Source organism: Centroberyx gerrardi, chromosome 13 (genome assembly GCF_048128805.1).
Source record: "Centroberyx gerrardi isolate f3 chromosome 13, fCenGer3.hap1.cur.20231027, whole genome shotgun sequence".
Taxonomy (NCBI): domain Eukaryota; kingdom Metazoa; phylum Chordata; class Actinopteri; order Beryciformes; family Berycidae; genus Centroberyx; species Centroberyx gerrardi.
In genome coordinates this window covers 20,601,210-20,744,670 of record NC_136009.1, presented here as the reverse complement: position 1 = coordinate 20,744,670, position 143,461 = coordinate 20,601,210, and the positions used below count along the sequence as shown (strand labels likewise).

The window sequence follows — 143,461 nt, the reverse complement described above, 5'->3', positions numbered from 1 at the left end:
AAAAAATAAAATAAAAAAGATGTGATTTGGTTAGCCCAGCCAGTTTGCTGTTTCATTAAAGCGGCAGGGTTTCCACACTTCCTCCGTCAGCCCACGCCATCCCCGCAGTGGAGCCACCAGTGCCAGTCCTCCTCTCTCTCATTAGCTCAGGCACTGCATGGATAAACATTCAGTAAGACATAGGTGACCAAGCGATCACAAAGGCAGATAACACTACCAGGCAACAGCAGCACAGGGAGGAAAAGGTGAGTAATGAGTAAAGATACGTTTCAAATTCTTGCCTTCTCTCTCTCTCTCTCTCTCTCTCTCTCTCTCTCTCTCTCTCTCTGACTGAATGCTTTTCTTTCTCCTCTACCCTGTCACTGTTTTTTTAATGACAGCAAAAAGTATGGTTTACATGATGTGTACATTGTCACAAGGTAATCATGTACAATATGAATGTACATGTACTCACTCATACACCCAGACAGACACACACACACACACACACACACACACACACTCTCTCTCACACACAATGAACATACATGTCGAGATGGTCACAAAAGTCACACGCAGGTATGACACCTGATTTTTTGACACTTGAATGTACTTGTAACATTTACACAAAGCTCAGCAGACACTTAATGCAAAGTCTCTCTATACATACACTTAACTACACACACACACACAGACATACTGTACAAGGCTTTTGTGTGATTTACTTTGATGAAAAACATATAATCAAACCAGTTCTTTACCACAACCAGTGTGTTGAATGCATGAGAGGCCAAATTGTAGTTTAGGAGGGTATGAATATAATGAGTTTTACAACATTCATCTGGTGACATTGAATGTGCAATTTCTAACATACTATGGAACATCATTTTGATCATGTTTCACTTGTAGGCTACTCCTGGGAATGAACATAAAATTGTTGAATGTGGTACAACATTGAACATTGTATTTGTTCTCTCTTTTTTGTCTCACTATAAGATAAATTGTGACAAACATTTTGTCAAAACTGCTTTATCACTAAATTTGACTTGAATCCTCATCCTTTAGTGTGCTCCTGGTCACAGAATGACACACTTTGGATGTCTGAGGTTTATTAGTTTAGTTACAGTGCCAGCCAGTTCAACAGGTTGCTTTCCTGGTCTGAGAGCCGATTTTAACTGCAATGGTATCTTTTGTGCTGTCCAAAGGGTATTCTACTGGTGCATTTATCATATAAAACCATATTACAGTGGAGCCAATATTATCCTTTCCTTGGGCTTTCAAACTAGTTGGCCTACCAAGCCACCTTAATGACCAAAAAACAGCAGCAATCCACAAAGCTCCACTGATTGAGTTTAATTATTTGAATTCCCTTGGTGATATAAACAAAAGCATGTATTTACCAACAAAGTTGGAATTTCAGAATACATGTGAATGCAGTTTTCATCCAGAGCTTTAGTCCAGAATTTCAATGTATTTCAGTGTTTACATTTCATCTTCCCAAATTACCTCCATGTTGAGTTGGATCAGGTTTCACTGTATATATTATGTATTTTTAATTCAGTGGAGACAAATCCAGTGTGTCCAGTGGGTCTGACACTAACACTGCCATGTTTAGGGGTTTGACTCTCACCTAAGACAAAAAAAATGTATGCATGCACTGATAATGTATGGTACTTTGGAGAAAAACTGTCCACCAAATGCCATATGTCTACTCTGGTCACTGAAAGCAGAAAGCTCCGGTCCGATATGTTACTTCAGTAGAAGCTCAAAGGTTGCAAGAAATCAGATTTTTGTTTTTCTCATATTTCTCTCTCTTTTAATCTTACTTTTACTTTTCATGCTGTTAAAACAGTGGTTCTTCTGAGGAACAAATCAGAAACCACATTTTTTTTGAAATATTTTTTTAAACACATGGATTTTTCCTGCCAGCAAGGCTCATCACGATCCGGCCCATTGAACAGATTCCAAGGTGAGACAGTGTGTTGGTGGAAGTGAAATCAAGGCTTCTCATCATTAATTAAAGGCGAGTCGATAAAGTAGACATGGAGGTGGTGGTGGTGCGTGGGGGTGTGGGGGGTTTAGCCGTGACGTGTCCCTCTCTGCATGTTTGAGTCTGACCCCACAGCAGGAAACAAGATGTCAGAGAAACTATGGCGTCAGGCAAGGTTGTTTCTTCCTAGAGTACAACTACATTACCCAGAAATCATCACACCAACAGCAGGTGGGCTTTCTCTGGAGTGGGTCGCTGCAGGATGCCAATTTAGCCATGAGCATCACCCATGAGCCAGGACGTTGATTTACCTTGGATAATTATGTGGTTTTATGAACAAGAGCAACAGGTAGATTGTCAGCCTTTGTGCTGCAAATGGAAAATCTAGAAATCTATACTTAGTGTCTCTCTTGATTCTATTTCAATTTCCAATCGTTGCTTTTAAAAATAGTTTGGAACATAGAGATCTCTGCCATTGGTAACTAAAGAACATTTATATCTGTGATGTGGTTTGACAGAACCATTAACTTTTCCCAAACCCTTACCTCCAACAAGTGTTATTGTGACAAGTGATCATGATCTGCCGGCACACGCAAGCAGATTATAGTGGAAAAATGTTGTTCCGTCAATCGGCCACCTCAAACAGCGTGAGACACAAAGCTCTCCCCACCTGGGAGCAATAGAGAAATGTGACTGCTGTGAGAATCAACATGAGTGATGAGATGAAAAACACTTGGGCGTAGTGATCGGAAGGAGAAAGGAAGAAAAAAAAAAAAACATGCGCAGCCTCATATGGCTGTTGTCGGGTGAAAACCTCCTATCTTCAAAATGTCAACTTTTCAGGAGCCAAGAAAAGCAGACTTGTTTTTTTAGCTTGACAACTATGCAGTTTTCAGTTTATCCAATGGGGATTTGAAAGGATTTCATAAGTCCAATGACTACAGAAGACTATGTAATCCTTTAATTAAGGTTAAAACATGACAATCACCAAATCTGGAGTTAAGAGGTTTTCACCCAACAATGACAAATGTCCCCCTCATTTTGTAACTGCAGCGGGAATCATTAACCTGGTCTAATACAAACTAATAAAGTGGGTGAGCTATTGTCCTGTATTGATTTTTTTTTCTCATTTGATGATTGCAACGCCGGCCTCACAGAGGTAGACAGATCCATATGTTGGTTCATATGTCTGTCACAGCGTTAGCAGCTTTCATTGGTTTCTCACGGTGAGTTATTGAATGTGATGTGCGAAGGCTTTTATTAAGGCACCTGTGTGTTTGGGGAGATCCCGTCTCAATTGACCTGCGGTAAGTTGAAGTTATTAAAACAGTCGGTCCTCTCTTTTCTCACCGAGCTCGTTCCTTTTCGTTCCCCTCCCACCCTCTGAGCAGCACACCCACTTGATCACTTTCTTTCTGGCTTGACAGCTCCCTCCCACTCGCTCTCGTTCTTCATTATTACTCTTCCCTTCTCTGTCTAAGTCTCTCTCTCACCCTCTCTCTCTCTCTTTCTCTACCCCCCTCGTCCCCTCACAGACACACACACACACACCCTCCCTTGGGTTTTCTCCGACTCTCTATAACCCACCATCAACTCTTTCTCTATCCACTGTCCTGTCAATTTACCTGTTCTTTGTTGCTTGAACTTGTCACTTCCTTGTAACTAGGGATAGTTTCTCTGGGTGTTTTGATGGCAGAAGTGAACACTTGTCATATTACTTCTCTGACAGAGTGGCTCTCTCCGGCTCAGAAGTGTCTATATGTTTGCTTGTCTTTGTGCCGCTCCCCATGGTGTCCGCAGCCATACACCTGCAGAGCATGCACAAACAGCAACAGCGTGCTTCTGGAAGGCACAATATCTGAGTGTAGTAATTCCTTTAGGATAATCATTATGTTTGAGCTGCGTCATCAGCACATCATGACTGGATTGAGGGAACAAAGATTTTCTATGCTTTGGATTCACCACAAAGAATTAAATCTGTGAGGCTTAGCAAGTCGTTTGTAAAGACGTGACTCGAGCATGTTGGACTAGCTTTGTCAAAAACAAAGATGACAACAACTTTGATGAGGTTTCAACCTTTCAGCGAAAGTTTATGAAAAAACTGCAAGGGGGTCCTTTGAAAGAGAATAATAATGCAGTCAATCAAGTGCCATACAGGTTGCAAAGCTCCAAACCTAATTGGCACATTAAGTGGCTGGAGAGCTGAACAATGGATCCAATTATTGCGGGAAGGAATCGCATTGCCAAAACCAAACCATGTGTAAGCGGATATGTAATGGGAAACAGGGTGTAGTACCTTTTTAGAGATTGGGAAGAATAAGATTACCCTCACTGAGTTTATTGTTCTGCTTAAGAGTGAGCTCTAGTGGCAACATGCTGAACAACAAAATGGCAACACTGATGTACCATGTTGTACATTCCCATCTATGGACAGTAAAGTGGTCTTCTTGCATTAGACTTAGAAGCTTAGATTGTTTGATTTGCTTTTACATATTAAGTCATCACAAGATATTCCTCCAAATTTCTTTATTTGAAAAGAATACAGCAAGTTTTGGCCCGTTAAGTGATGAGAGCATAGCCACCAAAATTATCAATGTGTCCCCATAGTTAGCCTTTTCAGTATCATACACTGTGTTAAATGATCATATGTGACTAGCATTGTCCAAAGTAAGATTAACCTTTTACTAATATGAAGATCTTAATGGTTTTTATAGGCCCTGTATATTCAACTTGGGCCAAACTTGGTATATTGCTTTAATAAAAAGTTTAAAGTTCATACACATCATTGTTTTTGGTGTCAAAAACTAGTGTAATTGCTCACATAAAAGCCAGCTCACCGGCTCTTTCTCAACACCAAAACAAACATTTCATTCTTTAACTGGGGAAAACGTAAAAAACATCCAGCAACCGCAAGACACTGATTTGAAATGACTTGAGGAGGGATTCTGGTCAAGGAAATGGTGCTTTAATGGCTCTCACAAAGTACTCAGGAGATCGCAATCTTCCAAAACAAAACAATAATCTACAGTGTGGTAGCCTGGAGATTGCACTAATGAGGAGAGATAGGGAGATAAATTGTTGTCTTGTATTACAGTCGCAGCTGAAAGCCCTTTAACTGCTTTCAATTAGAAAAGATTGTGCATTCGATAACTAAGAGTGACATAAGTTATGATTCAGCATGAATTTAGTGTTGTTGCTTCTTAGTTTTAATAGAGACATAGCTTCAGGTGCATCTCTGAGTGTGTGTGGAATGGGTTTTGATGGGTATCAACAAAACTAAAATTGAATTCATAATGAATGTGGGAGCCACATCTGGTGTTTGCTTAGCCTTGACTGCGGCCTATTTACGTATTTCAAAATGTAGCTCAGCCTTGCTAGAGCAGATTACCATAGATGCTACATCCAGGGGCTTGAAAAAAACACTAATGATTTAGCTTCAAAACTATGAGGTTCTAGGTCTGATTAATTTTGGAAATGTTTGCAGTCAATAGCTATGGTATATAGGGTGCTTATTTAAAGTCCACCACACAAGACATTGACTTTGGCTCTCTTTGAGAATAGAGCACCTTCCCTTCCCCTCTGGTAATCCTGATAGAAAGCAATTCAACAATAGATCTCTCACCTATTTGATGCTGTGAGCACCTTGATTAGAAAGTTAAGTTATTCTATCACACCACCACTTGTTCAGCTTCAATTGACGGTCCTTCTCTCGTCCTCATACAAATCAGTCTTGATACACAGCTCTCTCTCTCTCTCTCTCTCTCTCTTCACTGCCACTGCCGTCCCTGTTTATTATTCATGTTTATCATCACACCATGTCTGCTGTTTGCTACCAGTTTCATCGATGGACTGGCAGCAATTTAGAGTTGCCACATGAAACCCAGCTTTACCGTCAACACTGAAATGGATCCCACTTAGTTTAACACGGCCAACCACATTGATGCGTGCAAACAGGCGCACACAAACACACACCATTCCAACCGCCGTTGCAGCACACCCACACACCAAACATTCACACACACACACACACACATACAGATACAAACATGAACACACACACACAAAAACCTTGTCAGGGGGATCAATTCTGGGAATGGTTCCTCCTGCCTGTCTTCAGATCACCGTTTAAGTTCACATGTTTCGTAACACCGGGGGCTTTGGCTTCTCAGACCCAGCTATCACTCCCCATGCTGAGGGGAAAGAGACATGATGAGAATAATACTCTAATCTCCTGGGATGGTGGATAATTACCTCGGAACGACCATCTTGTTTATTAAAAATGGACTGTGGATCTCATCCTCTTCACTGAGCTCTGGTATTAAACATGGAGAAATGTTAAAAACATTCTCGCAGGTGTGCACAGTTAAACCCCCAGCCTGTAGATTCAATATCCCAGACTATATGTGAGCCAAATGTAAACACCTATTTTGTATTTTTATAGCCTGTCATGATGTTTTCTTTGTCAGCTTTTTTAGATTTTCTTCATTGTCAACAGACTGTAAGGATTAAGAAGATTGTAATAGCTCAACTGTTATTTCACAAGTACTCAATAGCTGGTGTGAATCTGTCGTCCTTTTTATTATCTTGTCTGTGGGGTGCAGCAGTTCACACAGTTTTGAGACAGTCAAGGTCTAAGCCAGAATCCAAACATGAGAAGAAAAAAAAACCCTACCACCAAGAAATGAAATAGTCTGGAGACACATTTCATTCTCAGTTTGATTAGGAGAGGTCTTGATACAGTGACTAACAGGATATGACAGCTGTTATGAGATTTTAAGCATTGGTATTTCTAAACACAGACAGAAAAACAGCCTATATTTTGACTAATGAAGGCATTTGATTGCTTTTTATCCATCTTCAAGTCAAACTTTTTTCATGGAGCAATGTGCTAAGTTTATGTGGCCAAAAAAAAAGTGCCGGGCTGGAGCTTTGGCAGGATGTGTTTGCTCACACTTGTTGAAATTGTGACATTTCAAGATGTGATGGCTTAATCAGAATTGGCAGCGAGCAACACTTTCATTTCCATTGAAGTGAACTGAGATAGCATCATGATTTCAAACTGCCCTTCCAAAGTAAAAGCTTGTAGCCTCAGTGAGGACCGACCTCTGCTGGGATTCATCAAAATAAAATGTATTCTAGCTTGACTGGCGCCACCGCTATCATCATCATCATCATCATCATCATCATCATCATCATCATCAGAGAAGATATGAGAGTGATAACAGCATTATGGTTTTCAGAGAATAGGGCTGTCAAAGATATGGCTATGGCTATGGCTGTAGCCCGCGCTTGACCAATTGTGCCACAGCCTGTGAGCTGAAAATAACCAGACTAAATGGGTTGACCCTGTATACACTATCGTTTTATGACAATGCCACCTCTCACTATCTGACTCACAATAGGAAGGAAAATATCCCATACACTCCACAGTACAGTCCAGGGTCATTTCCTATAGAGAGATAAAAGCCAAACCTACTCAGGGGAAATGCTTCACATAGATAACATAAATCCCAGAGAAAAAATGTTCAAATAGGCCATGGTCAGTTACTAAAAGGATGTTTTCACAGTGAGTTGAAAAGCTAAAGCACTTCCATAAAGCACACAATACTTTTCCTGTAATGGGGCGGCATCATTAGACAACCGTAAAGACGGTCTGTGTCGAATGACTTTCATCCATCTCCTATATGTGTTTTCATGATGCTTGCCTAGGTGTTTGTGTGTTCCGCTAAGCTGATACACGTCTGATGACGTCATCGGGCCCAGAGCCTGAGGATTTACTTGTATTTGCCATTTACAGCCCAGCAGCCCACCCAGAACAAGGTGAGAGCAACCGTAATTCCCATCAAGCACCGTCTCCAACCAGCCGTCCTCTCCAAGTCCTATCCATCATTTATGTTTTCTTGTTTGTCTGTTTATCAGATATTTGGGAGAGGTATATCTCCCAAAACAAATCATATTGTACAATCCTCAGTTTACAATCATTATAAATCACCATTTACGTCTATGCAGACAGAAACGGATTGTGTTTATGGAAACACTCAATTACTTGTCTGAGTTTTGGCGGGTATATTTCAGCCAAAAGAAAAGTAATTTATAAGGCACTTTTAGCTTGCAACTCTGAGGAAAAACTGCAAGAAGAAGTAGTCATTACCGGTAGGAAACTGCTCAGATTTTTCAATGTAAAAGTCTAATTTTTGTCTCAGTTTTTCCAGTGAAAGTGATTGAGTGGTCTCTCATTAAGAATAAACCTATTTGCCTATATAAAAAAACAGCAGACAACGAGTTTTACTCTCCAGATATACAAAGAATATTGTCATATAAGAATAAGCTACACAATGTAATTAGAACTACAGCCCACATATGTTTATTTTTCATCAAACTAATTCATCTAAATGTTTGTGATTTTAATTCATGTATGTGTGCTACTGTACAATCGACCTAGCTTAAACTCAATCCTTAATAATAATAATCCAACTAGTAATACTGCCATCTACTGGTGTAGTAATGCAAATGCCTCGGTTAGACCAGAACTTTTATTTTGAAAGTCTCAAGGCGGAAACCACATTAAAAACTCATTACTTCCAGATCAGAATCAGGAAAACGTTGTCTACCTATGAATCGTGTTTTACAAGTGGAGATAGAAAAAGAATCTGTAAATGCATGAACAGAACTGAAGGCATAAATAGATATTCGTAGTCGTAACTTAAGGATTTCATTTGTAAACCAAGGATTGCAAGCCTGTTTATAGATTTTACAGAACTGACTATTGGTTTTCAAATTAGGTTTTTACAATTCACAATCTTTGCTTTATAATCTGTTTTGGGGGAAATGTAGCTCCATAATCAGACAGCCTTAATCTATAGCTGCATCTCTACCACTGCCAGCGAACGCTCTCACTCCCTATGGAAGACAGTTTGTATCCAACCACTTCCACCACTCAACTGAGAGGAAATGAGGTGGTGTCGCGATGAGTGTGGTCAATGCCTATTTCACACTGATGAGCTCAAGGATGACTATGGCTTCACATCACTGAGTGTTTCCCGGATGTTGAGTATACGATGATGTTTGTGAAAATCGAGTTAGCAGCAAATGAAGTGAAAGAGAGAGAGAGAGAGGTATGTAACAGAACCTTGGAGATGATGAAACCTTTATGTTGTAGATAAAGTGCTGCTTTTTTGTCACACTGGTACTTACTCACTGAAAAATAAGTGGGAAGACGAGTGCGCTGAAATACTGTCTCCCTATCATTTTACAGAATCACAACCAAACACAAACACGCACATACACATGCACACACACACACACACACACACACACACACACACACATAAGAGTAGATGTGAACAGGTGTGGATTAAGGTCTCTATCCACCACCCCTTTCATTCTCACACTGAGAGGGTTTCAGCCATAATCCTACAGGTCTTTGAGAAGATTTCAATCAAAAAGAGGTCGGTCTGTTCAAGAGGTGGATATATTCTCGCCTTAGGGATGTGGCAGCAAGGCTCATACACACACACACACACACACACACAGCATGAGTGTGTGTCTGTGTGTTCATTCTACACATGAACACACACATGCACACCAGCATACTGTCATTTTTTATTTTGCAGTCACTAAAGCACAGCCACACCTACACATTCACAGACACACACAAGCCGTTTGAGAACAGTCTTCAGTAAATCATTTTGTGATTAGAATTCTATTTACTGAGTCAATATCTTCGAACTCGCTCCCTATAATGAATTCATAATGGACATACATGTGCAAACATATTAGTCCGAGCATCCTCTCCTGTTTCCCTCGCCGACAACTTGGTTCCTCGTCGGAGGGACTTGGCATCAAAAATGCATTGGCAAGATAAAAGTTTAAACAGCTGCAAGCTGTTGCATACCCTGCAGATCCGTCCACCGTGACACGTCGGCTCGACGTTATCGTGAGCAAATCATCTGCAATCGCATCAGGAGGTAGGGCAGCATTAACTGAATGAACCCATTATCCTTTAATCTTTGTTTGCGATGATACACACATCCTCACAGAGCCAGGTGACAGACTGGACAGGTTTTCAATGACCTGACACCACGAAGCAGAAACTTTTTAAGTGCGGATCTACTTAATGCCATTGCTCATTGTGGAGGAACATCTCTGCCTCGTTTTTCGACTCTAACCACTGACTCAATTAACGAGCAGAGGAAGCCACCCTTTTCCTAATGTCAGCCTAAAAACCCTTCCCCAGAAACCAATTACTGGCGACTGAGTCCGCCTAATTTGTCGTGACATGTCTGGCTGCGCAAAAACACAAGGAGACCGAGACAGAGTTGTGATGAGGGATCGGGGGTTCAGGCCACGCCGAGATGAATTGTCTTTTTTTTTTTTCTCCCCCATTCCCATTTCTGTCACTGTGTGGTGACCTTAAGGTATAAGCCAGCAGGGGCCGGCAGCTTTAGTATTCTGCAGTCAACACACTCATCCATCAGATTTTTAAGGTCAGCTTCTACTCCCAGTCATTCTATTAAAACACGTCCAGGCACAAACATACATACATACTTACATACACAAACACACAAGCACTCACACATAGATTTGCCTAGAACAAACAAGCATGCTCATGTCGTACAGGCAGAGAGGGTCATTCCTCTGCTGGGATACGGTAAATCACAGGTGCAGAGGTTCTTTCTTTCTTTTTAATGTCATGTTACTAGACAAATTCTGTCTTGCTTTTGCTTGTATTTTTGTCCATTGATTTTATGTAAAGCACTTTGAATTGCATTCTATGTATGAATGGTGTTATAAAAATAAAGTTATTATTATTATGTATGTATACATACACACACGCACACAAACTGAAAAGCGCAGGCAAATGAGGGAATCAACCTATCACGTATTGAATCTAGCATTTCCTCCTTTTATGCTCACAGGCATCATCTCTGTACCAGAGGAGAATACTGAAATATTTTTTTAAGGAATATTTTCATTTTGATAAAGATAAAGTAGAATTACTTAAGTTAAATTTCATTCAAGTCAGCAAAACTGTGCCAGTCTAAACAAATACTCAAGTAAAATTAAGAGTAGTTTATGTAGTTCACGTAATTTAAGAACTACTTAAATACTTAGAAACGCATATACAATTTGTAGTGGTGCTTGCAAATAATTGGATGGTCATTATCAGCTCAAGGTTTGGGGATGGTTCCTTTTTAGTCATATCAACAAACTAGCATCAGTTGAAGAAAGTAAAGCCGAGAATAACAGTGCTTAATTCTTAAGAACAGATCTCATTGTAATCACTCTTTAATGTTTTCCTACAGTGAATTTTGTGCATTTCAAAGGTTGTGGAGAGTGGTTATTTTAATCTTTAGTTATTCATAGGTACAGTTTTTTCGCTGACCGATAGATGTTCTATATTGCATGTGCAGATGTCCATCATATGAATTGCTTATATCAAAGTCAACTAGTATAACCACTGTAGGCTTCAATTTACCAAGATACAAAATGAGTGTAGGGTGCAGGTTGTAATGTACACACAGAAAAATAAAGGTAGTTCTTCGGAGTGATGTCATAGAAGAACCATTTCTGGTTCCACGAAGACCAAGGTTCTTTAAAGAACCATTTCTGCACTCTTTGCTTAGACACCTGCATTGTGTTTTTGTTTATCTGCCCTTGTATAGCCTCATTAGCAATTGCACAATAAATACAATCCAGGGGTTTGGTTATTTTCCACATTTATGCCATCACTCATCATGCAATAACTAAGAATTAAAAGGTTCTTGAAAGGTTCTTGAAAGGTTCCTTGTGGAACCAGAAATGGTTCTTCTATGGCATCACTCCGAAGAACCATTTTCAGATCCATTTCGCACCTTTGTTTTTCTGTGTGTAGTTGTAAGTATTACTGAAGTTTGGGCATGGCAAATTATATTAGCAAAAGTAGTTAAGTCGTTAAAGTTGTTTTCAGTAAAGCTGGTTAGTTTTATGTGTTCAGTGATAGTTTTTAATGGTTCTTAGGGACTGCTTCCAATGGTATATTATGTCTTTGATGACGTATTATGTCTTTTTTACAATGGCTATGTCGCATAATGTGGTCTTAAGAGTGATTTTAAATGAGGGCCTAATGAAAATCTTACAGTGTCTTAACAAGAGGGATCTATGTAGATGTTTTTCCTCCTGGCATGCATAAAAATAATTTTAAGTACAGTAATAAGAGAAGATGTAATGTGTTACTTTTCGCCTATGTTCTTTACCTATTCAGCAGCTGCAGTGAACCCCAGTAAAAAACTGTATAGTAGTCCCTTGTTTCTCATTGACATTCACATGCAGGTGGCAGGGGAAGCCTCATCTTACTTTGTCGCAATCCGAGCAGAAGGAGAGTCACAGTATATGCAAATAAAATCAGGTGCCTAGGTTTTTTAGTCCCATCACTCATGGCTCTGCGGCTTGGCTCCATCCGTCACTGATGGCCATGAGTAGACGCAGCAGGGCGGAGGACTTGGTATGCTGCTGCTTGAAGGGACTGTATGGGACATAGAATTAATGAATGGCCGTCTGTAGAGAGGGTTTCTCATTGCATGTAATAAAGAAGAAGATGTGTCTGTGATGTTCTTCACGTTTATGAACATTTATCATCTTAAAAAATTCTATTCTGCAACATACATGTGTTCGTAATAGAGACGAGAGGAATTGTACTGGTAATATACACTATTGAGATATTTCCTTTTATGAAGCAAAAGGAAGATAGGCTTGTCTCATTAGGAACAAATCAACATGTTTGGAGGCGTGGATGTCCAGATTAGTGGGAATATGCAGAAGGAGAGAGTGTGACACAGCGTTAACGTGCTCCATTAGAGAGCCATGTCATCCTGGTTATGTCCCGGTAATAAAGCTGGCTATTGAACAGTGAGCAAAATGTGTGTGTATGTGTGTGTGTGTGCGTATGTGTGTGTGTGTGTGTGTGACAGGAGTTGTCTGCATAACAGGCGGTGTACACGCCTGCCATCCATCACCCACACACTGTCAGCAGGGGAGCAAAAGGCAAAAGAATACATGCATACACACACACGCACACATACCCATAAACACACTGCCCCTATGTGTGCACTTGTCACACATTAGAGACACACACACACGCACACACACACACACACACACACACCTACACACACACACACACACACCAGTTAGGAGAAAAACAGTTCTCTCACTATCTCTTTAGGAAGTTCTTGCTCAGTCTCTGTCCATATTTGTAGAGAAATACTCGCTACTGACTTCCAACTGTAAAGTGCTGAAATTGAAATAATCATTTTGAAACTAATACAAGTCTTGTCCCATTAGGTGTGTTGAGTTAGAAACAGACACAAATTCATTGAGGACTGTCTGTGGTGAATGTTAGCCAATGCCAGAGAGGGAAGTGGCCTCTATACAATCCTGATCTTTAACATCAGGATATAAAGCAAAAATATACTGAGCATTATCTGGCTCTTACTGAGCTGGCAAACCTGAAGATGTGCTGTATTTATTATAATATTGTAATATGTTTTGTAATATGTTTTGGATGGGGAAAGTGAAAAGCAGCACTTGCCCCTCCCTCATTACCACCACTGAGGTGCCGTTGAGCAAGGCCCTTAACCCCAGCCGCTCCAGTGGAGCTGCTCAGTGGCCAGCAGGTCAGACTGTGGTTGTACTGGTCAGCTTCCAGGTGTGAATGTGCGTGAATGTGGCGAATCAGGGCGTTCCTGAAAAAGAGAGCATTGTTCTCAGTGAAACTCCCCCTGAATAAATAAAGGTGAAAAAAAATAAATAAATAATAATAATCAATGCTGTGTACAGTCTGCTCCCCATCCAACCATATCATGATCATTGCCTTACTTTTAATTGGATACACCTTGTCACCCTTTGCTCACACTGGTTGGAAGACTACTGGAAGGGATATCTGAAAAAGATAAGTAGATAGAAAGTAATAAATTATTATAAATATTGTGCCAGGGCTGCCAAAAACATCTCTGAGTGTCTCGCACAGCAGCCATTGTTAGCACTTTGTGGCTCTAATTAGACTCATGAGGAGCTGATTCTTTGTGGTTGTTGTTGTTTTTTCCGGGAAGCAGACAGGCATGAAAGTGTTGGGAAGGTAAAAAGTTTCCTTTCACACCTCCCCGTGATGACAGGACACGCCGTGTTTGGACTGATCAAACGGCTTGTTTCCAGTGCAAACCAAATGGATAAAAAAAACACATTTCTGCATAACTATAATGACAGTGCGTGTCACTGTGGCGTGATGTGGGATTCAGCATATTGATAGGACATGTGGTCTCGCTGCAAGGGAATCGTATTCATTTGAATGTGTTAGTCATTCATGGACGATATGTTTCTTTCCCACGAGATTGTCATTCATGTGTCAGGCTCATATGAAATTTAACCTAAAACGTGGTATCTCAAAGTCAAAATATTGACATATTGACATATTGTCATCTTGTAGATCAGGGAGATGTCATATGGAACAACCCTTGACCTCGGACCTAATGAGGAAGGATCCCTCTCATGGCGTACCTTGAAGCTATAAGGGCATCATGCATGGTCAAGAGGCTGAGGTTAGGATGATGCGGTTCTCCAAAGCAAAACATACTTAAACAGCCAGAGAGCACTCAGGGGAAAATAGAGGCACATGTTTTCCATTTGGGCTTGGCTCTCATCATTTTTCATCCTCTATGGAAGTTGACCATGCTATGGACTGTCATAGGAAGCTTTCTTTGAAACATGAAAGCACTGAAGATACAGGACAAGAGATTACATTATGACGTGGAATATTTCCCATGTATTACGGCAAGAGGTGCTCTTTTCATGATGGAATTATTCATTTCATTTTGTGTAACATACCATCATTTCCCGTGTCAAATTTCAAGACTAGTGCTGGTATTTCACTAATAAAAGAATTCTTAAATGTTAATTTTTTGGTGCAGTAAAAACAGAACCCACCATGGAAATGTGCCTTATTGTATTTGAAGGTAGAAAGAATGCAGTGTGGTGCGCTTGCTGAGGATGCAATTGGAGCACTCTGACACCTGTCTGGGTTGGCTGTCTGACTTTTGGCCTTGTCACAGCAATTCTCTGGTTTTAAATGAGCTCATTTGTGGCTCCCTACCTCCACACGGGGGTGGACAGTCAAGGGGCCATGGCAGGGTGTCAGAACACATTGGTTGTCCTCAGCCTCAGCCTCACCCTTACCGAGAAACAAAACCACAATCTTCCCCTGTTTGTCCAGGCGCTTCTCAGATTCATCCTTAAAAGTTTAGTTCAATTTAAAGTGAAATGAAAAATGACTCTTTCACCTTTTTAGCTCATTCTAACTATTATACCATACAGCTACTTGACAATTTATGCCACAAAAATGACAACACATTTATTTTCTTGGATTTCTATATCAAAATCTCATTACTATTGCTTCCTGGGAAACTTTAGTGGTGACATCATCGTGTACGTACATAAAAATTCCAGCCAGTAAAACCATCACAGATCCGCCCCTCCGCCCCTACCATCAAATAAAACCGCCTTTCTCTCCCTAACTGCTATCCCATTGGTTTACACTTTTGAATGATCCCTCTCCGCGTTATGTCTCGCCCCAACATCCTGTTTCAACAGGAAATACATCACATTAAGGAAATACATCACACTAAATGACATTTAAATGCTGGACATATTAGTGTTCCTGTTTGAATATGCATTTGCATATGCGCATAAATCCTACTGAGAGGGAATCTGTTGGGCAAAGAAAATCAATCAAATTCTAAAAAGTTGATCTAAAGAATATGAAAATTAATAAGCTTAGATTAAATATCTGGAGAACATTACAGCTGACTTATTTATATGTATTTAACTGCTGCTAACCACTGGTCATGGATTGTTCAAAGTGATCAGTAGCCATGACAACAATCTCTGATTTGATATGGCAGTGTGTCTGGTGGAGTTGTGACTGAGGAGAGGCTCGGTCTCTGTGTTTCTCTGGTGTTTGATGTCTCAGCCCTGCCCCAGGCTCTGCCCCGAGCTCCAGCTTCATGCAAATCACCCCATCGCCTTAGCGGGCTAAACTCAGGCCAAGGGGAGCCTGGAAGAGGAATCTCAGATATTATGAAAGCCATTGCTTAGAGAGATGAATGTCTTTTGGTGTTTCTTCAGAAATATCTCTAATGTCATTAAACGCGCTGAGGGTTGAGAGGTGATGCGGTTATGGCATCAGTGCACATCTGTGTGGCGATCAAGTAGGGTCACTTGAGTATTTGGTGGGAAAATGCAGCAGAGCAGTGGTACATGGTGGGACATTCCATCGCCATCCAAAAGCAATTCTGGGATCTTTGATCCTTCTTGCCTTGAGGATAGCGTGAGTGCTCATCTCTTCTTGCTGCACAGTGCAGTGCTAGATCCACAGTGGTAGCTAAAGAAGTACAACATCCCATATCTATTTTTTTTTTTTTACGTTTTTTAAGTTTCTTTCCAAACCTTTCCTCTTTGGGAAGGCGCAATAAAATGTGTAGTTCAGGTGGCCACATCTGTAGAAATGTTCAGATGAAACAGAGAACCACAATGTAAAGTCTCACCTAGAATGACTTCAAATGTTCATGCACATTAGCCAAATACTTTTGAATACTTAACCGATATCTACAATCAAGACCTTGGTTATATCTAAAATATATTTTCCTCTGCTTTCAGAGGGACGTGTGGAAGAGTAAACAGAGAGACAGAGCTCCTTACAGCATGCTGAAAGAGTCGTGATTTGTTGAAGGTCAGGCTTTCTTGCCTTACAGGGAAGTCATTGTCCAAGATTTCAATAGCAAAGTATTGACTCGACAACATGCGGTCGTCTATTCAGATGGAGGCCTGCATCATTTCTTTCCCAGCAGCCGTAAGTGGCCCTGGCCAAATGACAGGCAACAGCTTGGCTTATGAATAAACCACAGTATGGTGCATGTGAGAATCTTCGATCACTTTATTTCTAACACCCAACACAAGCATACTAACTCTCTTGCTTCTTCTTCTCTCTCTCTATTTCTCGCTCTATCTCTACCCCCCTCTTGTTTTTCCAGTATTGTTTTCGTGTCAGTGTCAATATTTCCGTCGTATACCTATATATCTACTGACTACCTGAAAATGATGACATGCTTGACACTTGTAATATTACTTGCTGCTCTCGCCATTTGGCTAATGTAGGTTTATACTCCGGAGAGCTCTCCGAAATGGCAATAGACTTCAAAATGGCGTGGAAGGCAAGTTGTCATCATGGCAAGAGATGTGCTTATATGGCAATTGATCTGATTATTGTGATTTGTCATAATGCCAAGACTGACATTTCATCGTCCAACAGGGACCATAAAATTGTTGGGAAGCGCCCTCGTGGAATTTAATTAAAAAACAACAAATATCACGATCCTTTATGTTCAGCTGTGCTCTATCGGAAGCTCATCTAATATTTAGAGGGTAAATACAGTCAATACACAGGAAGTTGTTTTGTTGTTAATAACACATAAAAGCAGGGAATGAAAATATTTCATATTTTGGCCGGGCAAATGAAAGATGCTCTTATACACAACATACACAACTAAAACATTTTTTATTGTTTTTGGAACAATGTGAATGTATATAGTAATGTGTAAAGTGTATTCTAGTCGATAGTACAGCATGTGTTTCCTTTGAGATGCTGTTGTCCTTGTACAGTGTGTATCAGTATGCACTGTGAGACTCTTCAAGTCATCAATATGTCTCTGCGCCAATGTCACCAAGACAAATCTCTGTCATTTATTCCTCTTGGTGATTAAAATATATCAATAAAGTCTAAGAAATAAGAAGACACAATACAGTCACTGTGCCCAACACCTCCACAGCAGATTTCTCCTTTTGGATGAGCACCCAATTTTTTTTCGTTTTCTATCACTTCTTGCTTGGTGTGACTTTAGTCTTGTGAGTGAAAGTGTAGCCAAGATGGCTTTAATGTAGAATCGATTTAAAGAAACATGTCAAGACTTTTTGACCACAAAGAAACATAATAGTTGTTGTTTGTGGAAGCAAATATATAGTTCTAGAAGTTCACAATTTAACATTTACTCTATTCAGAGTCTTTGTACATGCCAGGTTACGCCACAATACCACAAATACGATTGTTGACCTTTCATTCACTTGCCCCCACTGCAACAAGCACTTAAATCAGAAAGCAAAAGCAAGTTTCACAGGAAGATTAAATGAAAATGAAAAAAATAAAATCTTTCCCTCCTTGTTTGCTTTCTGTTTGGCTCCAGTCGAGAGAGTGAACTCACCTTTGTGTGCGTGCGCTATTTAACTAGCAGAGATATTGGCGTTTTGAGCCTGGTGTTCAATGAATCTCAGCATCAGCCGATGAGTGTTACGAACAAACAAGGCCGAGCCGCTGCCTTCATGCCCTCTCGTCCCTTTGGCTCTCATTGACCTCTCCTCAGACCTGAGTGCTGAGAGGCAGCACACTAATCCGGCTGACCATAGTGCTTTCAATCAGCGCTCTCTCTCGGGCTCTCTCTCGGGCTCTCTCTCTCACTCAGGCTCTCTCTCTCTCTCTCTCTCTCTCTCTCTCTCTCTTCTTCTTCACTTTTCCCCTCTCTCTCCCTCTTTCTCTCTCTCTCTCTCTCTCTCTCTCTCCCTCTCTCTCTCTCTCTCTCTCTCTCTCTCTCTTCTTCACTTTTCCCTTCTCTCTCCCTCTTTCTCTCTCTCTCTCTCCCTCTCTCTCGCTTGCTCTCTCTCTCTCTCTCTCTCTCTCTACCTTTCTGTACTTCTCTCCTTCTCTCTTGCCATCACTCCCACTTAAACCCAGTACGCAGGGGGCCTGACCGAGCGGATTGATTTCCAGTAAGGCGGCGTCTGGAGCGCATTCTGGAGGTTTCCGGACGCGTTCATCCTCCTTTATTGCACTCTAATCTCAAGGGGCGGCCGTGTCTGCTCCTTAGGCTCTGCTGTAGACACACACACGCACACACACACACACACACACACACATACAACAACACATAGACACTGAAGCACACACACACACAAACTCACAGAGCCCACAATAATTTTGGTATTTGGCTCTTCCCTCCAAAGGCCCATGCTTGGTAGCTAAGTGCTTTATGAAGTTTTTAAGCGTCGTTATTGCCTTCTTTGTCTTAATGAATTCTATTGACCTTTCACAGTGGGGCCAGCCTTATTGAAGAATAAATAGCCATTTCATTCATGGCAATAAATGATACCTATGTCAGCATTAATGTTCCCATACAGGAGGCCCATAATGCTGTCCCAGAGATGGGGCGATCCAAGTGTGGGAGAGAAGAGATAAGCTCCTTCGACCCATATTCTGTATCTACGAACCCTCGGCCTTCGCTCCCTGGACACCCTGCCCACGCCACCCACCAGCTGCCGCTCTCAGCAGCCGAGCTAAGTGAATCCCCTCCACAGAAGATCCCTCGCCCTCTGCCAGTGTGAGCCCAATTAATGCCAGGGTCAAAGTTTTAATACACTAGCCAACCATAGTTGCTATTCAGCCTTGCGCGCAGAGATCAGGACCCGGGGTAATGAGATTTCCTTGCACCTGGTGATTACACTGAGCAGCCAACCAGAAACAAAACAGATCAGGCCAGCAGGATGTGCCCGGTGATGGGCCTATTGCTTAGATCGACTCTCTCATCCCCATTCTATTCTTAGCCGCTTTCTGCTCGCCATTTCCTCCAGGGTCAGATCAGGTATTTTGGGGAGTATCTCTGAAGTCCTGAGGCTTTTTAAATAGATACACGCTGAAAAACACTTACCGAGAAGGTGGAAAAAAGGTGATTGCTTTCAAAACTCTCGGAAATTGAACAGGAGGGCTCACATCAGTCTATCTCTCAAAGAGTACTACGAGTGTTATTGGTGTCTTTTCTCGGAAAACATTTTATTTATCAGTATTTGGTTTAATCTGGTAACTGGCAAAAAAGCAATATAATGAAATTAGCTTTAAATTGTTTAACACAAAAATTGCTCAATAACTACACAAGGCTTCTTCTCCCAGACACTGCCCCGAGACAATTTTCATTAACAAAAACTATCGCTGTAGAAAGAAACTACAGTATTTAGTTCTGGACTAGACTAAATTCCTAACCGATGAAAACAACCTTTAACTTCTTCTTATGATTCCACACACGCTGTGAAGAGGCTTTCATCTATTGCCATTGTGTCTGATCCTGCGCACCATGGTTGAGTGAAAATGCTGGCGATGTGACATGGGCTGATGGGGTGCCAGCCCCCAGCAGCTCAATAATGATGAGATAGATGTATGACAGCCACTCACAGGAGAGTGTCAGCCTATTTGTCTTTCTGTCTCCACAGAAAGATGGATGACCCTTCACCCTCGCTCCTTCTGTGGAAATATTCACAGCGCCGACATGTCATGAGAAGCCTATCATCATCCCTCACTCTCACACCGCTCACCCTTCAAGACTTCAAGACTTGTTTGGACTGAATTAGTGAATTGGTTTTGATGCATGCTGCATTTTTGACCAATCTGCGAGGCTTTATGGCACTCAAAAATGGATACTGATTTATGTTAGAATAGGTGTTGTTTCAACCTTTAATGTGAGCATGCATGTTCACACATGTACACATGTATGTGCACGTGCGCACACACACACACATCTGTCTCTGGGGAGTATAGGTCAGTCACAGATGGGACACAGAGGACCCGGGCAGGGGGGGCAGGCCGGAAGATTGGAGGAAATAATTATCTCCATACATTTCAATCCCTCCTTTCCCTTGGGAAATGTATCACTGGTGTCTCCAGCCTGCAGTAATATGATATTTTCCCAGACCAGACAAAGCGCCATATAGCCCTTCTGCAGCAGGCAAACCTGTTCAGATGAAATTCACCCCCGTTTGGTGAAAATGGTTCATTCCGCATCGACTTTTGCTAGTCTCACTTCACAACTGCAGCCTTCATAACTGCAAGCCTAATACTCTCAGTCAGTCTTCTGATCGACTTCAAGGTCTTGGAGCACACTGTTTGGCTCCTTTGATGGTGCATTTTACTCTGACGACTACCATGGTTACCTTGGTAACGGCACATGGTTGAGATATGGAGAGTTCAGAAAAAGGTGCGAAGTTAGCTTGTTGATGCAACAGTTGTTAATGAGAAAATAAGTATGGGTGAGTGGGTTTCCTTGTCAAATCTCTGGAGCCTTGACATGGCGTCATGAGATACAGTACGTCAGTATCCCATACAGTTATCTTCTGATGAAATTCATTCTTTTCATGTTAGTTTCCAATAGAATTCACCATATACAGTATGTGTAGCAGTTTCAGTAGCACTTTTTAACTAAGATCTGCCACAGAAATACTCTTTATTTTCCATTGAACGTCCCATATGGTTATAATGAATCCATCCAATTTGAATTTCAAAAGAAGGGACAATGGCACTGTTAACCAAGACTCTCAGCACCAAGGCCATTTAAAAACCCTTAAAATTCACAGGGGAAACAATGTGCTTCATACCTCTGTGAATTTCCCTCTTAGCACCTTAAGGAAGCTCTCATCTTTGAAATATGTCTAAGTGATTTAATCAAGGACCTAATTAAGGATCAATCACAAACAATCAAGTAAATTGCTGCTGGCAGTAACAAGCATCAAATCACATTACAAAGTGAAGTGCCATTAAATTTGACTTGTAAGTGCTCATCTTTAAAAACAGATTGAAATAAGGTCAGGCAATTGGCAGCTACTGAAGGAGTAACACTTTGTCTTGTAATTATTGTCTGTTAAATTTCAAACATGTCGCTCTGTCATGTATGAGAAATGATCCCTCAAGTGGATCAGTGTGCTGCGTGCTCACAACTCCATGTGTTTGATTCCAGGTTCAGACTGTGCTGTTGACTATACTGTTAAATCTCTCTCTTTCTCTCTCTCTGTCTCTCTGTGTGTCTGTCTCACTGCTATCAATCATCTGTCTCTTTTTCTCTGTACACACTTTTGTTTCCTCTTCACTGTGCCTCTCTACACTGCCCATTTAAAGACATAAAAAGCAAACAGTTACTCAAAATTCAAAGTTCAAAAGTATCCGTCCATTCTGCCACCACTATTTCCATATGGAAGCCCGCTATTACAAGCCTTTGAAAGTGTGAATCATGACAGCACATTTTAGTAATTTGAATCATTTCCATTGCCCAGTGAAAATAAAAGATACCTTTGGCATCAAAGATAATTGCTTTGACATATCGCTTCACAATATTGGAGGGCAGTTCGATGCTATAATGCCTTTTTGAACTCCAGAGACACTGATTTACCATATGCCTGCTGGCTGGTTCACAGTGGGGATCCTAAGGGAAGGAGGAGTAATACAAGCTGAGGCCGAGGGAGTGATACATCCCCTCCATGTTTATGCACCCGTGTACCTGACAAGAAACAACTATCATTTCCGAATGATCTTAGTGATAATGAATCTTGCATTTGTAATTCACCCAAATTACTAAGTAAGCGGCGGTGAAAATTAAATTCTGAATGCCAACCCATAATGAATGCACACACAAACACCAACCAACAAACATAATTTCCTTTGCAGCAGGGCCAAACAAGAATTTCTTGTTGCATATGAAAGCATGACAGCGAAGGTATTTGTTAGGGAAACAACTACAGGTGATGTGTCACACTTAAATCAGGAGCTAGTGCTGTTCTAATGGGTGATTAGATTTCCACAGCTTTCCCACCACCCACATCTCCACTGCTTTCAAAGTGTTGCACAGCAGCTAATCAACTTGTGGAGGAACCTTAGGCCTTCTCCGTCTCTCGGGGCTGAATGTTGAAGTTCTTGGTAACAGCGAGTGACAAGGCATCTATCATGTCTGCAGCCAATGTCTTCTCATTTCTAAAGCCTGATTGATTTATTTTCTTCTGTTTTTTTCTTCTGCTCTGAAAGATAAATAGATAAATGTCAGCTGAGGACCGCAATCTCCCACCCAAGTGTTTGATCATTGGCTAACTGGGCAATTCAATAAAAGATTTTTACCCCTGCTGGAGTCTTGCCAGACTTTTTGTATTAAAATGCTATCCCTCTGAGTCAGGCCTGTTCCCATTGTCTTTGTTCCAATACCTATCCCCCCTTTCAAATCTCCATAGCCCATTCAGCTCAGCCAGACCTGCTAGACACCAAAACCTGATACCAAAATATTGTTGGTTACACTGAGCAACCCAAGAGAGAATCAAAATGATGACTGATGGCTGATGACTAACTCTACAGAATATTCATTTTAGTTGAACATTAACCAGTCCTATTGAATGGATCTTCACCTGTCAAAAGGAAAGCAAAGAGAGAAAATCTGTTTTGTTGGTTTAATAAAGTTTCTAAAAGTACAGCGTGGATCTTCTTTCACACTCTGGGGAAATATTCTCTCATTACGCAGGGTGTGGGGGAGGAGGAGAGGAACAGCAATAAGGTGGATTTCATCCAAGGCTCTGGAGAAAATGAAACCTTCCCGGTGACAGTAGACCATGTAATACGTTTCATCCGGTTCCACCCATTGAGGAAAATTAAAAGAAAATTACTGGCACATAAAAAATATACATATGTTTTTTTATTACTCACTAACTGTTTGCTTTCTTCACAAGAGATGAGCGAAATTATCATTTTCCGTGTCTTGATCTTGTTTTGTAATATACTTGAACAACCACCTGTTGTGCTTTTAACAAGCCTTACTGCTGCCTTGGTACAGTAAATGTGTGGACAGTCACCATCATCAGCAGTAATACCTGTTGATGGTTCCTAGTACGAGCATCACAAGACACATCAGCAGCAAGTACTTGGTGATGAGTATAACGTCAGGAATCAGTAACAGTACCTGAAAGTCATCACTAGTCCCAGCTGATGATTTAAAACACATGACATGTTTGGGATTACTTAAGTCTATTGGAAACTTGTTTGAGTACCAGTGATAATTAAATAGTTTTTGAGGTATTGTAGAACATGGAAGTAACAATTAGGGAGGCAAAAATGCTCTAAATTCAATTATTGATTCATAAAGTTATTCTAAAGACAAAATAGTGAGCAGATTATTAATGATCCAGTGATATACAGTACGATTTGTCACAGTAAAATGGAAAATTAGGATCAATTGCCTTGATGAACTTCAAGGCAGTTGCAGCTCCCTTGCCTGGTGTCTTTACACCTTATTTAAAGTGGTAGGATCCAGGACACATACCACAGTTTGGGATTTTTTTGACTAACAGTCCTATAGAGGTCACAGTAAGACATTAAGTTTTTTCTTAATGAACCTCAGTTTTCAGGTTCCGATGGAAAACAAGGTGATACTGTGGAAGGTTATTACACCATTGGGGAGCCAGGAAGGAGAAGATCAGGTAAAATGATGACATGGCTGCCGCAGGGAAGGGAGAGTTAAGCGGGGACATTTTCCACCAAAGTCCAAATTCAAATTCCAGAAACAACATCACCGCCACAGTGATTGCGAATGTATCAGATGCACTCTGGAGACATTGGGAGCTGCAAGGTAAGTCACTTTCAATTCAAAGTAAGTGACGAGTCATTAGATGTAAGTTTGTCGTATGTAAAGTGAAATCTGGCAATTAGAGATGAGGAAAAAGCCTAAATATTGCTGGAATGATCCTTTAAGTTGTGCAGACCTGGGGCTGGACACACTCCAGTGGTTGCAGCTGAGTATCGCTTAGCAAGAGTAACACCTCCTTCCACCTCCTTCTAACTGTTGTTCACTGCAATACAAGGTTTATATAGTTGATATGGAGTTGATGCTGCACTGGGGGTTCTTGTGCAGCAATTATAAGGAAAACCAATCGATTTCGATTTGAATCACCCATGGAGAAGAAAAACAATTTCATACACGTCCTCAATGAAATGGATGTCAATGAATATTTTTCCTCTCTTCTCAAAATATCCCTCTCTCAGTCCATGCTTATTAATATCAGTTTATTGTGCTATACATGGCACAGACCCACATCAGTCCAAGGCAATATCACATCCAATGGACAGCCAATGTGTCTGGGCTTTTTTCTTTTTTACATATTTTGCATATCAATATGGGCATCCTCAAATTGAAATCCCTTTCTATTTTAGGAGATGGCTTTTTGATGGCTTCTCATTACAGGAATGTTGGCTATGGGTCAAATGAAAATGTCATCACAATCTCAGGAGGGGCTGCTGGGGAGGAGTCCGCTCCGACACCCAGAAACGTCCACTTATAGTTTAACCTCAATCGCCTGGGAGATGACAAACCGGAGCCCGGTGGAGAAGGGCGCATGGCGACGGGAGGGTGAATGAGTGTTTGAAGAGGTGCCAGTCAGCCGCAGCCCAGCGCTATCAAGCCCGTTTGTGACAACCTTACACACTTCCCGCGGTGTTAGTCACACACCATTATCACTTTAAAGCTGACAGTTAAGCCCAGGCTTGTTATACGTGCTGTTGTACAATTTGCATCCCGTAGAGAATGGAAGACTGAAATGACATATCGCTAAAAAAGCAAATTTCCAGTGTGTGTGTGTGTGTGTGTGTGTGTTTGCGCTTGCCTTTGCATGCTATTGTTGGTCTGCGATGGTTGAGGATGTGTCTGTGCACATCTTACCTCTCATCTGCTTTGCTGTCTGTTCTGTGGCTTTTGAAATTGTGGCCTTATAAAATAAATTGCCACCACTCTCAATGGCTTAACATTGAGTGTGTGGAATGGGCTGAACTCATTGAATAGCGATTCAAAAAGCTGTGAGCTTGACTCATTCTCTCTCTATAGGCTCCGTATCTCTTGAGCTTCGCATTAGCGGCGTCTGAGTCAAGGTTTTGAGTCGAAAGATTTCAATGGTTTCACCTGTGTCTCCGTGGTAACGCTTTTTTCTTATTACATCAACACACCGACTCCGCTTGAACACCGACCCCATGGTTGCTTTTGTTGCTGAAGCTAATGAATCCTGTCACCCATCTTGCTCAATGCCACGTCTTTTGCCTCCGCAGTACAACGGAGACATTCCAGGGCCGAACGCCTCATTCAGACTATATTCCACAAAAATAATAAATATAAACACTACCAGTCAAAAGTTTGGACACACCTGATTGAATATACTACGTTTATCTTAAAGCCATTTTGATCTAAAGCCTTATGTTTAAATGCTTGAAATTTGTTTTTTAGACAAATATAAATAGTGAAGTTGATGCCTGTGTATGAATTTCTTTCCAAAGCCTTTGCCTTTCCATCAAGGCAAAGGGCGGCTGCTTTAAAGAATCTAAAATATAAGATAGTTTTGATTTGTTTAACACTTTTTTAGTCACTGCATAATTCCCTTTGTGTTATTTCATAGTTTTGATGTCTTTACTATTATTCTAAAATGTGAAAAATAGTAAAAAAATAAAGAGAAATGCATGTGTCCAAACTTTTGACTGGTAGTGTATGCGTGTATCTGTACAATGAATCATAGCGTTTTCAGATTTTTGGGCTATCAGTCATGGTAAGTAGGAGGTCAGAGGCAGCGATATTGTATGGGAGACCTAGCTGAGTTCTAGTTGACAGAAAAGGTTAGAGCGGAGTCTGCAGCCGCCGCAGTTCAAGCTGAGAGGAGAAAGTCAAACAGTAACGAGCGACCTGTGGGCTTCTGGAGCGGGAGTCGGCTTCTGGACTGTCAATTCAATAATGAGGCTTAGATACAGAGAGACTCTATCAGAAACATCAACCCTCGCACCGATGGACCAATACATTTCTGAACTCTGAATGTGTAAACTACTGCAGGGTTTTTGTATGAATGCTAATGGTGTGTGTGTGTGTGTGTGTGTGTGTGTGTGAGAGAGAGAGAGAGAGAGAGTGTGTGTCTTTGTATGTGTAACCTAATGATGAGCAGTCCTGGAAATGAGACAGGAGGAGGGGTGTAATGGGAGAGAGAGAGGGAGAGTGTGTGTGTGTGTGTGTGTGTGTGTGTGTGTGTGGAGGGGGGTGGGGGGGGTTCAGAAGTGGAAGCAGACAGTTGTTCCAATCACTGATTAATTAGATCATCATTCTCCCGTCATTCCCTTGTTCATCTTCTCTTTTTTGTGCTTGTGTGTGTGTGTGTGTGTGTGTTGGCGGGGAAGCTTCATCTAGTATTTCTGAAGCTGAGGTCAGTTGGCTAGCGCGGTGCTAGTGTGCTAATGCAGCGGAGGCATTAACCCCAATCTCTGTGGATGAGAGACCGCTTGGCTAGCATCCGTCCCCCGGGAGCAGTGGCATGCTTCTGTCTGCCCGCCAATCTTATTTCCCGGATAGCTTGCACACTTATTTCATTTTGGCCTGTTTCACAGCCCCGTATTGATTTTTGAAACAAACATCACGCCGGTGTGAGGATGAAGGAGCCTCTTTTCGAGCTCGGGCTTCTGTAATAAGCTTGTTGTGTTTGTCTCACGCACGTTGTCTTTTCTTTCCCCACGTAGTCGATAACAGAAATTCCTTGGTGATTGGCTCGCATTATTGTCTGATCATGTGATTTCTTGTTTGGGAAATAAAGAAATCGTGAATTAACCGAATAAGAGATGTGACTGTAAATTTGCGTTGTATATAATTTGTAGTCAAATTTTGTGTCCGTTTACTGCAAACATGTACCTGTCAGCCTTCTGGCCACTTGTTAGAGTGGCGAGACAAACTGCTTCTTTCTTTCCTTATTTGTTTGTTTGTTTGTTTATTTGCTTGTTTCTTTCTTTCTTTCTCTCTCTCTCTCTCTCTCTCTCTCTCTCATTTTTGATGCTTGCATTACTCCTCTAGCACCTCTCCTCGGTTTTCCATGCTTTCAAACTCTTTTATCTCTATTTGTCTAACCTTTCTCTTCCCCAAAACTTTTATTTCCCCTGTTGCTTTTCGTACCTCCGGTGCTTGTCCTGTCTGGCTTTGTGTGTAGAAACCAGCAGTTATGAGACGGCAGGCTGGGCACAGGAGACGCCGCTGTCTGTCTGTCAGTCCCTGTGGTACATTAGCCGTCCCTTACCATGTATTATTGATTCCCTCTCTCTAATCACTGTCTCCAGTGTTACAAACGAGCCTTTACTGCCGGCAGAGCCAGCACTCTGAGGAGCATCCAGCGTCCAGCATTACAGCATCCAGCGCTGTGGCTGCGACGGAAACCAACACTAAAAGATTCTGCGGTTTCGATTGGGCTCAACCAGAATCAGGTGAGATATACATCTATATAAAGTTTCACTAACGAGAATCATGGGAAGTAGCTGCAGATAGGCATGCTGTATGCTTCGCCAGTGCATTTGATGGGGATAAACTCCTCTTTGCTTTCAGGGGATAAAACAGGCATACCAAGAGGTTTTGAGTTAAACCCCAGATTTCCTCTGCCCTTTTAACTATTCAGTCAGCGTTTGTTCTGCGATTCTGAGAGACAGATGTCCACACAGCGGGAAATCAATTATATTCACACCAATATGGATCAGAGACCACTGGTGATCTGCATTTTTTTTCTCTCTTTCTCCTCTCTCTTTATGTTCTTCTTGCTGGAGAACAGAGAAGTCACAGTTGTTTGAAAGAGATGACTACTTTCGTGTGAATCTCTGCTGGGTGCTTTGGCACAGCAAGACAAAATGCACATGGGTGTGTGAGTGGGTGGAGGAGCTGGGACAGTGAGGGAATATGGAAGGGGGGTGTGGGAGGGGGTAAACTCAAAGTGGGTGATCACGGGTCCCTTCTGACGTCACTCTCTGACATCATTCCGCCCCCCCCCCCCCCCGCCCCCCCACCTTACAGACACACACATCAGCGGTCTACTGAGCAAAACATTTACATCACACTGAGTCATTGTTGCATAAAGTTCAAGATCAATACTCCACTGATCTTAATGTTTTTAATGAAAGTTGAAATAGAGTGATGTGGCTCAACTGCCCAATTTGTGGCTGGAGAAATGCCGGAAATAAACAAACACACCAGCAAGCTAATGTAACAAGATTGTCCCTGTAAATCACATAAATACTCATTAGAACTATTCATGAACTTAAATAATTGAACTAGCTCATATCAATGTGAATTCTAGCTTTTTTATCACGCTTCATAGCTTTACTGACTGGCAATGTGTGCTGCAACAGAATTCATGTTCCGTCAGAGTAAGAAGTGAAATGAAACTTGAGAAAGTGTGTCAGAGTTTTTGGAAACTTGTTCCCTTCTCCAACAAAAGCCGTGGCGCTCGAGCCAAATCTCAGGGTTACTTCTTTCTTCACACGTACACAGAGCGTAGAGGCAGAAGTGTTTGTTCCCTCTGAACAACAAAAGAACAAAATCTGAAAGAGTGTTACATCACTTACATGCTGCATGTTATTCAGAGTAGTCCTTGACTAAATTACGTTGGTATGGAGGCATGTGGACAAAAGAGTGGATGGAAAGATAAAGAAAATGAAAAATGAAGTGAAATGAATGGAGAAAGTCAACATGATGAAAGATGGAAGGTTGGAGTTGACTAATGAATTTGATCTTTGAGTGATGAAAAGAAGAAAGAAGGAGAAACATCCAGGTGACAATGGAAATTTCATATGAGAGAAGCAAAATGTCACCTCCACCGTGTGTTTTGTGACAGCTGTGGAAGATACTGTATATTTCATAACACCCAGCCAATGCAATTATTATTACGTATTCTTGGGTGGAGTAATAGTATTTTTTTTTTTTATATCTCTAAAATACAGTAAGGTTGTTATCTGTCAAAAAGGGGTTAGCTATATAATTAAGGGATTTTTTTTGGATAGTCTTGCAACAATATCAGTGAGGCTTAATGACAGCTTCCTTCTCATATAAACGACAAACAATAAACAAGACTATATGCAATGAAGAGATCTCCAAATACAATTATTCTGATGGATACTGCCTGATGGTTGGCTTTGGACAAGGCAGAGGCGATGCAGGATGGGTGAGGTGGGAAAAAATGGATTATATTCATCACTCCCTCTCAGTATGACAATGCTTAATTCACACACTGCCATTCATTTATTTAATTACTCCATGGCCGAATGGGCGCGTCCCGTCTCAGGTGCCCTTAGCGTTTCTTATTATGTCGTCTGGAGTCTTATGGATTCAGCTCGTCTGTTGTATTTGCTCAGTAGCTCACAGAGACCTCTCGGCCCCGACGCAATCTCACCTCATTAACATTTTAGGTGACGAGTCTGTCACGGCCTTAATTAACAATTCATGAGCACGGCTTATAGCTATATTAACATTTTACAACCAATAAATCACCTTTCCTAATCTGCTGTGTGCGTGCGCGTGTATGTGCATGTGCATGCCCATGTGCATGTGTATATGTGTGTGTGTGTGTGAGTGTGTGTGTGGGTGGGTGTGGGTGTGTGTTCATGTACATGGATGTGCATCCACATGACCAACTACTCGATCTGTCTCCAAGTCTTTGTCTCCAAGTCTGTCTCCCTCTCCCTCTCTGTCTCTGACCATGACATTTGTCTGAACTTTCCCTTAATCTTATGTTCTATTCGTGGCACTGTGCTGAATCACATCCATTCGTTTTTCCTCAGGAAAACAGGAAAAACCCAACCTACGCCCAGTTCTCAAGGAGGTTATTCAAAGTGTTATGCCAGTTAATAACCCGCTAAGATACATCCGACTAAGCACCAACAAATGCAAGTGTCAGACATAATAGAAAAGTCTGCTAATTAGCTCTGCCATGTTTGATCAGTTTACTGTTACAAAGCAGAAAAAAGTGACAGCAATACAAGTCAGTCTCCGTCTAGCCTTTTCTTTTTTTGTTCTTGGGGGAAGCAAAATGAATGAGAAAGGAGAGGGGAGCAGAGGAGACAAGAGGAATAAAAATGAAATAATGGTACAATCTGGTACAATCTTTGAGACTCCGTTCTCTGAGGTATCATCATTTCTGCTTCCCATGCACCTAACAAACATTCAAAAAGCCTCTGAGAGTGGATGTAACAGCATGCTACAAGAAGTGCTGCTGTAGTCTTACGCTACTTTATCATGCCACAGAATATGTGTGTGTGTGTGTGTGTGTGTGTGTGTGTGTGTGTGTGTGTGTGTGTCCATACAGTATGTGAGTATGAATCTAAAAGGAGCCTATGATCAGGCGGGATGAGAGCAGGAAGAACACACTTTTCATGCTCTCATCATGCCCATGGCCCCTAAATCTATAAGCTACATTTTAGGCCAGGGACCGTGATCATCTGAGAAAATATTTATATCCAGTTCAGCACAGAATTGCATTAACGTCAGCGGAGAAAGAGAAATATGTGATCAAAACACTACATCTCATGGCCTACTTTTTCCTCTCAGAGTGGAACTAAAAGAAGAAAAGTGAAATTAAACAGCCCCACCACCACCTCCACCACCACCACCACCACCCTCCCCACACCCCAAGGGGCCCTCAGCAGTCCCTTGACCCCACTTTGAAAAGCACTTGTGTAGGCAGTACGCACGGGGCCAGCTTCTCCTGGTGACTCACCCAGTGTAAGTGCAGCAGCATCATGGTGCATAGCTGATGCTTGCCAAATGAAAACGATCTCTGCAGCACCGTTCACTCTCCCTAGGTGACACACTCGGGTGGTGGCGCAAAATGCTAATGGCAATATTGGGTTTATAAGTTTATAGGGCGTCTTAACCAGTAAATAGCCTCTCCCAATCCCCCAGAATCCATGCCCATAGCGCAGCTGCATGGAAAGTAAGCTGTGGCTAAACTGAATTTGACCCTCGCGGTGTGAAGCTACGCATTCCAGGATGTTTCGCTATATGGAAGTGCTCCATAATACAGTCACAAACAGGTCCTGATCCTCTTAAAGTAAAGCCTTTGTCAGAGTGTTGCTCAGTAACAGCTTTGAACTCCCCCCCAGGTGCACCGGCACATTTATTAAAAGGTAAGGTAAACATCAAGGTCACTGCCTCGATAGGAGCGCATACATTATAAAGGCTCCGGAGGCAGCTGTGGCGAGGAGCGACTTTGCAAAATGCGTGGCTCGATGACAAATGCAATCTACATGGTAAAAGATCCACACTAATCCAATTCGATTCACTCCAGTTCCAATCAGTCACCACTCACCAACTCCTCCAAATTAAAAAAAAAGAAAGAAAGAAAGATCAGAAAGAAGTGGGGGAAAAAGAAATGGCCCTTGAATGTGCGTCAAAAATCACATTGTGTTTTGAAACTGAAAGATACGTCTGGTATTTTCCTTTAGTCATGACTCATCTTACTTCCCATTATGCATGGATGCCAGTGGTTCATTATGCATATATGAAGTTAATTTCTATTTTTAACTTGCCGAGGAGGACACATAACCGAACTTCCAATGAGGTGTGTGGCCTGATAATGTCAGCATGGCAAATGACCAGTATAGGAGACGAGGAAAGAGGAAAGGCCATAGTCCACCTGCAATTAGACCAGTGAATACAGACTGAGTGGCCATATTTGTCTTACAGTACACAACATTAATGTTGATTTTCTGTATTGATGAAACAGAATAAACACCTGATGAAAATAAACCTAAACTCATATTGGTTATGGTAAATATCAAATGCAATATCACTGTTTTTTATTATTTTCCCTGTTGATGATTCAGTAAGGGAGAAAATAAAACTCCAATAAAATGTAATAAGTGTTTGGGGGGGGAGGGCAGTGAAATCAGAATGCATCTCAGAGATTATTGCCATGAGAATAGCATGCCAAGGTGATGGAACTGGAGGCTCATTCTGCCTCAGTAATAAAATGTCTGTTTTTTTTTCCTTTTTTTCCCTCCAACACCTATGGAATGGAATTGCCATGACTACAACCAGGAGTTTTTCCCCTTTCTTTTCTGCTGCTGTGCTGCCCTCTTCTGGACACAAAACAAACGGACACACACTTGAATCACATGAAGCCTCTCACTTCATTTTTTCCTGGCTGCATACCCTGCATTCCAGTATCAGTGACTTTGTGGAAATCTTAGGTATCAACTGTCACATTCATTTACAGGAGTCATGCAGGTGTGTGTGTGTGTGTGTGTGTGTGTGTGTGTGTGTGTGTGTGTCGGGAAGGGGTGGGGGCCACTTTGCTCATATGAATAAGACACAAAGAAATGCTTGGAAATCCAATCCAAGCAGACATCATCCACTTACATAAGCTATTCCATCATCTCTCACTTGGCTGCCTACCCAGGACACTGTGCCTGATGAAATAGTGCAGTCTTATTTTGGGAAAGGCTATCTCTGGTCTGACAGCATTTCAGACCAAAAAAACAGCTTGTTCAATGGAAAAAAATGTTCTTTTGGGGTGCGGAGGGAGGGTTATATGCATATTTGTTTGTGTGTGTGTGTGTGTGTTTCTCTGTGTGTATATGTGTTTACATCTGTTCCCCTCCCCTGATTTACAGCATCCCTCTGAATCATTCTCCCTCACCCAATACTTGCAACCTAACACTCTCTCTCTCTCTCTCTCTCTCTCTCTCTCTCTCTCTCTATCTCCTTCTGTCTTCTTCCCATAATGGTTCTTGTGTTAACAGACAGCAGATATCTGATCAGGAAAGAGCCATATCCCCCTCCGCAGCAGCCAGGGAAACAGGGGAAATTGCTTAAGCTCTTCTCAAAGAAACGATTTCATTCACAGCAGCAGCACTGTTTGCATGGAAACTCACACTTTCTCACAGCACCGTGCCGCCGACAATGAACGTCTGCCTCAAGAGCTGTGAATTGAATTGAAACTCTTGTATAACTAATGTGCTGCTTTCTGTGCGCATCCACATTGAGATATTGTTCAGCAAATTGTTCAATTTGGCCAGAAAATTGAGCTGCCTGGCTCAACGGTGAGGAATTCTAGATGCTGCAAAGGGACAGACGGCACAATGTTTATTCCCATATCTCCATTCACAAACAAGGCAGACAGAATGCAAATTAAAAAAATACTGTTCTCCATAGCCATAAATATCATCAACACACTATACACACCCCTTTCAACACTGGGAGTTGCACTCAAAAGACATTATCCTATTATGTTAATCAGTGAGGTGTAAATTATTGGCTGTTGGCAGGCAAAGAAGTAATCAAGTTGCATTTCAAATCCTATTTGGTGCAGGCATCTTGATGGCATGCCTCTCCAGTAAGTAATGACCCTGTGTTTTGTAAGACTAATAAAACAATATTATTGAAACAAAGCGTTGTTGGGTTTTCACTACCACAGCAAACAAAAGCACCTCCTGAGCTATAAACATCTCAAAAGCCTGCGGGAGTTTTTTCCCCCTCATCCAAAATACTGGGAGGAGGGTGTAGGCCCTGAACGTCACTCCAAGGGAGTTGCAGTGATTCTGGACTTCCCTAAACTTGAGTTGGAGTTGGATCAGTCAGTCTAGGGCAATGACTTGGTGTCTGGGAACATCGCACATGATACCAGCGTCTATGTTAGGAATGTTTATTTGAGGCTTGTTTTGTTAAGGATGCGTTACAGACAAGGAGAGATGGAGTGGCAGTGGACAATTTTCACATTATTTTTGAACTTTCAATTCACTTACGGGTCTCCGTCCTCCTATGACTTGTTCCAAGGGTCCGCATACACTGGAGTGGTACACAGACATAGAAATAGGTAAGGAACATGTTTTTCATATATCTCTGGCGGAACATGTTATTTTCCATTTTCCATGGGCCCCATGCTGCGCAAAACAGGTACTGCTTTATAGGCTGTATTAGGCCTATACCACTGCTGTTTTCAACCTTTCTGTTTTTGTGCAAGTCCTAATAGCCAGCTGAATAGAAGCGTGATTTCTTCAGTCCCTCTAGTGTTTTTTTCCTGGTCTATCCTGTCCTTGTGATTGGGGTAAAATCAGGTTGTGCTGGTGTTGTTTGCTATAATTTGCGCAGCACAGTGAAGTACTCTGCAATGAGCTGTGAACTTTCCATTGATCAGAAGCATAATGACTTCAGACCGGGACAGCTGTAGCCTATTATCAGTCATATAGATGGGTTTGCTACATTCGCTGTGCCTTTATCGGGCTATGACTAAATTTGGCTCGAGTCTGCCAATCTTGCCCAATGTGATAAGATCCAGAGAAACACTGGAATGTGAGTGATTAGAGCCATCGCTCATCTATAGGAGACCAATTGCGCATTTCCAGCTGTGTCTAAATTAATTAAAATAGTCGAGCGAAAAAAGAAAAAAAAAGCCTGAGACGCGCCCTTTAACGAAATAACATTCACATGAGGACAATCTGTGGTGCTCAATCCTATGGTATCCCATTACTAAACTATCTCTTATAGTTTTTCTATGATATTTGTATAGTATAGCAAATCAAAACATTTGCCAGTTTAGTAGGCTATAGTAGGCTATTGTAATAGTATAAGGACATCGGGATGGCATTTTCCTCATCCTGTGGGACTCTGTTTATCCCAGTCTGAACGGCTTGCCTCTCTCCCCAGGAACTGGTGTGCCTATGTGGTGCACAAGAACGTGAGCTGCACCGTGCAGGGGAGCGTCGAGAGCTTCCAGGAGCCCGTGGTGGCCCCCTGCCCCGCCTACCAGCCAGACTGCGAGCAGGAAGTGAGGTGAGCACCCCAGGGAGCAAGGGAAGGGTTATCCCACTGAAACTATCAGCAAAAAATGTATTTGTGGCAGATTGGAGTTTTAGCTACAGGAATATTTCTCAGAGAACAAGCTGCTCTGCAGGTAGAAATTATTTCATTGGGCGGAGTCAAATAACCACAGCTTTTCTAGTTAAGTAAGGAAGCCCAGTGAAAAAGGCAAGGGGTAAAAAGACGAGGTAGCTAATAGTATGACGACAAGCACTCTTGCTACTAGCTGAAAAAAATGCAATCTAGCCATACTAAGTTATCTAGGTTAGCTAGCTGACCCTCCAAGTTCAAGCCAGTCATACACCGGTGGCCAACTCTGGACAACTTTGGCCAATTCCAGACACCCTTTGCCAAATCCAACAAACTCATTCGTTGAATAAAATTTTAAGCTGAAATATGTATGATGCCACTTGCCTTTTGGCAGGAAGAAAAAACTGCTCATTGCCATTTATATTTTTGTGGCCAGAGATCCTTTTTTGCCAGGCGCCATGCTTTCCAGATTCCAGAGATTCCAAATTTAGTGTTGTAGTTTTCATCATGATAATGATGAAAATAACCATGTAATAGACCTAGCCTCCAGGCAAGACTTGCTATAAATTCATTTGGATGCCAAATCTAAAGGAATCTCATTAGGTTAGTATTCAGGACAAGCATTCCTTCTGTAATGCCCCTACAGATGTACAGTATGTTGTCAACAATGCATACAAAGATGTATTTTCCAGTGTCCAAAACATATTTTGAATGAATGTCATCTACATGCAGGCTGCAAGTATATTACAGACACATTTTTGCCAACTTTTGTATATTTTGAAATGTGTCAATTATATAAGAATACAAACATATCCTGAAGTATATGTGAAATGCATTTCTGGCAGTACGGGCATGTTAGTGTAAAACAGTTTCACCACCAATATTAAATATTCCTCTTTAGTCAGATATCTTGAATCTTCATTATTTACATACATAATTTGATTTAGGTTACTCAATGCATTTTATACTCAAAACATTTAAGAGAAACAAGCTGGCCTTTTCCTCTTGTGGGCAGTTGAATTTGAGGGTGTTAATGGGAGACACGCCAAAGTGATCTACACCATTAATTGAAGATATTGTTTTGCAATTTAATATATTTTGTCTTAGTGGATCTTGGATTGTTTAAAAATGAGACATAAATAAAGCAAGAGATGAAATGCTTCCGGTGACATAGACTTATAACTTTAACCCAATGCTATCTGTGGTTTGGTTTAGCTTTGTGATCTCCTGAGAAAGGAAAACAATTTTCAAGAGCCACTGTGCTGTGGAAAAGATCCCTGGAAATTGATAACTCTGTGAGACTTAGGTCACAGAAACATATTTCCAAGTTTCCATGTGAAAGCGAAAAGGCCTGGCAGTGAGAATAGAATAGGATAGAATAGACACCTCAAGTTTTTTCCATCTCTACATATATATACAGTATTGGCTTTTTGTACTAACCCATATTGGGATGAGATTTCAGTACACATTGTTGAATATAACCATAGTGTTAAATGTTACTTGCCTACAGTTTATTTTTGCATTCTTTCAAGTTTCCTTTTTTCTATTAGTCAAGCTAGAACAATGTTATCTTTGAGGATGTCAGTTGGGAACTGTGCAAAGATGATGCGTGTTTCAAGCGTCAACTTTCCAGATGTTACACATGACATGACCCCTGTCTTTAGGGAAGTGATGTCATCTATTGTTTCTTTGGGAACAGTTTGCTTTGGCAAGAAAGCTGCCTGTAAGGGGCAACAATAGAAATACATACTCCAAAAGTGCTGGTGGTAGCAGGAGTAAACAGTTCCAAAAAAGAATACAATGTTGAAACATTGTATTCTTTTTGGAAATGCAGAGTAGTTGCAGCATGGGCAAGCAGTGTTTTTCTTTTTAGAATAGACCAATGTTAAGAAATGGATATCACTGATAAAACACTTTACTTTGCAAGTGGTTGATCTTAGAAATCAAACTCAGTGCTCTCTGTATCTTATTCATATTAAAACGTAATATTAAATGATTGAGATTTTCAAAACCAAACTCACTGAATGCTGTTCCCTATCTTACAGGTACCAAACTCGGTTTCGACCCACGTACAAGATTGCCTTCAGGACAGTCACAGAGCTAGAGTGGAGATGCTGTCCTGGTCACCAAGGCCCAGACTGTAAAGATTTAAAACCACCCCCCAACCGGCAGTCAGTGCAGAGAACACAACCTTACCTCCCACCAAATCCTGGACATACAACTAGACACACACAGAGTAAGACATAAGCATCTAGACTGGCTTGTTATTATATTTTAACTTATACATGAAATCATTTTATGTTGAGATAGAAGTATCTCAGAACCACTCATAGATGTGAGATTTATTTATTCCCATTTCTAAATAAAATACTAAATGAATTATTCTCTGATTACAGGGCCAGAGCGGAGAGAGACGGGGCACCATGAGGCGAGGCATGGTGGGGCAGATAAGGTGCATCTTCTGGAGGGTGAAGTCCAGCGGCTCTCTCAGACAGTTTTGGACCTCCAGACAGCTTTGACAGGGTTAACAGCCAACCTCCGCACAGACCTGCAGGAAGACACCAATAAGATTCTGGTCACTCTCCTTAACAACATGCGCCCACCAGACAGTGCCACGACCGCAGGCACTGAGGACAGCCCGGCAGTGCTGGATGGTCATCAGGCTACCAGAGGTGGGATAGCAGGAGAAAGGGGCATAGAAAAGATGATGGCCAGGTTGGATGACATGAACAATGCACTGAAGAGCAAGGACGAAGCTTTGGAAGAACTCAGAGGAATGGTGACAAGTCAAGAGGGGCAGATCCGTCTCCTGATGGATGCCTCACAATCTCAGGCTCCAGCCATGGTGGAAGTTGGCCCCTCAACCGACCTTGATGTGATCCAGACCTACGTTGATGGAAAATTCGAGAAGCTGAAGAAGGAGCTAGACCAGAATATGGAGGAACAGATAGCCAAGCTACAGAGCTCCTGCAATGACAGGATCCAGACCTTGCAGAAGTCCTGTGAAGAGGGTCATGACCAAGGCCTGGTCAGCCTAACCAAGCTGGTGGACACCAAGGAGGCAGACCTGAGAAAGGAGATCCGGGAACTGCGTCTGGACATGGCTGCTGCAGATGGACCCATACGAACTCAACGGCAGACTGACCCATCCAAGCAGGAAGTGGACCGCAGTGACCACAAAGACCTGTGGCGTGAGATTGACCGTATTGCAGAGGCTCACCGCATCCTGAATGTCCGTATCGACAACGAGCTGGCCCACCTGTCTGCGCCTCAACTAGATATTGAGTACGGCCCACTCATTGAGGAGCTGGAGGCACGCATAAATGTCACGGAACAAAATGCAGAGGTTCACTGTTTCTATATTGAAGATAAGCTGACCCGTGCAATTGCGGATGAAGCGGCGGCACTTCGGCAGCTTCTGGATGAGCGTCTGAACAATATGGAGGACCAGTTTACTAACATGCTAGTGGAAATGAGCAACAGCTCCTTCCCTGGGATGTTTGGTGACTCCATGGATGCCATCCAGGCAGAGGTCAACAACAACAAGTTCCTCCTCCAAGGCTTGGATGATAAGGTCAACGCTGTTGGGGAGCTGTGCTCTGCAGGGTGTTCAGGCTCAGGAGTTACTGCAGGTACAGCAAGTTCATCCACCATATCAGGTGGTCTAGACAACATTGTGAAGGACCTACAACTATGTAGGAATGACTTGGACGTTGTTCACACGGATGTCAGTGCCAACTCAGACAAGCTCAGAAAACTGGAGGATATTATTGAAAGGGAGTCAGTTGGACACCAGAAACGTGCCAAGTCCATGGAGGACTTCCAAAAGGGACTGATTAATCTCCAAGATAATGTAATTGGTCTGGCTGGAGCTGTTAATGGGTTAAGTGATTCCCTGAGCAAATACACCCAGGATATGCAGAGAATGAACTCGACATGCTGCCAGGCAGGGCAGAGTGGCACTGGGAGCCCAGTATGGGAGAATGGGGCATCAGTCAGCACAGTAACCAACAGTCAGGTGGAGGAGCTGAGGAACAGATTCAATATGCTCAGTAACCAGGTGTCATCTGAACTGAGTCAATGTAAAGAGAACACCCAGGGTGTTACTGATGGCATTTCTGCCGTAGATGGACGTGTGACCAGACTTGAAAAGGTGTGTGGAAGGTTGGATGGGGTTTCTGCTAATGTCAAAGAACTGAAGGACGGGCTGGAGAGGCATGTTGCTGGTCTGCGGGACTGTGTCCACAGGATGAATGCCACCTACGGGACTCACACCGCAGACATCATCTCACTGCAGAATTCATTGCAGAGCGTCCAGACACAGCTCTCCGCAATGGCCAAGCATGTTCTCAAAGACATCACTGCGAAAGAGCCAGGTGAGTTACACCCTAATGATGATGTGGATGCTTTGGTGACATCATTGACAATCTGTGGTAACGTCATAGACGGAAAATGACAGAAATTATCAAAGGGCCTCTGAGGCTTTGACTCAGAGATGGAAAATCACTCTGAGGTCATATTCGTCAATATTTATTCGACCAGCGTAAGCTTGGGTTTGGTGCCAATGTTCAAAAGATTTACCAGTATATGGTGCTAGTGGGTTTTAGTCTGTATTACAGAACAATCAGACCACGAGAGATCCCATGTAAGGCAATGTGTGGTTCTTGGTTGTATAGTTGTTCAAAGATTCCCACATTAGTGTTGTCAGGCAAATATAGGAAATGAAGCAAAAGAGGAAGGATAAAAAAACACTGACTAAATTGACAGTCTTTTTCACCTTCCCCTCCAACTTCTTATATGAGTTTATCCTGTGAGACAAACATCTGTATAAACACAAACTATGATTGAGTGATAGCCATAAAACTCGTAACATATGGAATTGAGTGTGATCCAGTGTCCAGGCTACCATATATCCGCTCGTGGCTGGGGTTTGTAGGTGCTCTTTCCTGGAGTTAATCCTCCATATAAAGCATGGTGCTTGGCTTACATGGAGGCTGGGAGAGGGGATCAAATCCCACGTATGGCCACGGGGTATCTCCAGGAGAGGGAGGGCACGAGTTCACTGGGCCTCTCATGCCTGCTTTGAGTATGTCATTCAATATGTCCGAGCAAAAGGAGGCCCACATTGGAAACTTCCTGTGTGCTGATAATTCCCTATATTTTTCATATATCTCTTAAAAGAATGGGACAGGCAGATCGACAGTGTACCTGAGATTTCACACACTGAACTCTCAGTCCTTCCTCAGTAGTGATTTACTCGCGCTGTTTTGCGCCTCATTGCTCCCATCTGTTAATGTTAGAACACCATAGCAGAGTGTTCCATCTTTCCTTATAAACAGTTAAGTTGTGAGGCCTTCTTTCACGCGCCATCACATAGTTTTCTCACTCATAGTAGAGAATTGGATGAGACCTTAACCGCAACTCCCCATCCCTCATCACACGTGCACACACACACACACACACACACACACACACAAAAACACATCATCCCCCACCCCTCACCATACACATGTACATGCACCAACCTCCAGCGATTCCCGTAGGGTGACCTCAGCATGATGTGTGGAGTCTGGTCCTCATTAAGGGCCTTGACTCACTGCTGGAGCCAGTCATGATGGAGAGGGGAGAAGCAGGGCTCCACACCCAGGACCAGATGCTTCTACTGCCCTCAGCTGTGATGTCATGAGTGGGGCCCCGTCCCCGGTGCCTCCCTTTCTTTAACAGCACACAGGCGATCGTCAAAACAATGGGACTGATAGGGTGAGATGAGGGAGGGATGGAGGACTGTAGATGGAGAGGTTTAATGACTGTGGTGTGGAGAGATGGTGTATTCCATTTCCCTGTAAGCCAAATATGGCCAGTTATTTCCAAACTGTGATATTTGATTTCATTACCTTACATGGAACTTAATACTGTACTTCTGCATAGCAATAAATCAGAAGGAACTGTGTGTCCTGTAGCAGGATTATGAACAATGTTTGTCAGTGTTCTCACTTTATGCTTTTATTACCTGTTAATATACAACAAAACCAATTCCCAAAACAATTTCTAGATAGTATTTCTATCAGTATGTTTAAGTGGAGAGACTATCAATATATTCTCTGTCTTAGTACTCACAAAAGAGTCTGTATACTAAGCCCCATGAGACAGGGAGTTGGGCTGTGTGGCTGAGGTAGCCTGAGGTTTTTATGTTTTGTTCGAGTTTGGAAACGAAAGAAATAGTCTAAATAGATCTAACATTTCCATGAAAAATCCCAGTTCTGTGGGTGTGGTGGTGAGAAGCTACTCAAATGTTTCCTTTCTGTGTTCGTCCTAATATTCTCCACACAGTCATATGAAAACCCTGAGGAGGCTGCAAACAGATGAAGTGTTGTAATAACATAACTGAAAGATTTATCTGGAATAGCTTTGCCCTTACACACTGTGTGACTGGTGAATGGAATTGCGTGAGTTCAGTTGCAAAATGTTGCCACTTAGTCCCCAACAGCAGCTGCTGTAGACTATGAGAAGAGGTCTGCCACTGCAGCTTGTGTGTTTGTTTCTCATTACTTCTAATAGGGAATTGCAGTTAAGCAATAATGACTCTATTGCCTCATTTACAGTCAAACGTTGGGTCTGAGCCCTTTTGAAATTGGGTGAGAGACTTTAAGGTCTTTGGGGGTACAAACTATTTTAATGGAGATTGTCAGGAAATGTAGAAATATAGAAAATGCTCCTATTGTCAGAGGGCTTGAGCACGTTGCAGTCCCTCATTCAGGCGGTGACTAATCTGCCTTATGTGAAATATCATACGTGATCCCATTGCTGTGGAGTTGAGCTTTCTCATTAGAGTCCCAGGCTATTTTCCAGCTCTCCCTTTTTTTGGAGGTGATCCCATCCCAGCTCAAATCACTCCCTCCCTTCTCTCCCTTCTTTCTCTCTTATCTCTGTCTTGCTCTCTCTCTCTCTCTCCTTCCATCCAACTTTTCCTGCTGATTGAGATTTGTCCTTCCAAGAATGCCAGAGGACTTTTCCTTCTCTCCCCCCTCCTGTCCCCTAAGTGTCTATTCACAGGCGAGGCCTTCAGAAAAAAAATGCAGTTGTATTAAAGCAGGGATAAAATGGCTGCTTTGATTTCATGGATCAATGCTTTGCAATTGATCATTCTGACTTTATACTGGAGAGACGGGCAGCAAGATGAACTGTCTCCCATGATCAGGGAATACAAGGAAAACAGGACTTCAAAGGCTATTTGAAGTCAAGGGGTGTCTGATGGGAAAGAATGGAAAATAGTATTTGACACCACCACACTAGTCACCGCGTATATTTGGTCAACACCAGAATTACGAGGGGGGCACTTTGACGCCAACAATTGCCCCGAAGAGACAGAATTCCTGGAGCTGTGAGGTGAGGCGTTTCCATCTGGACCGCCGGCCCTCCAGTTCTGACCCGGGAGCCCATCTGGAAGTCTTCAGAGGAGAATAGACCCAAACACACACACTGAATCCCTGAGGTCTGCCATTCACTGCACAATTTGAACCTCCCATCATTAATATCACTGGAGGAAAGTGGGGTGGAGTGGGGTGGAGTGTGAGACTGTGTGTGTGAGTGCATGGCAAGAAAGGGAGAGAGAGAAATGTATGCGAGAATGTGTGTGATGCATTATTGTATGTGCGTGTAACCACCACACCCTGTGCTGTGCAGCGTGCCCCTTGACACCATTTTCCATAGTGTGATCTGCTTGTCTGCTGCAATATTCTTTGGCGCTCTCAGACACTTTTGTCTCCAGTACTGTACACTCATACAGTGTCACCCGAATCTGGAGAAGCGACAGTGACTAATGGCTCCCTCCCTCTGCAGTGTCTCAATCCTGGTTAGAAGCAATAACATCTGGTTTTGGTGATGCTCTCGGTTACACCATCACTCTGAATGCATTCGTGTGTGTTTTGAGACTCTGTGGTTGCTCCCTTAGTGAGACACAGGCTGAGTGCTCATGGGAAATATGCACTCAGGCAACCAGCATCCTGAAGGAGGCATAGGGAGGAAATGAACAAGAGATTTCTGATTATCTTAGTGCAACATGATTGCTGGGTTTAATTTGTTTTTGATTATACATGTGGCTTCTGAGCGGTTTGTGGCATCACTTGCAGTAAGAAGGAAGAATTTTGTTGATGGTTGATAATGTTTTATTTGATAAGGACAGAAATGTTTCCCCAGCAGATACAAAGGGATGCAACTTGTGTTTTTTTGCAGAAGTTACTTTCCAAATGTAATTCCTCAGAGATTACTGATTACCTGGTTAATCCAAATACTCAGACTTGCTAATGCAATACGATTGCTTTCTTTCACTTTTGGATTTATCACTTTGCCTCCAACAGACTGAATGTGCGGTTGTAGGAACAGTTCATTATGATTTACGGACTGTAATTTGAATAGCGTTGGCATTGCTACCTACAGCCATTATGAACCATTATTTTCATTTTAAGATACAAATATTCACTTAATGTCTAAACCTAAATGCTTTATCCCTTCAAAACAGCTTCTTTTATCAAAAGTATGTACTTTAATCACTTTCTCCTGACTGTAACTGCAACTATAACTAAATCACATTTATGGTATTTTGTAATTACATTAGTATAATCCTGTTATATGTACTCCATTCATGCCTAACCCAGCCCACATGATGATTAATGGTACCGCAGATGCTTGAATCCAAGCTCCAAACAAACAAGCCATTTAATGTGCCAACCCCTCTTTACTATACCTTAACTACAGCATGACACAATCTGTCTGACACCTGGTTGTGAGGTGGGGGCTGACACAAAGCAGGTACTGTAATGTTATTTGTTATCTGTCCCCAGGACACACTCACAGTGTCTCTACATTCACCTCAGAGGCCCAGGTAATGTCTGTGCCCTCAGGCAGCCTGGCAAGCAGCCAAGCACTTTACTTTTAGATGGTTCTCATTGCTGAAAACTCACACCGCCCGCCCGCTTTGCTTTCATGAAGGGTAATAATGGCACCAGTTGAAAAAAGCTCAGAGGTGCAGTGTGAGCCAAGTCTAATTTGGATTGCCAGCAAAACATAAGTCATTAAGAGAGAATTCACAAGAGGGAAGATGAGGGCTGAATGTGAGAAAAGAAGCAGTGTTTATGAGCAAGTCGTAAATTGCAGGCTGGTGCTGTTGCAGTTACAGGATTTTCCATGTCTTTAATATGTTGGATTGGATGATGTGAGCTGTTGTGACAAGAATAATCTGATGCATGCTGATAACACCTACCGTATGGTTAACTATAAATTGATGTAGCCACTTGCTTTCTTTTTCTCCTCTCACTCTGCAAGGAATGACCCTAAGACTAGAGAGGCCTGGTTCTTTGCCGGACTCGAGTCCAACCAGAACCAGAATAACGCAAATCCCCCAGATCCACATCCCTCTCATCATCCAGCCGTCCAGCCCCAGGCAGCCCAACACACACCGCCAGCCCAGCCAGCCCAGACAGCCCAGCCAGCCCAGACAGCCGTCCAACCCCCAACAACCAGGCCTTCCCACTCTGACTCTGGTTCCCAGAAAGCCGGTGGTGGAGACCGGCGAGGCTGGGCCTCCTGGCTACATGCGCAGGGTGACTGTGCGGAGGGGGTCCGAGGACTCGTCTTCCATGCCTGTCAAAGGGTTCGCTGGAGCTCCAGGTGAGTGATGCTCATGGTGAGGACACATGGATTAAGTCCTTGTGCTAGACTACATTCACACTGCAGCTGAAAGTGTCTCAGTTCTGTTCTGACATCAAAAGTGTTTTCTAATCAGTGTGAACAGTAAAATTCTGCATGGAGTCACATTTTTCAGTTCTGATCTGGTCCAAATGGATAATGTGGTACAAAACCAGATTCTGAGGCATGTGACCTACATGCCACTTGTATTTGAACACTCAAATCGGAAATCTTACAGCATTCACCTGAGACAGTTGTCATAATTTTGGCTCTCACTGCAGCATGGCTGAACCAGCATTAGCATGGAGAACAATGAGGCACAACGATAGAAAGAAAGCAAAATATCTGATTTGACTGGTATTTGGGGAGACGCCCCAATTAAGTCTAAACTTGAAGGCACATACTGTAGCCAAAAAGTGTTCAAAACAAGCAGGAAAAGTGTAGGTACAAAATTCGATGTGACCTCTTTTGTTATTGTTACTCTGTGCATGCTTGTCTTTCTGTCAGTTCATATTGGTATCAGATTTGGAGTATATTGTAGAATAGATATGAAGGGTTGCCCAAAATAATAAGATATGAGCAGGCTTGTGGTGTGAACGTAACCCTACACTAAAATGTCTCTTTAAGAGTGGCTAGCTCAAATTGGATTTCACAGACAGTGCTAGATTTAGCCTGTTCTGTATTACATTAACTTGATAAAGGAAGATTGGAGCGACTCCAGGACTAAATGAAGGCTAAAATTTAGCCTCCAAGGGGGCAGGTTTAACTTATAGACCCATATTTCCCAAAAATCTTCTGTCTTTGTTACAGAATTGTGTGGTTTATTTCTAGTTGTTGCTTTTTTTTCTCTTTCCAATGGTTTTCACATAATTTTTACAAGGCTGTTGGGTAATGCCTGTGACTGGTTGGTTTTATTTCACTGCACCCACAAATACATGTAAGTCCATTTGAAGGTTTTGAGGAAACTTTCCACACCTGAATCTGATTATGGAAGTAGCTAAACCAAATTCAAATGATTCAGAAAGCTACTTTTGAAGCCATGATTATGTAGTCTAGATTAAAACCTATTCCTGGTTTAATTCATACCCTTTCTGGGAAACTAGCCCACAGTGTTTAGACAGACAGTCTGTGTTCAGAGGGGAAAACCAAACCACATTACCTCAGGCAGGGTAACCACTAAACAACCTTTTGTTCGGATGTTTTGTTTATTTTGATGTGCATCACTATACATATTGTAATCTATTGAACTCGTTCTGCATTGTGGCTGATACAAATTTGTAATGCTATCATTACATCATTAGGCTATTATTAACAATGAAATAAAAGATGATATAGTTGTCATCCCTTTATTTTGCAGGCTATCCCCCTGTGCAGCCTGTGTCTTTCAAGCCTCAGAGGAACCAAGGTATTATTGCAGTTCATTATCAAGTTAAACTGAGAGCCTGAGAGGGTGAGAGAGTGGGGACTGGGTGTGTTTAGTTTAGGGGGGTATGGGTGGACCGTGTGGAGTAGGAGGCTTAGCTTGGCTGCAGTCAGCCACCAGCAGGTTAGACCTTGGGTTGCATAGCAAATGTTAAAGCTGGAGATGTTGAAGAAAACTCTACAAGGCAGTGTACACTCTACAGAAGTTCTATTTTTAACTTTTCACCTATTGTAGAACCCAAGAAAACACACACACACACACACACACACACACACACACCACACAATTTTTTAATGAATACATTATGAATGGGTATTGGAAATATAACACCAGTGATGATAACCCTTTTAAAAATAAAAGTGTTACCCTTCCTGTGTCACCTTGCCAACAGCGCTGACTGCGAGGAATACATTTTGAATTAACACTTGATCTTTATTCGCACCTTGTAGCTCCTGTAGCAGCAAAGTTGCCCTGGAACCCGATGTATGACGCTCCAATCGTGTCACCAGGTAAAATCCTCCTGGAAATCATCTGTCTCCCTCTCTTTATATTTTAGTAACTGTATGGATAAAGAAAAGAAGAGAAAGTCGACAAATCATTATTCATGCAATCCACACTTTACCATCAATAGCTGTAGTATGATGAGTTATAAAGAGATTGGAGAAATGGCTGATGAAGGATTTTCGGTTAAAGTGAGAATTGTGTGGTACTTTTTCTGTCTTTGAAATGGGATTCCTCTGATCTACTTGGGTGCATGTTTTTGGGTGAGAAAACTCTGGTCAGTTATCATACCACATGACATACACTCCACAATGTTTCCATAACTTATCTTCTCTCTAACTCCCCCCATGTCCTCTGGTCCAGTTTCAGTCGACAGCGGCGCCTTGGCAGATCCCTTCTCCTTCTCCGCTGGCCTCACCCAGCAGCCCTTCTCTGGAGACTTTGGCGTCATCCGCTTCAACAGGGTGCTAGTCAATGACGGTGGACACTACAATCCACAGACAGGTACACAACACAAAGCTTTTGATTCATCACCACTGACTAATCTCTTTACTGTTTGTTTATTGCTATGTCACAGCAATACATGCACAGTTGACTTTGGGAGTGATGCATTTCATATGATACATGCCTCAGTGACTCTCTGGGAAACATTAAACATTCAGCATGACGCAACACTGGTTGCGACATGCTGAACAGTGCTGGCCTATGGATTTAAAATCATTATTTGTGAGACATAATATGTGCAAGGCTGAGTTTCCACAGCAGCTTAAACAGCAATTATATTGCAATGTGTCTAGAACTCTTTTTTTTATTATTATTATTTCACATATTTTAACACCAGAAGTAATACAAAGAAGTAAACTATCTGACTCTTCAACCAGAATACATCACTCAAACCACTGGATACAATTTCAATTAAGTACTTTTCAAACTCAAAATCCTAACCTTATAACATATTCCACATTAGATCAATCAATCATACCCAGCACATTTTCACCAAAGTGTCCCCCTTGTCCTCTCCCCGCTCTATAGGGATCTTCACTGTACCAATGGACGGCCGCTACCTGATCTCAGGACTGCTGACCGCCAAGCAGGGAGACCGCATAGACGCTGTGCTGTCCGTGTCTAACCGCAGCGTCCAGAGGCTGCAGAGCTCCGCGGGGCCGGCGGCCGGTCAACACGGGGGTTCGGCTGCAGGTAGCTGTAGCTGCGGAGGCTCGGTCTCCTTCAGCCTGATCCTGTCCCTGAGGAAGGGAGACCGCGTGAGCCTGGTGAGGACCGGAGGCCAGCTGGCCACCACCGAGGCCAGGGAGATCCTCTCCACATACAGCGCCATCTTCCTCTACGCACCACAGGCCAAAAGATAGCTGGCACTCAGCTGGCCACATAACAGCAAAGACTAGTTTGTTTCCAGCCAGTCGGACTGGAGAAGATGTTGAAGAAGCCATGGTTTTGACTGAATCGCTATAGGCATATGTGTAGGAGAACAGTACAATGCAGTTTCACTGTCTGAGGATAGGGTGCTTCCAGTTACAAGTCTTGAAAAATGTACTCAGTGTTCATCAAGGATTCATCACATTGCCATTTTCAGGCATTTTGCCAAAGAAAACTGAACACAAAGAGCAATATTTGTTGCTAATATATTTGATTATCAATTTACCTTTTTGTACCTAGTGTACTATTTTTGAATGTCTTGTGTAAAAAAGTGTTTTTTAAATTAACATTCATAAAATTTTATATATTTTTATTTTAACAAAACCATCTCAGAGAATCAATATATGGTCAAATATTATTGGAATATAATAATGTTGGTTAAGCAATAAACCGTGACAAATCACTTTCAGTATCATCTCACTACTTTGTAATCTACTCTCAACAGAATGATTGATGATTAATAAACATTCACAAAGAGAATGATGTGGAAAAAATGTGGTTTAGCAATATAAGGTTTCATTAATGTTATATAATAAACTGGGCCAGCTTCAGAAACTGTATTGAGAAAGACTAGAAGATTAGAAGTCAAACCTCATTTTTGAGTCATTGTGTAAAGTGGGTGTGGGTGAAAAATAAATTCCCCCTCTCTCCTCACTCCTGAGACTTAGAAAATATTCCAAAAGCAAACTGTAATGGTTGAATTGACGAAAAGAACCAGAACCTTTACTTTGACCTCTCCGTTAACCGAAGAAGAAAAAAAAAAGAAAAAAAAAACATATTATTTAAACTTATAAACCATTTGTCAACTGAATTACTGTGCCATAAATCTTTAAAGTTTCTTGTTATATAAAATGAACTCAACAAATTGGGATTTGAACTGCAATAACCTCAATCATGTAACAAAACATTGCTAAAAAAAGAAGCAACAGGGTAAAAGTCACTCATCTAGCCTGTGGTTATTACTGAACTTTTTTGGCTCAGATCCAGACTGGAGACAAGCTTAAAAAAAAAGTGTGGAACAGACAAATGCATTCAATTAGAAACTTTATTAAACACAAACATGACCACAAGCCACACTTTGTTAGCTTCATTAGGCCGGTATTCTTTTTTCTTACAATGGATTTTGTTCTTTAAACATATTTTAAACCACATTTCTATACAAATCAATACAGCATATACACTTAAGGTATTTATGTTGGTCAGACACAATCAAATGGCAAGCTTTACCTCCAAACAGAATGAAACAAATATATTCCCACAAAAGATTATACACTGTATAAGAAATATAAGTAATAAAACAAAATGACAAAGGCATCAAAGACAGAAAACGTGAAGATCAGCATATGGCATTTTCCACAGCAGTTGAGTAAGAACAAACTATCTATTATACCACATACCCCCGGATCAATAAGAAGATGAAGTGTGATCTTTCCACACAAGATGTATTACTTTCATAGAAAGAATGGAATTGCTTTGTTAATTATAAGATATATTTGACTTCACCAAACTTCATGGAGCACAAACAAAAGTATCAAAGCAGAAAACAAGCACATCTTAATCATCACAAACCAAAACGAGTCAGCTTAACTACAGAATGAATGCCCAAAATGTCAAAAACACCTTTCAGTGAAACGACGACTACTGATAGTGACAATTTGGATGAATAGCTGTCATCATAAATTGTTGTGCTTTTCATTAAACGGTTCCGTCCGTCAAGTCTCACCTCTGCTCATTTCTAGTCATTAGTAAAAACACTCCTAACTGGTACGTACTAACAGGTTACGATTAAACTTGTGCTAGAGGTATGGCCCAAATAATATGGAGTGGCACATTTGCCCACAAGTCTTTCCTAAAACAAAACATAAACATATGCCAGTGAAGTGCTTCAAAGAGCTTCCTGTACACACTCAAGCATTTCCTGTTTATTTATTTCCTAACAACACCCACTGTCTCTGTTCACCAGAGGCATGGGATCTCTCCCTCTTTCTCTCTCACAAACACACACACACACACACACACACACACACAAAGGGGTTACTTGTGCCCACAGGTCTGACACTACCTTCATGCCTGTTCAGACAGCTGAGAAACTACCCAAAATGCAGCAGGCAGGCGAGTGTCAAGGCATTGTTCTGATGTTTTTTTAATCCCCATGCTCCCTCTATCCTATCGTCTGCCTTCCTAGCTAAGAATACTAACCTCACCTTCGGTCAATACTCTATATCAATATATTTCAGAACAGATTTGTCTGTGGTGTTATAAGGTCACACCCAACAAAGGAGGTAAAACAAGAACTCTTCATCATGCGTTAATTGCATACTTCTCTGGTCTACCGTCTCCGAAGAGACCTTTAGTGAAGTGCGCGTGGGTGAGAGGTGCAGAGCAGAGCGATTCTGCGTCTCGGGGGTGCAGCTGAGACAAAGTGCGTTGGATAAGGCTTGGCAAAGCAGCTGGGGGGGAACTTAGACATAAGTTAAAGTGTGCATGACCCTGACACCCCAAGAGCAGCACTCAGTGTTAGCGCGCACACACACACATCGTCTCGCAGGCATTCTACAGAGGACCTTACAGAGGGAAATCCTTCAGTTTAAGCTCTTAACAGATCTGCTTATTTCCATTGTTCCTACACATGCGGTGTCTTTTACATTTCCACACATATTTTAATGCTAAAAGCGGCGGGTTTGGTTTGCTAAGGAATGTCTATGTACCTTACATGGTGATGAAACTTGCATTGCAAAACAAGGAATACAGATCGTTCTCAAATGGGATAAGGGACAAGGGAGACAAGACTCACAAAAAGATCGTACAAGGCTTGGTACTGTGCCCGGACAGACAAGTGTTGAATGGTTTTAGCCAGCTTTCTCGGAGGCCTAGCAGTTACTGTAAGTGCATGTAAACCTGCAACCAACCATACAAAACACCAATTTGAAGCATTACGACATTGCATTGGTGATAAATTACATTTCAGACAAGCAAAGGCAGCACAATAGAAATCAATAACTTAAACCAATAATATCAATTATCATAAATAATGACTGCATTGTTAACAAAAAACACTTGATTCGCCAGAGCTTGTTTAACAGAATAAGCGTATATAAAAATAACAGCGAGCACAAAATACCATGAAGCTGCTTCATTTCTTTTTTTTTTTTTTAAAACCACATACTTATCATCCTTACATATGTACTGAGCAAAACATGTCTCAATAACCTTGAATATTAGCCATACCAACTATGACTCATTCATATCAAACTTAACCTCTCCAAGGAATAAGTGGCCATTTGAGATGTGTTCGTGCTCTCTCGCCACAGCAGCTAAACCAAACCTAAACCTAGGACTCAACATTGCCGGAGGAGAGTTTGGGGGACAAAATTGAACACACCTCTCCAACAGCAGACTACCTAGGTCTCAGTCAGAGGGACTCAGGGCAGGAAACTAACTTTCTTCTCTCTACGGTTCATAGAACAGAATAAAGCCTAAATGATGGCTGGTTACCTGCCAAAGCAGCTGGAAGTCTAGACAAACTTAGCAGCCACAGCAAAAAATTACCAGCACTTGGCTAGTGCCCAGTGTCAATTTCCTACCCTGGTTTTAATCAAACACAGTGTTCTTCACTTTGACAGTTTCAGTCCATTTGTTCAGGGCGTTTGGAAAGTGTGAAACATTAAGTGCGACTCCAGATAAGACGCCTTTTCCTTCTGCCTAGGGTTAGCGCGTTACGGCATACACCCCAGACTTTAGTGCTTCGGGCTAACGCCTAGTGCATGGGGCTTCAGTGTCTCCTCTGACGGTTGATAAAGAGCATCAGTCCTGGCTAGAAGTTCGACATGTTGCCTGATCACTGAGAAAAACTCTGTCTTGGATCTGTATCCCTGTGTTGGTAATGATGGACTGGACTCAACAGTGCTGGCTGGGGGCTGGGCAGGATGCCTTCTGTAAACAGCTTGAGGAGGAGAGACGGTGATTTAGTTGGTGATTAGTCTCTCGTCTCTCAGGGATGTGATTTTTCATGTTTTTTTCCCCCAGAATTTATTGTTTTGGACATAACTTCCAACTCATTTCTAACAGGAGATTACAGTTTCCCTGATTTTTTGTGTATATGATCACATCCCTATCGCTGCTACGACAGCAAGGTCAAAGAACAGAGTTACCAGTGTCCCACTCTCCTATAGTGGTGTGTGTGTGTGTGTGTGTGTGTGTCTGTAAATACTAGGGTATACGGACGGAGGGCGGGGTTCCAGTCCAAGTGTTCGCTGGAGGTGCGTTCAAGTGCATGGTCCAGTTGCATTTATACGTGCGTCTGGGTATCTGTGTGTGCTGGATCAGAGCAGCTCATCTGGGTTGATGTCAGGTATCGGCTGTCTCCAGTAACAGAAGGAGCTGAACTCTGGCATGGCAAAGGCCTCGTTCTGCTCTTTACTCAACAGAGGGAAAACATGCTCCACCAGCTCACTCAGCCTGCTGTAACTATGGAGAAAGAGAGTCAGAAAGACAAGAGTCAGAGAGAGTGAGGATAGAAAGAAAGAGCGAGAGAAAATCGGAGTGCACAAACATAAACAAAAATGCAGTTACATAGATATTCCACCTGGCACTCAAGCATTCGTAGCTAGTTTGAGATAGAGTATGAACAAAATAATTCTAAAAAACAAAAACAACTAAAAATTCAAAACTGCCTAAATAAATCAATGGAAGCTAATGATTTATTCCCTCTTAACGTAACATGTGCCACTTGGTGGACACTTTTATCCAAAGCTACTTACTAGTACCATGAGTGCATACATTTTTAGCACTGGTGGCACTAGTGGGAATGAACGCCTAATCCTGGTGGTGTTAATGCCTTGGTCTTACCAGTGAGCTCTACAGGACCACTGACCTGACATGGAGTCGGTAAATGTACTTACGAGGACTTATTGCCCTTGGTCTGCTCCTGGATCAGCTCTCCCTTGGGGTTGACTGTGAAGATCCGACACACTGGGACCCCCACCTCCTTATAGGCAAACACATCCTAGACAGAAAGACACAAGGGTTAAAAGCTATCCGAAAAACAGATTACACTCGATTATGTAATTTTAGGAAAGCTGTTGCTCATACCCAAGTACACACTGGTACAAAGTGACATAAGGCGTTAATAACATTAACCGCAGATTTCCTGTTTGTGTTCCACCTAATGCGCGTAATGGCAATATTTCGAGACTTAACGTCTTGGCGGGCAAGTGGGAGACTGTGCGTGTGTGTGTGTTTGTTTTTGTGAGAGACAGACAGAGACAGAGGTTTGCTGGCTCTCTCTGTGCTTCGACTGGGTGTTGGTGTTTATGCAGCTGAAGATGAGACGCTGTGCCCGGCTTGAGCTCCCTTCCACAGACCAGGCCACATGGGACCGCACTCCGCCAATGACCTCAGCTTGGGTTCAGCCCAATACTGATTTAATATGTTTGTGTTTGTTAATTGATCGCTAAAGCGTCATGTTTGTTGATCTTACGGTACACGAAGACGGCATCGGGTTCTGAATCACTGAGCGCGCCGACATGTTAAAACGACCATTTTAATGTCCAGGAGAGCATTTACAGTCTGGCCTCCATTGACTCACATTAGTTCTATTCCCAAAGGCTGCGTAGAATGGCTGCTTGTTATGCTGGAACAGGTTCTTGATGTCTGTAAGGCATTCAATCTTGAAGATCTCTGGTTTCTTCTCAATGACCTCCCTGAAGCAAACAGACAGTTTGATTAGAGTAATACAGCATGTGCTTACCATGTGACAATTTTAAGTGAGAGATTTATACTGACTTAGCAAAACACATGCTCAATTTCTCTCAATCTTCTCTCCATCAATCAAAATTCCACCCTTGTTAGGAAAAAAACCTCAGCATAAAAATGTCTTATAATGAATAAGGAGTTTGAGAGTGAAGAGGATTTTGCTTGAGACACTGAAACTGGGGGATGGTAAATGTGAAGGCAAGTTTGTAGACAAAAAGGATTTAAGTTTGAGCAGACACAAATTGGGGGACGTTTGAAAGTGAGAATAAAGATTTCAGGGATAAAGAAGATTTAATTTTGAGACAATGAAACCGGGGGATGTTCTAAGTGTGTGTAATGACTTTGGGAATAGGAGGGATTTGGCTTTAAGACACAGAAAATGGTAGACATTAAAAGTGCAGTCTCTGTACCTGTGGAAGGCAGAGAAGAGGCTGCTGGGAGACAGCATGAGAGGTCCCCGGGGCAGGATGGTGCCCCCATCGTTGACCCACTGCAGGTATCCCCTCGTCATGTCCGCCATGCCGATCGCCCGCGCCGAGCAGTACAAAAACTTGTAGCCATTCCTGCAAACGGGGAGAGGAGTGCTTATTACCAGCTCTTACTATACAATGTGACATTATGATCATTAGTGTTGCTAAGAATAGCACTCTCATTAGATCAACTATATTTGCAGCTTTCCTAATGAATGGGATTCATACCAATTAAATAGAATCATCAGTTCAATGAGAGCAGATTTACCATTATTGCTCAGGGTTACTACAACCCATTTACTACTGTAGCTATGTGTACTGTAACTATGTGTACATCATGAGTGGCTAAAGCGGGAAAGTTGGTAAAATATTTCTACAGCTGATTGAGCACAAAGTTGTCAAACTTTGAATAGGATACAATGAAAAAAGGGGAAAAGTGTTGATACAGGATTTCCATTATTTCATCACTTTCTACAATTATTCTGTCTTGATCCCACTAGGCAGTCCAGCTCAAATGTTCTTCATTCATTCATTCATTCATTCATTCATTATCGTTACTTGTTTATTCCTATTCAGGGTTACATGGGGCTGGAGCCTATCCCAGCATGCATTGGGCAGAAGGTAGGGCAACACCCTAGATAAGTTGCCAATCCATCACAGGGCTAACACAGATAGACAAACGCAATCACATTCACAATTTAGAGTCTCCAGTCCACCTGATTTGCATATCTTCGGACTGTGGGAGGAAACCGGAGCACCCAGAGGAAACCCACGCAAACACGAGGAGGAAATGCAAACTCCACACAGAAAGGACCGGGAGGCTACAGTGCTAACCACTGAGCCACCATGACGCCCTTGTCTATGATGAATCAGTTAAAAATAAACAAATAAATAAAAATTTTGCCACTTACTCAGCTACTGAGTGGTAGAGCTTGGCAATGCCCTGGTGGGTCCAGTCCTTCCCCAACTGTGGCAGGATCTGTCCAAACACATCTGACCTGAAACATTAAAACACACCAATATAAACATTAGTGACAGAAAGACAGGGATACCCCCCATCTGCCAGGTGCACCACTGAGCAACAGGCTCCAAAAGCACAGCAGATGTATAAGAGGGCAAGAGAGAGCGAGAGGGAGAGAAAATGAAACAGGCTGGTTGTACAGGCTGTTCAAAGGAGGTCAGATAAAGGGCCAAAACCGTCTAACCATTTCATCAGAAATAGACGTTATGAACTCCTGTTCTCCACTAATGAGGATCCTTCTCCCATAGGGGAGGGACTCTGTCTCAACCTCAGCTTATGGCTGTGTGTGCTTCCAGACTGAAATGTAAATGGGCTCATTATAGCCCCTGTGCTCCTCACCCTGCTTCTCAAAGACAGCCACACGACACACATACACAAACACAGGTTGGCCTAAGGGGTCAGAGATAATAAGCTCCAATCAATCTGGCCCTGTTTGATGTTGGCCACCTATGAGCGTCACAGAGTGGGCGTCGGGAAGGCAACGGACATCAGTTTTGCATAGAAAAAAGCTGGAGCTGGCTTTACACTAATTAAAAAGCTTAACTTATAAATAGAACTGGATTGTGGACTTAATGTCTGCTATTTTGAGAAGTTGTAGGTGTCTATGGCCATGAAGTTGCTCAAAAAATTGCACAAGACGCCTAAAGGAAGAGCATGGCGAGGAAAGATCTCTAAGAATTTTAGATATCATCTTCACTGCTCTCTCTCATTTAAGTCTTACTTGATCTATCCTGTACAATGTTCTAGAACACCAATGGAATATGCAACGCAAGCAGTTTTTGGACATTCACCTGTTGACCCCCATTTGTAGTGATCACACTAGCCATCAAATAAAGGAGCCTTATTTCACAGTGTGTTAGCAATTTATAGGCCTGAGGGACTCAAATAACATTGCAGTGCTATGCATGCTGTCCTTGCCAATGCTGGCATTACTCTCTTTCCTGCAATCTGGATGCTTAATGAGAAAGGATCCTAGAGTGGACATGCTGATCTGAGACCAGTTTGCCTCCTACGTTATGGGGACATTTGAAGAGTTTCATTCCAAAAATGAGATATCCACTACATGTTTAAAAAAAAACATAAAAATGTGCTCCTACTCAATGGCTGCCAAGACGAAAGTAAAACTCATTATGGTATAAACATTTAATTACTGGCTATCTTAAAGGATGCTTTTTTGTTTGTGCCAGTTTGTGTCAGAGGAAACCATTTGCTGCCATTCATTCTTGTACAGTATGTTCCTTTTATTTACATTCTCAATCTATCTGTGGGGCAATTTTCCAGCTATGGCGGCCTCCACAGGAGGAGGAATCACTCCAGGTAGTTCTGGATCATTACTCTGCTTCTTAGAAGGGTTATAAATACTGGCCCTGAGTGACTTGGAGGCACGTACTTGGTGATGGTGCCGTCAATGTCGGAGATGATGACTTTGTCGTCCCAGTTCCACAGGTAGATGGTGCCCTCACAGCGGCATGTGCCCTGGTATTGGGTAGTGATGCTGAACGTCACATCATTAGGTCCCTCCTTCAGTTTCAGACTGGCCTGGTAACAAAGGGCAACACTTAAGTCTGGCATAGTCGGTTTCTCTCCCTCTCCCTCTCTCCCTCTCTCCCTCTCTCCCTCTCTCCCTCTCTCTCTCTCTCTCTCTCTCTCTCTCTCTCTCTCTCTCTCTCTCTCTCTCTCACACACACACACACACACACACACACACACACACACACACACACACACCCCCTCTGTGACTATGGCTAAAGCCACGGGAACTCCAACAGTGTAGGCAATATTTGTTTTGCTACTGTACAATGAACATGCAAAGGGCTTTAGAGCCACCTACAGACCTCTATGGGAATAAACACTATGCAATTCTTAGCTAGCCAGCAGAGGGAGCTCCGATCTGCCAAATAGACCTAGTACCAGTCAAAATCCCATGGAGTACTCTGCATTCCTGTGTAATCTGATCAAACATCCATTATGAAAACCAGCCAATGGTCATTTTCTCTGAAGCTTTCAGTATTATGGAGGATTTGTCAATCCATTAGAATTTGGCCTTCTGGCTCTTTCAGGACAAGATCCTGACTCACTATCATCAAAAGACTGCTGTAATGTTAGCAATAGATTGGTATAATGAGGGGTCAAAGGGACTTCTAAACATATTTGAACAGTTTTGTTCTAAAAGGAGATATTCACCATTTGAAAACACTGACATTTTTATTTGAAAATATTTGGTACTGGCATAAAGTTACAATACAACTCATTATGGATTACTATTGAAGTTATTAGCCAGCAGAGTGATTTGCTTCCAAAATATTAGATGCTTTTGAGCATCTTTGCTTTTCAATATTAACAGATGAATTTCAGGCAGCAACATTTTTCCAAAATGGACATATACAGTTTTGGAATATTATTCTATCTGTAATCCTTTAATTTCAGATTAATGAGGGATAAGTGGTACAGAACGGTGACTGGGATCACAGATGTGGCACAGTGTACTTACTATCTGATCAGAGGAGAGGCGTAGTGACTTCCTGTAGGCGTGTGGGCTGGGGTGGGGCTGACCCTCCACCGGCTGCAGTCTCTCCTGGCAGGACACGGCGCTCAACTCCTTGGACTCTTCATCGCTGGATGAGTCGCCTGCTTTGGGCCTACAGAGAAACACAGGACAGCTCTCAGATTATCATGTACTGCATATAATTCAGGGTTCCTAGGGTTATGTTTCCAAACTCTATACTTGTCAATGTCAATTTACTGATTGGATTTGAAGATTTTGGTCCATGCTAAATCTGAGTTTGCTGATAGCAGCTGAGCAGTAAGAGTCAACTAAGTTTTATTGTGCATGTCAAAGACTCTGTATCTTTATCTTCAATATGTTCTTTTTTTTTGTTTTTTGTAATATATTTTATTTTGTTGTAATTATGTGATTATTAGCATTATTTTAAATACTCTTTTTTGTTCTATTATCTATATCCTATTCTTTGCTGCTGCAATGGCACAATTTCCCCACAGGGATCATTGGTTTCATGTAATCTAAATAGCTAAATTATTCTAAATTAAACAAATCGGTTATGTGAAACGACAGTTTTTCGTACAATTTATCAAAATGATCAATTAAATTAAATTGATTTAATCATTTTCCATAGTTTGAGACTTACAAGACCTGCATAGGAACCCTGGAAAAATACCAGGCATCTGCTCACTCCATGTTCTATATAACAATATAACATAGTATGCATGGGTATCACAACACAAGGGATTTATGAGGCTGTGAAACTTTTTTACAACACATTGAGAGAGTTCAACATGTCAATGAACTCATCTGACTGTTCCAAGTATCAATAAACCAAGTCACCCCTGTAAAAAGCACAAGACACAGAATGATGCAGGCAGTGGTACCACTTACGGTAAGGCCAGCTTCTCCTGAGACATGGAGGGTTCTCCCTCCTCCAGCTGAGACTCCTCCTTGGTTTCCAGCTTGGCTTCCGACTGGAAGAAGGGACAAAACAAATATCTGTAAGATCACAAGACACTTGCCAAGTTCCAGAAAGTAGACTTAAAACACAAGGCTGAACTCAGGGATGCAATTTTTTTTGTTTTTTTTGTAGTGGGGGTTTTGTTTTCATGTTTTCCGGGTTCCTGATAACATCACTGTTACTCGCATACCTGCTTGATTGTACTATCCGCCCTCTTTCGCCAGAACCACCAGCGGCCTGACTTCTTTGGCATTTTCTCCTTCACCCAGGCCTCTTCTGTAGCCTAGGTTATACAGACAGACAAGGACACAATTAATGTTGAGCTAGCTGCTGATTTATAATGACCCACATGTATTGACAGTATACAGTATAATGCAGAACGCAACAGAGATGGCAATTACCTTTGGTAAATTCTTCTGAAATGCTTGCAGACTTAGAATCAAGGGTGCAGCTAGTGTCCAGTTATAATATCTGAGGACAAACATGTGCGTTAAGAGCTGACAGCATACTTCTAAATACATCTTTCCAGTACATTTCAATTAAGTGACATAAAAACGCTATAATAATAATAATAATTGATTACATTTATATAGCGCTTTTCAAGGCACTCAAAGCGCTTCACATATGGAGGGGGGGGGGTTAACTTACCTATTTGCTATCTTCACTACCAGGTTGGGGTTATCTATAATTGCTGGGTTCTCAGCAAATTCATGATAGGTGATGATATGCTCCATGAACCTTTCTGCAAATAACACAGAAAGGAGAAACACATTAATTACGGACATTAGAGGACAAAAAGGCCAGTGGTGGCGAACCATAACATGATGCTTAAAACCACAGAGGAAGGGCAGAAAACTAACATTTCCTTCCACCAGCCACAGTAGCTGGAGGCTTCCAAAGTTGAACAGACACTTTCAGTTTCACCCTGACTTTCCAAAATGGCTAATACAGTAGGCAAACTTGGTAGTCACAGCCAAAATTTACTCAGCCAAATGTACTTTTCTAGCGGCTGAGGTTAATTTCCCATCCTGCACAGAAGTACTTTTTATGAGTGCCATTCCAGTGTACCTTTGGATATTTCAGCATTCTCTGTGAGGCCTCCACACAGAGAAAGAGTGACATCAGGCAGGTCGCTGGCTGAGTCAGACAGACACTCCGTGCCGCTGTCAGCTGCTGCGCTGCCCACCGACTGGGGAGACTGTGATCCAGAGTGCATCTCTGAGTCCATCCAGTGCTTAGTGGCCGCCTCAGACTCACTGGAGCAACAGACAACAGTCAATGTCATAAATGCATGCAGAATACATTACTGGTTCTTGTTCAAGGCTTAGAATTTGTTATTTAAGATGAAGAAAGAAGAAAATAATGACTTTCTTAATGTATTTTATGTATGCATGACAGCAAAATCATTTGTATGTCTTTTTAGATATCCAATATTGAAGCATATTTTGCTCTGTTCAGTTTTAAATTGTATGATTGTCATTTTTTTTAATTAAGACAAGTCAAGCAACAGTATTCAATAAGTGCTTCTTTCATATGCTAACCTCTTAGGAAAGTAACGTGCAGCAACATCAGGTTCAAGTACATTCAGGTCATCCAAGTAGATATCCTCAGGACCCTGGTGCTGGCTCCTCTTCGGGACACCTGCATGCGACAAGAGAATCGTTCAACATTTAATGTACTATAATAACAAATGCTAACCAAAAAACTGCCTAAAAAGAAATGGCAAAGCGTTGAAACAGTGGCATCTGGTGGCCACCCAAGATACCTTTCTTCTTAGAGGGCGACTCACTCTTGGAGCAGACGTCCCCCATGTCCCCAGCCATCTGAAGAGCAGCAGTGGCAGCAGCGAGGCTGTTGGAAGGGGTGGAGGTTGCCATGTTGGATGGCAGGACATCCAGGGGCTCTGAAGGAGTTACAGGACTCACGGAGCTTACGGTGCTGACAGATGTTAGAGGATTCACAGATGTTACAGTGGTGACAGGGGTGCGTGGCTCAGGCTTGACGATGGTACACACTGAGGTGGCACCACCTTCCTTGGCACTCCGTGTGTCAGTCTCATTCTCCATGGCCTCAGAACTGAGGATGACACGGAAGTGGGTGCTCTCTGATGGGGTGATGGTCACGGTTTTGATCAGTTCTGGTCTCTCCTTCTTGGTGACCTGGATATAGTGTATGGAAAGAAAAAAAAAGTTCATTGGAAGATGAGGACTCAATATGATAATATATATATGATAACTATGTATCAAGCACTTATGGATGTCAGTGGAGAGAGGTGCTCACCCTGGTTGATTCTGGAAACTCTCCCCAGGTCCACTGCATGTGGGACTCAGCTCTGAGCATGCTCTCTGAAGGCCTCACCACCAGTTCAGAGTCACTCTTAGGGGAAAAGGCCTGAGACAAGCCATGACTAGAGGGGTAGATGAAGATACACAAACAATCAATAAGAGAGTGTATTCACTGTACACCCTTGCAAATTGACTTGTGTAGATATCAATACATACCTGTCAGCTGCAGACCAGTCGCCATCAGAAAATGGATAACTATCTAGGTTGTGTCTGGCTGCAGGTAATTTGGGGTCGATGTCTCGCATCGTGGTCATTGATGGTGACCTAAAGCCGAGGCAAAAGATATATTAATTAGGCTGGGCAGTAATTCGATATTGTTGTTTATCATCTTTCAGTGGAATGATATTGTGATGATATGATATTGTGATTCATGATACACACTTCTGTTGGTAACAAGCAAATTGTATTTAAAAACTCTGACAAAACGAGGTATAAACATTTTAAGGAATATTATTTGAAGATGTATTATTTAACATGTAATTTTGCATATATAAGCCATATCATGATATTGATTTCAACTATACTGCCCATCCCTAATCCATCTGAACTGAAATAAAGCTTTGGTCAAGCATTGAACGTGAACCAACCTTGAGGCATGTGCTGCAGCCTCCTCGTCAGAGCTCAGCTCCATCTCAAAGATCTCTTCAGTCTGCCCAGCGCTGGACGTAGCAGCAGTCGTAGCAGCGGGTGCGTTAGCAGCATTAGCATTACCAGTAGTAACGGCCATGGGCGGGGTCAGCTCCTCTCTGCGGGGGTCTCCTTTGTGCTTCTTCCTCCGTCTCTTCTTCTTCTTGGTGGCCACAGTGCTGGGGGCAGGAGGCTCAGGTGGGTCTTCTGGGTCAGCAGGGTCATCCTCCAGGTCCGGCGGTGCCCTGCGCTCCACCTCTGTGATCCAGAACAGGTGACCCTCAGTGGGGATGGGTGAGGTGGCCAGGTGAGCTGGGACAATCTGCTGAAAGAAAGAAAAGCCAGCACTCATAATGTCCTTTTGTCATATATTTGAATGGGCAGCTATAGAGCACAAATGACGGACGCGTTTCAGCAATAAGCCATCATCAGCGTGGCAATCTGCTGAAAGACCAAGGAAGAATGGAGAGGCTTGAGACATACTGTGGATATGTTGACGGTGCAAGCCAAAGTAGCATTAATGATCCCTAGAGTCAACATAGGGAAGCCTATGAGTGAAGCGCAGTAGAACTGCATTGTTGTAATTGTTGAGCAATGACAGTTTGAGAAATTTGCATAGATCCTGTTTTGAGGGATACATCACTTGACAGATGTGCAGCAACTGCGTAACAGTGGAGCAATTGTTTGCTCAGACAAAATTGACAGAAAAAAATGTGCCTTATATTTCCACTTAAAGATTGCTGCAGGGTATCAGATTAGCAAAGGCATCCCATGACATCATGTCATTCTGAGGGTTTGTGTACAACAACAGTGCTGAAGCTGGTATGTTTGTTGTGTGGAAAAAACAACAGAAAATCTGTTATTTTCCAAAAATAAGTATGGCATGTTCTACAAAAAAAAAATCTTAAGGGATCTTCACATTTCTACAACAAGCCTGAAGTTATTTAAAAAAGACAACAGATAGACAACCTAGAGAGTTCTGTTTCAAAATACTATATCCATTTTGTGGAAAAAAAAGAATTTACCACAAATTCAAACTCAAATCTCGTTTTGTAAGCACAGGTGTCACTTAAGAATGGTGGATCTCTCATTTTGGAACAAAAGTCTAATTGGATGCTTACATTCAGCTGCTCTGTCTCCTGGACAAAAAAGGCCTCTCCGTTGTCCCCAAGCTTCATGTGCAGGTCAACAGGCTCTCCATTCACCTCGATGTCAATCTGAAAGAATTAGACAGAAGATACAGATTGACAGCTTTGAGCCAACAGGAAAACTGACCATATACGTGATGATTGGGAAGTATTTGACAGAAATCATAAAGAGGAAGGTGAATATGGTGTTTGCTTGACATCTAATCAGCCTGTGCATATCTTGTAACGGATGTGCTACAGTCATTTTGCCTTTTTGCGATTTAACAGCAAGTTAAGAGAGACTCTATAACTCCATTCTTCTTTCATTATACCCCCCACCTTTTGTCAGGTGACACAGAATGCCTGTGGCTACTTACAGCCCATCTCTCTCCTGGGGCTTTACTAAACCTAATTAGTGTATGGGCCCGTTGGGCTTGTGTTTCCTGGAGCCTGCCAACAGAACAGGGCCGCTCATGTCTGCCAGGCAAACCCCAGTGGACCTGGAGCCCTTCAGAAACTTGACACCACAAAAGCAAAAACCAGGTCACGTCTGGCAGGGACTAGAGTGAGGAGTAACGAGGCAGAGTCTGGTTTCAGGTTGTCAGACTGGACAGGGCACTTGTGAGACAAACCATTAATATTAATCCTCAACCAATGGCCTCCAATGACATCTGATTTTTGTTTGCTCTTGTGTTCTGCCAGGTTGCCTCTTTTCCTTTTATTTATTGCCTGAGTGGTTTCTCAGCAGCCACAAGGCTTAATTTCACCCCCTCAGGGTTGCTAAGGGGGATTTATGTGTGGTGAGTGATGGCTGCGAATTTCAATGCCCCATTAATAATGGCCAGAATAAATAAGGGAGCTCTTCACCCATTTACACTCGATGACAGCTCATATTCACTGGAGTGGCTGGGTCGTGGCTCTGCCAACACACTGCTGGATTACTGGAATTATTGATAGCAGTTGTTGCCAGTAGATGCTCAAAATCATGGCTTGGTGAATGGCTTAGCCTATTTCTCTCTGACAGAACTGGCCAGTCTGACTTTTGCAGCTCATGTTTAGGTCTGTTCTCCTGACCAGGCACGGAAATATTCATCCACAGACGACTGCAGTTTTTTTTTTAGTTTTAGTTCTTTTTTAAAGAGTCTAATGGTACTTCTGAAACCTGTCTGGTTACCTGCCAAAGTAACTGGTGTAGGGGGACGGACACTCCCAGCCACAGCAAAAATTTAGCAGCATTAGGCTGGTGGCTAGTGTCAAATTCCCACCCTGTTCTTGACATACAGATCCAGCATAACTTCAAAGAACTTACTAGGATCCACTAAATTAGCTCTACAATAAACCAAGAAGAAGTTGGGCTGCACTCTTTTAATGGAATCACCCCAATCAATTTTGGGGGATCACTTAAGCCCATGAATGACTGGGCTAACAGTTACTACACCACCCCATGGCAAACTGGAAGCAGTACGAAGGATCGTTCCCAACACAGACACAGGAAATATGATTATTCGTAGCCCCCACCAGTTAAAGCCCATCTCTTTCACCTGAGGATCTGGTAAGTGATCTCAGTGACACACACATAACTGTTACACAACAGTCCTTGTTGAGGCTCTCTTCTTCACGTTTCCTCCCCCTCCCACACACACAAGTGTAACCTGTTGCCATAGGAACCACTCATTCATTCCTCCCTCCAAGCCCATCAACATTCTGGGTAGGTGGCAAGGCAGCATCCATCCCCCACAAATCAACACCCACTCTGGTATATAAGTGACTAAATAAGCCTTCTTCAAGTCAGAGCAGACCATTGCTGTACTGAGATAAAGGTACAGAAGTCATGGACAGGTAGCAAGTTCACCTTCTGATAGTAATGTAGTGGTAAAATACAAGGTGGGTTAAACTATGATCTCTAGCTGGTGATAGAAGTTGAAGATATGGCAATACAAACAAAAAGCATTTTCAGAATAGTATTGATTTGTTTTTCAAAAAAGAGCTTTTTGTCAACTTACATGAGGCTAATACTCATTACTAATTGTATACCAACAATAAACATTCTAAAGTTTTATATTAGGTTATAAAGTCAGGCAAACTCAATTTCACAAATAAAAGGTGAATTAACAGAATTTATGCAAGTCATCCCTACATCCCTACCAGTAGTGGATCAAGGTTTTCTAAATCTGATATTTAGATCTATAAGGAAAGGATAAGGAGGATAAGGATTCACTTTATCTATCCCCTAGGGGAAATTCGGGTGTCACAGCACCAATGTACAGTACAGTAGCAGAACAAAGAGAAGGTAATTAAAAAATGTATGTAATCTTACATCCATTTACTACTGTTGAACAGAGGAAATCAGAAACAAGCTTAACTTGCTCTCCATACCCATCAATTACAGGCACAGAGGACGAGGCAAAGGCACTAGAAAAATGCTATTCTCTCAAGTGAGCACTAAAAATAGCCACACTATTTCTCGACCATGATTAATGGGATCTTATCTGCAGGCGAGACTATATAGTAGCTAACTAGTATAAGTGCGGGAGAAAAGCCCAACATTTTCCATCTGTTTTCTGCAAACAAAGCCAGGGTGTCTACGGATTGATTCAAAGGTGCTGTATATATCCATTCTTGCTGGAGCCCCAGACATCAGCATGGGTAATCTGACTGGTAAATGGGACAGTTTATGTTTGCTGAGGCATGCTTTTTCCTAATATGGAACTTTACCTGCACACAGACAACCCAAGTTATGCTGGGTCAAATGAACTTGTTTCATTTAAACAGGATATTGTATCTCTGACTGAAGTTGAAAGGAACCCGAAACTGAACTTGAACCTAGTTTCTTCAGGGAGAAACACAATCTTAGTAAACATACTGAATTTAAGTTTGGTATTACACTTCAGTAACTTCAGTAATTAACCACGTAAGTTGACTAGAGGCACATTTGTACTCAGCAGCCACAATTGCAGACTTCAACAGGTATTTAAGGCAGCTTGAAACTGATCATATAGGTATTCAAAATATTCATTAAAGCACAGATTGTCAAGAACTGGGCCTACTTGCCTGAAAAAATATAGATTTAAAAAGCATATAACTTTTTTAAGATGGAGCCCAATTGTCGATGGCTGTGGATTACCATTATATGACTGAGTTAACATTTCAGGGAAAGGAAACAAACTAAATAAATTAAAATTTTCTTTCTCAACTCACCACTTTCTCTTTGGAGCGCAGCACACCCAGTTTGCCGAAGCGCACGTGGAAAGGCGAGCACTGGTAGGTGCCATCTCTCTGGCGGACCACCACCACATCAATGCAGCCCGACAGCGTGGCCTGGTTAATTCCCTTGTACAGCTCTTTGACGGTTACCAGCACCTGACCTGCCAGCTGGCCCACGTAGTTCATGGTGTCCGCCTAGAGGGAAGACGAGAGGAAGAAGAAGGCATTAGCAGAGGTATGGCAAGCACAGGGGGAGGGCTGAGGGTGTATTGTACAGCAAGAGTCTGAAAAAAATACAGTTTTAGCTCATACAAGTCATGCAACCTTAACAAAGTTTTCCTTTTCATTTCCCTTCAGTTCCCTTACCCCAGTAGCTATCGAGCTCTCTCCCAGACTACCCACGGCTCTCTCTCTCTTCTAAGTATCCTCTTCTGTACAGTGGGGCTGTCTGGTTTGTCTTTTGCTTTCGTCTCACTGGCTGCCTGCCCCGTGGTGTCTGTTATCTCCTGACCTGCATGCAGACTGGCAGAGTGCCACTGTCACACTGTCACTGGTCGCCGTCCCTCCAGAGCGACATCAGAGAGGGGGCTGACGGCTGAGCGGAGACAATGAGAAGGGACACCCACACAGCCAGTTCCCACCGCCCTGCTAACATGGAAGCAGCCGACTTCCTGTTTACATTCTCATCCTCTGCTAAGTATATCATAAAGAGAATACTATGAGAAGGATAGTTCTGTGGCTAGGATCAACTCTGCACGTTTTCTCAGAGCATTTTTTTGTGACTGGGGACATGCAGTTTGTGAGCCTGCAAATGCTTTTACAAGCAATATGTTCAAGCCACTAAATCAGAGATAACTGGCCTCGTAAAGTGGAGATAGGCCTAAGCTAATCATTCCTTTGACAAACTCCACTGGCACTCCACATTTCCAGCCTACTTGTGGCCTCTGAATTTATTGAACTAGTTTCTTTGCGATGGGTCTAGCATTGGGACCTAAGACAAATGCTGCTAACTTAGAGAACGTGGATTTGTTTGGCTCGGGTCAGGGTCTAGTTTAGTGGGACTTGTAAACAAATTACCCCGCTGACTTCACTGGGTTTATGTAACCTGAAAGGCTCCTATCTCACACTGACCTTTTGTTCAGAGTCTAGCAGAGAGCAGTAGAGGAGAGTGGGAGGGGTGGAAATAGGGGCAACATTGTTTAAGGGTGGCATCAGAGAATAGGGCAACTTGTGCCACAATAGGGGTTTTCCAAGGAGTAAACTGATGACAAGACAACAGTCAAAACATTCATCTAAAATATCCAGGCGGCTCAGAATCATTCCTGCCTCTAGACCACACACAAACACACATACGCAGACAGGTAAACATGATGGGAAACCAAACAGAGCCATCACAGTAAGTTGACTGTTCCAGGGGTTGTAATTGGGTCTAGATGATTGGATGTGGGACCATCTGTAAACAACAGGAAGCTCTCAGCTCTTTCTAGGAACTACCTTCTAAGAACTTCGCCCCACATTTGCACACAGGGAGGGTGGAAAAATACAAGCTGCGCCTAAGTAAAGGGCCCCTGTTGACATTCAGTAAATTTACACTGTGCTGGAGTAATTAAACATCATTTGTACAACGTTAGTATCATCAGCTTCCTACACCAGCCACCACCCAGCTGAAGACAAGATTAAACTGCAACCTACAGGCAAATAATCAGTGCAGTCAAAATGAAATAGGAGAAAATCAGAGTTGCCAAAACACTGGGAAAGTGCATTAGACTGTTTTCCTATTGCTTGCGTGGCATAAATAGGGCAAAGGGTGTCCAGGTTCCAAGCTTGGGGAAATCCCATTGAAAAGCTAGGCTATTTGGCCCCAAGAAAATTTCCAACAGTTGACACTGAAAGAAACTGCAAACTCAAGACTCAAACTGAAAGCTTTCAACAGGTGGGTAATAGTCATGTCATTGGGGTCAAAACTCTTTGTATATCCGCACAATGTTTTTATAGTCATAAACAGCTAAAACAAATTAGCAATCCAGAGAGTTGTTAAACCATGCTTGCATAACCACTGTCAGTGGTTTCATGTATATACAGTATGCAGGGCCTCCGGCCAGGTGCCGGATTTCCGGCATATGGACGTTTTAGATTCACAAACTATTTTCGACAAAAAAAAAAAAAAAAATCACTCCACGTGGGTTTTTGTTTTTGATGCGTTTTATCCAATCATATTCAGAAGCAATATTTTACATTTACCAATGGAATGCGAGCAAGTTTTTTTTTTATCCAATGAACAGCAAGCTACTTTCTATCACAATGTAGCACCGATTCCATAGTGTACCACAGCTGAAATATGGAAACGAAGTTTATGAAAGCTGGTGAAGATACACGCGTCACTGAGACAGGAGTAAAAAAAATAATTGATGTGGAAATCCATATGGGCACCGATTGGTAAACCGCGCACGGCCCCATGCGCACGGAATAGTAAACCGTGCCCTCGAATTAGTAATCAGTGCGCACGGAGTCCTAAACCATGCCCGCGGATTAGTAGACCGTGCACACGGATTTGTAATATGTATATTGATAACGTCAAACAGGGACACCACAGCGGCCCACAGAGTTGCATATACAATTTAATTAACATGCTTTTTCTACAAGCATGATTTATAGGGAGTAAATAGGTTTCATATTGTCACCAAAACACACATCGGATCATAAATTAGACCTACTGATGTGATTAATCAATGGTTATGGTTCACATATGGTCTAGGTGCCTAATGGCTATTACAGCTCACTATATGTATGCCAAGCTGTGTGCAATGGCTCTGGCTCACTGTATATAGGCCTAAAAGTCCCTCTTTGATGTTATCATTGTAGATATTACAAATCTGTGCGCATGGTTTACTAATCCGTGGGCACGGTTTAGGAGTAAATTGTAAGAAAACCATGCCCACTGATTTCCGCATCATTTTTTTGTTGTACCAGGTGACCCCTGGGGGGCTCCACAGTTATCCTTATTGCACTAGTTTTATAGAGAAATAAATGGTGCGATGGTGCAGTGTGCTGACTGCCCCCCCCCCCCCCCCCCCCCCCCCGAGGGTTGTTTTGATGAGTAAGCTTTATTTGGCATTTATTAATGCATTCTGACACCTTGATTCCATTCAAAATACACATCTTAACTAATGAAAGTTGTGTTTACCTCAAACACTGTATGGTTGCTTTTCCAATTTAATTATGAGTTGTGGTGTTGAGTATGTAGTCACTCAACAGGTATTAGGTAGATGAATAGGCAGTAAACTATAACAGGTAGATGAGACCTTCAATCTCCTTCAATCTCAGAGGACCACAGTTACAAATAATTAACCACTGAACCCGAACATGGTATGGAACAATTTAACAAAAAGCTGTAGACAGCACACCTTAACTGTGATTTTATGTCAATATAGGCCTACCAATGTCAGGGGTTATTGATTAAGTTATCGTCCTTATCAACTGTCAGTGCCATGTGACAAGTCAAATCAAACTGGCAGGTAGAAGCAATGTCCATAAGTGGCACTGCACTCATGTTCACCTAATATGTGAGTGTTGGGCAACTTCACATGTCTCCGTCAACTAAAAATTGTCAAACTACTGTCTAGCAAACATTACAAACACATGGGAGAAGTTTGGAGCTTTCACTTTTGTTTTTACACCAGGAGACTGTTGGTTTAGAGATGAACCAAGTGCAAAGCGCCTGTCTCTCCTTTTGCCAAACCCACAGTAAAAATGATTAGCTTGCACAATAGCCTACATAATTTATAGGCCGAAAAAAAAAATACTTGAGAATAACTTAATCTAAAAATATATTTTGTATAAAGTTAAATATGTAGACTGTCATTAGGTTTGGTGGAGATGACTTCTGGCAGGTAGATGCCTGCCTGGATAACCTGTAAATTCACTAGCCTTCATTAGCCTACATGTTTTTGACAATCTTAAATACACACACACTGACCCCTTTTTTTTCTTGCGGGTCACTGCTCTCACAGTCTACTGGCTCTCTGAAATCAAAATGACGGAAATCCGTCGTAGTGACGTAAAACTTTAATCCCCGAAAACAGCCTTGAACATAGTCCTAATACTCACATTATCCATCTATGATTCACTGTGGCCAGGTACCAAGCCACTAGACTTGGCTCCCAAAATAAGGCAAACCACCTGCCAAACCAAACAATAATAGATGACTAACACTGTAGTAGGCCCTCCAGCATCAGGCCCAAGCTGTGACCATCTAAGACATCTGTCAATGCAGACTCACCAAGGACCAGGAGGACCTCGGAGACGAGGAGTCATCTTGCTCGCTGTTGTCTGTGTTGTCCTCTGTATTGCTTCCCAGGGGATCCATGTCCCCCCAGGATCGCAGTCTTTTCATCACTGTTGGTGGAGCAGCAGCTCTTATCTCACCCACCTCAGGATACTCCACTGGGAGTAAAGTCTTCCTCCCTCAAACAATGATGATAATGTATTCCTGACATCCTGAATCCAATCTCAAATACTGCCCTCCTAATCGCCTTGGAATAACCTTCCCAGGGGTAAACACCAACACACTGCTACCTGACGCCAGTGGCGATTATGCAACAATGTCATAAATTTTGTAATTTCTCTTCTGGGACATTCTCAGGAGGGGGTGATGTGTACAACTACATCCAGTCAGCTGACAGGACACCCAGGCGTCAGCCAATGGAATTGGCCCTTAAAGGTGGCGGGTGTACGGCTGATAAGGGACCGCTAATTCCTGTGAAGGGCTACACAATGTTTTCCCGCTGATAAGGGTACAAGCTCTACAAGCTGAGGGAAAGGACCAAGCGGCAAGCAGCGGCGTGACATTCTTGCTCAGTCAGTCACATGTACAGTACTCTAGTCGCTGAGTGCGTATGTTTCTGTGGATGATTAATCAAGGAGGGTCTCATTTGCTGCCGGAGCCAACCAATGAGACATTCTGTACATTGAACTTCAACATGTTGATGAAATGTTGTTCATTACCCTTGTACTCTTTTTTTAAGTAAACAAGAACTGTAGTAAGCGCTATTCACACTATCTGTACTTAACACTTTGGTACACCTCCTGGACATGTGATCATAGTAGTAAACAGGTGAAAGTACTGTATGCCAAAGGTGTAATCTCTGTGAGGATTAGTCACTAAATACCACAGCTTGCTAAAATTAGCCCATATGCAAATTTTAGGCCTTCATGCCATATCTAGACTCCATGCAGATGGAACGGGTAGACAGTCATCAGACTGTAGTCAAAGCAGTGGTGAATCCAGACTCGTTTCTGTTTTCCTGATCAGGAGGTTCTCTCTGGTTTGGCTTCCTGCATCTCCTCCTGCCTGACTTAGATCCTAAGTGAACGCCTCAGATAAACATAGCGCACGTGGCTCTCCCAAAAAGGCCTCATCCTTCCTGTCCCATCTGCTAAGCAGCAGTTTGAAAACACTATCAAAGAAAACACATGCCGAGTTGAAGGTTGATGGGTTCAACCTCCTTTTCAGAGCAGTGTGCCAGGATCTGTTGTGTGTTCAATGATTTGGCAAGTGGCATGGATTTGATCAGGAACACAATAACTAGGATACCACTTTCCCATTAGAGATGAATTATTGTGAGTCCAAAAAACCCTAAAAATGCTAATATAGCCTAACCCAGGGAAAAAAATGAAAATTCATATCATATCATAAGTAATGAGAGAGAAATACGTCTGTTAGGTTACAACCAGCCAACGTAGCACCACGTCAGCACTAACTAAATATACAGGGCAAGAATCAACACTGAAAGGCCTTGCCATTAATAATTGCAGGCTTGTATCATTCAAAATTACCAGACCAGGCATGTGAACATTATGGTCCTAGTAACCTTTACTCCATGATTAGGGTGTAGCCTACATGTACAATGATCCAATGCACATTATTTGCTTTGACTTGATGACAATAGAATCAGTCCATGTGACTGGGTTGGCCAACCAGACCACATACGGTTCACGTTACACTCTTAAAGTACTGGTATAGTACTCTATAAGTAGTGTATTAGGTTATACCAAATTGGACCAACACAATCCTACTTAAAATGTGTTTAAAATTACCCATGAATAACCGGTGCATGTGTCAACATCTGAAACATTAATAACAAGACAGAATGTGTTGACTTTTCACCTTTGCACATCTCAAATTCTTGTAGTGAAACAGAAACACAAAATATTGCTTTTCACATTCAAAAGGAAATTCAATCTATAAGCTTCACAAGCCAAGTAAACAGTCAAAAAACCTTGACTCACATACTAGAATATGGAACAAATGGAGTGACTACATTGTCTCAAATTATTAGCCTGAAACCTTTCAGCCTAGTGCCAAATTTCCTGGCCTCTCTGGATTTGGGGCTACACAGTGGTAATGGTCAAGGCCAAACACTAATTTGGGCATGCAAGAGTAGGCCTACGCCCTGTGAGATCGGAGAAGCTAAACATACTCGTATTTGTTTTTCCAAGAGAATTTACAACAAATCCATGATTCAACAAACCCAATGGTTGCTGAGACAACCTCCCTCAGTTTAAGTCACTTTCAGAGTAGAGAAGGGAAGTCTAAACTAATGTTTCATGATAGAGACCTATAGTCTTCCTGCTTGAAATTTGGGTCAAACTCACTGTGTAAACAACAAAACACAGCTCTGACTCAAAGTCAAGTAGCTTGCAACTTGGACAAGTATAAAATGTACTATATATTCATAATATATATATTTTTCAGTTCTATAAAAAAAGGCACAACGGCACATTTTGCTTAAATTACAGCCCTTTTCATTCACCTTCTTCATGACAATGTCACTGTACAGTTGAGCAAAGCATACTTGAGGGTCACGCTGATTAAGAGAAGAGAGAAGACTGGGACCGTCTACCTAAAAAGCAAAACAATTTCCACACATGCCTAGATAAAGCTATGTTACTCTCTGCTATGTGTCTCCAGCATTTTCCAACATCACAGTGCAAAGGCAGGTGGTTGGTGAGTTGGCAAGACTGCTCACTTGCCAGGAATTTTGAAATTAACGTATGCTAACGTAAGCTAGCCAGCTACAAGCATATCGTTACCTGGAAAACACATATAACACAATCTTTATTTCACAGAGATTAAACAAACAAATTGCATGGTGTTCGTAAACAAATGTCACCGTGACACATACAGTCTAGATGGCTGGATTACGGAAATAAACGAACAGAAAACAAAAATGATAATTATTAGAATTGTGGATGTATGATCTTTGCCACCAGTAAAAATCCAGGCCATAAACGCTCTAGCAGACAAGCCAAGTAGCTAGAGGAGTAAATGAATGGAGTCGGAGCTCAGCTATTAGCCGTTTGCCAGACCGGTTAACCATCAGTTAACCCTTAGCTAACGTTAGGTTTACGTTAACGTCAATAGCAACGTTAACTGTTTAATGGCGAGAGTCAGTGGTGAGTCGCTAGGGTACAATTCAATTGTGAGTGTTTTGGGGGATAAATACTGAATATAGAATGAATTCCTAATCCAGTCTGCCTCGGAGTTGAATTAATTCATCGTAAGAAATGTTAGCCAGCTGGCTGGCTAGCTAACGTTAGCTAACGGGAGTACGTTACCAGAAAAATAGACTATCAATGGCAGCGGCAGACGGCTGTTAAACGCAGTGAATGAATACTAACGCCAATCATTTACCTTTCGGTTACTTCACCAGGATGCTGCCGAAGAAGGACGATGAGTGTCTTCAATGAGTCCCCATATTTTTCGCTCTGAAACTCCTTAAACCTCCTGACGTGTCCGAGCCTGGACCACCGTGGCTGACTGGTGTTGCTGGAAATAGCAAGCTGAAGTTGATGGGACAGGGAGCCGCACAGCGGCAGCACAGTCACACAGCTGCTGTTGTGACAGTTAATGTCCGGGGTTCCTTAAGGTTTTCAACAAGGACCCCAAAGTACACAGACCACCCTTACCCCGTTTGGTAAGATTTTGCCCTAAGCAACCACATCTGAGAGGCTATTTGTTGTTAGATATGGCTTGGTACAGAATTATACGTCTTTGTGGACGGGGAGGTAACCACGGTGAGGAGTGAAACCTCTAATCAAAACAGTCGTACATTCTCTCATGGTGCTAAGTTAGAATAGGTGAAATAATATTAAAACTGAATTACTCCTCTCTTAACTGGGGACCCCTCAAGGACCATTTATGGTCCCCGGACCCCACTTTGGGAACTTATATGATGAATGCAGGCAGAATCTGATGCTACAATGTGAACAGTTGTGTTTTCTAATAGGCTCCCATTATGACCCATGAGCTTTCTGCAAACCAAATCATTTGACTTATTGAAGGCTTTTCTCTCAATCTTGTCTATCAGGTGATGTAAAAACAAATAAAGGGGAACTTCTCTAAAGCAAGTGTACCTTTATTAATACGTGTGTCATAAGGAGAACAGACTGTATTTAACTTGTTCAATAGATAAACAACCTCAAACCAAATGCTGGAGGGCAGTGCTGGTTACAAGAGTGGCGGTGGCACGCACATCCATTTAAGGCAGTACTGGTTAACCTGTGTGGCTCCCCTTATTGTACCTGAAACACAACTTTCAACAACATTTTTCTGACAGTGTTATGCTTATAGAACTAGTTCCTTTGACAAAGCCTGCAGACCTCCAAAAGTATGCAACGTATGCAGTGACTAGATTGCATACAGCTTTGAGGCTGTGTGAGACACCTAGAATGAACCAGTTTTGACTGTCATGCTTGTGTTAACACACTCGCAGTTAACACACTCACTTTGCATGCCTTTACACTTTACCTCCTCCACTTCTCCTATGACCTCTTATAATGATTGACACTTCTAGGTTGCAAATGAGACATCAAGGGAACATTACATAAATACACACAGTACAATAAAAACATACTAGCTTTTTAGTGATAGAGACCGAGAGCTCTATTCAGTGGAACATGTCACTTGTTTCCACAGGCACATATTTTCAAAGCCGCACAACACAGAGCAAGTAGCTAGTAAAAAGTTCATGACATCAACATTTTCCTTTCTGTTTTCACAGTACATAACCCTCAGGGTGACTTGTTTTGAGAGGTCAAAGGTTACCCAAATGTTATATTGTAACACTGTAGTAAGACAGCAGCCAAAACAACAGCCTTTGCTTTTTCCTTTTTTTTTTCTTTTTTTTTTTTACATGAAGATTAGTGTCCTAAACAGGTCGACCATCTCCCATGGTTATACATAAACTGCTGACAGCGGCCAAAAGTGACAGAAGACATGTCAAGCAACTACAAGCACACAAATATCCTCTCCGTACCACATTCCTTGTTCGCATCCATGACCAGCAATGCCCAAAGCTCTTTAGCCCAGCACATGTAAGAGGCAGAAGGAAGCACTGTCATTCTCCTCCCAGATTCATCATTTATTTAGACTGCTTTGGTGCACAGGCATGCACCGGGGTAAAACGCTTTGGAGATAGCCCAGTCATTCATCTCTTCTGCTTTCTCTAGTTACGCTGCATCGTCCTTTACTCTTTCTTCTCCTTGCTCTCCTCGTCCTCTGGGATGTAGACGCTGACGGTGAACTCGCCGGCCTCCGTTCCGTACTTGTTCTTGACCAGCAGGGCGTATTTGCCAGAGTCAGCCGTGGTGACGGCAGCGATGGTGATGCTGGCAAACTTCCCGTGCTCAAACTTGAGTGCGTAGTGGTCGTCAGCCACCAGCTGCCTGTCGTTCTTTATCCAGGTCACCTCAGGTACAGGCTCACCCCAGACGTTGCCAGTCAGGTTCAGGGACTAAAGGGGGGAGGGTTTGATTGTTAGTCTGTTTTTTGTGCGTGTCTGTCATACAAAATCGGAATTCAAAACATTTCTCGTCAATGCTCAGAGGCACAACATGCTCAAAGGGACGAGAGAGAAGGAGGAGTGAGAGAGATAAACGAACACAGTAAATCAACAGAGTGAATATCTAATCTATTTACCTTGCCCTCTTGGATTGCAACCACATCTGGCAAGCCTCCAATAACGCGAGCGCGGTCTAGAAAAGAAATGTGAGAGTGAGTCAAGAAGCAAATACCAATCCATCCGTCAGTCACATACTCTCCAACTTGTGTATTATTTGTATAAGTAAAACCAATTTCCTACTGTGTGTCCCATAGACTTAATGGAATCATATAGTAGCACATTATTTACCCGACTCTCAGACATTCAAACAGACAGGTGTACTCAAAGGACTTAATGAGCGACGGATGTTAGATTATATTATAGTGACAGTACATGCTTGTATGCGTTTTGTTGTTGATGCATAAAAATAAAAACATTTAAACCGTAAAGTATCCTCCTTAAAACATTTTAAAATATATATACACAACTGTACTACATGCATCATATTTTAAACAAGCTTCGGTTAGGAATTTCTTCTTCTTCTTTTTTTTTTCAATTTCATATTTCAGAGTTTTGGACATCTCATTCTCCAGAACAACCATTCCTGATGGATTCACGTAAATGAGGTCTTAATATAATGATTACTATCAGAGCCATACATCTTCAGCTCCATTGAACTCTTATTAAAAATTCCATTAAAACTCTAGTAGCCTCTATGTCCAGAACACTTACATAATTTCAGAAAGTGTCCATGTCTGTTGGGACAAACCAAAGTATAAATAACCACTTACTTCTCTCTGCGATTGCTGCTGCCCTAAGGAAGGAAGGAGACACACATTGTCAGAAGCATGTCAAAATGGTATCATAGGCAGAAAGATAACTTTTTGTTTTGTTACCATGCTTTACAATGCCAGGAAATGCATTTTGAGTGGAGTGCCGCTAAAAGGGCACACAAAGTACATGGAGTCTATTTTAAGTTTGTTATGACCGGTCACTATTTATTTGTATAAATATCCTCTTCATTCATATAGATAGAAATACAAAATTACATAACAGTAAGTTCAGGTCAAATGAGTTTGTTTACTTACTTCAGCCTCTGGAATTCTTCAAATGCCTCTTCCCATGCTGCATCAAAATAAATCAAGCATTATTATTCAGTTCAATGGGTGGAACATAATTAACACACTCTACGACACTCTTACACATTACGAAAAAAGGACTGAATGAACAAGTTTATGTGACATGGGGCTTGAGTCTTTCTCTTTTTGATCTAAAGCAGAAGCACTTGCATCATTTGGACGTTATGGATTTCAAACTCTTACTCACCCTGGCCAGAGAGATCAAAGACCCTCTTAACACCGTCCTTGCCATCAAAGATGTCCATGGTGTATTTGCCCTTGTCCTTCTCGGTGGGTTCATTGATCTTAAGCCAGAGCTGCTCTCCTGTGACTCCGGCCTTAACTCTCTCTGAGGCGGCAATCTTAGCATCTCTAACAGAGAGAACGGGTGACACACAGATGAGCTTCTAAGACGAATATGAGGCTGTTTATATACTGATGGTATAGAGGGATGTGATCAGGTACACAGAAAAGTAGGTTCAAAACAGGAAAACAGTAATGCCACCTTAAAAATGAATTGCCGGTGTGTGTCTAATAACTCCTAAATTCTGCATAATCACATCCCTGTATTATGAGGGTTCTGACCTCTGTACACAACCGAAACCATTAAACCGACGGATCGAGAACTTTTTCAGTCCAAGGACCCACATATACAATGGACCACCACTTTTATTTGTCCATGGGACCCCTATATGTGACATTTTATGGGGTTTTGATATAATTTAGTAGAAGACTATACACTTGTCCACACTGCAGGTGAGGAGATAACAGATGAGAGTGACAATTCTGATAAAAAAAATAGCCCAATTCATATATTCTCTCAGTGTGCAATATTTAAAAATATTGGTGAAATTAAACTATTTCTCATAGTGCTGGGGACCCTTATGATCACACTCAAAGACTGCTAGCAGTCCCAGGACCCAGGTTTGTGAGCGACTGCATTACACTACAGAGTTTACAAGAGATATTCAATTCCACGAGGAGAAAATGGATGTGTGTGCGTCAGAAGACAGAAGAATAGAAAATGACGCAAAATACAGCAAGGGAATAAGGTTGATATGCATACTTGTGCAGCCAACCGACGCGCTGTTCTTCAGTGTAATATGTGACAAAGGAGTACAGCATGATGCCGTGCTCGGTGCTGAGGACTTTGATGTCAGTGGAGGAGTTGGCTGCAGGGAAAGGAACAAAAGCGTCAGATAGCTACATTTATCTATGCCCCACGGAGGGCATATGGCTTGTATAGGCAGAATAATGGCATAAAATACTGTATGAAATGCTTTATACTTTAGCTGTTAATATTTCACACCATGGGAAATGAATGAAAAGCATATTCTGCTTTTTTCTATGGTTTTCTTCAGCCTGCGGTCTATGCATAGTTAGTCAGAAATTAAGATACTGATGTAACATTGCCACTTGGTAAGTGTTTAGTTTGAAAGTATTACTCACCAATAACTCTGAACAGCTCATTCATGACAGCCTGGTAGCCTGGAAAGAGATGATAATAGTAGTTCATTTAGTATCCACTTAAATCATCATATTTTTTGCAAGATTAATGGCACAGATCTACACTTTCCATACAGTGAAACTATGAAATGAATGAGATAGAAGTTACCTGCATCAGTCAGATTGAATGTGCTCCTATCTTTGCCTCTCTCGTCCCTCAGCTGGACCTCGTAAGCACCTGCGTCCTTCTTGGAGATCTAGGGTTTGAAGTAAAAGCAACGTTAGTGTCCTCGAGGCAGCATTGAATTCCCTTCTACCTTCGAAACAGAGAGGGGAATCCAGGTAATTCTTGGGACAGATAAAAAAACAGTAGGACAGCCAGACAGAGACCGACTAAACCGAAAAGGCAAGCTTTTCTCCTGCCCAGGATGCTGCAGGCTTTAAAAAGGAACAACATGGAAAAGGTAAGACGAGGAGGACACATGGAGAGATTATCGGCGACAACTTATGGCAGCAAAGTATATGTCCAGACTTTGGGTTGTGGTGGTGGGGGAACGTCCTCTGCAGGTTTCTTTTTCCCCGCCTTTTCTGTTTCTTTCTCTTTCTCTTGCTTAATAACACACTGTAAATTAGACAAGTAGATAAGCCAGTTAATGAAAGCGCTACTGACAGGAGTGGCGATGACAAGGCCGCCTCTCCTGAGCACATGCAATGACTCCAACCCTCTCTTTTATGTTTATACAGTTTCAATGTACAGGGACCTTGAAACATCAATCAAACTCCTCTGGCACCAGCAGTGACTGACAGATCAGCTTTATATCCTCAAAAGCAAAGGACAGTTTTGCCTTAATTAAATGTTTACATATGGTGAATAAGGCAGCCAGAGCAGTCTTATTGAGTACAAACAGTGTTATAACTGTTGGGTACAATAATTAAACACACGGATAAACCATATATTTATACTAGGGATGGGACAATATCGAAATTCAATATATCGCAATACAAAAATGTGACAATACGTATCGTGGGGCAGAAAAATGAATCGTGATATTGGCTTCATTTTATTCTGCTGTAGTAATCACAACTGAGATGGCTTGCCCATCACAATTTCAATTTATTTGTGCTTTGTAATGACATTTTTAAATTGTTTTAAATTGTTTACATTTTAGCAAGCCAATGCCATTGCTAGAAAGATTTGTGGCTCAGAAATAAACATAATTCTGCACAGTCAGACTTTGTTGTCACTGACCTTTTATTTACTACATCATAATGTGGTTGTTTCGAATCGTGAAACCTATATTGTGTATTGAATCGTATCGTGAGATAAGCATATCGTCCCATCCCTAATTTATACTATATGGGCATAAATGTTGAAGAGCAAAGAGTCAAAAATTCATAAATAACCAAATATAGCATATGAGTGTATCAAAATATGTTAGCTTTAGCAAAAATTACTCAGTTGCATCACCTTAAATAACTGCACCCAATATATACTGATTCTAAAGTATGGCATGCTGATTCCAGTGGCTCTACAGCAATACACTGAAACATGAATATTTTTAACAATGTTTCATCATTTATGACCCGTGTGTCAGAGAGGGAGAGCAGGCAGTGAAGCATCTAGTCTAGATCTGCAATGGAAGCATAGCTGCGTTGGAAGCGTTGCTTTTAGCTTTCTACTCATGAGTTGACAATTCCCCACAAGGTGCGCCTTCCCTCTAATGGCCTGACCTTTCCGATGTTAAAGGTCAGCACACCATCCTGTCTCTCGATTTTCTTAGCATCCTCATCATCCTCTTCGCAGTCAAGGCTGTCCTTGTACCAGTTAATCTCAGTCTCTGGTTTGACGTTTCCTATCTGTGGAGTGCAATGATAAGAGAGACAAGGGAAAAAGCTGCATAAACCATATTTCTACTATTTCTATCGTATTGTAAATCAACAGAAATCTATTAATACAACATTCACAATGTACAATTAAAGTACTTTTCTTACCTTGCATTTCAACAGCACATTGCATTCTTGAGTAACAGTGAAATCAAGGTACTCAACGAAGTGAGGACCTGTGGGCGGCCAGTGAAAAGTAATTATTGAAACTTATTTGTGCTATTAGTGTAAAAAAAAATGTAATGTAAAAAGGCATATTTGGAAGTAGTCTTCTATATCTATAATCTCTTACCTTGTTTCCTGACCCATTCTGCCCTCTCAAATTCAGATTTCTTTTGCAGCTCCCTGAACTCTGGATAACCACAACAGCAAAGAACATGGAGCTGTTAATCACTAATTTCTCAGTCCTTGCAATAAAAACCCATTTTTTTATGGTGGGAATTCAGGTACACAGTGCATCAAAAAGTCAATTCCATCAACCATAAAGAAGACGCCATAAAACTGTGAGGAAAGGTTGTCTTCTGCTGCCCCTCCATGGACAGACACTTTAACTGCAGCAACTGCAATACACTCAGCAGAGTATTTGTGAGATGGAGATGGACACTCAAGTCATCCAGTGTTTAGCATTCTGAACAATCCGCAGGTTAACGTTTCTATTCCACTTCCACACTTAACATGAATACACTCACAAATCTGTGTGCTGTTTTGAATAAAAGCACAGTATCAATATGGAAGTAGAAATTGCGTGAGGAGACTTACCTTCTCCAATGAGCACCAGGCTGGTTGTACCCTTGGCCTTGCCGTCCACCAGATTAAAGGTGAAGGTTCCCTCATCGGTGACTTCCAGAGAGTCCATGAACATCTCAATGATGCCGGTGTTCTGGTCAAAGTTCATTGTATATTTCTGCAATAAGGCATACAGAAACCCAAACCCAACAGGGTCAGGTGTAGTATAGGATCAGCTTTGGAAGATGATCCACACTAGATGTGGACGTACAACACAACATGACCATGAGAGACAAATTAGATTCTGAAAAAAGGATTGTTAAGAGTATTACTCCCTGCCTTGGTATGGAAGCTCTACTGTGAGAGATGTAGAAATTGCATTGGTCAGCATTGCATTGGTTCCTTTACCTTTCCCTGAGTAACGATGACGTCGTTGAACACATAGTCCACTTGGCAGGCGGAGGTGCACTTCTCCACCTGGGTCCAGAATCGCACGCGACCCTTCTCAAGCAAGTCCATGGCCATTTCATTCTTGAAGGGAATAACTGGAGAGCATCACAATGAGCATAGAGTGAGATTTATAAGAAACCCTTGTAGTTACAACTCTATACTATGCTGTATAGTTACTATATACATGGTACATAGTGTAATTATAGCTTGGTAACTACAGCATTGCATTGGTTCCTTTACCAATGCAATGCAATGTATATTTATGATACTTGGTGATGAAGTGATTCTGAATTAGATTCTACAAACGCTAACTAAAACTAGAACTTTATTTGATGAATGAAAGCTATATTCTTGATAAGTTAAAAAGCAAATGTGGTGTTAACAAAGTGTGTGATGTGGTAGGATATTCACCAGGGAACTTGTGATCGTAGCTGATGTCCAGAAGACGTTTGAGACCTGCCAAACAACAACAACAACAACAGCAATAACAAAATGGGTGAATGCCATGAACTCTCGAATCTCCTTCACTCAAACTAACAGTACTACAATCTCCTTTAACTGCTTTTCAACCTTGTGTCTGTTTAATAGCTAGTATTTTAAAATAGTTTATAGTGAACGCTGTCGAGAGTGCCAAGGGTCATCTACAATCTAGCAACTCTGACAGCAATATAGCATAAAACACTTTGACGCGACCTTCGAGACAAATACACGCATCCCTATGTGTAGCAGACGTCAGTTTGATGCAGCTGTTGAAACCGGATTACAGACAGGAGTGCATAACACTTCAGGCCCTCCTCACCTCCTTGAGCGCTGACGTCACGCAAACAAATAAAAAGTGAATCAAGTTTCAGACACACAGGAACCGGCCGCGCCAAGACCGGGCTGACTCACCCTCCTCAGTGAGCGTGTAGCTGGAGGAGATGCCGTCAGTGTTGGTGACCACACAGGAGAAGGTGCCCAGATCCTCCAGGGAGGGATCATTGAAGATAGCTCTGGACCTGGAGAGGAAGAGGACACACAGGGAGAAAAGGATCCCATTAAAAAAAATGGAAGGACATTCCGAATAGCGCGGAAGACAAGACTTTGAGTCGGTGTGACAGCTGCTGTGACGTGAATTAGCAAGATGGATTCTAAAAATGTCAGAAATGTTTGCAGCGGAGACAGATTGTCACATTCACATACTAGTCTCGAACCGGAGCAGTAGAGTACAGGGACGCGAGGTGCCCATGCTCACATGGGCAAACACGCAGTACTTACTTGCCCTTTTCGGTGACAATAGTCAGGCGAGAGGTGTCGGTGATGGTCTGGTAGTTCTTGGACCAAACAAACTCAGAGCCAGCGGCCATCTCAGAGCACTCGAAGATCATGGAGATCACGCCATCATCATCGACGTCCACAATGATCTCATGGGTGCCTGAGGGAGGGAGAATAAACAGTTATTGTGCATGGAGTGTGCGTGTGTGTGTGTGTGTCCAAAGGGTTCTTACACATTTTCTGTTTTAAAATTCCATACCTTCTTTCCATTTTATAATACCTTAAATTCATGCTTTACAGATAGATTTTGATCAGTTTTCAATATAATGTATACTGATAATTGCAAGGGAATATGATTGTCTACTAGCCCATTTTATTTCATAGTTTAAGATTGATCTCTACAACAGCTAATATCAAAATATATTGGGTGGCAATACAAGTATATAAAAATGGAAGTCCTGCATCGGTACTGAGCAATAGCATTTTTCTATACTTTTCCCATCTTTCCTGACCTGCGTAGGAACCCTATATGAGTGAATGTATGTGTTTGTATGTGTGTGTGTGAGTGAGTGTGTGCATTACATAATAAATCCCACTCACCAGGGCGAGTCTGGGCTAGGACTGGACCTAAGGCTGCTGAAGGCTTTCCAACTCCAGCAAGATTTTGAGCACGCAGACGGAAGACGTAGGATGCACCAGCATTCAGGCCGGTCACCTGAATCAGAGACGGAGAGGAGAAACAGTTGAACACACAGTTTTCATTATTTCACATGCATTAACACGTGTTTTGCATGCTAAAATGGGGAAACGTTTCATTACTTCACCTCAAACACAGAAAAACATTTATCGCTTTGCACAAGGTTAATTTAAACCGCTAAGTTTGGAACATTTTCATATTTCACCCGATTTTTCATAAGATACACATCGTTCAAATTACAATGGGACTATCAGCAGATCGCACAAACAGCTGCAGAATGAGGAAATGAAAAAGGCAAATGGTAATAATCTACTCATCCTCCTCACCTTCATGTACTTCAGCTTGTTGGCCTTCTCATGCACGGCCTTCCAGCCCTCCTCTCCGGCCGACGCCTCCTTGATGTCCAGATAGTATCCGTTGACAGGGGTGCGGCCCGCGAACGTCGGCGGCTCCCACAGGACCACGACGGAGGTGTCACGAACCTCCAGCACATGAAGACCAAGAGGAGCCCCTTGGGGGAGAAAGGAGGGAGAGAGAGAGAGTAAAGTATTGCATAATATGGGGATTATTTTGGGACTATTGAATAGAACTGCTATCTGCCACTTTCATGTAGTGTCTGCTTAAAAGTAGACACTTCCCATTTTCACATTTAAATGTGTGTGTTGTAGTTTGTGGTTTGGGATCAGGTCAGGTCTGACTTTTAGCCTTTATGTGACATGTGACGGCCAACAATGCCACAAACACAATTTTTCTGTACATTTATTCTGCTTTGGTGAATTTATTGATTCTGACTCTTGTACCTGGAACAGTAATGGTCCACTCCTTGCACTCCAGAGCGGCGCTGGGCAGAGAGGGCTTGCTCACGCCTGCCATGTTCATCGAACGCACCTGGAACTCGTAGAAGACGTTCTCCTTCAGGTTCTCGGCCTGAAGAGAAGCAAACACAGAGAATTAGCATTGATTAAAAAAACTTGTTTTGAGCCGGCAAAACATGAAATCCTATTACTGTCAGCAACAGTTCGATTCCAAAACAGATTACAAAGCAGATGATCTCCTCTTTGCTTCATCATTTGTAAACAACATGACATTAAGGTCAAACTGCCTGCCAGCTTGACAAAATGCAGTCAGTGATTACACAATGTGACTGGTAATAATTCATCCATTACTTAAAAGAAAGCCTAATCAGGCCCAACAGATTCTAGCAGAAATCTGGCCCATGGGTGCCAAGTAGAAGTACAAGAACTTACTTTAAAGGAGTTGGTGGTCACCGCCTTGTGGTTCATCTCATGCCATTTTCCAAACACTCCTCCCTTCACGGTCCTGTAGTCCACAAAGTATCCCCTGATATCGGCTCCTCCGTTGTTTGCAGGCTCCGTCCAGCCTAGCATCATGTAGTCCTTGGCAGCCTCCAGCAGGGTCACACCGGCCGGCTTCTCAGAGACAGCTGGGGAGAGAGGAGAGGAGAGACACTGGTCAGCATTTGTTGTAGATGAACAATTGAAGCATTATGTTAAAGGAGAGAAAAGAATCTTCAGGTGCAGCCAGTCTTGAAGAGGTTTTTGCAAACTTGGGAGATTTTTCTTTTATTAAAACTATACTCATATTTCAGGCTTCAAAGCTGTCTGATCTGGATTTGCCTTGATTTAATCTGACACAGGTGGCTTGGCAAAGATGAGTAAGCATTTCAGGTGAGCCAAACATTGTGCAGATCTTACTGTTGTTTACTGTTAAGCTATTACAGCCATTACAACCCGCTACACTCGAACAGGCAACATGCTTCGGGCATACAAACAAGACATTTTTCTAGGGTTATCATAACTGATAAAGTACTTACACTTCAGACCAGAAGCAGGGTAGCTTCTGAGCTAAGAAATTCCCAGAAGCCAGTTGAGACGCTCATTAGGTTCATGCTCTTTAAGAACACAAAGTTTTAGCCTTCACCGCGGCCATGCACCAACAGGCACCCTGAAGAGTTATCACATGGCAAAACAGAACTCAAGCAAAAACACATTTACACAGAAATCAATAAGAATATATTACCTACACAAAGTAAAAGCAACGTACAAGGTCTAATTTGTTATTTATCTTATTCGCTGATAAATGTAAGACATGGGAAAACAACAAAATGACAAGATCCAGAGACAAGTGTTAGTGGTGAGTAGTAGGTCAGGCAGGCACATGCAAACAGCATCAATCAGCAGCAGTATATAATAGTTTTATATGCCACTTTTGTTTCTGAGGCTCAGTAATGAAAAAGAATAGAGAGGCAAGGAAGGATACAGGGAGCCAACTGTATCAGAGCAAAAGCCTTTAGACCAGAAAATTAAAAAGGCAAAAATAAAAGTGACAGTAATAACTTTATTTATACAGCACTTTTCTTAACATTGTTACAAAGTGCTTAGTGACAACACTGACACAATATGAAATAACTGATCAAATAAATAAATAAAATAATATTTAAAAAAATGAGAATGAAAATAATAAAGGGTATGGTTGTTTGGTTAAAAAAGGGGGAAAAGGTTTGGTGGAATGGCAATGATGGTCATGAAAATAGATGAGTATGGAAGAGTGGCTCAGTGGCAAACAGGAGAAGACTGCAGTGAATGTGAGCTGGAACTGTATAAATGTGAAGCAGGGTGATGCTGGAAAAAAAGAGTCTCAGCAATCATTCCCTGGATAAATAAATGTTAAGGAGAACAGCTGGGAGAATGGGACAGAGGGAGAGAGTATGGCTTGAATGCTACAGACAAAGTGAAAAACAGAATAGGGGAGATGGGGACTGATGGAGGCACTCACCGATGGCGGCCTTCACCACGACAGCATCAGAGTCGGGGGAGCTCTGGCTGTATCCGGCAGCGTTGACTGCCTTCACCTTAAACACATAGTTTACTCCGGTACTCAGGCCATGGCACACAAACCTGGACACAGTCAAGGAAAAGATATCAGGAGGCTCATATTGAAAAGGAATTCAGATTTGCAAAATACATTACACAAAATTGTTCCCAGTATGAAAAAGACATGTGACATTCAGCAGACTGGAGTTCTAGTTATGCAAACATTTCTTGGATGCTATTTTTGACTATGGACGCAATGCATCATTTTTAAACGTTGAGTAACTTGTGACTTTATCAACCCAGCAATGTCTTTAACTGTAAAGTACCTGGTCTGCTTGACAGGCTTGTTGTTGCAAGGCATCCAGACGTCGCTGCCCACCACGCAACATTCAATATAGTATCCCACCAGGTGTACGACTTCCTTAGAAGCCCCCCAGGAGGCGACCACCGAGGTGTCGGTGTTCCTGGTGACCACTATACTGCCTGGGGCAGAGGGCAGGTCTGCTCAGAGAGAGAGAGAGAGAGAGAGAGAGAGAGGGAGAGGGAGAGAGAGAGAGAGAGAGAGAAAAAGAAAGAAAGAAAGAAAGACAGAAAGAACAAATTCTATGTTAGACAGATTTCTCCATTTAGGCATTTAGCTGATGCTATTATCCAGAGTGCCTTAAATTGAGTGTAACTATAAAATAAGCTTAAATTCCAAAGATCATTACAAACATCCAATAATAAGAGGTGCAATGGTCCGGGTCTTAGTGCCCTTATAATATTTCTGTGACCTTAGAACGATCACAGAAGTGGAAGAGCTGCGAAACGAGACAGAATAACAGCTAAGACCTTTAGAGAGCAATTAGAGTGAGCAGAAAGGGAATATAACAGATTAGGATAAGAAAGAACATACTGTAGAAATAGAAATAGAAATAGAAATAGAAATAGAAATAGAAATAGAAATAGAAATAGAATAGTTGCTCAACAAACTAATGCATGAACGTCCTCAAAAACTTGATGTAGAAGGTTTGCCTGCTCACCTAGTTTGTCTCCGACAGTGATGTCTCCCGTGGGTGCACAGGGCTCGCCCACGCCAGCGGAGTTGCAGCAGCGCACACGGAAGCTGTAGGCTTTGCCCTCTGCCAGGTCAAACAGGGCGAAGCGGGGAGACTTGACTGGCATACCGGTGTTCACCCTCTGCCAGTTGTCTGTTCCTGCAATACACTGGGGTCGACAGAGGGCCGGCGAAATGTCAGAGAAACAGCACGTAACATGTCAAGAGGTTCTTTTTGAATGTTCCTAGAGAAAGTAGACTTTAAAACAATGTACTGTATGAAAAAAAATATCTACCATAAAAAGGTACGAGGGTGCTAAAGTCTCCATATGCTAGTCTTCATATAGCGGTACTTTAATTAAGCAATAATCCACAAGAGGACTTAGAATGATTTTAGTGAAGAGGGTATTAGGAGCAACGCAAAGTATGGTGTTGAGTAGCTCATTGGTTTTATAACATCACACCACTGTATAAAAAAAAAGAAAGAACACAATTGTTCAATAAATCCTCTATTGTTAATTGATAATACTTACATGATAGAAAAAATTAAATGTCATTCTGTCCCCAAGTAATATAGTTCATAAACAGTAGCTAAATGAAGTGGTTGCTAAGCAACAAATAGTAGCAGTATGAGTAGTGATTTTCATTTAGTGCATTAATATTTAAATCAGCTGTTATGCAGCTGCAGGTGTGGCTTATACTGCAAAACAGAGAATGCTGCATCAAAACATTCACAGACAGACAAAGACACAGCAGACACAGTTTGAGTCATCCATCTCTTCTCACCTTCTCAATGTAATACATGACCCCTTCATGACCTCTCTGGATAGGGGGCTTCCAGCCCAGCACCACGTAGCTCTTAGTTGCCTCGGTAACCACTACCTCACTGGGTTCTCCTGGGACCACGCCCACTGGGGAGGCAAGAGGAAGCTCTCATCATTTGGAGGAAGTAATTTTAACCAGGTCAAGCCCTTTACGTTAGGTTTCCCATGAAAATCTAAGTCAGTGAAATGTCACGATAAAATGCCATGCCTCTATAAAACGCTGAACCTCCTGGAGCTTAAAATGTCAGACAAGATGAGCCCTTCAGAGTCTATCCCTTTCCTGCTATTATCAGTGATAATAGAGTGAAAGGTTTTCATACCAGTGGGATCCTCCTCTGTGAATTTGATCATCCCAGTCCAAGGAGCTGAGGGGCCAGCTGTGAAAAAAGACATAGATTGAACAGCTCTGTTGTTGGCTCTGCAGCAGTGTGTCAGCAGCACTCTGATAGCCCCGGTGTGTGTGTGTCTCACCTCTGAGGCGGGCTCTGTCGGAGGGATCCATGGCTACCACGGGCTCGGAGCCACGGGAGGGACGGCTGACCCCCGCCCTGTTCAGCGCCCGCACCCTGAAGACGTAAGAGCGCCCCTCCACCAGCCCCGTGACAGGGAAGCGGGCGTACTTGACTGGGGCGTCGTTACACTGGGCCCAGTGGTGGGTGCCCACCTCACACCTGCCAGCAAAACACACACATACATTAGATTTGTGAACAGTACATGCAATATTGTAACTCAGTTATCATGGAAAACACACCGCCACTGCATTATAACCTTCCTATGTGGTGATTTTAAGCAACGTCTGTCACACGCCTGAACTTGACTGGTATGTAGTTGATTTGTAGTGCTTTCAGGCTATTTGCCCACACAGTGACTGAATGATTGACTGATAACTATGTAGATAAGTATATATACTGTATGTATATGTAGGAAGGTAGGTATTTTATTTATCCTAGAGGGACAATTCAGCTGTTACTGTGCCAGCTGAGTGGAAGTGTAGAGGAAATTTGGGATATTGCCATATGCTTGCGGCGTTAAAAGTTATTCTATTCTAAGAGGTATGGAAAATAAGACCAATGTTTCCAGGGTTGTGCCATAGCCTAGGAAGCAGATGAAAGTGCATCACAATTTCATCTGCAAACAATGTTTAAATCTCTTAACATGTAACAGTCCATATAAAGAAATTATCCAACTGCAAATAGGCTTATAAAAGGAGCTATTTGCAAATGCTATAAGAAAAATAAATGTGATTTTATATTTTAGCGAAGCCTCACAGTGCACAGTTGGATAATTTCTTTATATAAACTGTTTTCTATTCCTGCGACCGACCAGCACCTGATTATAAGTGGCTGTGCACGGGCATCTTGACTACTCTTCATGGATATGTAATACATGCACAAAATGGTGCAGAACCATGGCAGAGGAGTGAGCTGACGACCTGTCAATGTAGTATCCCAGGATGGAGCTGCTGCCCTCCATCGCTGGCTGCTTCCAGGTTACCACCACATAGTCCTTGTTGGCATCATGACAGCGCACGTCTAGGGGGGCAACGGGAACCCCCTCCACTTCCACATCGGCATCTGGCATAGCAACACACACACACACACACACACACACACCCAAGGACATACACACACACCAAGGGACACACTTGTGAGAAGTGCTGCTTCTAAATCAGGCCGATCTCTATTACATACCCACTTTAGAACCCAGTTTCCATTCTCTGACCTACTAATGGCCTTACAGTATGTGTGGCGCTGCAGCTATCCAAGATCTTGCAGGCAACGGGGTCGTTCACATCGAGTTCACATTCAGGGAAATTCTGACCAAGACCCCCTCTCGTGCATAAACCTGCCGATTTTCAGTTCAAACAGTGCACACTCTCTGTGTTGGCTTTTCTGATGTGGAGACAGATATAGAAGCAACATTCCACAAGAGAAACCCAACACCGTGGGGAGAGGGATGTCACTTAAAGACGCAGCAGATGGGGGTGAAGTCACCGGATAACTCTAGCTGTGAACCGCTCTCTACCACGTCCAACTGTTTGGTGACCTGTAATATGTTGCTCTGCTCTGCACACAACAGTATCGTTCACAACAGTATAATTTGGCACAGACTTGAAGCTCGGTAACACATTCTCCAATACATACTACAGCACATTTTTCACTTTCCCAAAACAAAAACAGAGTCATTCTGTTTCCATTAGGCAACTGAACAAATCCATCATCTCTAAAATATAGGGGATCCAATTTGTTATATTCATTATTCTGTCAACCAATGACGAATTACCTTCTATCCTTTACAAAGTACCATTGTTGGTTTTAATTTTGTGCTACAAATCTTTCTGTAAGAGTAGGAGTCACTCTTTTTAAGTGGTAGATATCTCATTTTGCAATAAGACTGCCATCCTCAGCTGATGATATCCTATCCAGTAGGGGCTTTACCTCTGACAAACACGTAGGCAGAGTAGGTCTCAAAGCCAGACTTGGTGTTGATGCGCAGGGTGTACAAGCCCTCATCTTCCTTGTTGAGGTGGACAAGAGTGAGGGTGGCACGCTCCCCACTCCAGTGGGTGTGCACCCACTTAGAGGGCTTCAAGGCCACAGCTGACCAGTGAAGACAAAAAGGAAAGAGGTGTGATTAGTTACATATGGTGAACTGGTTACAGGCAATGGATTCCTGGGCACATAATTACATTTTTTTTAATCTACATTTTATTTTTCCACTTACAGTTTCTGTACCACACAACATCAGGCTGGTATTTCTTGACGGTGGGATAAACGATGACAGTGCAGCCCAAACTCAGCGTCTCGCCCTCACGGCCAAAGGCCACTTCGAACTTGTCAATGATGGTCGCCTCAAAGGTAACACCATGTTCAGCGCAGAAACCATCTGCGGGAATGAAAGAAAAAAAATATGTGTGTGTTTGAAAACATTAAGTTCTATTTGAGAGCTAAATAAAAATCTTAACATTGACTCACGTGGTTTAGGATCAAGAGGACCTGCTTCCTCGCCCTCCTGGAACCCTGCAGAGAAATATCTGAGTCAGTGACCTTGCTGTAACAGTAACATGAGAGATCTATCATATATACACTACCAGTCAAAAGTTTGGACACACGCATTTTTCTTTATTTTTACTGTTTTTCACATTTTAGAATAATAGTAAAGACATCAAAACTATGAAATAACACAAATGGAATTATGCAGTGACCAAAAAAGTGTTAAACGAATCAAAACTATCTTATATTTTAGATTCTTTATAGTAGCCGCCCTTTGTCTTGATGGAAAGGCAAAGGCTTTGGAAAGAAATTCATACATAGGCATCAACTTCATGATTTATATTTGTCTCAAAAACAAATTTCAAGCATTTAAGCATAAGCCTTTAGATCAAAATGGCTTTAAGATAAAGAAAAACATAGTACATTCAATCAGGTGTGTCCAAACTTTTGACTGGTAGTGTATGTTTGACAATAATGAAATATGATGCACAAAAATAACTCTTTCACTTATCATACTTGAGTATGATTTTTCTAATTGGTTTGTAGTCCAGTGTAGCAGAGTAAGACAAATACACCGTCTGTCTCAGCCTTAGGACTCTCTAATGCTATTTGACTCCTATACTATATGAAGCACTGGGGGACGGGAACTGCTGCAGAGAAGGAAGGAGCAATAATCAGTCAGGAAAAGGAGAGTTACCTACTTTTGACAACAATAGTAGCCACAGAAGAAGCCTCTCCCTTCACATTGAGGACAGAGGCATAATACTGAGCAGTGTCGAAGAAATCACAGCTGAAAGTAAAATATGCAGACATGATTAATTATTCCTTCTGTATGAGTATTTGGCACTCTGCAGGGGGTTTTCCATAAATATTTACACTGTAAAATATACAATTTGTTGTAAAACTGCATGTTGAATCCTGACAAAGGCTCTGTGGGCTGAACGGTTACCTACTTCTTGATCTCCAGGGAGTGCATGTTGTAATTGCTCTCGACTGTGTACTTCTCGGGGTGGGCCTTGGCATCAATGAGCACATTGTTTTTGTACCTTGAAGACAACAGAGAGACAGCTGATTTATTTTGTCCGTTGACTTCAAAGTCTGTAATTGTACAAAGGACTTGGTGTTCATGTTGCAACTGTGGAAAAAAACTTGGCTGATGATGAGAGCTTTGGACGGTAAATGGCTGATTCCCCATCGTCAGCCTCAATTTCTTGTGAATCAGAGAGGGACGAGGATCAGTGAACTTGGAACATTTCTCACCAGGCGATCCTGGGTTTGGGCCACCCGGCCACGGTGCAGTGCAGCTTGACAGTCTTGCCCTCCCAGACAGTCTGTCCACGGGGCTTGACAATAAACTCTGGAGGGTGGGTCAGGCTGTCTGGGTTCATCTTCTTACGAAACTCTGCCCACTCATCCATCTGTGGGATGATAGGTAGTGAGGGGTAAACCCATGCTGTTTGTTTTAGTATTTGAGGGCTTGGTATAGCAGAACATTTGCATATAGGACATTAGACTACTTGAAATTGGACATCACAAGCCCACAAAGCCCAAGCAATGACCAGTATTTACCGTCCTGCCCAGTGCCAGGCGTTCAGCAGATTCCCTGACGTGCGTCGTCCTGGTTCTCTTCTCCACCCGGACCTCCATGGCCTCCCTGGCCTCCCTGACAAACAGGTTCCTCATGGCCACGTAGTTAACCCCCTCCTCCCTGACCTCCTCATCCTGGGCCTCCATCAGCCCCCGGACTACTTCATGACTGGAACACAACAAGCCGCCAAGGTGTGAGAACGACTTTGGTTTACAGCGAAACAGGAAAACGTCTTAGAAATATGGTCACTGTTGGTAACTGTAATCACAAAATTGGCATCACTGATAGATTATCCCTTCCACATGCAGCTTCCTCACTCACTTGGCTCTAAATACAGGAACGACATAGCCGATGACTTCGCAGTCGGTGTCCATGGCCAGGTAGGTGCGCTTGGCTCTCTTGGGTAGTGGGCTCAGTTTGACCACCTCCTGCCCCTTCGCTGTCTTCACAGAGACCTTCAGGCTGAGCGGCAAGAGACAAGACTCACATCACTCGCATTACAAACTCAGAGTTGAAACAGTACCAGGGGCCAAATAGCATTTCCAAATACTTCTTATGATTTATTTTATGCAACTAAAATGCCAGATTATATCTTAATTTAATATACCGTTCTGTGACTAATAATTGGCACGAGTTAAATGCCCCAATGCAGTCGATTCCACTCATCCGGTACTCTAAGCATATAAAACAAACACTATAAATTACTTGCAACTACTATTTGACCCAGTTCTGGTACTAATTAGTGAGGAGCTTTGGATAGATTTGTAAAACCTGAAAAAGGAGGATAAGAAGCATTTTACTCTTGCATGCAGTTTGAAATTTAAATGACTTCGTCCTGGAATTGAAATATTCTGTATGTTCGCTTTGGTTGTCGCCCACATCGTCTGTGGTGATAAAAACAATTGATGATAAAAGATAAACATGGAGCAAAAAGTTGATGGGCAACTGCAATCTAACAATAACGACCAAGATGCTTCACTTGGCATGAAACACACTGCCTCTACAGTTATAAAAGTTATAATAAATGTGCCTGTTACATAAAGATAGATTGAGAATGACACCTGGTCCAGTTAGTCAGAAAAGGAAGATGTATTTCTGCCAACCTTCTAGGACTCTGAGCCGTACTACATTCTGACTAATGTACCTACCAGCCTCTCAGGCCTTCCTATTGTCAGCTTGGTTTATAAATAGTTACAACCGGAACTGTTGGATGGCAGCGGGGCGGCAAGGTTCATTTTAGAGCCTCTGCATTCACTCATAATGTCTGCTAAGCCTGCCCTAGTCTCTGTTTGTCTGGCCTAGAGGAGTAGTGGCGTAACATGTCTTTGAAAAGCTCTATTCCACACTGGAGAGGGAAGATCGGGTCACAGGAACGGGCTGAATGCACAGCAGAGACAGACAGACAGACAGATGGAGAGAAAGCCTCACAGAGGATTTCTGCAGTGTCAAGAACTTATTTCAACTGCTGACTCACCAGGTGTGTTGTGAGAAAGCCTTTGGTGCAGTGTAAAAGAAAGTCATGGGTATAAAAAGTTTTAGCGCTGACAAAGTGCTCGATCCCTCCGAGCCTGTGAAGCTACACGCAAAGTTTAAGATCAATGTATTTGCAATTGATCATTTATAGCAGAAACAAGTTAAAAGTACAGATTCTTAAACAATCAGGAGAAAAATCTAATGGGATACTACTAGCGGAATCACTCAGTGAGTAATTAGCTTTGCTAGAAAATGAGGATACTGGATAAAGTTGCTTCTAAACAAAACAGGCAACTATCAAACTGTTGTGACAGTCATTGTACAACATTTTACATTTTCATGACTTCCATACAGTGTCTGTACAGTTGGCCAAATGGCAACTACTCAGATCCAGCCAACAGAAATAGCCCCGCTGTCCATGAATATGCCTGGCAGCCACTCACTACAGCTCAAATTCCTTCCCTGACCCCATTTATAAAGTATATCACGCTTCCAGCAAGTACAGTGAGACCGGCAGCTTGAAGGACAAAGGCACGCTGGCCATATTACATGCTGACAAATGTTAGTGACACAACGGGACACAGTATGCCCAACATATGTAAGGCGTTGCGTTTGGCAGGCTTTGATTTTGGACTCCCTTTGATGCGCAGTACCCCCTTTTACACACTCCCTATTCCAGGCTTTGATCACACTTTGATCAAGCCTCATTTACTTCCAGCAACATAATCACAAAAATCCATCGAAAATGAAATGAAATGGAAAAACAGCATGACAATGAAGGGATTGTTGACCAATACAGCCACATCTAACCACTCGCAAAAGTTCGAGTAACGTTTGTTCAAGGTTTTCCACTTAGTGTCTGGAAACATGGGGACTGTACCAATAACAAGAGGCTTTTGGCTCTGCGGCAGACTTATGGTATAAAGTCAAGGCTGGGTGAAATGTGGGTATTATCGGATAATCCTAATCTGATATCCAATTACTTTTTGCAGCTCTGTGACTACGTACATCCAATAGTTTAAAACATGACATGAGCCCTAAGAAGACTAAAGTGTGTTCTCATGAAAATGGGTTATGATCTTTAAGACATGATGCTTATTTACACAGCAAATTTGCATTAAATCTATGTACAGAATACATATTACTGAAATCATAAAAACAGAATTAACTGAACAAAACAGTGATAATACACATATAACAATGAAAAGTCCAAAGAATGTTCATCATCATACTTTCATGTCTTCACACTGAAAGTATGACTGATGAGTAACACTTTCTGCACTAATCACCATTCAAGTCAAAGCAGTGGAAATCCATCAGCTGCGAAGCACTAGAGTGAGAGCAGCTCTCCTACTTCAATAAATCAACCGTAGCAGGATTAAACGCAAAAATATTGCACTTCACTGCATACACACATTACGCTTGTTATGTACTTTTAAGCACAACTAGGGAAGGTGAAGACCAGCAGAGAGATGATAAAAAAACACACCTGGAGATGCATGCTTTAGCTCTCCCACTGCTCCACACACTTCACTCCAGACCAGGGCCAAGCACATTATTCTGCTGTTGAATATTTGAAAGAGGTCTGCTTGGTTTCATTCACCTTGCATCACTTCTGAGGCTGTATATGGAAGTGACAGGTTACACCAAGAGAGCCTCATTTTTTTTGTTGTTGTCGTTTGTTTTCAAATATCAACCATTTCGGATAAGTATTTTGGACCCCGGTCTGCTTCACTCCCTTATCCTCTTACCCATGGCTGCTCCTGTGAGTCTGCTGGCTAACAGAAGACCTGCTGCTGAGGTAATAGCTGCTCTCATAGTGATGCTGCTGCTCCTGCTGTTGATGCTGCTGCTTCTGCGACAGATGTAACGCTGCTGACATCCTGAGGGCCACTCCGCCAACTTACAATGTCAGATTGTCCTTTACCTTACCAGTTCTGCAAGTCAATCTCATTGTTATTATTACAGATTGATTTCTTAGGTTAGGGGGGGTTGGTTTGGTTTAGTTGGGAGTTGGTGGTTAGGTATTAGGTAATGTTGGTTTAGGGAACTGGTTCTCGTTAAAATGGAAGTTGTTAAGATGACGTTCAAATTTTTGTCATTGTGTGATTAAAGGTTATGGTTATGATCTAGTTCTACTGTATTAAATGAAGAAGCAGCAGGTAAGAAACTATGGCAGCATCATATTTCCCATAGCGTCAACATCTTGAAAGACAGCGACTGACATTAAGACGACCATCAATACCTCAGGCACTGGCAAAGGATCATGAAATGTTTTGTGTTGAACTGGACAGCAAAAGATGATGTGATGTGATCAAAGACTGGATGTGACAGACTGACTCATGAAAAGTTCCAAAGGGCTGACTGGGAAAAGGGTAAGAGTTGAGTCTGGGATGTCTGAATTAGTTTGCAGTCAATAATAGTGTATTACACTGTGCAAGTTGGACAGCTTGGACTACTTGGAAACATGAACAGCTCATCCAGCCGCTTAATCACAGACTCAGGCCCATCACCATCTATCCACAGGTCAGTTTAATGATTATAGGATCTACATTTTATGGCAGTGGTTTAATGCTATTTCCTTAAAACAGGAATTCCTGTTTGTTATATCCTAAGGTCATGAGAGCAACAGCTATCATGTAGTGTGGGCCTCTCCTTTTCCTCTGGACTAGAAGTTGGAGATGAGCTGGACTGTAACAAGGCCTTTCAGGCATAAACTGCAGAAAAAAGAACATTTCTCAAAACCCAGCAACTTTGAAAAGGAAAAATTCCAAGTTTGAAAATATATTGAGTTACTTCTTCAGCTCTTCTTCAATTAGGATGAAATGTCACTACAATTACACATGCGGTCTAATCTACAAGGAAATAAATCATTCACAAAATCTTGTTAGTGAGGACACTAAAATTAGATTTATAAAAACTAATAATTAGTTCATCAATTAAAACAAAGTGATTAAAAGTAGGCCTTAGGCCTTATTAATTACCCCATGAATTTTTAAGATTGCCAAATGGCATAAACAGTAACAGAATTACAATTAATCAGAATGAGAGACAGACTCATAAATAAAAAAATACAGCACTCACCAAAACTTGAAAACAAGAGAAAACGGTGCAATTCCAAAAGTAGCTAAAGCAAGTGAAAATCCAGGCGGAGCAGCGAGGTGCGGGCAGTGGACAGGACGGCAGTCCACAGAACAAAAATAATGCTGCCACTCGGCAGAATGCACAAGACACCGTCACGACCTTTTAAGGCCGGGACGACTTTAAATATAGACCATGAGACCATGAGAAGGGCCAGACGAGCAGAGGCAGCTCGTCCAGGCCTAAGCACTGGGTGGACTGGGGAAATATGTGCATTTTTGCAGTAATCGTAGGTCTAAGCTCTAAATCAAAACAAAGTAAAGGTATATGGCCTCGTGGCTGCTGTCAGAATGGTTAACAAAGACTTGAGCGGGATGAAATATTTGAAATGTTTTTCTAAGCATAGGCCTATAATTTAGTTTGTCTATAAACAATTTGGCAACATTTAGACTGTAAGGGTACACCTGGACACCTTTACTGCCCTGTCTAAATCACCAGAAAGCTGCTAAACTGGTCTCACTCAAGTCCCAAATCTGGGGACAAGGCTGCACAACTCCCTTGTGAATGAATGTGACCTCAAAGATGAAGGATTCAGCGACTCTGAGCGCTTTGAATTAAGTTTTTCATCATACACTCCACACTCCACATTGGTATGCTACTTGACACCGATGGATAATCCTTCTGCTGTGAAAAACAACGCATTAGCTAGTCTATGGTCTATACCACTGAACGACTGCAAAATAAAGGACATGGTGACAACCTGTTAAGTGCGCCAGAGTTCTGTGAGCTATTCATATGAGTTTATTTGTAATTGCTGCCACCTAGTGGTGAAAATATATTAACTACAGCATTAAATACATTTACCTGGATGTTTGGACGTAATCAAAGGGCTATCTGGTATTACAGAAATACAAATTGTACGCGTTGTAATTGTGTTCATTTACAAAACCGGTATCTCTTTCTTGTGCCCAAAAATCAATCTCTAAGCAGCTCATCTCATGTCGAAAAAAGAGAAGAAACATGGAATATTCCAGGCTGTTCGCCCCATCCAGCTCGGCTCTGATTGGCTGGTGTCGGCAAACAGGAAGTAAAACATACCTGGTACCACTCACTTCATCAGCCTGCTGATGGTTTAGTAGCAGTGTGTACAGCTGTTTGGCAACAACAGTTCTGCTTTTCACACGGTGAGTGATTTCTTTTGCAGTTGTCGCTACTGGCTCGCATGCTCGTGTTGTTTTGTGCACGTTAAGGCGTTTGGATGAAGGCCAGATAAATGTCATACTTTTCTGTGAATTGATGTCAGCTAGCTCGCCAAAGCTGCCCAGTGAGCCAGCTATTTAGGTCACCACTGGGCTAAAAACAGTAAATAAAAGGCTTAGCACAGTCTGGATGGCAAGTATTTCTTATAGCACTAGGTAAAGATGAATTCTGCACGTATATCAGTGACTATTGTGTAGAATTTCCTTATTATTAAGCAAATTAGACCCAAGTTTGTTTCTTCTTTTAATCTTTTAATTTAATGTCTGCTCTGCAAAGCTTATGACAGCTGACAGCCATCATACTGCCCCGTGTTGTGTGTCGCAGGAGGAGGGGACCCACCACCTGCCAACATGTCGAGCAAACGGGCCAAGGGGAAGAACACCAAGAAGCGTCCTCAGCGCGCGACCTCCAATGTGTTTGCCATGTTCGATCAGTCTCAAATTCAGGAGTTCAAGGAGGCATTCAACATGATCGATCAGAATAGGGATGGTTTTATTGACAAAGAAGACCTGCATGACATGCTGGCCTCGTTAGGTACATTTTACACTGTATTTACACACATTTGGATCACTCTTATTCAAATAGACTGTATTAAGTGCAGTAGTCAAAAATGTTAAGATTTTAGGTTACAAGCAGCTAATGGCAAGGAGTGATATATATTAAATATTAGTACCCAGACCACAGATGTAACAAATATTCCTGTGTCCCTTGAAGATTCATGTATAACAGAGAAGAGCTAGGTAAAGAAATAAAAGCTAGACAGAAAACAATTTCTTGGCATCAAAATTGTCCCTGTTTTATATCCTCCTTTATCCAGTGCTGATCACTTGTTTCCTTTGCATTATCCCAGGTAAGAACCCCACAGATGAATATCTGGAGGCCATGATGAACGAAGCGCCCGGCCCAATCAACTTCACCATGTTCCTCACCATGTTTGGAGAGAAGCTGAACGGCACAGACCCTGAGGATGTGATCCGGAACGCTTTTGCCTGCTTTGATGAGGAGGGCACAGGTGTGTTAAAGCCCTATGTGAGATTGATGCCAAATTTTCCATACATTTCCTCAATTTGAATGCACACAATGCCTCATGGTGCAAGTTGTCGATAGATCTCTGTACTAGTGCCATCAAGATAAATTCCTTTAAATTTCCTTTTCCTTTCCATTTTATTTATTGCACTTGGCAAATAAAGTGATTCTTAATCAAAACAGTTGCATCCTCGAAGGCAACAGAAAAAAGTGTTCCCTTTTTATTAAGTGGATTCAACAACAACATGGTGTACTTTTTAATGGTAATAGCAGCAGCCTGGTATCCACATTCCCTAAGCATGTAAGAAAACATGTCTGGATGCCCACAGGTGTGATCCAGGAGGAGTACCTGCGGGAGCTCCTCACCACGATGGGGGACAGGTTTACAGATGAAGAGGTGGACGAACTCTTCCGGGAAGCCCCCATCGACAAGAAAGGCAACTTCAACTATGTAGCATTCACACGCATCCTGAAGCATGGTGCAAAGGACAAGGACGATTAGGGGCAGGATCATCACTGGACGATGTTTATTTAGCACATCATGCGTGTTGGTATTGGGTTTCCACCTGATTTAGACACAAAGCTTCACTGTGGTATAGCCTACTGAAGGTCATTTATATAAGCTGCCTGTTCTACCATACCTCTGGACCCTCACTCTGCCCCCTCCCCACCTCTATCATAGCTCATTTGCACATCTATGATGCACCACTAAGGGTCTGTATAAGCTAGTGAAGATGTATGACACGAAAATCATATGGATAAAGCTGGAAATAAACTCTGAAACAGAGAAAATGTCTATTATTGTGACTGGCTCGGTTTTGCTTAATCTTTTGTATTTTGGAGCTGATTAAAGTTTTGAGATTAAATTCAATCACCCATGTGATATTCATTTACCAAGTCTTTTTTTTTAACCTAAAAAGCAGAGCTGAGAGGAAATATCTCCTTAAAGAGCCTCGTACAAGAGCTGCAAGAGCAAGATACCATTTTTCAAGAATGTCGTAGGCTTACTGAGAGTTGACACAGAATCCAGCACCCACCCCAATAAGATGTTTCGAATCATAGCTTCAGACAACGACAATTCAACAGTTTACACAAGTTATCATCCAATTTTATTTTAAATACCACACACACTTTAAGCCAATGGGATATCATTCACTGTACACAAATATGTATGGATATCCTTTGTGGCCAAAGGTTTGTAACAGGATCAGTCATTGGCTTAAACAAAGGTTGCTGGTTTGGTATTGACCCTCACTATAAATTGAATACAACATACATATATTCATTTCCAGATGATGTTTGCAGCAATGGGTACATAATAGTGAGAAAATAACTTCAGTTTCCTGTATGTTTTTGCGCACAGTAGGTGAGATATTAGTTACTGATTTACTGGACCGCAGTAAGACGTCGCCATCAACAGCAAGACAATGAACATCTGACAGTGTTTTCATGGGATCTAAAGATTCAAGGAGCTGCACATATACTGCAACAACATCTGCATACTTTGTTGAAATGAAAATGTCCACTGATCCTTTCACAGAGTGTCTATGGTTAAAATATCTCAGAAAGCACCTTGTCTCTGTCTTATCCCTGAGAATGTAACCCAGGCGCGCTCTTTCAGAGGTGAGACCCAACAATTTCCTAACATTATCAGTGTTGCTGTCCAACCTCTTACTGTTCATGGGATTCTTCGTCATTAGGGCATTCTTACACACATCATGCCAACAATAAATAGACACGGACCTGCTCCAGAACTGAAGCTTACAGTACAGTTTGCAGTTGCTCACAGAGCAATGTATAGCACATGATAGGGAGGTCTTGTTGCTCTACTCTGCCAGGGCGAGGTTTTTAGACTGGATCTTTGCTAGGTGGTCTGATATGCAAGCCTCGATCTTGTCGCACTGGGCCAGGAAATCCTACGGACACAAAATGATGACACTAAATATTATTATCCAGTATTCTCACAGATTTGCAATTTAAGTATGAACATTTTGAATACACTGCTACAACTGGAAAAAAAGACTCGCCTGCACCGTCTTCACGAGTCCCTTTTTCTTTGTTTTGCAGTCATTAAAATTGTCTGGTACAGTCTGTTGAAAGAACAGACAGTTGATTGTTAGTACTTTATTGGACAGTGATCTGATCACAAGACACAACACCTAAAAATGTGTAAACAGCTGGAAACAACTGGAAAAGATTACCATGGAGTCGATCTGCTCCAAGATCTTCATAAACTGCTCAGCTGCTACTTTCACTCTGTGGTCCAGTTTACCCAGCGCCTCTGCCTGAAGATCCTTGGCTAGGAAGCCCTGTGGAGTCAATGGGACATAATCTTTCAATTTCATTTAAATCTGTTGGATGACAACACAAAACAAAGCAGCCGAGTTACTCCTTATCTTACATGCATATTGAATTCTTACATTCTTGAGTCCGGTCAACTCCCCGTCTACTTTTTCCAGCTTTTTAGCCATCTGTTCCACAGACTTCTCAATGTCTTTCAGCTTCTTCAGTTCAGTTTCTTCCTCGGGACTGTTCTGTTTACAGAATATGGTCAATATTTCATTAGTTCAATATTCACCATTCAGGCACACATCAGAGACATCACACATGTCCAGGATCTTACCCTCTTTCCAATCATCATGAGTTTACAGCCTTGTTTTACTCCATAGCTGGTCAGACTCTCTTCCATATCCTTTAATGATTTCCCTGCAATGCCAGAACAAATACCATGTAAGGTGTGTTAATCATCAAATCTGATATTTAGGCGCACATGGTTGCGAATGAACTGAGAGCTCTGCAGCCTACCTTTGAAGATGAGTTTCTGTGAAGGTGATGGGACTCCAGTAGCTTGAGTGAGGGCATCTGACAAGTCTTTGACAGTGGGGTCATTCCCATCCTGTCCCGTCAGTGTGATGCTGTGCTTCGTAGATCCTGGGGTGGGGAGAAGAAATACAAGCTTATGTAAAGGGTGTGACTGAAATAATGGAAATATTAGCATGGAGACTTCCCTTTTAGGTGTTTTTTCTGTAACAGCTTGGCTCACTTGTCTCCTACAGTTGAAACTAAGTACTAATCACTACCAACATATCTACTCTGATTGATCATCTGGGCCCTCCAGCTTTATTGCAGTGATTTAAAAGAGCCATCTCGGGGGCCATTAAGTTCAAAAGCTCAGCTGAGATCAAACCTCTTAATAGATGGCAATGACACATGACTTGACATTATTATGAAGATATTCAAGCCACTGAATGAGGCCTTGGTTCCTGTAAACTGAGTATGAGGAATGCTGGGAAGACAGTGCTGCTATCGGGAAATGAATGCATCATAATGTGGGATGAGGTGATCAATAGGATTTAGTGTCAACAGAGATTAGACGCATCATGTATTCCTTACCCCCAAAGGAGTCACTAGAGCTGAATCACACTGGTTAATAAATGCAACCCCACCATCAACAACCCTTAACAGGGACGTTATGTTGCTAACTGCCTTTATTTAAGCGAACCCTGTAGCTATATTAACCACAGGCTGTGGATGCTAATCACCCCGTTGTTGTCAATGTTTCACTTGTCTTCAGTATCTGGTTAATTTAGTGAGCAGCGGAGAGATTTTTACCTAAACTAAGGTAAGGAAGTGACTAGTTAGCAAATGTTAGCTAAAAGCTACATTAGCTTGAAGCTAGTTGTAGCACAGCCACACTAGCTAACAGTAGTTAGCTAGCCTTTCTAATGATTATTAACCTTCCATTGTTGTGACTATCTACAATACCGTCCAGTCATTATAATGTAACGTAGTGCAAAAATATTTTACCGTATGCAACGGTCACTGTTATCGTTTGCTCTGCCATTTTATCGTCCTTTTCTCATACAGCACACTTGTTGATGTTGTTGGCTTGCTGGCTAACTACTTCCGGGATAGACAGGAACTCGTCATGCGTGTTTACTGATTGCGTCACAGCAATTGGATAGTGATAGTGCTAGACAAAATACATCCATGGTGCAAGACTGTAGTAAAGATAACAATTAATGCTATCATACAAAACAAATGCTTTATAATATTGCGTTTATACAGTAGCTCTCACTATGGTTAAACAAAACAGGGACAGCACCAACATTTGTATTAATCAAAACCTGGAACTGATCTAAATAATGCAACTTTGAGTTGTACACTCATTTCCCCCCAAAAAATCTCTAAATGAAAATGTATGTAAAGAATAACATTTCTTCCGGCGTCAGTGGGTTGTTGCCAACATCAATTGTTAGGTACAATGAATAAATGTGTCACCTTGGCAATACAAACTACAATACACACCTAACAGCCATGAAGTAAACAGAGGACTGAGAGCCCTAAAGAAGCAAGGTCATCTATAATAGAGAGAACATTTGAGTGCTTTTGGGGTCTATCTTGCAAAATGTGTAGGTGGGGCTGCACAATTGTTGACACGGTAAGAAATTATTTTCAAAGGTAATACAATTGAATTGCATCAAAAGCATAACAGAGAATGCTGGACTTTGAATTCTGTATAATTCCTGGAACAGACATACATGTGCAGGTGGTGTGGCACCCGTTACTGTGCACAGTGTCTCAGGGGCGACTTCATCGGCCTTATGAAGTCTTCAGACACGTGCCGAAAATGCTTTCAGGTTAGTGCTCAACTTTTTACAAAAAGTTAATTTACCACAAAATGATGATCGTAATCCACCTCACTTTATACATAACAGGGTTGGGGTCAATTCATGAATGAACTCATCAATTCCAATTCAACTGAGGAATTGGAATTGGAATTTGAAAAAACCTAATGGAAACAGAATTGGAATTTCAGTAAGTTGAAGTTAATTCAATGAAATTCTGTGAAATTCCATGTTTTTTTTTTTTTTTTCTTACCACATATCTGATATTACATGTAGTGTTATATATTATCAGTACTGAATATCATATCATGTAAAGCATGCATTATGATTGACTGCACTTGATTTAACTGTCTTTTATTTGATTCATGTTTAGCGAGTCGAGACAAACTCTTTTAGAAGTGGAATTTAATAGAATTCGATTCTGTTTCCTGTCATTCCAATTCAGTTCCAATTCTGTTTTTTTAGAGCTGCAGGTGACATTCACATTCCAATTCCAACTCCAGGAACTGAATTGGAATTTACCATACATTCTCTATTCAATTCATGAATGGCCCCATCCCCGATACATAATATGTGATGCCATTTATTCTGTATTCTCTTGGCCAACAGGATAAATGCCAAGGCCTGCGAGTGGAGTTCAACCCACAGCAGCCCAAAGGTTCCACTAACAAAATACCAAAGCGCCAACAATCAAAACCGTCTACCAAGAAGAAGAAATCAAAACCGAAGAAGAAAAAAGGAAGAAAGAGAAAATGATGACACCTCCCTCAAGTAAAAAAAATGTGATAATGATCAAACATTCTTAAAGGTTAAATCAAAACGCGTAATTTATTTTGTTCATTTCAAACGACCTGCAGACATATTGAACAGACGGAGAGGGAATCGTTTCCACTTTTGAGAACTCGGAATGACCAAACCGGTGGGGCTTTGCCATCATACATAAAATTAGTACGAAATAATAATAACTTAATTAACACTAGATAATACTGTAAATGAGCAAGATTGACAATCGATGGACAGCAGGAAGAAGGGGAACAAGGATAAAAAATAGGTATGGTATGTTACAAGGCCACATGCTAGCATGGTAGTAGTAACAATACACAACCCAACGCCAAGACAACTCCAGTACAGTAGTGTTCTCAGGTCAAACTGTTTTTCATGTATAAATGTTACTCTACGTATAAAAGTGTTTTCAGTTGAAGTGCAGTTGTGTCCGTCCATTCCTCCTTTATGTGGCAGGAATCTGCGGCAGGCCAAACTCATCCACCAAAACACCGTCCTGAGGGCAAAGGAGAAGAAAATACTGAATCCACTGCACACAAGACACCAAATAGCATCTTATATTCCAGTCTTATTCAGGATAATCTGTTTATGAGCACCTTCATATCCACAGCGCAGATATCTCACATGAATAAATAAAATATTCTGAATATTACTGCGGAAACACAACTTGCACAACCTCAAAAAAAATCAACAGTAAATTAGATAAGGTGTTTATATGCCTCCTCCTATCCTGGCTAATATCGGAATATCCCAGCAGTTTTCTTTGAGGCTATTGCTCAGTGAAAGAGGGAGAGGGCAGCTGGCAAGTGACAGGAATATTCTGTTAATTGGTTTATTCTTGGCAGCAGGCAGACTCCATCGCAGAGTATCAGAGTTGCCTGTAAACAGCTTAATCCGAATAAGCCCGTAACAGGTGTACAGTCAATAGCCAGGTGACTCTGTGCATCTGAATATAGCCACTGTATGTACTCTATTTGCAATACAGTAATTCTCCAAGCTGTGTTTCAAGCATACTGTTCAGCTACACTGGTGCTCCATGGAGAGCTTGTCACCTTGTTTGTTTTGCTGTCGCTGGGGATTCCCTCAGGGATAGACGGGGCGGCTGAGGCCTCGTCCAGGTAGGAGCTGTCGTCATCCAGCAGCAGCTCATCTCCCAGGGCGTCCAGCTCTGAAACCACAGTCACAGTGTCAGTACCTCTGTATACTTTTTAGTCACAAAGGAGAAAAACCCTTTACCTTTTCTGCCCTGGCTCTTATCTCCTTACCGAGCACATATCTACATCTAGGGCTGCACGATGATGGCAAAAAATTATAACATATGATAACATACAATAAATATTGTGATTACGATTATTAATCCCGATCATTTGTCTTGGTTTCAAGAAACAAAATTATTTTATTGCATTTTTGCACGTTAACATATCACTTTTTCATATCACATTTGCGCTTCATCACTTATTTCAGTGCGATAGGCAAAGTAGCAGCAGCTATAAAGTCTCGCTTTCACTCTTACTCTTACATAATCAAATAATAAATATTTACTACTTTATTACTTTGGGTCACAGCTGCGACCTTAAGGCAAAGTTTGCACAGAATCTGTACTTGTTTATCGTCATCTCGTTTAAAACCAAAGTCTCCAAATGACAGACGATGATCCACTTTTGGGAACTAAAAAAAAAAACTCTAAAACTAAAAACTAAAACTCCGGAGAAGGATTTTCCTCTAATGTTGGGCCTACAAATTCATATCCACTTTGCTCTTTGTGACGTTTTTGAAATTGAAAATATAAGACACACTTCCAACATCACAGAATTACACGATTATCGATCATGGAAACATAAAATTGCGATATACAATTATCTACGACTAATTGTGCAGCCCTACTTCCATCTATTCTCCAGTGCTGTGGCTTTAATCTTTACACTCTTTTCTATTGCTTGAAACGTTAGTGATCGCTCATTCTAAGCTGCTCTAGATGAAGCTAAATGCCTACAAAGTAAATGTGAATGTAACAAACATGGGCCTACATAGTCAGGCATAACATACCTGCTTCAAGATCATCCTCGTCGATCTCTGGAGTGCCGTAGCTGCGGCTCAGAGCCTCTTGTACTTCACTGGCGTCTTCCATCATGTCCTCCAGCTGGTCCTGCAAATCCTGAAGTCCAGATACATGTGATCAGTTTTATTGCCTGATATCTCTAACAACTAGAATACTGACACTATGATTCTTACTCATCATAAACAAACTATCATGCAAAACATGAATTTACAATGTTTTTACAGTTTGATTTTTTACCATTTGATACACAACATTAGGAACAAATAATTTAATACTGGGTAATACTGTAGATGAGCAAGACTTGGTGTACTAGAGTCTCCACTAGCCCTTGTTGATCAGATCCTGTATAAAAACGTGTGTAAGAAATATACTTATTTTAATCTATCCTTCCAATATTTACTGTAGTTTGTTAAAAAATGACTTCATTACATTTAAAGCTTCAACAGGCAGCAACTTCACACATTGGCAGCTCCAAATTGCATAAAGTAGTAACCAAATTTTGAACTTCAATACCCAGAAATCATGTGATGTGTTGTCAAGAAATGTTTACCAACTAGTCTGTCTGTGATCGCTTTATACCAAAGTGACAAGAGAGGCAAAAGATCTAACATTGGTGATTCCAGCTTTCTCTGGACGGAGCGTTCGCTTGCTGCTGTTTAGGAGACAGTTTGTATTTCACTCTTAAGATTTCATGTGTCACAAGTGTCCTGGCAAATACAGTGAATCTACAGTGTCTCAATTAGTGGAGATGGGACCCTCTTCTCTGTTGCAGCCCCACTTTGTGATTTACTGTAGGCTGATCAGACAGGTGTATGTTTACATCAGAGTGAAGGCAACAACACAAACACTGTATATAACAACATACCTCAATCTGATCAATTTTTACATCCTTGTAAGCTTTTTTCATTTCCTTTGCACCAATCTTCATGGCCTCCACCTAAGAACAGAAAATACATCACAGAAGGTTTATATTCAGTTACATGTCATGGGTAAGAGGACTCCATCTACTGTAATCTGTCTCTTCACTGGCAAAATCATCTGACCCGACATATCTCTTTGCAGATAATAAGGTCAGAGTATGTGCTTTCCTTGGTAGGACACAGGCCAGTAAACAAGTCAGGTTTGATTTGTTTGTTTGTTAATTGATTGAACAAAATCAACACATTAATTCAAAAAATAACAATTGCGTAGCCATATTTTCTCCACCCTGTGTATTAGGCTATCATCTGAAATAGTGTGACAAGAATCTAATCGCATAATATTGAGTATATGGTGCTAGATAAAAGCTGTGGTCATGACTTGGTCTTGATACCTTTCAGTCTTGGTCTTGATTCAGACTCACCTCAGGCGGTTTTGACTACAGTCCCGGTCGGACAGTTACACATACACTTATATACATATTACACTCATCTACCTGTGTGGCTCTTACCGTTGTTTTGGTGTCCTTTAATGACTGGATTGTGTAGTTTGCCTGCTCCATGTTAAAAGACTGCTGAGCCAGTTGATCCCTTTGACCTTCATACCTGCAACAGTATAGAGGAAAATTAAATTACACCTACAGTTTGTTTCTAAACAGTTGTATTTTGCATGCAGGTACTGTTAAAGCTCAGTTCTCATATCTGTTTGTTTGTGGGAGTGTCAGACTTGCACAGTGCGGGACTCACATTCTCTTTTGCTTCAGGACCCTCATTGCCTTCTGTTTCACCATGTTCTGCATATACAAAATGGAATAAATGAAAGTCATATTTGCTAATGCTGTAAAATAATCAGGTCGAACGCTCCAGCGCCTCAGGCTGAAGTGCAGTGTCGTACCTTTGAAGGCCCGTCTCTCATCTTTTTCATTTGATCTTTGTACTTCATAAGTTCAGCATCGAGTCGGCCAATCTTCTTGTCAATGGACTCTGCCCTAGCATCCACCTATGTGAGGAGAGTGGAGCATATTATTAAGAAGTATAGAGACTTTCAGCATCGTAATACACCAAAGACAGTGTTGAAGTGTGTGTGTGTGTGTGTGTGTGTGTGTGTGTGTGTGTGTGAGAGAGAGAGAGAGAGAGAGAGAGAGAGAAGGAGAGATGGACAAACAGAGATTTGCTGATATATTTTGCTGATTTATTTTTCCTCACAAACATGCGTTACATATACACAGCAATACTGATAGTGAGTGAATAGTGGAGGGTCTGAATACACAGCAACACACACACACACACACACACACACACGGGAGGGGATGTGATTCATTTTCTGAAATGTTGGTCAACTGATGATTCATTTCTTGTTACATGCTTTGGCAATATTGTTTTGTTTTGTAAACTGTCATACCAATAAAGCACATTGAATTGAAGTTGAATTGAGAGAGAGAGGGAGAGAGAGAGAGACAGACAGACAGACAGACAGACAGGGAGAGAGAGAGACAGACAGGTAGAGAGAGAGACAGACAGACAGGGAGAGAGAGAGAGAGAGAGAGAGAGAGAGAGAGAGAGAGAGAGACACACACACACACACACACACACACACACACACACACACACACACACACACAGACAGACAGAGAGTGAGAGTCCAGATGGTGGTTTTCACATTCCCAACCAGGATTAGCACAGTGAATGGACAGTCGCCATTACTGTTGCTTTTTGACAGAGCCAGACTGACCCACTGACCCTTGTTACACAGTGGATAAGTGGATAACTCTAGCTTGATAGCATGGTTTGCCTTGTCCAAGAAAGACGACTGGCTTGACAGCCCATTTGTGACCAAATGCTAGCTAACGTCAGGTCACATATCGAGATAAACAACAACGGATTGCAGCCAAACAATACTTACATTCCCTATGCAGTCCGATAGATTTGGAGCAGGCGCTTTCGGCTTTCCCCGTCCGAATATCCTGTTCATTTTCGAGACGTTTTATTTGCTCGTAGCCTTTTTAACTTTCCTTAGAAAATACAAAAGCATCAAATGTAAAGAGCTTTCTAGACTGAAAGACACCCGGAAGCAGTGGCACGGACGCAAACCGTTCCTATTGGTTGGCGTAAATGGTTGTGGCCAATGATGTTTTAGACGCGCTTGCCCCCGTGTGGCGAGGACAAGAACTGCAGCTGTCAGTGAAAGCCTTTTGTCCCATAGGTTTTCATCAGTCTTTGTTACACTAGTGACTGTTAATGCGGCAGAATTCATGCACTGCTGACAGGAGGCCATCAAATGGGTTTTATGGGACATATCTGAGTGTAAAAGTGCAGACTTATATTGAGTGATTACATAGTATAGTTTAGTGTTTGTACTATGGGTATACAGAGCATGATGGTGATTTATTATAGCACAACTGCAGTGTTGTTTTCGTCTTTGTTTTGTACATCACTGTTATCACTGATATAATGTATGTTTTTTATGCAGCAAGCACTGTGTGACAGTTTTTCCTTTGAGCAGTGAAGGCTATTAGAGCCTTATTGAACTTGGCTATTATGTAATGGCTTGCTGATGCATCTTGAGAGAAAAAATAGTAACCACAGTTATTATGGCTGTCAGCGTCATCATAAGAGGACTGAATGGCTGTGATGCAAGCTGTTTTAAAGAAGAGTGTTCCATGAGACTCTGAAAAGGAGACATGATGAAAGCCCACTAGGGAAGAAACATTGTCATTTTACTGAACAAAAGGTGTTTTGGAGCATATGTTGTTGTTTCTGTGTTTGCTTTTTCACATTGTGGAGCACAGATATCTCCCTCTGGAAGGAAAGGAGGGAGTTTTATTTGTTATGGATAGATGCCTACTCCTGCTGTTTATGTTTACCTCTCTAGGTTTTCTTGGATGTGTTGACAATATACTTTTCTTAAGTATTCAAACAACACCAGATGGAGAGAGACAAAAGCCTCACTTCTTTCTACACACAATACTGTTAACTTATATAGTGTTTTTATGCAGCAAGCACAGTGTGGCAGTTTTTACGTTGGACAATGAAGGCCATTAGAGCCTTATTAGACAACTTGGGTTATTATTTAACTGGGCTATTATGCAATGGCTTGCTGATGCACATGCATATTGAGAGAAAAAGTGATAGTAACAGTAGGCTAATTGTGGCTGTCTGCTTCATCATTGCGCAAGGGGAGTGATTGGCTGCAGCCTCTTCTTTTGTAATTTCCCTTTCAAATATATATAGCCTATGTAGATAGATAGATAGATAGATAGATAGATAGATAGATAGATAGATAGATAGATAGATAGTAGAAAGCCCTCACAAATCTTCACACGTTTCAGTGTGAATAGTAATCTTAGTTTTAGCAGGTAGACAGTTTTTAGCTGGTTCCAAGACTGTATAGCTGCGAGATAAAATTGTTAATACACAACAATAAAACAATAAAACAGCAACACTAAAATGTGCTAAAGCTCACTTGGCTGTCCTCACACAGTAGCTGAATTGGAAGCAAATGCAAATGAAAATTCCTCTGCAAGGCCACCACAACAAAAAATGCCTCACAATTAGTCCAGCAGGCCTTGAGCCTCTGCGTTCGGTCAGTGCGCTCACCATGGAAACGCTAACTTTCTATCTTGCAACAGAGAAAGGCTGAGTTGAATAGATTTAATGCAGCTTTTAAAAGAATGGTCAGGGTGGGTTTGGTTTCTATTCAGATTTCTACCCATATTGGTGTGGATAATAAGAGTGGAACTGAAATCCGTCAGGGGTCACACTGTTCAAGTCCTTCATGCTGTCTTCCAATGAAGCAATCTCACATTTTCCATCTTTATTGTGACTTTATTGTGCATGTGTGAACCATGTTTTGACATTCAAAGCTAATAGATACAGCAAAATACCAAATGGATACAAAGAGTACACAATGCAGCACATTATACACACATGATGCTCAAACCTGGGACTGGCTACCCTGGCTGGTAATTTGTTTAAAATGACAAATGGATTATACCATTAGATGAATAATTAACAAACACATAACTGTGAATTTAGAGGCGGCATACACTATTCCCCTATTGGACTTTGACAATGTTCTTAGAGGTAATATTGTGCTACAATAACTTCACAATTAGGCCTAAGCATGTATATTGTAGAAGCAGTAGGCTTATACTGATACTGATATATAGATACTTTCAGTTAAAAAAATAAATAAATGTACGTCACAAAAATGAAACGAAGAAATGAGACTGTATGAAAATAGGATGTGATTAATTGCTGATGCTTTAGAGCAAATGCTGAGTTAAGAGGCTAAAGATAAGGCACACAAAACAAGGCACAAAAACACATTTTCTGCTATAAGTACTGTATCGGTATCAGTTGTTAGACAGATAATTATATACGTATGGTTCTGTGATTTCACTAAATCCCACTTTTGATCCGATGACCCCTGTAAAAGGTTCAATAATACAGGACAACCAATTCTGAACCAGACAGCAATTCAGTCACAGAAATAACATTTTACAGGATGAAACAAAGACGTGGTACACAGTTCAAGAAGTAGTGGTTCAAACAGTGTCATGTGAAATCAATTCAACATGTAAACATTCCTTATCTGAATACATTCACTAATTTTTATTGATTATAATGAAATCATTCATTCACTGACATGACATGAAGAAATCATTGTTCAACACACATTATTTAAATTAGCAACTGCTCAACATATTTCACTTCCCCTGCCTCGCTATAAAGAGGCTGTCAATAATCCATCAACACTAAAGAGTTTACAATACCAACAATACTTTATTTCATCGTTGTTGGGTGAAAACCTCGTAACTCTTCCATATTTTAGCTTAAATTGAAGGATTTCATGTTTGTCTATAGGTTGAGAAAATTCTACGATGCTTAGGCTTATGAAAAGCCTTTCAAAACCCAAAAAAGCTAGATTTCTGAGCCACAAACAAGGCTGTTTTTCATTTCGGAGATATGAGGTTTTCAACGGACAACAACAATTTCTTACTTAAATTGCACTGCACACCAAAAGCCCTGATTTGTAGATACTGTATGTTATCGTCATGTTGGCTGTTGCCTTGGAGCCCTCTGCCCAGTTTTCACAAATATAATTCTTCAGCCTTTCAGACAAGCTGAGAAAATGTCATGTTAATAACAATATCTAGAATAGTCTACATCTCCAAGATGAATAGCAGCACAGCTAAAATTTGTCAAAGGTGTACAACAGAGGTGTTACATGTGATAATTGTTTATTAAAGCACACAGTTCAGCTTAAGAGAACAGTGGCCGTTGATGTTTTGGCACTGAATATAATTTCAACCATCTTGTCAACCATCAAAGAGAAAACACCTTCGTTCAGTATCTTCTGGTAATGAATTACAGAGAATGTTCCCTGAGAGGATATGAAATATTCCACACTGTCATAATGCCGGAGTGAAAATACTTTTTTCTCTTCAAAGAGATTTTCTTCATAAATTCACAAGACAGCAAAGCAAGAAACTACAATTCACATAAAGAGGGGAACACAGTAAACAGGAAATACAATCATTGCTAAACAATGCTCAAACTGCAGTTTGTTCCAAAAAAAATCAGGAACAATTAATTTTCATCAATCTGCACACAGGCTGCACTCAAGGAGATTTTCAAAATACCAGTTGCTCTGTGTATGCATGTGAGAACTATTTGATATTTTTATCTTCATGTAAAAACCTAAGACATTCTTGTCGCAAAATTGTTATATAATTAAAACGTAAATAGAGCTACACAATAGAACAGTTTTGGTTTGCCTCATTTGCCTTCTTTCATTAGTACATGAGCTAAATGCCAGTTGTTGATCTGTACAATGTTCAAAAAATATGACAGAATACCTTTTGTGAGTTTAGATTTGAGCTTTTCAACACTTGAAGCTTCCATGCCTTCAAAAATGCTCTCATTCCAAAATACCATACAATGATAAAGTATGTATCTGTACTGTTACTAGGAGGATAGACTAGAGGACAGTCTTATGACTGGCAGGTGAGCCCAGAAGCATCTTAGCACTAACATCATCACTGTCTCGTTGGATTACAATCTAAGATTCAAAGTCCCCATGAAATGAACTCCCATTACTTTTATTTCCTGGAAAGCAGAGTATCTTTCATGGTGACCTCATGCTGCACCATTAGGTGAATAAATACATTTTTAATCAATAAAACCATCAGATTTTTTAACAATCCCAGCCCTCCGCACCCCTCCAGTTAAATAAAATTGCCTTTCTCTCCCTGACTCATATTCCATTGGTTTAGACTTCTGAATGATTCCTCACTGCATTATGTCCCGCCCCAACATCCTGTTTCAACAGGAAATCAACAGGGCATCAAATAAAGGAAGTAAACATGCCATTTCATGGGGTCTTAGTGCTTTTGGAATCTCTGGCCTAAATGATGGATAAATAAATAACATCTAGCCCTGTCCCCAGCCTCTGTCTCAGATGACAGTGGTCTGAGTCAAGCCCAGGTCGTTGGAGTCCTCCCGGCCCTGGTACAGGACAGAGGACGTCTCCATGGCTAGTCATACGGGCCGGGCCTGCCTCCCCTCTCCGCGGCCCTCTGTGGGGCAGGAGTGGTCCCGCAGGGTGCTCCTCACCCGGCTCACCCCCTGGCTGTCCCTGTGCCCCCGGGCCCCGGGGCAGCAGAAGTCCCTGAAGCACCTCTTGAAGTTCTCGTCCAGGAAGGCGTAGAGGATGGGGTTGAGGCTGCTGTTGGTGTAGCCCAGCGCCACGCAGAAGAAGTAGGCGGCCATGACGGCGGTGGTCTCGGGCACGCCGGGCGACAGCGCCTTGACCAGGATGAAGATGTGGATGGGCGTCCAGCACACCACGAAGACCGCCACCACCACCAGCACCAGGCGCGTGATCCGCCGCAGGTTGCGGTCCTTCTCGCGCGAGCCGGACAGCAGGCGCACGCTCTTCAGCCGCAGCACCATCAGCGTGTAGCAGACGGTGATGATGATGAGCGGCGCCACGAAGGCGAAGATGAAGACGCAGATCTTCATGAGGGTGTCCCAGTAGCTGTAGGGTTCGGGGAACTGCAGGGCGCATTCCGTGGTCCCTGATAGTTTTGGTTACAGAACAACAGAGTTAGAATAACAGATATGACCTGTCACATACAGATACAGTCATATATAACAATACACACAAACAATATGTCAGATCCTATGATGGAGCGAGGTTGTCACCGCAGAGAAGCAAACACCAGAATCTGATTCATCAACTAGACTTATAGCTCTGTGTAAAGAGCACAGCGGGCAAATGAACAGAGGCTCATTGCAAACAGAAACAATCTATTCGACTGTCACTGAAAAAAAACAGCAACTTTCAAGCCATTTTCTTTCTCTGGGAAGATCCATTATCCCTGTCATAGCTTCATCTAGCCAAGTAGCTATAATGTAAAGGCCCTCATAAAGATTCAATTACCAGAATGTCCCCTTCATATGATTTGAAGGATGCTTCCTGCAGCTAATTGAACCAATCCAAGCCAAAGATGGTAGAATTCAGTGGGCTATAAGTTTGAAATTGCACATAATAGTCCATTTGTAGCTGACAAGTGTTCCTTTGTCTCTGCAATTTGACGGCTGACATTGAAACAGGGACGACATACAGCAGAGAATATACAGCCAAGATTTAGACTTGCCAAACCCTGTTAAACCTCAAAAGATAACAGTATTTTTTAGGATGTTGCAATGTACCTACAGGACTTTGGTTATGACAAGCATTAGCTACATAGAAGGTATTGGTGCAACCTCACCAGAGCATAAAAGTGTGTACACTACCAGTCAAAAGTTTGGACACACATTTTTCTTTATTTTTTACTACTTTTCACATTTTAGAATAATAGTAAAGACATCAAAACTATGAAATAACACGAATGGAATTATGCAGTGATCAAAAAGTGTTAAACAAATCAAAACTATCTTATATGTTAGATTCTTTAAAGTAGCCGCCCTTTGCCTTGATGGAAAAGCAAAGGCTTTGGAAAGAAACTCATACACAGGCATCAACTTCACTATTTATATTTGTCTAAAAAGCAAATTTCAAGCATTTAAGCATAAGGTTTTAGATCAAAATGGCTTTAAGAGAATGAAAAACATAGTATATTCGATCAGGTGTGTCCAAACTTTTGACTGGTAGTGTAAGTCAAGGTACCGTTGTTGGTCTGAGTGCTGCCGAGGATCATGGCGGGGACACCGGCGGCGGACGACAGCACCCAGATGAGCACGTTGATGATCTTGGCCTTGACGGGCGTGCGGAAGTCCAGCGCCTTGACCGGGTGGCACACGGCCACGTAGCGGTCCACGCTCATCATGGTCAAGGTGAGGATGCTGGTGAACATGTTGTAGTAATCGATGGAGATGAAGACTTTGCACACCACCTCGCCAAACGGCCAGGAGTTCAGCAGGTAGTCGGTGGTCTGGAAGGGCATGGTGGTGGTGACCAGAGCGTCGGCCACAGCCAGGTTGAAGATGTAGATGTTGGTGGCTGTTTTCATTTTGGTGTATCTACAGTGGGAAGAGGAGGGGAGGGAGGTTGAGATTGGATATTGGATAATTTTTTACTTATTGAACTCATTTTTTTTTTAATATTGTGTATTTCAAAAGAGAAACAAGGTTATGAAACCTAATCACTCATATTGATCAGCTGCCACAGATATTGATCAGCTGCCACAGAATTCCGGACTCAACACATTAACTATGGCAGCCAGAATACATTACATAACATATAAAGGGTAACACCAAGGGAACCTTCTGGAACAACTGGTGATGGGAAGGAAATTACCGAGCTAGAATCTTAATAACAACTCCTACTTAGTTTTTCTTTATAATCATCTCTTGCTCGATTAAATTTTCCTCCAGGCTAAATTAAGGTGTTCCTCACATCCAGCATTTCAAATTACAAGCACTGTATGTGGATTTACACACTGTCCATCCTTTATGGTATGAATAGAATAAAATCTACAATGTTTTGCAGTTGATGGTGGAAAAAGGAGATAAGGATGCTGAATTGATGAGGCATTTGGCAAAGAGAAGTCTACCAAGAAAAACACCCAAACACACCCTTAGACACGCGCGTATACGCACAGGCACGAGTGTGCACACACCATGGACAGAGAGAGAGAGGGGGGGAAAATCATAACATTTTAAAAGAAAACCAATTTAATTATTTCATTTTCTGAGCTTTTTTTTCTACTTTATCACGGAATATTTCCACCTGGGGGCGTACAGGTGCCTGCAAAGCTCAAGTGATCCGAAAACATCTCCAAATGTAGCGCACAGATCACGGCAGCTGATTATTTAAATAACTGAACAAACACTGGTGCGTACTATTAACATACATTATTCAAAACTATATCCATACTCAATGAATCAATATCCAGGTCCTCGCCTATAAAGTGGGTACCCTATGAATGGGAATCACTGACATTGCCTGCTTGTGCATAGGCCAATTATGTGAAGTCAAAACAAACTCACCTAATGATGACATACATCACCAAGCAATTGCCCACCAAGCCCACCACGAACACCACGGAGTACACCGCGGCTATAATGGGGATGATGGGCGACATGGGCTCGGGCTCAGCATCCCAAGTGCCGTTGGCTGTGTAGTTGAAGATGTCCGGGAAGCCGGGTTGCCAGGTGAAGTTTGGGATGCACTCCTCCGGACGGCCCGAGGGACACCTGTCCTCCTTGAAGATGTGCACGATAGCGGCGCTGTCCATGGTGCTGAGAGCCGGCCGGACTGGCTGACGGTGTGGGGCGTAAACTGACCGCTCAAGTTGAACACGCTTGGCAGTCGGTGAAGACAGTTGAATGTGGTGAATCTCCCGACGGTTGCTACGGAAAACGAACAGTGAGATTCTCTAGTAGGACAGTTTATCGCTTCAATAAAGAAAGAGAGAGCGCAATAGACCGTGCTCAAGGACAACACCATCATTAAATAAGTCTAATACCATCTTACCTGCTTTTTTTTTTTGTTTTTTTTCCGCTTCCAAAAAGTTAATTCAAATAAAATCAGCTAGGACAGGAGTATAGGATGTTCAGTCACCGATTAAAATCCGGATGCTGGAAATGTGAAGAATCCACAAGGTTTCTGGGTAATTATGGGCACGGAGAAAACGCACAGCCTGTGCCACTGCTGCGTCCCCGAAGGTGCGCACTCCAAGCCCGTACTGCTCATTCAGTGACATCAGAGGCTGAGCCAACAGATATGACAATATCCAGCCAGTAGATAGTCTATGTACCAGCCTCGACTGAAAATTATTCTTTGTTTATGAACGCAACCTTTAACACCTTTTACATTAGTTACTTAGTAAAATGTATCACTCATAACCCAATGCAATATAAGTGTTATGACCATCCTGACATTTGCCTACCTTTAATTCAGTCAAAGGCCTACTAACCTTACAAAAGACTTTTGGATATACACTCACCGGCCACTTCATTAGGAACACCTTACTAATACTGGGTAGGTATCAGCTTTCAGCTCAGTGTCAACCGGCTACCAAAGTGACATCCGCCTCAAGGTTCGACGTGTTGCATTCTGAGATGCTTTTCTGCTCACCACAGTTGTAAAGAGGTTATCTGAGTTACTGTTGCCTTTCTATCAGCTCGAACCAGTCTGGCCGTTTTCCAGTCAGGCATTTTCGCCCAGAGAGCTGCCGCTCACTGGATATTTTCTCTTTTTCGGACCATTCTCTGTAAACCCTAGAGATGGTTGTGCGTGAAAATCCCAGTAGATCAGCAGCTTCTGAATTACTCAAACCAGCCCGTTTGGCACCAACAGCCATGCCACGTTCAAAGTCACTTAAATCACCTTTCTTCCCCATTCTGATGCTTGGTTTGAACTTCAGCAGATCGTCTTGACCATGTCTACATGCCTAAATGCATTGAGTTGCTGCCACGTGATTGGCTGATTAGATATTTGTGTTAACAAGCAGTTGAACAGATGTACCTAATGAAGTGGCCTGTGAGTGTAGGCTATATTTTAATAAATCAATAAGTTTGCCAGCAGTGAAAGTAAAAACTAAATATTGTTATGTGCAGATCTTTATGAAAATGTTTGAATGAACTCCCACACTGCTACCATACTCTCAAAGATGTTTCCTAGCAACTCTTGTCAGAACTGCCATTGCAACGCAAAGTTACAGAGTCCTAGAAGATGTTCAAGAGGCAGGAAGAAGGAAGGACTCCAGATGACTGCATCTGTGGCTTTCAGTAGCACTTATGAGCAATATGGATAGATAGAATGAAGGATAGATGGATGGATAGAAACAATTGTTACTGAGCTCTTCAAAGAAATGATGGAAACTGTATTCCTCTTCATTGTCTCAACATGTTGTGGCTCCATATTAGTGAGACAAAGCATATAGTGAGAGACAGTTTTTATTGCAGGGAGAGAAGAAGAGGGTCTTTTTCACCATTTCCTTTAAGCTCTGTGGACCCATAAGTTGTTCAGTGACATCAGAGGCTGAGCCAACAGATATGACAATATCCAGCCAGTAGATAGTCTATGTACCAGCCTTGACTGAAAATTATTCTTTGTTTATAAACGCAACCTTTAACACCTTTTACATTAGTTACTTAGTAAAATGTATCACTCATAACCCAATGCATAAGTTGCAGCCTTTTGGTGTGCATTCTTGTAGAGATTTTACCTAACTAGCCACTTTTTCTATACTTCAGGGAGTCACGATGTATGAATTAATTGTTCACCACTTCAACAACACAAAGTGTGATTCTACCGAGAGCTTAAAATAAAAAGAAAATCTATCTCTAAATATAGAAAACACCCAGTAAGAATCACAATCTGTTCCATTCTAATTATCTTAAGATTCACCTCCCCATACCATGTTGACAGATTTGAACCAGCACATAATTAACCAGATGCTGATTATTCTCCCTTGTTCCAAGCACTGGCACTTGTTGCTTAGAGACCCGTCATGGACAGGTGTTGCTTGAGTGGTATTAGCCATTTTGTGGGTGTGTTTCTATTGTTGACTGTGTGGGCTTGACTTTGGTCTGTCATTACAAATGTCATTGCAAATATTCTCCTCAGATGAGAGCTCTAATGGAGGAAAAATACGGCTATTTACTGATGTAAACAGAATCCTGTTTCAAATCTAGATTCAGTGCACAACATCTGGACACGCTAAAGCTACATTTGAAGTTATGTTTTACCTGTGTTACATACACAAACCTTCCACACTTTGCTTTCTCTTTGGATACACTTTATTTTCTTTACCCACCAATGGCAACACTGGTCACAACTGATGTTTCACACTTTCACACTGACAGTCAAAGTGAACTACAGTGCTAGCCTAGGTAGCATGGGCGATAGGTACAGGTCAAACATACATTATGAAATAAGCTGGAACCGTGACAATCACTGTATAAACATTATATTACAATTGGCTCTCTAAATCATTGCACATTGCCCTTCCGACACACTTCACAGATTTAAACACGACACTTTAATCTAACCATTTAAAATAATTCACACTTTACATACAAACAGTACATAATCAAAATACCTCTACATGGCCGTTCTTTAGGTGAAGCAGTGTCCGGCCATCACAGATCTCTCCACCTGCAATCTCAACATTAAATCCCCAGTGGCTCGACTCGCTCAACTCCAATCAAAAACATAATCATCAATTTACAGTACAACGCTACAGAATAACCAAATACATTTTATTGACTTTTTAGAAACCAAACTTGCCTTCAGCTCAGGTGCGGCACCTGTGCAGTGCAGCAGGCTTCCCCTCCCCACCTTGCAGCACACTTAACCCTTTCTTTACCTTTCTCCTCCTACGACCATGGGTCGGCCCCTCAAGCTTTGCCACACCTGTTTACACCAAATATTTCTATGTGGGTAGAGCTTTCTTCAAAGTGACATTTAAAGCCACACTCTTATCATTATTTTTGTGAAAACCTGAAGAGTTTTATTCGGGTGTGTTTCATTTTTCCCGCTTGATCTGAAATTTGTCATGATCCTCTATGTGCTATGCAAGTTTCATGACAGTAGCTCCTGTGGAATCCCTTGAAAACCCATTATATGTATTGCATCAACGGAAAAATCAGCCAACTCAAAAAAGCTTTTTGGAAATAAAAGATTCTCATCCAACAGCAGCAAAATGTGGCTTCCACAGATTTCAGCAGGGATTTGTAAAGAAAACCTTTCCCATACCACAACACCATGCCCATTTGATCCTGTGGCTTTGTTTTTGATTTCACTTTTAAAAAAATCTCTTTCTTCAGCTACATTCAGCCAGATTATACCTGTTTTGAAACTGACGATAGAGGTAATACCAATCTGGAGGGGAAATCAGTTGAGGTCAGGATGAGGTCTGAAAATCATAAAGTGCTTCTCAGTGAGCTAAAAGGAAATAGTTTTCATGGTTGATGCAGAGTAGGAATGGATAGAAAAAGAGAAGAGACTGAGAGAAAGAGAGAGGAGTAGGAAGTCTGGTTTGATGAATGAAATAAAATTGAAAAAGGTTCTATTCATGTTGGGGTGAGTTGAGTGGTCAGTTTACAAGTTGTGTATATTATCCATAACCCTCCTGTCAACTTTCCATCCATTCATTTCCATCCTTCATGAGATTCCCTTATCACAATAAAATCAATCAATCTCTTCGATGACAATGTGAATATAGCAAAAATTGCAGAGCGGGTTTTTATCTTTTTGTCCATCTGATTATCTTAATCTGATATGCAATATTTTTTTTATCAGTTAATTTCAAAGGGGCATTTTATACCAGAAAGGACAGAGGTCACTGCTTCTTCCATTCCCCCTCTGTTCTTGACAAGGGAGACATTAGTAATCAGCACCCGTTGGTGAGACTACACATTATGCCCATCAAGATCTACTTGTAATCATGCCAGAGCCTGAATAAGATAATATCTCATCACTGCAAAATTATATTCATCACAATGTATTTTGTAAGACAGAGTATCTTTATTTGAAACCTCACACAGATTTGCTAATTAAGGCCAAAACAGAAAAAACATGAAAATTGAGGTGAAATCTCTAATCCTGGTTTGTGTTTGTTGCTTTGTTTCTTTTGAAGTAAGACTTTATTTTTTGTCTTCCCTGCACAATCTGTACAGCTTTGTCTTCTTTCTGCAGTTTTATATGCATGCCAATACATAACCTGAGCAAAACAAAATAATATCATTACACAGTCTATGCTGCCATCACCAGCACTTACATTAAGTATAGACTACCTCAGGGTTTTTTGTTTTTGTTTTTTTTGCATATTTTATTTTTTAGCTTTTTCCAATATATATATGCATACAGAAATGCAATAAAAAAAAAGATGTAAAAATAACAAAAACAGAACACAACACAAACGCACAAATGAAGTATATAACATGGATGACAGTTATTTTTCCATGCATGCCAGATTAGTCTGTGTCAACAGTGTCCATAGCTGCCAGAACAGAATGTCCACCAGATCTAAAATTGTCCTGAAGTCAGAGAAACCCATACACAAAGTCAGGGGATGACCAGTGAATGTGCATTGATAAATAAATGCAAAGAAGTAGATTAGATTGAGATAAACAAATTAAATGTACAATGGAGCATATCCAACCTTATTTTGAAATAAGATCTACCTTTCACTGTAAGAGAGTAATAAAGACCAGCTTTCATCAGAATATTAATGTGACAGGTGTAGGTCAAAGGTCAGGGGACACGCCCCCCTCCGGCGTGCGAACGTTCGCGAACCCCCGCCGCCCTCCCCGTAGGAACTAGGGTCAAAAGGTCAAGGCTACCAGACACAGTCCAGACACCCACCAGACAGACCCCCCCCCCCCCCCCCCCCCCCCCCCCCCCCCCCCTCCAACTTCAAGTTCAAGTTCTAAGGCACACTCCGGACCCCCACCGCACCCACCCTGTTACCCCCTTCTCCACCCCCTTCTCCTCCCCCTCCGGCTCACCGCATTTAAGGCCCTCCGTTTCATGAGAGGCAAAGTGGCAAAGTGGCAAAATGGCAAAGAGAACTAACACGGGGGGTTTCATCTGCGAAGTACCTGTGACTACGTTTCAAGAATCGCCGTTGTGGTACGCTCCTAAGAAACGTGTCATGTATTTGTGTAGGACGCAGGTACCTCCTTCAGAACCGCTTCGCGAGGAATGGAGCCTGGGATCGGGCGGAATTCTGGGGTATGTGTTTAATTACACCGTCAGTGAACTCTGCTTTTATCATCTGCCGAACGGGGGGTCTTTTGGTCCCAACACGGTAAAAACCACGTTCACATCCAACGACTGGGGAGTGATGAATCTCGTGGTGACGCAATGCCTCAAAATGAAAAACGCGGCTTCAATTTCCAGTCAGTGGGCCAGAGATGCGGAAGAAACAACGTTAGTGGTGAACGAGGAGGAGGAAAATAAGGAAAACATTGACCCAAACCCAGCCAGCAACAACGATCAGCAAGAGGAGGAGTCCTGCAACAACAACAACGATGAGCAAGAGGAGGAACCAGGCATACAAAAAACGTTCAGAGCTGTATGGGAGACTAAGAACGTACCTACCGCTAAATGGTATTACCGGGTGAGCTGTCATTTGAATGCACTAGATGAGCCCGTTGGACAGTTCGTCATCGAGCGCTTTAATTCCGAATGTGGGGTGTTTCAGACCGCGCTATGCGTACCGGTCAATGCCTGGTTGATAATGTTAGAAGAAAGCGCCTCAAGGATTACGTCTCTCTTCCAACACAGCCGTTCCTGGAAAGAACAAGTGCTTGTGAAAAGATTTCTCTCCTTTTCTTAGACACGCCCCTACACCCTACAACCCCGCCCCTCTTAGCATTTATAACAGGGTTTTGTTGGGGCATACGAGCACAGAGAAGAAGAAGAAAAAAACCTACAATGTCACTCCCTCCCACACCACCGCCATCCCCGCAGGCCGGGAGTTCGGATAATTGTGACTGTCTCAACCCGGGGCTGTATCATCCTTCTTCAGCAACTGAAAACTCCTCATCGTCTTCTGATTCTGATTCTGATTCTGATGCACCATCACCGGTAGCAGCAACACCAGTAGCACTACGGGATCGTGACGATCCGGACGGGTTGCTGACCTGTCTATTTCTGGACACGGTGAAAGCCGCGGTGGTTAGTTTGCTGGGAGCGGTTTTACGCAGATATAGAACAGAAATCTGCTACGGCTGTCAAATTGACCACGGGAGTCAAAAACATCACAAATGCCTGCAGGGACTACCTGAGGGATTTTACCTATCCCACTACAGCGAGTTGATAAAAAGACTCTGGACAAAACGTTTTATCCCCTCCATCCAGCGACTACTCAAATCACACAGCATCAACGTAACAGAATCCAGAGTCCGAGGCGCTACAGAGACATTTCTTCACGAACTAAAAACAGAGGCCTGTTTAGAAGACAGACTTAATGAGATTTACAATTCACATATCGGAGAAGACAAAAACAAGCTTGAAAAACTGGAAGAAGCTTTCGAGTTTTGGCAAGGAGTCGAATCATCATCTTCTCAGAGAGATGGGTAGCCATATTACAAGAGTGTTTAGAGTGGTAGAGGAGTATTTTTTAATTTCAGAGTTACAGGGTCTTATAGTTCGAGTCGTTGAAAACAAGGTAAATGGTAGGCCTAGCAAAAACGTTAAAGTAACTAGACTAGAAGAGATTACGGAAATTGTTCGGTCACAGTCTCAGTACACACCGTGGGAACTGCTTGTACAAACAACATCACGTTTATGTGAAAAGTCGGTATCTGAGAGGTTTTGTAAAATTGTTGAAAACATGCTCCTACATTCCTCGAAAATGAATGTGTTCCATCTAATTACTATTTACGCGTTGTTTATCGACGCTGTGTGTTACCGCTTAAAAAACAAGCAGCCTGTGAACACCTTGCATGAATTGCAAATATTGCATAATGTCATTCGCTGTAAATTTGGATCCGCAGTTTTGACTCATGCTTTAAAGGTGATCAAACATACATAACCTGATGACCGCTTGTTATGTTTGATGTGTATGTACTGTTTGTAATGTTTGATGAACATGTATTGCTTGTAATGTTTGATGAACATGTATTGTTTGATGTTTCTGATTGATTTGATTTTTAAAACATGTAGCGTTTGACTTTTATTGTTTCTGATTGATTTAATTTTTTAAAAACATGTAGCGTTTGACTTTTATTGTTTGATGTTTCTGATTGATTTGATTTTTTAAAACATGTAGCGTTTGACTTTTATTGTTTGATGTTTCTGATTGATTTGATTTTTTAAAACATGTAGCGTTTGACTTTTATTGTTTGATGTTTCTGATTGATTTAATTTTTAAAACATGTAGCGTTTGTAATGCTTGATGAAGACGTAGTGTGTAATGATTCAATAAAATAAAATAAAACACTGAAAAAACTGTAAACTTGTCATTTCCAAGAAAAGGTGTCCTGAAGGAGAGATGGATTTGGGGAGAGAAATGAAAAATATGTATTATGACCCTGCCCATCCAGGTAGTTTCGGGGGAGTGGATCGGCTCCACAGAGCCGTACGAGATGAAACGGGGGTCAAAGTAAACGTCGAGAGGGTGAAAGATTTTCTATCTGAACAGGACGCTTATACTCTGCATAAGCCCGCCAGGATACATTTTCCCAGAAACAGAGTTTTCGTGCCGCGACCTCTAAATCAGTTTCAGGCAGATCTCTGCGATATGCAGGCCTTGGTCGAGCATAATGACGGGTTTAATTATTTATTAACGGTCATCGATGTATTTTCAAAAAAGGCTTACGCGAGACCCTTAAAGAAAAAAACAGGATCCGAGGTCTCCAAGGCCTTTGCCTCTATTTTAAAAGAGAGCGGGACGCCTGAAAAGTTACAAACTGATGCGGGAAAAGAATTCTTTAACAAAAGTTTTGAGGCCTTGCTGAAGAAACACAGCATTAATCATTTTGCTACAGCCAGCGACCTGAAAGCATCCGTGGTCGAAAGATTTAATCGTACTTTGAAAACTCGAATGTGGAGGTATTTTACGGCTAAAAACACCAGACGGTACCTAGACGTGTTACAGGATTTGCTTGAAAGCTACAATAGCAGTCATCATAAAAGCATAAAAATGCCTCCTAATCAGGTGACATCGGAGAACACCCCTCAAGTTTTTCAAAACCTGTACGGTAGTGTAGGGAATTCGGCGCTTAGGGGTAGTACTACAAAGTTCAAGGAGGGAGATCTGGTGAGAATATCCAAACTGAGAAGAATGTTTGATAAAAAATATGAACAGAGTTTTACGGATGAGTTGTTTACAGTGGTCGAACGCATACCTCGTCTCCCCCCTGTGTACAAACTGAGAGATTACGACGGTGAACCTATCGAAGGGTCGTTTTATGAGGCAGAGTTACAAAAAGTGAAGGTTGCTAAAGACAAAACATATCAAGTAGAAGAAATTCTGGGAGAACGTAAACAAAAAGGTGAAAAGTATGTCTTGGTGCGCTGGAAAAACTGGCCGGAGAAATTCAACAGCTGGGTCAGGGCTCGTGACCTGGAAAATGTATAAAAACAGTAAATAACCCTCTCCGGGTTTCATACTCTTTCAGGAAGGATAGCAAATAGGATATAAAGTCATAGTCATGGATCAATTGTCCGGCGAGGGGTTTTATGTGACCCTACCCTCCAACGCCAGCCATGAGGTTTTTAAAAATAATACAAGTTCTAGTTTCCGGGTGGATTTAGCGCAGCATATCGACTTAGAGGGTCCGTGGCAGGTTGCCTTGACTGAGATTTCATACCCGCACACCTGGTTTAACATTCCCGCAGATTTGGCCTACTTTGAATGGAGGCCAAAGCCTGTCAACCCCGGCTCAGAGAGCGCGGGCCACCGTCTAAGGTTTAGAGGAGGTTATTACAACAGCCCGAGTCAACTCAAGGTGGAGCTGGAGGCCCATCTTAGAAAAGCTGGAACCGATATTTATTTAAACTTTAGCGGTATTCAAAAGAGATTTGAATTTCAGGCAGGAGGTCAATATCATCTACGCTTTTTTCCGCCCTTGGCTTACATGCTGGGCATGAAACCGGGAGAATGGTTCAAGTTCGACGAAAGGATGGCTCCCTACCCCACGGATATAAAGTCCGGGTTCTATCAACTGTACTGTTATAGCGACGTGGTTCGTCATCAGATGGTAGGAGACGCTTACGCGCCGCTCTTGAGAACGGTCGAAATACGAGGGACGTACGGCGACATAGTCACACAGTGTTTTAACCCCGCCGACTATCTGCCCGTGGCGAGGAAACACATTGAAAACATTCACATTGAGATCAAAACGGATCAAAACATTCCTGTAAACTTTACCTACGGGAAGTGTATTGTGAAACTGCATTTTAGACCCTCGTCTAAGATATAGAGATATAAAATTTAAAAATGATTCTGAATGATCCTCAACGTTTTGTGAGCTATTATGAAAATCAAGTCGGGGGAGGTCTCGAGGGTTTTTATGGAGCCCCTGTAATGTACGGGAGAGGAATAGGATCTATATTTTCAAAATTATTTCGTTTTGTATCACCCCTGATGAAAAAAGGTTTTGCCCTCGCAAAACCTCATCTTAAATCTGCCGCCCGAAACATTGCTTCGGACGTATTTGGCCGAGTCGTTAGTAAATTCGGTCGAAAGACAGAAGGTCAAGAAGGTCAAGAAGGAGCGGGTGTTATGATTCTGGCTAGAAGAGCGAGGAAGAGACCGCCGGGGCGCCGTGTAAAAAGAGGGAAATCAAAAAAAATAAAATCAGTCGAAAGACGCGTGCCTAAAGGAAGGAACTCGGTAGGGAGGTCCGGAGATATATTTTAAAAATGGCTCTTTTACACGAAAAATCACCCGAATGCACCATGACGGAGTTGGATTTATTCTCAGCGCCCATGACGCAGCTGTCTATCGAAGAAAAACACTACACAGAAGTCATGCCTATAGCGGCCATTACTGATAGAGGTCCTATTGAATTCTTTATTCCCGGAGACGGTGAAAAATACCTAGATCTCAACGATACTTTGCTACATCTCCGCCTGAAAATTACCAACGCCGACGGGACAGACCTGGCTCAGGACACCGCCGTGAGCATCATTAATTATCCTCTGAATACCATTTTTTCACAATGCGACGTAATTCTCGGGGACAGACTGATATCTCAGGCCAGCGCCACTCACCCGTACAGAGCTATGATCGAGACCCTGCTAAACTTTTCAGAAGATACGCTAAAAAGTCAATTCAGCGCAGGGTTATTTTACAAAGACACGGCCGGCGCTATGGACTCTGTAGTGATTAATAACGGGCCTAATAAAGGGGCGGTTCGGAGAGGTCGATTCAGCGCGGACTCTAGAGAGTTTCACTTGCTGGGTCCCCTTCACTCCGACATATTTTTCTGCGAGAGGTTACTTTTGAACTCTGTGGATTTGAGAATTAAGCTGACCCGGGGAAACGACGCCTTCTGTCTCATGGCAGCCGCCAACGCCGATTACCGTTTAAAAGTACTCGGGGCTTCCCTGTTTGTCAAGAAAGCCACAGTCTCCCCCGCCGTGCGTTTAGGTCATTCGGCGGCCTTGCTGAAAGGTAACGCGCTCTACCCGTTGTCACGTATTAATGTGAAAACATACTCCATCCCCCAGAATTCGAGAATATGTAATCAAGAGAATCTATTTCTCGGGACCATGCCCAAGTACCTAGTACTCGGAATGGTTAACCACGAAGCCTTTACAGGGAGAAGTGACTTGTCACCTTTCAATTTTATCCACAACGATGTGGAATACTTGGCCCTCTGTCAGGACGGCAGACAGGTCCCCGCCAAAGCTTTCCAGCCACAATTTAACAACAACCAGTCGGTCAGAGAGTTTTACAACATGTTTACAGCCACGGGGAGACATCTTAAAGATTTACCTCTCTCTATCGACCGAGAGGATTTTCAACGGGGATACGCCTTATTTGTTTTTAATCTAAACCCGGAAGAAGACAGCAACGCCTTATCACCCGTTTCCAACGGAAATTTAAGACTGGAAATGAGATTCAGAGTTCCCTTGCCGCATACGACCACTCTTATTGTTTACGCCTGTTACGATTCTATTTTGGAGATAAACTCCAAACGACAAGTGTTGGTGGATTATTATTAAATTTTATTTTTACTAAAATAATAAGGCAAATTCAAAATAACCCTACCCCGATATGAATAATCATCAATTGGAAGGTCTCTTGCGTCATTTACTGGGAGATATATTCTGCGGCGTATGGGCCTCCGACGAATTACCGTTACTGCAGAGGACATTTAAGCCTCCGGCCTATTTTATTGTAAACACGGACCCCCGTCATCGGCCCGGACAGCACTGGCTCGCCCTAACTCTGGAGGAAGACGGAAAGGCTACCTTTTTTGACTCTTTTGGATTTCCCCCTGATTATTCCTATTACCCTAAAAGCATCTTACAATTTTTGGAATCCGGTTCAAAAAATGCAATTTTCTACCACGAGAGAGAGCTTCAACACCCGCTATCCGTGGTATGCGGGGAACACTGCGTTTATTATTTATGCCACAGGGCCAGCGGCCTATCCTACGAACGTGTGCTATCTTTGTATCAAGATGATTCGATGAAAAATGATGTTGTGGTATCAGATTTTGTGAAAAGATATAGACGTTGTGTAAGGAATCAGCGTGCAGGGTCCTTTAACCACGTCTCCTGTTCTTTAAAAATGTTTAACGAGTGTCATAATTTTTGAAAAAGTTTTGAGCGTCATAATTACATAATAATGGTGTTTTACTAAAAATGTAGTCTTGTGTTTTACTAAAAAATGTAAATGAAACAATGTTGGAAAAATGAAAACGCAGACATTTGTCTTTTAAATAAAAACATGTTCTTTATTGAACAAAAAAACCCCAAAACATTTGTTGAAACTTATTTATGAAACATGTAGCCAATGCGGGGAAAGTACAATTTTCCTCTTTTTCTTCTTCTTTTTCGGTCCGACGTCAGAGGCAGATTCAGACCGTTCTAAGTCCGAATCTTCCGAGAGGTCTTTGAGCTTTAGAATATGTTGACGCGCTTGAGTATTAGTCACGGTTGAAAGAGGTATTTTCAGATCAGACAGCGCCCTCAAAAACACATCCCAACCTATCGGATGAGTTTTACGGGCGGAAGTTTTAAGGGTGGATGTTAAATGTTTCATTAAATCCATCATGTGCGATCCTCTGACGGGGATATCTCTGTAGATAAACTCGCCGTCCTTGTTCCATCCGGTCGCTCCTTTTGACTCTAATATTTTACGCATTATATAGTCCGTATTCTTCTGAAAACGAGGATTAACATTCCCGAGTACTTCGTTAAAGATATCTTTGTGGGAACTTTCTGAAGGCGTTTCAGTCTCCTTGGGAAGACTAAGAGTAATTTCTCTAGTTTCACCTTCCTTTTGTTTCTGGAGAATAAGATATCTTTGTAGGAGCATGTTGTATTTTTTAATTTTCTCGTCGGGTAATAATCCTTTTTGATTCAGAATCTCTCTCATTTTATCATCCAGCTCATTTTCGGCCTTTTGTCTGATATTTTCAGGACTCTTTTGCGTTTCTTGTAGACGGTTTAGATGCTCGGGAGAGATCATATACATTTTCTGCATTTTCCTTTTAGGATCTAGGAATGAGCCCGCTGACGAGTTGACCCACAAATGGTAAAACAGAAGTGAGTAGAGGCATCAAAAATCCTCCTTTTTGAGTCATTATTTTTCGTTTCTTGCTTAGGCCGGTATTTTTATTAGCCAACAGTCTGATGTGTTTCTTGTGTCGTTTTAGTTTTTTGTATTGACAACCGGTGAGGGGGATGTTTCCTTTCAAAAGATTATGGCTGATTTCACTTAAAGCCTGTATGACATCGGCGTGGCATCCTTCTATCGTGGCTTTGCGTCGACTCGGAGAACTGTTTGCCAGCTTTCTCAGCAGCGGGAGGTTTCTCTTCAAACGTACAGACATCTTATTATTTCTTCTTCTTAGGTAAATACACGCAGGACGGTTCTCCGGGTAGTAGCCCCGATCTTAGTCTAAACTGTTCTGGACAGGTGGGAGTCAAGTCTAGCATTAAATAACCATGAGGGTTTTTGGTTGCATCGTCATAACTTTCCATAAAAAAGGCTTTTTGTCGGGGGTATATTTGATGAGCCAAGATATTCATCTGTAACTTGTCACGAGGATTTTTAAACAAGATGAGATAATTACTGTTTAAGCTGATGGTACGGCTGTATTTACCTTGGTGAAAAATATTCTGCGTCAAAAACATGACGCTCATATTTCTGTGATGTCTATACTGTGTAAAGATTTTTACAATTTCAGGATGATCAGCCGCTTGAAAAATAACATCGTCCAAAATAACCAGGTGTGTTTTCGCAGAAGGAAAAAGTTGTTCATCTTCAAAAGAATCAGGTAGTCCGTGAACAAAGGTTATCTTTTTATTCAGCTTTTGTAATTCAGCGTACATGGGTTGAAAAGATGTATAAATCCAAACAATGTTTTCAGGTACAGAATCCATCACATATTCACAGTTTTCCACTACATTTTTTACAAAATAAGTTTTCCCACTACCGCTGGGGCCCACAATCAGACAGGAAAAAGGCAACCGCAGCCTATGATCAAAATCAATTTCCTGTATTACACCAAGGTGCGACATTTTTTTTTTTTTTTACATTTACAGGGTTAGTAACCAAAAATTAGTAACCAAAGGGTACAGTTCGACCGTGGGATAAGAGGCGCCTTTTGTCATACACCACTCTGAACTTTTTGTGAACTGTCGAATTTTTTAGATGAAACCCTTTTTTATTGCGCACAATGTTGTGCTGTGGGGCTGATAGCACGTTTTCTTCTTTAGAGTTTTCAATGTAACCTTCTACCAACTCTTTGATACTGTCAAAGTTGATCCGTTCGCTACATTCGCGCGTCTGAGTGATGCCCTTAGCTCGCAACACTACTCTTTTGTTTACAGTTTGATAAGCATAACTTTTGGGTCCCGCCGCCACAAATTCCTGTATGGTGTCACCTTCTAACTCATCCGTCAGATCCCCCATATAATTACCCAGTTCAAGCGGCGTCTGCCCCTCTTTTGTGACATAGACCAGGCTATCTGTATCGTAGTACAGAACCCTGTCCTGCAAAGGCTCCATAAAACTGTACAGCTTGAGACGCCCGTAGGCGGTGGTGAAAGCCGCTATAAACACATTGTTCGCCTTGCTCGGGGGCGCGATACACCGATCACCGTGACACCACTGAAGCAGGGCCGTTCTGTCGTTGAGGAAGGAGAAGTACTTGACTTTGTATTGTTCTGAAAACATAAACTTGAAAAATTCTTCAGGCTCGGTGATCAGTACAGTTTGGGTCAGATTACTTCTCTGCGCAAACTTTCCCCAGAAGCTGTTGAGACAGAGTTTAGCCACTTGTCTTTTGGCAGGGTTTAATATGATTTTAGAAGCGTCTAACAAAATGCCCTGATTTGCCTGATAGTCCCTTATGTATTTTTCTCTGCTTTTTTCATCTACCAGCGCCTCGTGGGGGTAGCCTGAAGCTTCCTGCTTTCCCTTGAGAAAAGTGTGAATGTATTCGACAAATATAGATTGGCTATATCTCTCAAAGTGCCACACCTCTGTGATCTCTGCGACCCTATATCCCATTTCTAAGGCCTTGTTAAATTCAGGAGTGACCCAGACCCCCGTCAACGCTCTGGCCTCATCATTATGTGCACAAGGACCCTCTTGAAAATTCAATTCGGCGCACGTACGACAGAGAGTAAACACTAGTTTACCTTTTTCCGTTTTGTAAGGTAACACGGGGAAAAATAAGCCTCTAGGAGGGTAGACAACCGCCCTGATCAACCCGTAGTAAGCCTGAGGCTCTTTGAAATCTTTGTAGATTATTTCGGGGTGTCCTAGAGGGTAAGGATAGTTACAGTTTACATAGGGGTAGAGAGAAGTCACGTCTACGTACTGTATAGTTTCATCAGAAGCGGCCGTGTACCTGAGCCGTACCGCGCACGTCCTACCTCCGTACAAAGCGGCTCGGGCTGAGAGAGGCTGAGGAGCGTTGTATTGTTTTAGAAAATCCTGCAATCCCCGATCTGATTTTTTCATCTCTGTCCAGTCGTGTTCTCTCATCACTACCACTTTTACACCGTGCACAGATTGTAGCTTTTGTAATTTATCCTCACACGCCTCGTGCAAATCTTGATAGCTACTATGTGTCAGAGGACTGCTGTCAAGAGGTGAAAAACAGGACGGACAACCGTGGTAAAAACATCCCAGAAACTCCCAGGCCCATTTTTCACCCTCAATTTCTGCGTACCCGTCTACAAAAAACCTCCCCAGCTGTTTTTCTCCTATATTCAGAGCGTGTTGAATAGGAATGTTCTCTGTGAACCTGACCCACTCTAACCACTGGATGCCGGCGCTTGAATATGTTTTAAACTGTTGTCTGTAGTCGTCGGGCGATGGTATGGCGAGGGTATTAGGAAGTAAGAAATTTGTGGCAAAAACCTTCATGCACGCTGAGGCGATTGTGGCGCAGCTGAAGGGGTCAACTTTTGTTTCTTTCATGTACTCTTCTCTAAATATGACGCAGGCCGACATGAGGATGTCTGTGTCATTTTCGCAGTAAACTTTAGCTTCCTTCTGAAAATCAAAAGTCCCGTGAAGAGCGACGGTATCATACCAGGTATCAAATTCCTGTTTTTGCTTTTCTGACATTCGGTCTACTCCGTACAGTTCGCGAGGGGGGTAGGGGCCCACATACTTTAAATTGGCCTCTGAACTAAAGCGGTGGGGGAAAAACCCTTTGACTTTGCTGCTAAAGCCTAAGGCCTTTGGCATAGCGGCTAGCGACATGAATAAAAATGACAGCGAGTCTATGTATTTTTGTCTGTAGTCGCTATCGCTGAAGCAAATGACTTTGCTACCTTGCATAATTAAGCTGGGCTTTACACCCAACTCGACCATGGCGTTAAGAACAAGATAGCTGTCAAAACCTTTAGAATTGTGCGCTATAAAGACAGATTTTGCGTATTTGGGCTCCCTGAAATGCAGAACAAAGTCTTTGGCGCATTGGAGCCCTTCAGAGCACCACGTCTCTCCCTCGAGCGTTTTTGTAGTCACTAAAAAGGGGATGTGAACGCCGTTTTCGTCTGGAAACGTTTCAAAGTCATAGAATATTAAGTTCTGGTTATAGTCTTTCTCGGGGAGCAAACACTGTATGTAACATTCGTGTTTGTCGTCAGACTCTGACAGCAGTTTCTCCCCGCAGATTTTACATTTCTGCAACGGACACACGTGCGGTTCGGTTTTCTTAGTCAAAGCTACGTAGTATATCAGGCCGCAATTTTCACATTTTTTATGCATTTCGCAATCGCTGGCATATACTTTGGCATTTGGTCGCCATTTAGGCTTTTTGTGCGCTTCCATACAGTAAAGGGAACGACACGTCCTGTTGCATTCGTTACATGTTGTAGGTTTTAGCTCATGCTGTGTACAGTCAGAGTCAAAGCATACTTTACAGTATTTGTAGCAGTGGTGATTCAAAACATTGTTGTATCCTGTGTAACAATGCTCGCACACGTTCTTTACTCCTAGAAAGGCTTTGAGATTTCTAATGCCGTAGTAGTGATTTAGGAAGAGAAATAAAAACAGTGTAGACCCATTAGACTGCTTTTGAAAAGACGTCTGGAATTTAGAGAGTGTTTTTGAATCATCGGTTCTGTAAAACACTACAATTTTGCGGTTCAAAATCTGTTCAAATTTACAGACGTCGTTAAAAGTCACAGCCGTCTGTGCAGTCAACCCCGCTTTATCCTGAATGTCACTGCCGAGCGCAGCGGCGTCCCTATCACTGAGATTGGGCCTCATAAGATGAGCCAAATTGATGGCAAAACAGAGTTGATTACCGGGGTTTTCTACTACGTACAAACAGCGAGCCTTTTTTTTAAGGATTTCACACTCTAAAGTTTTTTCCAACAATCTTCTTTTACCGCCGCCTCGTGGGTTGTGAATTACTTGAGCGACTAATTCTAGAGTATCGTCCGTTGCTACGGACTGGTTTGATTGCACGAGTCTATCCAATAGGTTCTGAAAACCGTTTCTATCCGTTTCTTCGCCAAAGGTTAACATGTGGGATACGTTATTCTGTAACATTTGACCTCTCAACTCCATCTGGATGACGTCTCCGTGCATGGCGTGTGAAAACGCTCTTGCCGTCATATTGTTTATCTGGCCCGCGACATTATTATAGAATGCAACGAAATCTACCTCGGCATCACCCTCAGAGTGAGGAAAATTCAGAAGCTGTCTTATTTCTACATTATTAAATGTACTACGCGTTACCACCCGCGGCTCTGCGCGCTCAGCTATGTGAGGCTCTGTGCGAGGCTCAGGCGTCTCTTGTTGCGAGTTGTTTACATCATTTACATCATTTACATCATTTATATTTTCACCCCCTTGCTGTATCTGGTATTCTGCGAGAGCGTCGTTTATATCGTTCAAACAATCTGTTTCTGTTTCTAGGGCGACAGTTTGTGAGTGGTCCGGTGCATCGAGGCTTGCAATAGCGTTGTTGAGGGGCGTAAATAGGTCAAAAAGATCGTCTACTCCTTCCTGATTTAGTTGGCCTATTGCATTTAGTAACGGGACAGGCAGTTCTTGTACTGGGTCAGGCGCATCAACTTGATTAATTCTGAAAGATTCTGTTAAAGCCCTTAACTGTCTAAGGTTTGGTTCTGTATCTTCGTTTTCACCCATGATCAAATGATTAAAAATGTCACACCTTGGCTTACAACATTTTACGGTTTAGAGGCCACATACAGGAGCTTACTTATATCACAGAAAAAGTAGCTCATACTACTGAAAACATCACTCGTACTGCTGAAAATATTGCTCACGGCCAGCAGACAGTCCTGCTTAAAGGTCCTCCTCCGGGGCCTCCTCCGGGGCCTCCTCCTCTCTCTTGTTGTCCTCTTTGCTCTTCTCAGTCTCGCTCTTGCCCCGTCGCTCTCTGTGTCTGCGTGTGTGTGTGTGTGTGTGTGTGTGTGTGTGTGTGTGTGAGGGGGAGGGGTCATGGGGGTGTCAGGGGAGAGAGAAAGACAGAGAGAGAGAGAGAGAGAGAGTTTTTTCAGTTCACATTTCAGTTCACATTTCAGTTAACACTTTTCGGAATTTCCCTCCGCAAAAGAAAACTTACCGCTTCTGTATGATCTTCCACCGGAAGAAGCTCTGGAGATGGAGGATGACGAAGAAGAAGAAGAAGAAGAAGAAGAAGAATTTTCACACAGCTCTGGTTTTGAAATCTGCGGTTTTTCAGGATTCACATGCGGTGCTGGTAGTTCTTCTTCAGGATTCACCGGCACTGGTTCTGAAATCTGCGGTTTTTCAGGATTCACATGTGGTGCTGGTAGTTCTTCTTCAGGATTCACCGGCACTGGTTCTGAAATCTGCGGTTTTTCAGGATTCACATGTGGTGCTGGTAGTTCTTCTTCAGGATTCACCGGCACTGGTTCTGAAATCTGCGGCCCTTCAGGAATCAGAACCGGATCCTTAACGCCCTCCTCATCGGGTTCCAAGGAATCCCATGGTGTGAGACAGTCGATATCACTCAGCTCTATGCGTGATGAAACAGAATATGATAAACATGAATATACTATAATAATAATAATAATAATAATAATAATAATAATAATAAAATATTACTTACCATATTCGCTTTGACAAAGTTGAGAGAATCCGCGGAGATTCGGGACAAAGGGATTTGTGTCTGAAAGGTTAAAAAAGGTTTAAATAACTTTGACTTTTTTATCTTGACTATAACTTGACTTTTAAAAGAATAACCTACCCTCTAAGCCCTCAGCATCATGGTTTGTTCTTGATGTTTGAGATCTGTCCCAAGGTCCTGAAACTGCGAAAAATAAAATATTTACATAAAAAAAAAAAAATACAAAATAAAAAATACATATAGAATAACATTAATGCAACAACTAAAATAAGTTTCTACCGGGTGCCATGGTTTTCTCTGTCTGTCTCTCTGTCAGTCAGCCTTCTTACTGCTAGCTAACTAACATTTAGAATTTATAGGCCTCCAGAGAAAAAGCCTAGGAGGGAAAAAAGAAAGAAGCCAAACAATAAGTTTGTGGAATAAAAAAGAAAGAAGCCAAACAATAAGTTTGTGGAATAAAAAAGAATTAATCTTGCCTCTTTCTTTTTGTCTTGCGTGCACAATTGCTTGTTTCAAAATGTTTAGTTTCTCTGGGAATATAGCCTGGGAATAAAATGATGGTCCGTCTTACGTTCCTATTCTGACCTCAAAGGTCATTTTGATTTTGTAGTCATGCGCAGCCAGTCAAAAGTTAAAGGAAAAGAACCCCATGGGGGTTAAGAAAGGAATGACTCTTACCTCATTCTTTTGTCTTGCGCTCAAAAATGTCCTATTGATCTCTCGTATCTGTAGGTCTGCTGATTCAACATTCCGTGAATGTTTAGTTTCTCTAGGAATATAGCCTGTGAATAAATTGTCGGTCCGTCTTACATTCCTATTCCGACCTCAAAGGTCATTTTGATTTTGTAGTCATGCACATCCATTCAAAAGTTAAAGGAAAGAAAACCTAGGGCTTATGAAAAGAATTAATCTTACCTCATTCTTTCGTCTTGTGTGCAAAATTGTTTGTTTCAAAATGTTTAGTTTGCCTGGGAATAAGAAATTGTGCTTTGTCTTACGTTCGAATACTCATACTTTACCCCTGTATCATATAGGACTGCTGTTTGAAAATTCTGCTAATGATCTTCGCGTATCATTAGGAGACATCTGGGGACTAGTCCGCATCACACGCATTCATATGAGAGAGAGAGAGAGAGAGAGAGAGAGAGGGAGAGGGAGGGGTCATGGAGGAGTGGTGCTTGAGGTTTACACCTCAAATGCTGAGGTGTTTATTAAAGGAGTTTATTTCTCAGCGTTTGGCCTGAGTGTACGTGGTCGGCTAGAGTCATGCGTTTGATTACGGAGCAAATGACAGACCTATGGAGTAGGAAAGGGTGAGAGGGTGGGTGCGGTGGGGTCCGGAGTGTGCCTTCGAACTTGAAGTTGAAGTTGTGTGTGTGTGTGTGTGTGTGTGTGTGTGTGTGTGTGTGTGTGTGTGTGTGTGTGTGTGGGGGGGGGGGGGGGGGGGGGGGGGGGGGGTCTGTCTGGTGGGTGTCTGGACTGTGTCTGGTAGCCTTGACCTTTTGACCCTAGTTCCTACGGGGAGGGCGGCGGGGGTTCGCGAACGTTCGCACGCCGGAGGGGGGCGTGTCCCCTGACCTTTGACCTACACCTGTCACATTAATATTCTGATGAAAGCTGGTCTTTATTACTCTCTACTGTATCAGCCTGAGGGTATATGCCATGTTAAGGTTATATACGATATAATATGATCAAATAAGACTTCATGTTGTGCGAGCTGAGATCATGTGAGAAGGGTATGAGAAATACATCAAGTGAGAGCCTGAAACTTCAACCTAATGTGATTGCATATAATCCAGCAGGAAAAGCATTATTGTCATTGTCATCATAAGTGATCTGAAAACTGAGTCCTGAAAACCTTGCTGTCACTTGCCCTGGGATTGGGTAATTCCGGTGTCCATATTGCACGCTTGACTCCACATCACAAGATAACAGGTGCTCTCAGCTTCATGCTACAGATAGGGGGTCATTTCACACTGAAGAACAAGCCATGAACACAGTGTTATTTGTGATTGTCCTCGAATTCAGGATCGAAAATCGAGCTTCACTCCACATGGCTGTCAGCTCAGCCTTGTTTTGATTGTCACTATGGGAACGGACAATCCCTGACCCACGGCTAAAAGAACAAAGGGATTTGATCGATAGAGCGAGGCAACAAAACTCGGTGAGTAGAGACAAGCATCTGCCAGGCTGGGCAGATGAACATGCAGACACAGGTGATTTGCCTGCATGAATCAAATGCTTGCATTATCAGATGAATACATTAATCGTGACTCCTCACACAACAAATTACTACACCTGAATATTTATGCTTATCTGAATATTCATGAAAAATATGATCTCCATGGTCAGGAAACATCAGAATCATTCTGAGGGAGTTAACACATTTTCATTGAAAAGATGACACATGACCTATGAGTGCAATTGCCTCAGAAGATTATTCAGTAGGTGTCACCTACAAACCCGAGCTCAGTGATTGAGTGTGTCGACACACACAGCCAGTGTCGCCTTCTGCCTTGAGCCTGAACAGCAAATGTGGGTAGAATGATAAAAATGGAGAGGGGGAAGCAAAACCATCTGTTTCAGGGTCCAGAGTTCACTCAGTTGTTGCAGGCGAGCATGCACAGGGACCGGAGTGTGCCAGCCACAGTAAACAGCACTCAGAGAGGAGAGGAGAGGAGAGCACAGCAGTGCGGGCAGCAGCAGCCAGAAGCGGCGAGTCTCTACATAAATATTGACTCTGTGTGCATCCCAGCTCTCCAGAACTCTTACATATCAGTGTGGCAACTTCAAGGGACGAGGGATGACTGTATCGGACTTTGCAAAGGCAGAAATCTGATTTGAATGGGGGTAAAAAGTTTAAGGACACTTACATGCTCAAGGAGCTCTTCTCTGTGTGCTACACTGAATTAGTGCTCTTTAGCTATCAGGGTTAAACTGATTTTCAAAAGATACCAAGGCACTTCTACTTCTACTACTTCAGCCCACACAGGCCTAAAGTTTAACGAGACTTAAGTTTCAAATAACATTTTACAGAACTTGGTTGTTCAATTCAGTTTGGACATTCTCAGCCTGAGAGAGTGGGTATTATGATTTCCTCTGAGGATTCAGAGAAAAACAGGTTCATTTCCCTTTCAGATAGTTAAACTTCAGCACAGAAGGCATCTGGATGCAGATTACCCAAAGGCACGCTGCTGCCAGCCAAAGTCTGTCTGGCTCTCTCAAACGTAAACATCTCTGTACACAGCAGACAATCGCCACTGTGAATATTACATAAGGAAATGCCTATTTAGTATTCATCTTCTTACAAACACAACAGTGTTCTGTCTCATTTGTCTGTAACTTGTTTCATTATTACTAATTTCTTGGCCAAGTCTCCCTTCAAAAGAATTTCACTCTTCGTGGGTCTATAAAGAATAATTTTAAAATTCTAAGGATATCAAAAAAGGACTATAAACTTTAAAATGTTTAGGGTTAAACAAGGAAAACACAATTATGTTCCTTTTCAACTCATCATGTTACTAACATCACATACAGTATTGAAACTATATATTATTAATACAGGTTGTGTTGAAGAGTAACACCAATGTGTTCACAATGCCACATGTGCATTGTACATTGGACATTGTAGGTAAAAGAAACTGCCCTCAAGTGCTGAGTTTCTAGCTGTACTCAAAGCTCAAACGCTGAGGTTCAACCACTTACCAACGCCTCCCTGTTGCACGAGTAAAAATATATTCTATCAGCTGTCTCATCCCACAGGAAATCTTTGAACCTGTTTCTATGCAGAAGTTTCCACTTTTTCCTGAGTGTTATGGTTATATGCTGAAAGTGCTTAACCAGTGGTGGAAAGAGTACCAGAATGTCCTACTCAAAAAGTATTGTTAATTCGCTGATATTCTACTTAAGTAGAAGTAAAAATGCTGGTGAAAAAATCTACTTAAGTAAAAGTAAAAAGTAGCTCATTTAAAATGTTCCTTTTTAGAAAAGAGAACGTTGGTAGATGTGATCTTTCTCATGCAATTCTAAAAGGACGAGAGGACAGATTTCAAACTAGATTCTTTTAATTGCAAAATTTGGAAATTACAAAATAAAGTGCTCAGAGTAAACCCAGATTACTCTTCTCTTCTTTGCTGACTGACCGTTCACTGTGAATGGATCCACAATTTGTCAATTTATGATTGTCCAGTTTCTGTTGCTTATGGAGAGACACAAAATCTGTACTCTGTAATGGATGTGATTTAAAATGTAGCTACACAGGTACACAAAAAAGCTACTCAATTACATTAACATGAGTAAATGTAATTAGTTACTTCCACCCTTGGCTTTAACCAGCCACAGTCAAAGTCTCCCAGGCTGCTGAGTGGTGTTTAGTTTTCCACCCTGGCTTTAACGCTCCCAAAAAGTGTTCATTTTTGCCACACTGATCAGCATTCATTAGATTCCCTAAGTCAATCATCAGTGCAAAACTAATGTAGCAGCGTTCGACAGGTGGCTGGTGTTCATTTCCACCTGCTCTTCCCTCCACTACATAACCAACACTGCATCCTTCCGGCCTGCTGGCTAGTCCCGATTCCCCGGTGAGGGTGAGGAGGAAGTGTCTGACGGCACCGTGAGCGATGATGTGCAGCATCCAGCCTCTCTTTCTCCAGACGCCATCTGCATCATCCAGAAGGTAAACGGCCTCCAGCGCTTCTCTGCTCCTGTTGTTCTCCCACTCACACTTTACTACAAGCGAAGAAGCACATCATATGTTCAGTGAGTTTACAAAATATTAGGGATATTTAATCTATGCCAAAGAATTTTTAAGCTTCGAGACAGTGGATATGTGGATTGTGCACAATGGGCTGCAACTCAATATCAGGAAGATGGCCCTACTGTTTTGTATATTCAGGCCCTGAGTTACTAAAGCCTTTCATGGGTGAAAAAACTTTTAGCATAACCAATGACATAATATTAGGAGACAGTCAGTTACATATGTGCCTAATTGGCAACCACATTGTTGCATACACACAGGATAATAATGATGGCAGGTCGAAAGATAACAGACAGGATCCACTTCATGGGTATAAAAAACAACGCCTTCTCCATCTTGAGCGACTACCAATGATAGCAGATACTGAACAATACCTCGCTAACTGCTTGGCCCTTCTCTTAGGGAGACCAGCCATCTGAAGGCCCCTCGCAACTAGCTTGTGCACATGACCCAGGCTGCCAAATATGAAAACTAAAAGTTTACACTTGTAGTAGCTGTGAAATGGTCTGCTCCAGCTGTTTATATTTCAGCATCTTGGCTAGAAAGGCTTCCTCTATGGTGTAGTCAAAAGTACATCCAACCTCTAAAATGAACACCTCTCTAAGATCTTCATGGACAACAACAACATCGGGGGTGTTGGCTGTAATATTAGAGAACACGTCTGAATCCTCACTACACAGACTGAACATGTTTGACAGTAGAATGCTTATAAATCATTATAGATGACCTGAAAATAGATCTTTTGATATCAAATCCACTATCCTGTCATGCCTACATATGTAAAGCCTCTGTATGCATGGCAACCATTCAGGGTGTGAGACATGGTTCCGGCTATCTGTTCATGACCATGATGTTTATAGTGAGGAGCATGACTGTAAATTGGAAAGATTAAGCTTAGTTGTAAGACCTGTAATCTTGCTTTTATAGTGAAGATGGCAATGCTCTCATCATCTATAGCTACACTTTTAAACACACACCTACACACGCACACACACACACTTACTTAAACCCGATCGCATGATACATTCTCAACATTAACATTCAAATTGGCCTTTAAACATAAATAACACATTTTCCACAGTTATCCTGACCTAACAAAACTACACTTTACACTCACTTTTCTCGTAGAGTGCTATTACACTGGTGTAATGTTAAGTGCATCGAATGAATCACTAACTACCTGAATAAACATAAAATATATTTTTTCACTTTTACCAATGTTAATTGACGTTAGCTTCGACGTTAGCTTGGAAGATAACACCAAAACACAATCATGGACCGTTAAACTCTATCAATCCTTTCACTCACAAACCTAACAGGACGCTTATCTAACGTTTTGGTACAGCGTTAACCCAAAATGAAGCGTTTTTGAACTGTTTACGTACTTGTGGAGTAACTAGCTCTCCCGGCTAGCTATACAGATTTGTTATATTGTAGTTTTAACAATTCACCTACAG

At 41.9% G+C, this 143,461-nt stretch overlaps 8 protein-coding genes across 11 annotated transcripts; 3 read left to right on the top strand and 5 right to left on the bottom strand.

Moving 5' to 3' along the window:
- Positions 1-34,262: 34,262 nt before the first annotated feature.
- emilin2a (elastin microfibril interfacer 2a) lies at positions 34,263-48,929 on the top strand. Its single transcript, XM_071918226.2, has 9 exons — positions 34,263-34,483; positions 35,314-35,439; positions 37,542-37,732; positions 37,893-39,872; positions 44,818-45,162; positions 46,538-46,585; positions 47,053-47,112; positions 47,468-47,608; positions 48,137-48,929. Exons 1-9 carry the CDS (start codon positions 34,338-34,340, stop codon positions 48,469-48,471), a joined length of 3,372 nt encoding a protein of 1,123 aa, XP_071774327.1. The 5' UTR covers positions 34,263-34,337; the 3' UTR covers positions 48,472-48,929.
- Positions 48,930-49,581: 652 nt separating this feature from the next.
- lpin2 (lipin 2) lies at positions 49,582-74,358 on the bottom strand. 3 transcript variants are annotated; one of them, XM_078287654.1, is made up of 20 exons: positions 74,244-74,358; positions 66,545-66,745; positions 63,341-63,436; positions 62,180-62,544; positions 61,749-61,856; positions 61,528-61,654; positions 61,013-61,406; positions 60,789-60,888; positions 60,316-60,503; positions 59,896-59,989; positions 59,649-59,718; positions 59,438-59,530; positions 59,178-59,260; positions 58,275-58,422; positions 57,174-57,322; positions 55,674-55,760; positions 54,703-54,855; positions 54,126-54,240; positions 53,440-53,543; positions 49,582-53,005 (listed from the first exon to the last, which is right to left on the bottom strand). In XM_078287654.1, the coding sequence occupies exons 2-20, from the start codon at positions 66,734-66,736 to the stop codon at positions 52,861-52,863; spliced, it is 2,811 nt and encodes a 936-aa protein (XP_078143780.1). In that variant the 5' UTR covers positions 66,737-66,745; positions 74,244-74,358; the 3' UTR covers positions 49,582-52,860. The 3 variants fall into 3 exon arrangements, with proteins under 3 accessions (XP_078143780.1, XP_078143781.1, XP_071774310.2); XM_078287655.1 differs by having other exon boundaries at positions 62,180-62,541; XM_071918209.2 differs by lacking the exon at positions 74,244-74,358 and adding an exon at positions 70,830-71,047.
- A 614-nt stretch (positions 74,359-74,972) lies between these two features.
- On the bottom strand, positions 74,973-96,670 carry myom1a (myomesin 1a (skelemin)). Its single transcript, XM_078287457.1, has 36 exons — positions 96,506-96,670; positions 93,603-93,743; positions 93,263-93,449; positions 92,954-93,111; positions 92,647-92,739; positions 92,395-92,483; positions 91,676-91,720; positions 91,425-91,586; positions 91,139-91,300; positions 90,133-90,274; positions 89,172-89,371; positions 89,021-89,077; positions 88,663-88,787; positions 87,863-88,046; positions 87,167-87,341; positions 86,803-86,924; positions 85,254-85,450; positions 84,807-84,933; positions 84,333-84,517; positions 83,910-84,024; positions 83,313-83,469; positions 82,947-83,053; positions 82,467-82,511; positions 82,014-82,150; positions 81,639-81,783; positions 81,172-81,231; positions 80,988-81,055; positions 80,727-80,852; positions 79,165-79,252; positions 78,999-79,037; positions 78,616-78,721; positions 77,758-77,921; positions 77,520-77,556; positions 77,223-77,245; positions 76,530-76,585; positions 74,973-76,344 (listed from the first exon to the last, which is right to left on the bottom strand). Exons 1-36 carry the CDS (start codon positions 96,634-96,636, stop codon positions 76,078-76,080), a joined length of 4,422 nt encoding a protein of 1,473 aa, XP_078143583.1. The 5' UTR covers positions 96,637-96,670; the 3' UTR covers positions 74,973-76,077.
- Positions 96,671-98,934: 2,264 nt separating this feature from the next.
- myl12.2 (myosin, light chain 12, genome duplicate 2) lies at positions 98,935-100,957 on the top strand. Of its 2 annotated transcripts, none has more exons than XM_071918256.2 (4): positions 98,935-99,019; positions 99,420-99,629; positions 99,946-100,107; positions 100,451-100,957. In XM_071918256.2, the coding sequence occupies exons 2-4, from the start codon at positions 99,446-99,448 to the stop codon at positions 100,621-100,623; spliced, it is 519 nt and encodes a 172-aa protein (XP_071774357.1). In that variant the 5' UTR covers positions 98,935-99,019; positions 99,420-99,445; the 3' UTR covers positions 100,624-100,957. The 2 variants fall into 2 exon arrangements, with proteins under 2 accessions (XP_071774357.1, XP_078143585.1); XM_078287459.1 differs by having other exon boundaries at positions 98,953-99,019; positions 99,372-99,629.
- Positions 100,958-101,216: 259 nt separating this feature from the next.
- Positions 101,217-104,024, bottom strand: bag1 (BCL2 associated athanogene 1). Its single transcript, XM_071918239.1, has 7 exons — positions 103,929-104,024; positions 102,927-103,052; positions 102,745-102,827; positions 102,542-102,655; positions 102,323-102,430; positions 102,149-102,211; positions 101,217-102,037 (listed from the first exon to the last, which is right to left on the bottom strand). The coding sequence occupies exons 1-7, from the start codon at positions 103,963-103,965 to the stop codon at positions 101,948-101,950; spliced, it is 621 nt and encodes a 206-aa protein (XP_071774340.1). The 5' UTR covers positions 103,966-104,024; the 3' UTR covers positions 101,217-101,947.
- A 102-nt stretch (positions 104,025-104,126) lies between these two features.
- chmp5a (charged multivesicular body protein 5a) lies at positions 104,127-110,565 on the bottom strand. The gene is made up of 8 exons (XM_071918228.2): positions 110,412-110,565; positions 109,404-109,508; positions 109,256-109,302; positions 109,021-109,114; positions 108,457-108,528; positions 107,579-107,687; positions 106,585-106,700; positions 104,127-106,028 (listed from the first exon to the last, which is right to left on the bottom strand). Exons 1-8 carry the CDS (start codon positions 110,478-110,480, stop codon positions 105,978-105,980), a joined length of 663 nt encoding a protein of 220 aa, XP_071774329.1. The 5' UTR covers positions 110,481-110,565; the 3' UTR covers positions 104,127-105,977.
- A 4,486-nt stretch (positions 110,566-115,051) lies between these two features.
- Positions 115,052-118,254, bottom strand: oprk1 (opioid receptor, kappa 1). Its single transcript, XM_071918219.2, has 3 exons — positions 118,007-118,254; positions 116,685-117,037; positions 115,052-115,590 (listed from the first exon to the last, which is right to left on the bottom strand). The coding sequence occupies exons 1-3, from the start codon at positions 118,252-118,254 to the stop codon at positions 115,052-115,054; spliced, it is 1,140 nt and encodes a 379-aa protein (XP_071774320.2).
- Positions 118,255-128,378: 10,124 nt separating this feature from the next.
- LOC144542157 (uncharacterized protein F54H12.2-like) lies at positions 128,379-133,258 on the top strand. Its single transcript, XM_078287876.1, has 2 exons — positions 128,379-129,365; positions 133,181-133,258. Exons 1-2 carry the CDS (start codon positions 128,379-128,381, stop codon positions 133,256-133,258), a joined length of 1,065 nt encoding a protein of 354 aa, XP_078144002.1.
- The last annotated feature ends 10,203 nt before the right edge of the window (positions 133,259-143,461 follow it).

Coding starts and splice junctions, on each gene's coding strand:
- myl12.2 (XM_071918256.2), top strand. CDS start 99,446: ATGTCGAGCAAACGGGCCAAGGGGAAGAACACCAAGAAGCGTCCTCAG. Junction 99,630..99,945: donor TGACATGCTGGCCTCGTTAG/GTACATTTTACA, acceptor GCATTATCCCAG/GTAAGAACCCCACAGATGAA. Junction 100,108..100,450: donor CTTTGATGAGGAGGGCACAG/GTGTGTTAAAGC, acceptor GGATGCCCACAG/GTGTGATCCAGGAGGAGTAC.
- emilin2a (XM_071918226.2), top strand. CDS start 34,338: ATGCGTTACAGACAAGGAGAGATGGAGTGGCAGTGGACAATTTTCACA. Junction 37,733..37,892: donor TACAACTAGACACACACAGA/GTAAGACATAAG, acceptor CTCTGATTACAG/GGCCAGAGCGGAGAGAGACG. Junction 47,113..47,467: donor CGCTCCAATCGTGTCACCAG/GTAAAATCCTCC, acceptor CCTCTGGTCCAG/TTTCAGTCGACAGCGGCGCC.
- myom1a (XM_078287457.1), bottom strand. CDS start 96,636: ATGTCAGCAGCGTTACATCTGTCGCAGAAGCAGCAGCATCAACAGCAG. Junction 88,788..89,020: donor CACAGAGGAGGATCCCACTG/GTATGAAAACCT, acceptor TTGCCTCCCCAG/TGGGCGTGGTCCCAGGAGAA. Junction 80,853..80,987: donor ATGTGCTGTTGAAATGCAAG/GTAAGAAAAGTA, acceptor TGCACTCCACAG/ATAGGAAACGTCAAACCAGA.
- LOC144542157 (XM_078287876.1), top strand. CDS start 128,379: ATGACGGAGTTGGATTTATTCTCAGCGCCCATGACGCAGCTGTCTATC. Junction 129,366..133,180: donor AATTTAACAACAACCAGTCG/GTCAGAGAGTTT, acceptor CCCATTTCTAAG/GCCTTGTTAAATTCAGGAGT.
- lpin2 (XM_071918209.2), bottom strand. CDS start 70,943: ATGAAAAGACTGCGATCCTGGGGGGACATGGATCCCCTGGGAAGCAAT. Junction 60,504..60,788: donor GCACGTTACTTTCCTAAGAG/GTTAGCATATGA, acceptor CTGTTGCTCCAG/TGAGTCTGAGGCGGCCACTA. Junction 57,323..58,274: donor GCCTCTCCTCTGATCAGATA/GTAAGTACACTG, acceptor CTTTGTTACCAG/GCCAGTCTGAAACTGAAGGA.
- bag1 (XM_071918239.1), bottom strand. CDS start 103,965: ATGGCAGAGCAAACGATAACAGTGACCGTTGCATACG. Junction 102,828..102,926: donor ACAGAAACTCATCTTCAAAG/GTAGGCTGCAGA, acceptor CTGGCATTGCAG/GGAAATCATTAAAGGATATG. Junction 102,656..102,744: donor TCATGATGATTGGAAAGAGG/GTAAGATCCTGG, acceptor TTCTGTAAACAG/AACAGTCCCGAGGAAGAAAC.
- chmp5a (XM_071918228.2), bottom strand. CDS start 110,480: ATGAACAGGATATTCGGACGGGGAAAGCCGAAAGCGCCTGCTCCAAAT. Junction 109,115..109,255: donor GTCCTGAAGCAAAAGAGAAT/GTGAGTCCCGCA, acceptor ATACTGTTGCAG/GTATGAAGGTCAAAGGGATC. Junction 106,701..107,578: donor CGAGGATGATCTTGAAGCAG/GTATGTTATGCC, acceptor CTGTGGTTTCAG/AGCTGGACGCCCTGGGAGAT.
- oprk1 (XM_071918219.2), bottom strand. CDS start 118,254: ATGGACAGCGCCGCTATCGTGCACATCTTCAAGGAGGACAGGTGTCCC. Junction 117,038..118,006: donor GTGATGTATGTCATCATTAG/GTGAGTTTGTTT, acceptor TTCCCACTGTAG/ATACACCAAAATGAAAACAG. Junction 115,591..116,684: donor CAGCACTCAGACCAACAACG/GTACCTTGACTT, acceptor CAAAACTATCAG/GGACCACGGAATGCGCCCTG.